General features: G+C 42.2%; 2 protein-coding genes across 6 annotated transcripts; both read right to left on the bottom strand.

The window, feature by feature from the left end:
• Positions 1-1,423: 1,423 nt before the first annotated feature.
• LOC145347715 (fizzy-related protein homolog) lies at positions 1,424-62,582 on the bottom strand. Of its 5 annotated transcripts, none has more exons than XM_080195445.1 (15): positions 62,327-62,582; positions 57,721-57,793; positions 51,201-51,389; positions 40,367-40,489; positions 38,444-38,507; positions 32,345-32,472; positions 28,160-28,242; positions 27,295-27,478; positions 25,041-25,106; positions 18,393-18,495; positions 16,243-16,427; positions 15,399-15,632; positions 13,303-13,407; positions 8,720-8,812; positions 1,424-2,040 (listed from the first exon to the last, which is right to left on the bottom strand). In XM_080195445.1, exons 3-15 carry the CDS (start codon positions 51,273-51,275, stop codon positions 1,999-2,001), a joined length of 1,485 nt encoding a protein of 494 aa, XP_080051571.1. In that variant the 5' UTR covers positions 51,276-51,389; positions 57,721-57,793; positions 62,327-62,582; the 3' UTR covers positions 1,424-1,998. The 5 variants fall into 5 exon arrangements, with proteins under 5 accessions (XP_080051571.1, XP_080051569.1, XP_080051570.1 ...); XM_080195443.1 differs by lacking the exon at positions 62,327-62,582 and adding an exon at positions 62,018-62,215; XM_080195444.1 differs by lacking the exon at positions 62,327-62,582 and adding an exon at positions 58,434-58,455.
• A 21,917-nt stretch (positions 62,583-84,499) lies between these two features.
• On the bottom strand, positions 84,500-100,500 carry ebna1bp2 (EBNA1 binding protein 2). Its single transcript, XM_080195442.1, has 9 exons — positions 100,372-100,500; positions 98,103-98,186; positions 96,639-96,811; positions 95,014-95,137; positions 92,920-93,009; positions 87,851-87,926; positions 87,572-87,677; positions 86,009-86,177; positions 84,500-84,999 (listed from the first exon to the last, which is right to left on the bottom strand). Exons 1-9 carry the CDS (start codon positions 100,483-100,485, stop codon positions 84,949-84,951), a joined length of 987 nt encoding a protein of 328 aa, XP_080051568.1. The 5' UTR covers positions 100,486-100,500; the 3' UTR covers positions 84,500-84,948.
• Between the last annotated feature and the right edge of the window lie 21,396 nt (positions 100,501-121,896).

The raw sequence follows: 121,896 nt of genomic DNA, 5'->3' as shown, positions 1-121,896 counted from the left end.
ATATAAGAGTTGTATTCTCAGGCAAAAAGTAAGAACTTGAGGAAGGAGCTGTAACAAGTACTTAATTTATATTCTCCCTAGCAACTGAGCTTAACATGTCTAGTTAGTTGCTGCAGGATTTTTAGTGTTAAACTGAAGTAAGTACTAACTATACATTTTAATCTATCTGTGGTATATTAGTAGGTACTTTGGAGTCCCATTAATGGTGCACTTTTTAAGTAAACCTGTTTCCTCTATATAGTTAGCACTAGATACATTGAAATAATGGTGCTACACTTTTTTTAAAAAGTAGGACTCTGGTTTTCTTTTAACAATTAGGGATACTTGTTTACTTGCCCAATAAAAAGGGAAAAAGGACAATGTGTACCCATGTCAAGTTATAACCTCGATAAATTCAATGTGGATCAAATAGAATGTGTACGTGAGCTAAAGCAAGTGAACTCAACTGTCTAAGCATTATGTATACAAGTTCAATGTTCAGGTTTATATCATGGAAACAGGCCCTTTGGCCCAACTTGTCTATGCCACTATTTTTTAAAACCCTGAAGCTAGTCTCAATTGCCCACATTTGGCCCATATCCCTCTATACCCATCTTACCCATGTAACTGCCTAAATGCTTTTTATAAGACAAAACCCTCTGAAAAAATTGCCCCTCTGGACACTTTTGTATTTCTCCCCTCTCACCTTAAACCAATGCCTTGTTTTAGACTCCCCTATCTTTGGGAAAACATTGACTATCTGATCAGTGCCCCTCATTATTTTATAGACCTCTATAAGATCACCCCTCAGCCTCCTATGCTCCACAGAAAAAAGTCTATCCCAGCCTCTCCTTATAACTCAAACCATCAAGTCCTAGTAGCATCCTAGTAAATATTTTCTGCACTCTATCTATAATAGTGACCAGAACTATACAAAGTATTCCAAGTGTGGCCTTAGCAATGTCTTGTACAACTTCAACAAGACATTCCAGCTCCTGTATTCAATGTTCTGACCAATAAACCAAGTATGCTGAATGCTCACTTCACCTGTCCACCTGTGACTCCACTTTCAAGGAGCAATGAACATGTACCCCTAGATCTCTTTGTTCTGTAACTCTCCCTAACGCCCTACCATTAACTGAGTAAGTCCTGACCTGGTCCAATCTACCAAAATGCATCACCTCATATTTATTTAAATTAAACTCCATCTGCCATTTGTCAGCCCACTAGCCCAATTGATCAAGATCCTGTTGCAATCTGAGAACCTTTCTCACTGTCCACTATGCCACCAATCTTCTCCAATAATATAGGACAATGAGTGATGCTTGGCTTGCTGTGTATGTGGATCGCACTCATTCTGTTTCATTTGAGGCCAGATATAAGCTGTTGATTCTTGTCAGCAAGGAAACATCAGTGGATATTTTCTGAATGAACAAAATTAAACTTCCATGTTAAATATTAATTTTAATTATGGATCCCATTTGTAATGACTTTACTCCAAATGAACAAGTTTCATAAGTGAAATGTAAATTACAGAAAATTAAATTCTTCAGCTCTGGAAGCAGATACTGTTAAATGATTCCATAGAATGGGTGCGGTTAATTTAAAGAAAAGTACCTTCCTTCTTGGATCTCCAAGACACACTATGTGTAAATATTTTTTCACTTTTTTCTATATAAAAGATGAGAAGAGATTCTTGATCCATTCCCACACTCCCGTTTCCATGCAAACATTAAGACAGCATCAAAGGGTCATCCTCAGTCCAATAAATAGCTTCTGTACACATTGTACAATAGATACATATAAAGTGAACTCTCTCCCTTAACTCCACAGTTCTTTCGCATTTCTTTCATCCCAACATTTTCCTGTCCAGTCAGCACCAAAACTTAGCAAATGAAAGTGCCTTGACAACTTGAACAAAAAAAGTGAAGAGGGTATGTTAGCTCTGATGAACTTTTACTGCTGTTTGTGTGTTGAGGGAATCCGTTTTATAAGGCGTGCTTGTTCTTCCAGACAGTTTTACCGTATCCTTGTAAAAAGATTAAGGACAGATTTGGATTCCTAAAAAAAACAGAAATTAAACAGTTTAGTAACAATGGAATCACAAGGCATTGCAAACATACAAATTAACAGCCATGACCATGTTAGATTTATGGCACTTTGAAACATTATACAAGTGAATTGGTTATAATTGTGGATCAAATATTTACATAATTGTTTTAACTTTACTAATTTGCTCTTTGTGGATTTAAAGGTGTTTTTAACTCAATACCTGATTACAAAGGTGGGTTTAAATTGGAGGAAAGTGAGGTGGAAGTTAAGGGAGGAGATTCTAGTGTTAATGACCTGGACAGGTCTAAGCACGGCTGCCATGATTGGGCTAAAGGATGCACAAGAGGTGAAGGAATGTCAAGTTCTCAAAAGGGTCCTACAAAGCTATGGAGATGCAAAGGAACAGGCCATGAGAGGTTCCATTAGTTTGTAAGGACAGGGTGTGGTGGGGAAGGGAAATGGATGGTCAGCAATATATTCAGAGTGGGGTCAAGGAAGCAGGAGTTGAATTTCACGGAGACGGTATGTTAAGAGAAAGTAGAGAAAGATATGGGATTCAGGGCTAATGGGGATGGAGTAGTTTGATAAGGGAGACAGGTGTGAGGAGCCAGCTGAATTGATTGCCTCTGTGCTACAGTCCCCTAGTTCCTCGTGAATACCTAAGGTGGGAAATGGGTAGGGGTTTAAAAAGAGTTTTTTGTGGATAAAAGAAGCCAAAACTTATCTTTAATTTCCAGGGTAGCCCTGGAACAATGACCACTTTTCTCTGATAAGAAAAGCCCTGATCATGTCTGATGTATTACAGCCAGATCTGGACGCTAGCTGTGTTTCAGTGAGGCTCAGATTGAAACCGAGCGGTTAAACAAACTTGATGGGCTGAATGGCATACTATGATGCTCTGTCCTTATGAGTGTCACGTGTCTTTCACACAAGTGGATGTCAAAGGTCCCACGGTGTGCTGAGCAACATCCACTTCTCAAAGAACATCATTCAAACAGATTGTCCAATCATTTATTGCATTGCTGAGAGTGGGACCCCACCGTACACAAATTTACTGGAAACTTTACCTAATAAGTGACTACACTTAATATTTCATGGATTATGAAGCAATATAGGACATCCTGGGGATTTAAGAAGAAGAAGAAATAGGAGCAGGAGTAGGCCAACTAGCCCTTCGAGCCTGCCCCACCATTCAATAAGATCATGGCTGATCTGTCGTGGCTCAGTTCCACTTTCCCGCCGTCTCCCCATAACTCTCAATCCCCTCTCTTATCAAAAACCCATCAACCCGCGTCTTAAAAATATTTAGCGAGGCAGCCTCCACCACTTCAACGGGCAGAGAATTCCAGAGATTCACCACCCTTTGAGTGAAGAAGTTCCTCCTCAACTCCGTTCTAAACCACCCCCCCTTTATCTTGAGGCTGTGCCCCCTAGTCCTACTGTCTTTTTTGAGCGGGAAGAGTCTCTCCACCTCTATCCTATCCATCCCATTCATCATCTTATACGTCTCAATGAGATCTCCCCTCATTCTTCTAAACTCTAACGAGTACAAGCCTAGTTTATTCAGCCTCTCCTCATAGCTCAACCCCCTCAACTCCGGTATCAGCCTAGTAAACCTCCTCTGCACTCCCTCCAAGGCCAAAATATCTTTGCGCAGGTGCGGCGCCCAAAACTGCACACAGTACTCCAGCTGCGGCCTCACCAATGCCCTATACAGCTGCAGCAAGACCTCCCTACTTTTATATTCAATCCCCCTCGCTATGAAGGCCAGCATCCCATTCGCCTTCCTGACCACCTGCTGCACCTGCAAGCTGGGTTTTTGCGACTCATGCACAAGGACCCCGAGGTCCCTCTGCACCGTCGCCTGCTGCAGTTTTTCGCCCCGTAAGTAATAGTCCTTCCTACCAAAGTGGACCACCTCGCACTTGCCAACATTAAATTCCATTTGCCATTTCCTGGCCCATTCGCCCAGCCTATCTGGATCCTTCTGCAGACTCTCCACACCCTCCGCACAATTTGCCGTTCCCCCAATCTTGGTGTCATCAGCAAATTTTGACACCCTACACTCGGTTCCCTCCTCCAGATCATCTATATAAATGATAAAAAGCTGAGGCCCCAGCACCGACCCCTGGGGCACTCCACTAGTCACCATCCACCAATCCGAATAGCACCCGTTGACCCCCACTCTCTGCCTCCTATTTGACAACCAATCCTCTATCCACGCTAACACCCTACCCCCAACTCCATGTCCCCCGACCTTCTGCAGTAACCTCTTATGAGGTACTTTGTCAAACGCCTTCTGAAAATCCAGAAAGACCACATCCACCGGCTCTCCTCTATCCACCGCCCTAGACACATCCTCATAGAACTCCAGTAAATTTGTCAGACACGACTTCCCTTTAATGAAACCATGCTGCGTCTGCTCTATCAAGCAATTCCCTTCAAGATGCCTCGCAATTTCCTCCTTAATGACGGATTCTAACATTTTACCTACCACAGACGTTAAACTAACCGGCCTATAATTCCCCGCCTTTTGCCTGGCACCCTTCTTAAACAACGGCGTAACATTAGCTGTTTTCCAATCTTCCGGCACTTCCCCGGAATCCAGCAACGTCTGGAAAATAACCACCAAGGCATCCACTATAACCTCCGCCATTTCTTTCAGAACCCTCGGATGCATTCCATCCGGTCCTGGGGACTTGTCCACAATCACCCCCTCCAGTCTGTCGAGCACCGCCTCTCTAGTAACAGTAATGTCATTAAGACCCTCCAGTCCTACCACCTTTCCATCGCTAACACGCGGCAAATTATTCACGTCCTCCGTGAAGACAGAAGCAAAAAAGTTATTCAATACCTTAGCCATATCCCCATCCCCTACCACTAGGTCCCCTTTCTCATCCTCTAAAGGACCAACGTTCACCCTAGCCAGCCTCTTCCTTTTTATATATTTATAAAAACTCTTGCTATCCTTTTTTATATTAAGCGCTAGCCCAGCTTCATAGTTTCTCCTACCCTCCTTTATCAACTTCTTTGTCAATCTTTGTTGACATTTAAACCTCTCCCAATCCTCTTCTCGCCCACTACTCTTAGCTACTCTAAATTCCTCCGCTTTTAATTTAACACTTTCCTTCACCTCCTTCGTTATCCACGGCTTATTACCTCTCCTCCTACGGTCCTTTTTGGCCATCGGAATAAATTTCTGCTGAGCACCAAGAAAGATCTCCTTAAAGATCCGCCACTGCTCCTCAGCAGACCCTCCCTCCAATGCGCTCCCCCAGTCAACATTCGCCAATTCTTCTCTCATCCTACCGTACTCCCCTCTATTCAAACAAAGGACGCGTGTCCGGGAACCCACTTTCTCCTCCTCCATCTGCACCAGAAACTCCACCATACAATGATCACTCTCCCCAAGAGGATCCTTCACCGCAAGGTCCCTAATTCTACCTGCCTCATTATATAGCACCAGATCCAAGATAGCTCGCTCCCTCGTCGGCTCCAACACACACTGTTCCAGGAAATTATCCCGGCAGCATTCCAAGAACTCCTCCTCGAGCCCACCGCGTCCAACATGGGTCGGCCAATCAATATGCAGATTGAAATCCCCCATAACTACGGCCGTCCCATTCCTGCACGCCGCACTTATTTGCGCGTTAACAGCCCGCCCCACCTCCAGATCATTATTGGGCCTATAGATGACACCCACCAGCGTCTTCCTCCCTTTGCTGTTCCTAATCTCCACCCACAACGATTCCACTTTCTGCTCTTTGGCTCCAATATCATCCCTTGCTACCACCTTGATGCTATCCTTAATCAGCAGAGCTACGCCACCCCCTCTTTCCTCCTGCCTATCCTTCCTAAACACTTGATACCCCTGGACATTCAGCTCCCAGTCCCTGTCACCTTGCAGCCACGTCTCTGTAATGGCCACCAGATCGTATCCATTTGTGTTGATCTGCGCCACCAGGTCATCCACTTTATTCCGAATGCTTCGTGCATTCAGATAAAGCGCTTTCATCCCAGCCTTCACCTGGACCCTATTTGCCGTAATTGGGACATCCTCGGCCTCTTCCCTTACCTGTACCCTATCCTTAACTTTAGACCTCGTAACGTCACCTACCCTCGCACCCTCCCCCCCCTAATTAGTTTAAAGCCTTGTCTACAGTCCTCTTTACTCGATTCGCCAGCACTCTGGTCCCAGCACGGTTCAGACCAACCCCATCCCGCCCGAACAGGTCCCACCTACCCCAATACTGGTGCCAATGCCCCATAAATTCAAACCCATTCCTCCCACACCAATCCCTGAGCCACCCATTCACTTCCTTAATCCTGTCAACCCTACGCCCATCTGTACTCGGTTCAGGCAGTAGCCCAGAGATGACCACCTTGTCGGTTCTACTTTTTAATTCCATTCCCAGCTTTTCACACTCCCTCCCCAGATCCTCAGTCCGCACTTTGCCTACGTCGCCGGCACCCACATGTACCACAACGACCGGATTCTCACCCTCCCACTCCAGATTCCTCTGCAGCCCAGCTGTGACATCCTGTACCCGAGCACCAGGCAGACAACACACCCTTCTGTGCACTTTGTCATTGTGACAAAGGACAGTGTCAATACCCTTCACCCCACTATCCCCAATCACTACTACGTTCCTTTTCCCCTTCTCTTTGCCTATGTCCTGCTGCATCACTGTACCGTGTGCAGCTTGCTCACCAACCTCACCTGCTTTGTCCTCTTCCAGACTGGAAGCAAGAACCTCAAACCTGTTATGCAGATTAAGAGGCTGAGGCCTCCGCTCCTCACCCCCCTTCCTCCTCCCAGCAGCCCCCTCTTGTCCCTGACCCTTAGAGTTAGCCAGTCTAGGGGGGGGTGGATGTCACTTGCACCCCATTGACAATGGCACCCTCTCTCCCCCTGATGAGCCTCAGTGTCTGTAGCTCAGAGGCCAGCTCATCCACCTTGAGCTGGAGCTCCTCCAGCAACCTGCACTTACTGCAGACATGGTCACTGGGGAGGACCCTGGGGTCCACCAGTTCCCACATCATACAGAAACCACACATCACATGCCCTTCCATTATTCACTGTAGTAGTTTTGAAAAAAAATTTTTTTTTTTCCTTGTTTTTTCAAACTCACCTGGCCTTTTTTTCACTCAAGCCCTTTTTGATATTAAGCCTTATTAGCTCACACTGCTTCCCCCTCACTCTGCTGCCCGCTGTCTACACCAGGCCTCCTTTTAAACCTGGCGCTGATTTAAAGCTGGCTGGTCCACAAATGCCTTTTAACCACTCCCTCAGAATTCTTAAAGCAGTAAATACAATAAATGCTTTAAACAGCTCTACAGAGAACAAAGTGCTTTAAACTTATTTTAAACAGGTAAAATCTTAGCTCTCTCTCTGCTCCTTCACTCGTCTGCTCCAGCAAACAATGGAAGGCTTCACCATGTGGCCACTTGATAATTGAAAGTTGTTAAATAATACACATCTTTCTCCCTTATTCCTCACACGGCTGGGATGTCACTAGTACATGAAGTGGGTTTAAAAAGAGCAGTTAATTCTTCACACTCAGCTTTGCAAATGGGACATTCACCAATTTTTTACAACTTGCTTAGGCAAGGCTCGTAAAATCCCCCCAAGGCCAATGGAAAATTCTGTTCTGCGAGCCTTGCCTGCCCTGATTCCGGCAGGTGTGCCAGTAAAATTCCAGCCAATGGGTTTTTGAGGATTAGGAATTTTTATGAAAATATAACCGTCCACTGCTCTGACAATCTGGGTAATGATGGTCAGATGGCCACTGTGCTCCAAATCTCTTCCAACTCAACAATGCCACACATTTCTTGTGGGGTCGTCTGATCCCAGCTTTCACAGAAACTCAAGGAAACTTGGTAAGAGGAGAGTAGAGTTATGGGAAGACAGGAGATGCTCCTTTCTATGGAACTAGCTGCTGTGTTCTGTCTGGTAAATTTAAAGGTCTAGTCTTAATGTTAATGAATGGATGAATAGCAGGGCAGGGGTGAGGTGAAGGTGGATGAGAGTGTGGTTGGGCCTGCATGGGTGGGTTTTTTAAGGGTTGGGAGGATATTCAGGCTTGGGGAGTTAGTGGGATGGATGGTGATTAGTCAGGTCAGACAAAGCAGTGGTCAGGGAGAGGAGGTTAGTTAAGTCTGGTTGACGGGTACTCGGGCGATTGAGCCAGTTCTGCAGTTACCCAGATGTAAGACTTTAGTTTTAATCTGTCTAACATTTCCTGGGTAACTACTTGGGTAAGTATTGTGGAATTGTCTGATGTCTCCAACTCTAACTCAGTGAGAAATGTTTGTAGGGGGTCCCAGGGAATTTGAAGCCTGGTGGAAGTTGAAACTTCCTGGACAATTCCCATATAGGTCAGTGTGTCAGGACTTGCACAGAGTCCCAACACATTTTCAGTCATGTGTGCAGTCTTTGGTGAGCTGGGGATGGGAAGATTTGACCCAATGTTTCTTGGGCTTTATCTTGCTTCAACCAATTGAACTGATGCCAGAAGCTGAGTGAGACTTCTGCCTGTATCTCTTCTATCAAATTCAGCTACAGAAACTAATGCTTGTAACATGTGTAACAGCAAAGTCAATCTGCTACAAGTGCAAAAATTATACATACACACAACTGCTCTGACCATCATATTTACAAAATAATAAGTACTGAAGAACTTAATACCTTCGTGGAACGAGTTTTACTGAAAACATTCCAAAATCGCAAAGTTTCATCTCCTGCTCCGGTCACTATAGCCTCTCCATCAGGTGATATGGCCTAAAGAGAATGAAAGGAAAAAGAATCACAACCCATTAATAATGGGCAGGTGAACGTCTGGGCCTGTGCACAAAATATATACATCTTGAGCACATTCATTTGCAGAATTAGCACTCCTTACAGACATTGAAATAAGTGACTATTTTAAAACCTACTGGGGGCTGAAATTCCCTTGGGGCTTTCTCAATGTACCACAGTAACTCTGTCAAGAGACCATCTGCATCCCAAATGTAAAAGGGCAGGAGATCAGTGGCTCCCTTACAGAATTTCATTGTGTATCAGATCTCACATCTAATTGATTGGCAATTAATGGGGAGGTATTATCATTAGACTATTAATTCTGAAACTCAGCTAATGTCTGGAGACACGGGTTTGAAACCCACACAGCAAATAGTGGAATTTAAATTCAATAAAAAAGTATCTGGAATTAAGAATCTGCTGCTGACCATGAAATCATTGTTGATTAGTGAACCAGATGGGTTTTTCAACAATGTCCTTTAGGGAAGGAAATCTGCTGTCCTTACCCAGTCTGGCCTACATATTGCTGTGAATCTGGAGTCACATGAATTACTCTCAACTGCCCTTCAAGGGCAACTAGGGATGGGCAATAAATGCTGACCAGCCAGTGACACCCATATTCCACGAAATAATTTAAAAAAAAAATTAAAGAACCATTTTAGTTCACAGTACAATCAGGTGCTATTCAGCCAATTCTTTTCTGAAGCAGAAGAAAATGATACCTGCTCAACACATGTTTCTACAGTTCATACCTCTTTCTGATTAACAACTTCATTTTTTTCTTTAAGAAAGGAATTCTTCTTCACCCCTTCTTTTGACAATTATAAAATGGTGACCCCATCAAACATTTCATTCCCTACATATTAATTCCACCAAAGTCCTTAAATTTTAAAAGCCTCTTTATTCTCCCCTAGTCCCTCTCTGATCCATGACAAGTTTTGTACAAATTTTACATTGCTTTTGAAATAAGGACAAGTAGCGAGGGCTTATTCATCTTCTGTTGCACGTTAAGGGAGTGATGTACTGAACACCAGGGGTCTCAGCTGCAGAGATAACCCAGAGCCCTGGTCAATATTTATCCCTCAAATCAAAAAACAGATTACACATGGCTGTTTGTGGGCAAATTTGTGACTTTTTTTTGACATTACACAATTACATTTCAAAAGTACTACACAGGCTGCAAAGCACTTTGTGATGTCTGGTGGATATGAAAAGATCTAAAATGAAGCTTTTTTAAAATTTAAGGTTTATAATGATGGCATCAGTTGAGATACAAAAACTTCTCTGAGAAAAATGCAATAATTGTATCAATTAGATAAGCTATAAAAAACAAGATTAATGGAAATTAAAATCTTTCAATGTGTGATTAATCACTAACAGACTTTTAATCACCTGCAAGCTCTAACAGAGAAGGAAAGTGGACCCTGAACCCTGGCTTACACTACTTTCAATGCCTTTCCAATTCAACAACAATTATTTACCCTACATTTAGGAATAAAATGGATTTCGCTAGGCTGATTTAACTGGTATCAGATTAGCACTAAATTGAAAAAATGAGAAAGAGAACGTCTTTTTCTTCTAGTTTTAAAAGAAAAATGAATACCTTTTTGCAGTTTAGATTGCAAATGTAAAATTAAATAAATTAATAAACGTATCAAGATAGTTTGCATCCAAGATCAGTCACAACCATTGTCAGCTCCCCCTGCTGGCTGATATGTAGAAACTGGCATTCAGGACTCAGCGTGTAACATAGCTTGGAACAGTGCTTTTCAAACTTTTTATCCTGGGATTCACTTTTAACCAAGTTGAGCTTCGGGACCGAAGCCATATTCAATCAGTTGCCAGTATCTCCCTGCATATAACACACATGGGTTTTGCATCCTGATTTGCTTTGGCTCAATTAACAAAGCCATACTTCAAGAAATCGCAGAATGCCGAAATGGCCACTTCCTGCACTTGGGCCCATCTTGGCTATACCTGATTCTCCGACAGAGTATCTTACCCAGGCACTATCACTGTACACCCACATATTTACCCTGCCAATCCCCCTAACCTACAAATCTTGGGACACTAAGGGGCAATTTAGCATGGTCACCTAACCTGCACATCTTTGGACTGTGGGAGGAAATGCATGAAGACACGAGGAAAACGTGCAAACTCCACACAGACTTCTATTCTAACTCAAGGTTAGAATTGAACCCAGGTTCCTGGCACTGTGAGGCAGCAGTGTTAACTACTGTGCTACTCATCTATTTACTGCGTTGTTCACAATTTTAGTTTTTTCTTTGTAGGCTATTCACTGGTGGCCCTGGTGCTCTACACAGAGCTAGCAGCAGCACTGTTTCTGTCCCGTCATGGGCTCTCCAGAGCAGCGCTCTCCAACAGATGATGAACTGAGATCCTGGCCAGTAGGTATAGTGTCTCCAGCTAGTTCTTGTAACAAACAATCCACATCCACAGTTATCTTGTGTAGCTCATAAATGAAAAGAAGCACACCTCTAAGTGAATTAACTCTAAAAACATGTACATACATGCAGGGCCTGCTCACTGTTGCCTCTTATGGTTGGAGACTACTGTTCCAAAGGAGTATGAATTGAGGCAGAGGGCATGGCTGCATTTAGAGTAGCATGTGCAGTTCTTAGCACCCAAGTCAGGTCATCTTTGGGAATGCTGCAACTGTTTTTAACCCCTGCCCCATGACCACCGCAGGTCCTGACCTCCACTTTGATAAAAGCCTGGCTTAGAATGGCTGAAATGGAAAGAGACTGGCTCCAGTAAAAATACAAGATTCAAGGTGATAAAGGGCAGCACAGTAGTCAGCACTGCTGCCTCTCTGCCCCACAGACCCGGATCCGATTTCCGGCTGGGTCACTGTGTGGAGTTTGCACATTCTCCCCATCTTTATGTGGGTTTCCTCTGGGTGCTCTGATTTCCTCCCACAGTCCAAAGATATGGGGGTGAGGTTGATTGGCCATGCTAAATTGACCCTAATATCAGGAGGATTAGTGGGTAAGTATGTGGGTTTACAGAATAGGGCCTGGGTGACATTGTGGATGGTGCAGACTCAATGGGCTGAATGGCCTCCTTTTGCATTGTAGTGATTCTATGAAAGCAAAGGTGTGAAGATATTACTACAACCTGAAAGTACAACATGAAGTTGATTTCTTCTTTATCACAGTCTATTTTCTATTTGCAAAACATCTTCAAAGGACTAGGAAAAATAGATGTACTTGCAAGTTCACTGCCTATTATTGCGCAACTTAGCAGTGCAAAAATAACATTTCAATAAAACTACGAGCAAATCAAATTGAATTTTTTTTGCCTGCAGATGTTCCAGATTACACCTGACGTATCCATAGGTACATGTTCATAAAATGTGTATAGGGTTTCCAGTCAAAATCTGAAGATATTTGGGCTCATAAACAGAGAATTGAGACCAGCTCATCTTTGTAAACATACAGCACAAGTGCAGACATTTGTGTAAGTAGAGGAAGAATAGGCAGCAAGAACAAAAATCACTACTTTATGTTCCATTTTCAATGGTGTTCTGCCTTCAGGAGTTTGTGTAAAATGTTGAAAACAATATCCATAGATTTTTTTTAAGGTTTTTCAATTGCAAATAACCTGCATAATGTCAGCAAATAACAGGTTCAGGCATTGGTTTTCTTTCAAGTTCCGTTATAGGATCAAAATAGGAAGTTACAGCGTTCAATCACGTGATACTACATTTTCCGTGTCATTCTTAAATAAAAAAGGTAACAAGCATTTTTTTTTTGCAAAGTAACAAAAAGGATTTGGGAGTTTGCACATTCTCCCCGTGCTTGCATGGGTTTCCTCCCACACCCCAAAGATGTGCTCTTAGGCTGATTGGTGTAACAAATTGTCCCTAAATTAGTCTCCCCTCAATCTGGTTTCCAATGTGGAGTGCCATAAGCGTAGACAAAGGTCATGGGTGGAAGAGGGAACTCAATGTTAAAATGGCAGCACGGGCTCGTTAGGCCGAAGGGCCTGTTTCCCGTGCTGTGTTGTTCTTTGATTACTAAAGAATTGTTAATTCATTCTTGGGATGCGAGTGTTGCTAACAAGGCCACCGCCCATGCTTATGCCTAATTTCCCTTGCACAGATGGTGGTGAGACACATACATTGGAATGGCTTGCTCAGCCATTTCAGAGGGCAGCTAAGAGTTAATGGGTCTTAGGTCAGATGTAGACCAGACCAGGTAACAATAGCAGATTTCCTCTCTCCTAAAGGGGATTAGTGAACTAGATTGTTAATGACAATCCAGAAGCATTTTATTCCAGATTTATTGAATTTAAGTCCTTGGTTAGATTTGAATTCATGTCTCCAGAGCATTAGCCCAGAGCTAATGGATTACTCATCCAGTAATATTATGCTACCATGCCCTGACATGTTGCAGGAAGTTATGCATGCCAGTGCCAACCCTACAACCAACCATAAACAAATATCTTACCAGGTAGAGCACTCTATACGAATGCCCCGTCAATTTGGCAACTTGTGTTAAGGATGGATACTTCCACACCAGGATTTGATTCTGGGAATAACCATGTGTACTAACCTGCAAAACAAAGCAAAATAAATGTCACCACAATACATACACTTTGATAACGTTATATTAGATTTCATTCAGAATTGGAATTGCTTTGTCACTGAAACTGAACAGGTTTAAATCCAGAAAACAGCTAAAATCTGGCCTAATGATACCTTGATGTTTTTGTTGGTGAGTAACACAGTGTTGTATTTAACACATTTCAGTGACAGACTCCCGCAGAAAGGACATGTGTTTCAGTTCCAACATTCTATCCTAGATCAGCATCATTACTCTCCCATATCACCATGAATTTGCAATGTTCCTAACCAACAACACTGCAGTAAAGTGGGCACTTCAATTCTAGTATTTTTACTTCAGGGCCATGCACACACCCACATGTGCACAAAGGCAAGCTGGGTTTATTCATCAAACAGAATACAAGTCAGTAATCGGCAAAATTATTTTTGAAGGAACAAAGTACTTTGTGACAAACAGCATAATCTTTGCAGAAGTCCAACAACAACATGCATTTAAAAAAATATGGTAGTTTCAATGTGCTTGAGAGGAAAGAAACAGATGCTGAATGGAAGTGGAAGAAATGACCATAGAAAGGTTGAAAATATAGCATGGAGGAGGCTTGAAAAGGAAAAAGGAGAAATAAAGTTGGAGAAATCTGAAAAGGGACTTTTGGTTGAGTTTCTTAAGGCTTTGCCGTCAACAGCAGAGGGGGAGCAAGAGGAGATAATGCAGAGTAAAATTGGAGGGCTGAAAGATATGAATTGTGACAAGGCTGGAACAGAATGCAGAGGTACAAAGAATAGTACAGCACAGGAATGGGCCCTTCAGCCTTCCAAGCTTGTGCAGATCATGGTGCCCTTACTCGGTCCATATCGCTCTATTCCTTCCCTATTCATCCAGATGGCTCTTAAATGTTGTTAATGTCCACCACCTCTTCTGGAAGCACGTTTGAGGCACCCACCACTCTGTGCATGAAAAACTTCCCCCACATATCTCCCTTAAAGTTTCCCCTATCACCTTGAACCTGTGCCCCTTTGTAATGGACACTTCCACCCTAGGAAAAAGCCCGTCTACCACCCTGTCTACGCCCATCATAATCTTGTAGACTTCTATCAGGTCTCCCCTCAACCTCCGTCACTCCAGCTAGCATGGCATTTTTAACTGTATTCTTCTATGTTTACCACACAGACTGGCTTTGTTTCAAACAGTGAAGCCTTGGCCATAGTCTCTTGTTTCACACTTTTTGTTTAACTGGGGAGGAGGGAACGAAAAAAGGATCAAAATCTATATATTTAAATCCAGTTCTGAAATCCAAAAAGCATCTATTACATTTAATATCTGTGTGCCTTGTTAGAATTTCTAATAATCAGAGCTCCATTGTGCTGCTACAAATGGAGAGGCCACATAAAGGCTGCCTTCAAGTATTAAAAATAAGCTGGCAAGGTGGCACAGTGGTTAGCACTGCTGCCTCACAGCGCCAAGGACCTGGCTTCAATTCTGGCCTCGGGGAACTGTGTGGAGTTTGCACATCTTCCCTGTTTCTGCACGGGTTTCCTCCAGTGCTCCTGTTTCCTCCCGTCATCCAAAGATGTACAGGTTAGGTTGATTGGCCATGCTTATTTCCCACTGAGTGTCAGTAGGATTAGCAGGGTAAATATGATGGGTTATGGGAATAGGGCCAGGGTGGGATTGTGATTGGAGCAGACTCAATGACCTCCTTTTGCACTGTAGGGATTATATGATTCTAAAAATGTCTCAACTCCCAGGCTTAACACTCAAATACAGAAGTAAAACCAAATCTGTTTGCAAGACTTAGAAATCTCTTCAGATAACAGATAACCTGTGTTTAGTAAAAGACAGCTAGTCCTTAGATGATTATTTTCCTTTATCCAGCCTGTTTCAAACTGCAGAGGGGCAGAAAACATTCATTCTTTCATTATTAACGTTCAACGAAAAAAGATGATTCCCTTTTCTCATGTGGTGTGACGTTAAAGACTCACCAATTCATTTGCATGCTTAGACCAGGCAAGATTGCAGACTTGGGAGCCTGTGTCTACACACTGTAGGGGCTGGCAAGTCAGTGTGTTCCAGAAGCGAATGCAGCGATCGGCAGTACCTCCTCCTGATGCCAGAAGCCCGTGTTGATGAGGGGACCAGGCAATGGCCTTTACAGCTGCTAAGTGTTCCGTGTATTGCTGGACTGGGCTAAGACTGGAATTGTTCCATACAAATAGCTGCAAGAGAAACACACTCCAGCTGTGAAATGAATGGAAAATAAGTATTCAGCAAAGACTGTGCCATCACAGAGGCTCCTTTATGCCACCATACAGGTAGTTTGACTCTGTTCCAAAGAGAATTTAATAAACCTGAAAAAAATTCCACCTGACCCAACCTTTGCTGATGTATAACCAGCTACTCCAAGTGTGATAATGAGAGGAATGTGGACATAATCCCCTTGGGATTCAAGTGGGCAAGTTTTTTACTGAGGGTGGTGAGTGAGTGGAATCGGCTGCCATCGGTGGTGGTAGAGGCGAACTCGCTGGGGTCTTTTAAAAGACTTCTGGATGAGTATATGGGATCTAATGGGATTGGGAGTTACAGATAGTTCTATGGCTTGGTAGGTATAGACGTGATCGGCGCAACTTGTGGGCCGAAGGGCCTGTTCGTGCTGTAGTGTTCTATGTTCTATAACTAGGCTGTTTCAGACTTTCAGTGTTTGCTTTTTTTTCTTATTCCTGGGATTATGAGTGTGCAGATTCTTACTGCCTCGTGTTCAGTAGATATATGAATGAGCTTGAAACATAACTACATATTTTGGAATCCACCAGATCAAATGCAAGGTACCTTGTTGTCGTTGCCCCCAGAAGCTAGGTGCTGGTGATCAGGTGACCACTTTAAACCACAGACTTCCTGCCTGTGGCCCTGCAATCTCCGCTCCATCTGAAGTGGGGGTGTCCGCACGTCCCTCTGTAGAATGAGACGGTCCCGACTTCCTGACGAGAGTTGATCAGCATTCCAGGCCAAAGCTCCTGTACACCAAGAAAGTGTCAAATTAGGTACATTTAAAAAAAGCCTAGCTTTTAAGATTAGTGGCTGCTTTAGTCCCTTCACACTGTTCTTTTGAAACTATTGTGAAATTGTAACCACCGCCCTGTATACGCAAGGTCACCATCTTGTAATTAATGCACCATCAACTAGTTTAAAATAAACTAACATCTGCGTGTCTAAAGCTTGTGGCAGGCAGGTTTGATAAAGGTCAAAATACGTCAACACAGCAGGATATCTGGGTAATACAGCTAACAATTATTTTTTAAAATTCTTGCTTGCATTACAAAGAAATTAAAATTTACATTCATTGATAACATTGTGGAAATAGGAGTTCCACTGTAATGAACCATGGGAAATGCACAGGATAATCGGGGATAGGGTGAGTGATGGGGGATAGGGCTGGGTCAGTGCAGACATGATGGGCCAAAGGTCCTCCTTCTGCACTGTCAGGATTCTATGATGTGCCATTAAAAACTGTCAGTAAGACACAAAGGGTGCATCAATAATCAAAGTCCATCTGAGCAAACAGTCCTATTCTACCCAGAAAGTCAAAATCTCATAGGATTTTACTGAAAGATTCTGGGAAATATCATTTTGGTTCATTCGACTGCCCTGCCAGGCTCTTATCCTATTCACTTATGACAAAATGAAAGAAAATTGGGTGTATCCAAAGCAGCAAACAGTTTATTTCTGTGCAGCGTGCTCCTCGACCCTCTGATTGTAGGATATTCTTGGCTGAGGCTGTCCCTAGTATGAAGTAAGTTTGGGAATCCGTAGGTTGCCTTGGCATAGTCCCTCAATTATTAGAGCCACCTAAATATTCCTAGAATTCCGAGTGTGCAGATTGCCAATATATCAACAACTGTAGTTTTGTCAATCACATTGTTAAACTAAGACAGGGGATCATCATTGTTTCAATGTCCAATTGATATAAATGGACATTGCTGAGCCGTTGGGGGAACCATTAGGAGTTTACAATGATACTGAGCCTTGTGAAGGTAAAAGACAAACTGCTGTATTATTCCTCCTCTGTACACCCCTATTAATCTTAACACAAATAAGGAACTGCACCATACATTCTACCTGGATGGCACGATGAAACAGCAGTTAGTACTACTGCCTCAGTGCCAGGGACCTGGGTTCAATTCCATCCTTGGATGATTGTGCGGAGTTTGCATGTTCTCTGTGTTTGGGGGGGGGGGTTTCCTTCATGTGCTCTGGTTTCCTCCCACAGTCCAAAGATGTGCAGGTTGGGTTGATTGGCCATACTAAATTGCCCCTTAGTGTCAGGACTAGCAGGGTAAATACATGCAGTTACGTGGATAAGGTCTGAATGGGATTGATGGGCCAAATGGCCTCCTTCTGCAATGTAGGGATTTTGATTTGACAGTCAATGGATTCACTAGGGCCATCCTTTAACTGAGTAGGAACAGGATTTTTTAGAAAATTGTTCTTCAAAGGTTATATGGGATGTAAGAAACTCGCCATTCACTGTGGAGTGTTTTACACCTATATGTTTAGTTGCTTAGAGACAATAGTAGATCATTAAATCTGCTCATTAGCTAAACCACAGCTGATCGACATCCTAACCCCACCTTACGCAGTCTAGTTTTGAAACCCTTAATAAATTCTTGTTAGATTATTAATCTGTTTTGAAGTTTTGAATTGACCTAGCCTTGAGACAGTTCCAGATTTCCATTCCACCTCAAAGAGAAACTTCCTGACATTACATAAAATTAAAATTTGAAGCAGAGTAAAACTGCTGAGTCAGATTATCAATACAAACATCTCAAAATCCAATCAAAACATTCACATCACAAACAGTTATAAAACTTAGAACCAGCGATTTAAAATAATTTTTTCATTGTTCACCATCCGCCTGCATTTTTTAAACCCTGACCGAAATCCAATTCCCAAACTCCATTTCAGGTTGTTTTATTACTTACCAACTCTCGCAGAATGTCCATCGAGAGAGATCAGCTTTTTCCCAGCTGCTGCGTCCCAGATCTGCACGTATCCCTTGTGAGTGCCCACTGCCACAAAATTCCCCTGCGTATATGAAAAGAGTGTTTACACTGAGTTACTGGGGCTGTGATCATGGAACTAGCTGCAGGTCAATCAACAACAACACAAACTTGTATTTATGCAGTGCCTTTAAGATGATAAAACATCCCAAGGGGTTGCACAGAAGCATGGAGATTGACATTCCGCTCCTACACTTCACCTATGGTGCATTTGCCCATGTGAGATGCTTAAAGCAATGACCTGGGATAGAATCTACTTCAGTATTTCCTATCTTTCAAACAGTATATATACAAAGAAGATCAGGAACTCAGAAGGGGAGGGGAGAAGGGGGGGTGGAGATAAGGGATTAAGCTGTATTAGGGATGAGGTATGGGGATAGCATGAGGAAAAAGACCTTGAGGTGGATGCTCAGCCATGACCATATTAAACGCTGCAGCAGAGTTGATGGGCCGAATGACCTACTCCTGCTCCTACATTCCTAAGAACGTAAGAACATAAGAAATCGGAGCAGCAGTAGGCCATCTAGCCCTTCGAGCCTGCCCTGCCATTTAAGACGACCATGGCTGATCTGAATTTTGGGTATTCCTTCATTACGCAAAACTCTGGCCCACCCACAAAATCTGTAGTGTAGCCAATATTACTTTGAAGTCATTACCATTGTATTACCCCATCACCCTTGTCTGGCTGTAGGTAGGCACATAACGATAGTGAATCATTCAGTGAGCGACTTCATCCCATCGCCCTGACAACAAGTGAGATTAAACTAGAGATGAACTTCTGACCTCATACTTGCATCGTCACTAAGAACACTACGTTGGCCTTCACAGCAAGGCGATTTGATATAGGGATAGGAATGTTTTCCTGCAATTTTACAGGGCGTCGGTGAGGCCACACCCAGAGTACTGCGTGCCGTTTTGGTGTTCTTATCTGAGGAAGGATGTCCTTGCTGTAGAGGAAGTACAGCAAAGCTTTACCAGGCTGATTTCTGGGATCAGGTCTGTCATGAGGAAAGACTAAATCGATTGGGATTATATTCATTGGCGTTTAGAAGAGTGAGAAGGAATTTCATGGAAACATATAAAATTCTAACAGGATTAGACAGAGTAGATTCAGAATGTTCCCAATGGTGGGAGAATCCAGAACTAGGGGTCATAGTTTGAAGATGTTTTTAGAACTGAAGTTTCTTCATCCAGAGGGTGGTGAATGTGTGGAATTCACTATCACAGAACGCAGTTGAGGCCAAAACGTTGTCCCATTTCCAAGAAGAAATTAGGTATAGCTCTTGGGGCTAAAGGGATCAAGGGATATGAAGGGCAAGGGGGAGATCAGGGTATTGAATTTAATGATCAGCCATGATCAAGATGAATAGTGGAGCAGGCTTGAAGGGCCAAATGGTCTGCTCCTGCTTGTAGTTTCTATGTAACACCTATTTTCATTGATGTAACATTGCTTAGCTTTGACCCTGTCTCAAGCACTTCTGCTGCCGGAATTCTCATTCATGCCTCTATCTCTAAATATGACTATTCCAAAGCATTCCTGGCTGATCACCCATATTTAACCTTGACGGCATCCAAAACTACATCACTCGCACTAATTCCGAATCACCTATCAACTCCATTCGCTGACCTACACTGACTCATGCTTAAGCAACATGCTGATTTTTAAATTTTTCATCCTGGTTTTCAAATCCCTCCATCACCTTGTCCCTCCCCATCTCTGCAATCTCTTTCTGCCCCAAGCCTTCCAGGAGATCTTCGCTCTTGTGCAATCTTGACTTTCACCACTCTGAGCAAAGATCGAAGATCAAAGAAATATACAGCACAGGAACAGGCCTTGCGGCCCTCCAAGCCTGTGTCAATCCTGATGCTTAAGCTAAAAAAACCTCCTGCCACTACTCGGACCATATCCCTCTATTCATGTACTCATCCAGATGCCTCTTAAATCTTGCTTACGTGCCTGCTTCCACCACTTCCTCTGACAGCGCATTCCAGGTACCCACCACTCCCTGTGTGAAAAATGTCTCCACACATTTCCCTTAAACTTCCCCCTCTCAACTTGAATGTGTGCCCTCTAGTAATTGACATTGGTGGCCACACCTTCAGTTGCATAGGTTCCAGAGCTCTGGAATCCCCTCCTAAACCTCTCCACTATCTTGCAATTCTCCTTTAATACAGTCCTTAAATTCTATTTCTTTAACCAAACTTTTGGTCACCTGATGTAACATCTTATTGGCTTGGTGTTGAAAGGGTTATGTCCTTGCCAATGTTTTTTTGAAAGACCAGAGATTGATAGTCTAGCCATCACCCAAGGCATCTGGACCATATATGGAAACATGAGCAACAGCTCAGATCTCTTGATAAGGTCACAAAGAATTCAAGAAGATATGGCATGACATTTGGGACACTGCATAAATGTGTGAAGTGACTAATGTGCAGGGAAACCAGGTCAAAATGGGCCCATTCAAGGTACTTGCAATCACTGTATTGAAGAGCAGATCTCAAGGCATGTGCACTACTTGACAAACAACATGACATGAAATGGTTATTGGGGCCAGTAGAGTGGAACAAATTAAAATGAACAAGGCACTAAGACATACTCCATAGAGAAACCAATTTAAAACAATTGGGATAGAATTAAACACAATACGATATCTGTCAAGCTGAGCAAAATTAAAGTGAAAGGGTAAATAATTTAGATTGAAACAATTAAGGACCTAGTAGTAAGTAAATCTGGTGAGGAGTTTTCACAGGATGGGTACTGATAAATAGAGAACTGGAGAAATTTTTTTACGTCCATACATGATCTTATTTTGAAATCTTATCATCATAGAATCCTTATGGTGGAGAAATAGGCCATCTGGCTCATCAAGTCTTCACCGATCACATTTCCCTCCAAGGCCCTATCCCCATAACCCCACTTATTTACCCTGTTAACCCCCTGATGCTAAGGGGCAATTTAGCATAGCCAATCAACCTAACCCGCACATCTTTGGAGTGTGGAAGGAAACCACAGCACTCGGAGGAAATCCACACAGACATGGGGAGAACATGCAAACTCCACAGAGTCACCCAAGCTGGGAATTAAACCCATAAGATCTAGGAACAGAATTAGGCCACTCGGCCCAGGAAATCTGCTCCGCCATTCAATCATTGTTGATATTTTTCTCATCCCCATAACCCCTGATCCCCTTATTAATCAAGAACCTATCTATCTCTGTCTAAAATTCACTCAATGACCTGGCCTCCACAGCCTTCTATAGCAAAGAAACTCGAGTCCCTGGCGCTGTGAGGCAATAGTGCTAACCACTGTGCCACCTTGAATAAGGTGATCTGAGAGTGTCAGAGAGAGAAAGGAACATCAATCATCCAGGGGTCACATTCAAGTTACAATCGAGTGTAGAATATAATTGAATTTAACTTTCTTGGTGCACAGATCACCCATTCAGGACTGGACAAAACAAAGAAAGTGATCAATAATAATAATTGAAATGAGGAGGATCTTATCCTGCAACAAGTGAAATCTTTTTATACATGATTCAAATTGAAATGACATTTAACCCATATAGGAATCAAGGAATAAAATTAACATAGCAAATGGTCAAATTTAATCTTTCACAAATGATAGCAGGATTATTAAGTGGTTTGTGAGGTACAACAATACTGGTAAAGCCAGTCTAGGACTCAGACAGAAGACTAGACATAGTAACTCAGATATTAAATGCCCAGGTAATCTCAGCCTCAAGGTAGGTAACCCGATGTTTAATGATTCATTTTAGTTTAATTAACACAATCTATGTCAACCCAATATGATTTTATGCTGAATTCTGGAACACACTCATCACATGACTTGGTCTTAGCATCATACTCAAAACTGACAAGGGAAAAGGCCTTCAAGGCAGTGATGTGAGACATTAAGATTAAACAATTACTGGTACAAACTATCTGCCTTCCTCACAATTGAAATCATCAGTTCTGTTATCTAAACTCAAGGTTCATTGTGCAAAGAAAAACAAGTATTAAAGCATTCAGCCATGTGCATCAAATTAGTGCAGTTCCACTTGTTCAGAAGAAGTCACTTTATTTCACACTGTTTTGGAAGTTTAGAATTAAGTTCTATAATTAGCTTTTGTAACCCTTTGGTTTTTTAAAATTTTAATATCCATTAGTTGAATATTCAGCAAAACTCAAGGCAACTCAATCCAAGTAAGCAAAGCGAAAAGTAACAGCAACCTTCAAACAGCCTGTCCAAAACAGAGTCATTGATAGGGGTCTGATTTAATACCAATTAAATGAAGTTTTGAGACAATGTACTCAAGATATCAATCGTGGGGGAATGACAGCATATTTCTTGAACAAATGAGCAAGTGAGATATAAAATGTTCTTCTATCCTAGCAAGAGGTAACAAGAATAAATTCCAATGAGAGGGATTCCACACATAGAAAGCCAGTGGGGTCTATGAGATCCCTAAATTTCAAAATAGGGGACCGAGGGAAATGATATCAAGGTGGCATAGTGGTTAGCATTGCTATCTCACAGCACAAGGGACCTGGGTTCAATTCTGGCCTCAGGTCACTGTTTGTGCAGAGTTTGCACATTCTCTCCATATCTGCGTGCTCTAGTTTCCTCTCAGTCCAAAGGTGTGAAGGTTAGGCTGACTGGCCATGTTAAATTGCCAGTAAAATATGTGGAGTTTTGGGAAAAGGGCCTGGGCAGGATTGTGGTCAGTGCAGACTCTCTGGATCGAATGGCCTCATTCTGCAGTGTAGGATTCTAATGATATCAATAGGTGACCACTCAAAAAACAAATTGGAAACCGATTGTGCCCATCACAGCTTGATCATACACCCTGCTAGCCAATTAGTAATTAACTTCCACATCCTAAATGAGGCAAGGCTAAAACGTTCAGATTGAAGTTTCATAGTTTGGAAGTTAAATTGTGCAGAAGTTAAAATGTTCAAATTAAAGTTTCATGCCTTCTCTGTACAGTAGTGGAAAATGTTTATCAGCTTACTGACCTTCAAAAGAAGTCAGTCTCTGCTATTGTGCGTGGGCCCCATAACATTTTGCTTTTCGGCCTTCACCAGAGTGTGAACAAGACCAGATTTTTCCCATAACAAATACCAAAGGCAAGATATGGGGATACACAATGCAAATGAAGGGTTAGCAGAAGTCAATTTTTCATCGAATGAGAAAGGGCAAAAAAACCAGGATTTAATTGGCAAATATGTATGTCAATGAAAGATGTGAAAAATCTCTTGTTCCTGATTTGCTGTAATTGACTATAACTGCTGAGCTGTTTCTCTAACTGTACAGCTGCTCCAGCCATCCCGTAGACAGAGGGGGTTCTCCTTGTGTGCAAGTAATTAGAGATTTTGTATTGGATGTATGGTGTCCGGTGCAGTTAAGAGTCAACTGAATGTGCCTTAAGATTGCTGCTACCCAATGATCTCTGACAAGGACAATCAGAATGTAATAACGTCACTGCTGGTATTGAAGTCCATTTGTAATGTCTGCTGTCCATAGGGGAGACAAGGCAGGGGAGAGGAACTTTCTATCACTTATTTAGCCCATTGGGATTAAGCCAAATGCCAAGAGAGTATTATATATTGTGTCATAATGTGAAATGTCTTGAAACATTTTATTACATTAAAGAGTCATATTGTGGGTAGCACAGTAGTAATTTCACTGGACTAGTAATCCGGGGGTCCAGGCTAATGCCTCCGGGGTTCAAATCCCAACATCACAACTAATGGAATTTAAATTCAATTAAATAAAAACCCAGGAATTTAAAGTGGTCTCAGTGTTGATGGCCACAATTGCAAAATCTCACCCGGTTCACTAATGCCCTTTAGGTGAGGAAGCAGCCATTTTTGCCCAGACTGAACGACTGGTATTCTAAACCCAGAGCAAAATGCCCTCGAAAGGCTGTGGCGTAAGGGTATTGTCACTGGATTAGTAATCCAGGGTTAAAAATTTGAGTTCAATAAAAATCTGGAATTAAGTCTAAGAATGACTATGAAACCATTGTTGATTTTTGTAAAAATCCATCTGATTCACTAATGCCCTTTGGAGAAGGAAATCTGCCATCCATTTGTCGCTCACCATTATGACTTGGAAATGTATCTCTCCTCCTCCACTGGAATTCCAAATCCTGGAATTGTGTGTATCTACACCTCAGGGACTGCAGCGGTTTAAGGCAGTAGTTCACTACCACCTTCTCAAGGCAAACAGGGATAAATGCTGGCCTAGCCAGCGACGCCCACATCCCATAAATTAATTTTAAAAACTTACCTGGTCTAGCCTACAGGTGGCCCCAGACCCACAGCAACGTAGTTTACTCATTTAAGTACACTCTGAAATGGGCAAGCTAGAAACTGAGTTCAAGGGCAATTAGGGATAGGCAACAAACACAGACCTTGCCAGCAACGTCCCATGAAAGAATAAAGAAAAAACATGACGTGATCTCTGCTGTTGCACAAAATCGTACCAATTTCACCGAATGCTTGATTAGCGTATAAAAGTAGGAATTAAATGTGTTAAAAATGAACATGGCACCTGATTAGACTCACCCTCTCATTCCAACAAACCGATGTAACAGAGTCACCATCTATGGAGAGGTCACAAAGCCTGGTGACCTAGGAAACAAAACAGAAAACACTACAAAATTTGTTTTCATTTTATTTAAGAACAGGACTAACTTCTTGAACAAATCCACATTCTCCCTCCTGCAATTTCATTATATACAGCATCAATCAACACCTATCAAGACGCAGTAGCAACTGAGGAGACAATAGCTTCTCAGGCATGTGGAATATTTGCGACCTCCTTCACTCGCGTGTCTTTGCAGAATGTTTGTCCCCAGTGAGCAGACGCCCTTTGTTAGGATGCATACTGATCCAGTCCACTATAGTGAAGGATGCCTTGTGAAGGGATCTATCAGATTACTACCATAACTGCAATTCACTATTTCAGCAGGAATATGGTATTTATTATTTAGATGCAATTAAAATGTCAAATGAGTTTCTGAAAAAAAACTCAATAAAAACAGGACAACTCTAGGATCTAATCTCATAATTTAAACATCACAAGTGCTTTCAGGAATTGAAGCAGCAGTTACCAGGAAAATGAAGTCATGGTGCATAAACATCAATCCATAGAGTTAGTCCAAATGGATTAAAAACAAGCCTATATGAAAAAATATAAATTTGTGGTTCTTTCTGGACTGCAAAGAAATTGTTGGATGATTTCTGAGCAAAAGATTGGACACATTGAAAGCCTTTCACTCATCCCAACATTCCTGTTATAATACATGTTGACAAATCTCAAACACCAAACTCCAAAAAGAGACAGCACCATTTTCTGTACTGCTTCTCCCTGACTGCCCAGTTAAGTTTCAAACCTCGCTACATGGGGAAACTAGGCAGAATCACTGCTTGTATAACATGCTGATGTTCAAACAAATCAGACCCATCAAAAGGCCAGGGCTGGAATTTTACTGCCACGCCTGCCCTGATCACAGAATGGAATTTTCCTTTGGCCTCACCCAATTGAAGTGGTAAAATACTGGCTCAGGACTTTTGAAGAGGAAAAATTCATTTTAAACTGATGAAATACAAGCACAGGGTTTGATTATCCCTATAGATCTTCCCTCCTTTCAAGGGAATGAGGTTATATTGGTTGCCTCCGAGTGCCTACCATTCCTTGCATGTGAATTTACTAATGAATGTTGGCAGATTCCTGATGGCCAAGCCTAATGCTGCCCTCACTCAAAGTTGACAAATACAACAATGCAGCATAGATTAAGGACAGGAAGCTCTGGCTGATTCTCCCCAACCCATTCCACCATTGCCCCAACTGAGAATCACTGACGTAGCAGTGACAAGAGACCGAACCTTGGAACATCTTACCTACATGGCTCAGTGTTGTGTCAGTTATTCACTTAGCAATGAGGGGCCATTAACAGAATTTTAGATATTGCATCCCTTTACCCGTGTAAAAGGAAATCAAAGCTTTCTGACTCGCCTGGATAACCAGTGCAATTCTGCATCTTTTGGCAACTGAATTAATGCAGTTCCTGCAGGAAGCACAGGAGTGACTCCAGTTGAAACTCTCCACCATGTATACATTTAATTAAAGAACTAATAATTCACATTGATTTCTATTATGGAGTTGTAGTCAGGGGTTCTGACAAAAAGCAGATAGATTCTCTGGTCATACCAGCCAAATGCATTGGAAGTGATGCCTAAAGTCCTGCCTCACCACAAAATCGTGCAAACCTAAGACATATAATTCAACAGAGAAAAACATCAAATTTATAATAACTACTGCAAATTTTAAAAACCAACAATCTTCTAGCCCAAGGGTTGATAAAAAGATTAAGCTTAAAGTTTATTTTTTAGTGCCTAGTTGCTTCACTCGGGCACCTGTTTGCGTACATTGGAGGGAGAATTTAGCGTGGCCAATGCACCTAACCAGCACGCCTTTCAGACTGTGGGAGGAAACTGGAGCACCCAGGTGGAAACCCACACAGAGTCGGGGAGACCGTGCAGACTCCACACAGACACTGACCTAAGCCAGGAATCAAACCTGTGTCCCTGGCGCTATGAGACAGCAGTACCAACCACTGTTCTACCATGCCACCTTAAGCTAATACTTAACTAATACCCTATGTAAGCTTTATTCAGTGATCTGATTCTACATACAATAGTACAACAAAATAAACTGGCCCTCAAGTGAAAAGGAAAATAAGTTAACATGTTAAATGGTGACAGAAAATATTGTAGTCATTGTTAAGAGTTATCATGCTAACTGGCAGTAGCTTACCTGACTGGTACATGCACTCCACAAGTAAACACAAGCACCGAGACCAACACTTAGAACATTCGCAGCTGACCAATCCACAAGATTGAGGTAAAAATCGTCCTGCAATTCTGGCGCATCCAGAACTTTAAACGGAATCTTTGAAATCTTTCTTGTTGGTTTCCGTGGCGATCGTAACAACTTTTGACTGTTCAAATGGTAAGAAAGTTGGATCAATATTTAGCTGAAGAGGTCATGGTATTAACTTTAGGTTGTACAAATAAGGAAATTCTTTCAGCCTTAGTGAATTTAGACCTGTCTGTTGAGCCAGGCACGTAACATGAAATTTTAAATAGACACCTCAACCTCAACACACTATCACAAATTGTTGTAGCCTTAGTAGTAGCAAGCCTAAGGGGGAGGCCAATGCATTGTTATGAATAGGAATATAGTGAGTCTTACAGTATGCAACATGCGGAGAGCTGTTAAGTAGTCAACTACCCTCCAAGAATGACTTGAGTCAAACCCATTGTTTTTCTAGTTCTCTTTCACTCAGAATAGTTCCTCAAACCTAGATCTTTGAAATAGATTCTGGTTATCAAACCCAATCCTTTTCCTCCCATTTCCAGTCATTCATATCTGCGCAAATTTCTTAGAAATATTGTAGAATTATGGACATTTAAAGCCAGCCAATTGTGCCTACACTGCCTCATTGCTAGAATGATCTAAAATATGAAGTCCTATTCTACCTTTCATAAATATTTCAAGGGAAAACTGGATAAAAGTGTTATACAAGTGCAAGTGCAAAAGCTCTCTATTTGACCGCCAATATCCTCCATTATCACTATACAAAGTTAATCATGGTGTTTAACCCAGCCAGACTGATTACCTCTTATTGCTGACCGGGGACAATGAATATGGAGAAATCTCGTTCCCACTTTCAGTAGTCGATCTCTTTGTGCTCAAGGCATACTGCAAACAAGACCACACACAAGCTCAAATTTAAAATGTCGCCTGAAACTCAACTCTGCCAAAATCAACAGAGCTCAAAGTGAAATAGTACTTTTTTTTTAAAGTTTATTCATTCACGTGATGTGGGCATCACTAGCTCAGCCAACATTTACTGTCCATCCCTAATGGCACAACGGGTACACCCACAGCATTTATTTATAATTTATTCTTTCATTTGGGAGTCACCGGCACAGGTCAGCACGGTGGCACAGTGGTTAGCACTGCTGTCTCAGAGGAACCTGGGTTCGATCCTTGGCTTGGATCACTGTCTGTGTGGAGTTTGCACATTCTCCCTGTGTCTGCGTGGGTTTCCTCCGGGTGCTCCAGTTCCTTTCACACTCCAAAGAATGTGCGGGTTAGGTTGATTGGCCATGCTAAATTCCCCCTTAGTGTCAGGGGTATTGGTAGGGTGAGAGATGTGGGGTATCGGGATAGGGCCTGGGTGGGATTGTTGTGGGTGCAGGCTTGAAGGGCTAAATGGCCTCCTTCAGCACTGCAGGGATTCTATAATTTGATGACCATCCCTAATTGCCCTTATATTGAGGAGCTCGCTCAGCCATTTCAGAGGACAATTCAGAGTGAAATCATATTGCTGGGGTAATATGTGGGCCAGACCAGGTAAGGACAGAAGATTTCCTTCCCCAAAGGACATTTGTGAAGTAGATGTGTTATGACAAATCAACAATGGTTTCATAGTGATCATTACTGAGACTAGCTTTCCAATTCCAGATTGTTGGTCAAAATTTTAATTCCACCAGTGCCATGCTGACATCTGAACCCTTTACCCCAGAACCTGCCATGGGTCAAGAGGCTGGCTCACCACCACTTTCTCGAGGGCAATTAGGGCTGGGCAATAAATGCGTTCCTAGTCAGCCATACCCACATCTGGTTAACATTTTTCTTTTGAATACAATTTTTGCTGTATTTATTCTAGTTGATTTTAGTTTTATGTCAAGTTATGAGCTAACTTTGTTAATTGGCTATCAACGTAAAATTAAAAAGACCGGACCATTGTCTTTGGTCACAGTAGTCTTTAGCAGTTTATCCAAAAAATAGATTCAATTGTGTGTACCCAATGACCAAACATAACCCTTGTAGAAAAGCTTTTCAAATCCAACAGACAAATACAAGTACACCAGAATGTAAAATATACCAGGCTCAATGCTCTCAATAATCCATATACAGGTTTCTCTGTATGACAGAATTTCAATAGTTTCCTCCCTTTGGAGATTAATGAGTTTTATTAGGATCACAAGTAGGCTTATATTAACACTGCAATGAAGTTACTGTGAAAACCCCCTAGTCACCACACTCCAGCACCTGTTCAGGTGTACTGAGGGAGAACTTAGAATGGCCAATGCACCCTAGCCAGCACATCTTTCAGACTATGGGAGGAAACTGGACACATGGTGGAACTGGGCAAATTCCACACGGGATAGGGCCTGGGTGGGATTGTTGTTGGTGCAGGCTTGAAGGGCTAAATGGCCTCCTTCTGCACTGCAGGGATTGTATGATTTGATCATCCCTAATTGCCCTTAAACTGAGAGGCTCACTCAGCCATTTCAGAGGACAATTCAGAGTCATAAGAACATAAGAACATAAGAAATAGGAGCAGGAGTAGGCCATCTGGCCCTTCGAGCCTGCCCCGCCATTCAATAAGATCATGGCTGATCTGTCGTGGCTCAGTTCCACTTTCCCGCCCTCTCCCCATAACCCTTAATCCCCTCTCTTATCAAAAACCCATCAACCCGCTTCTTAAAAATATTTAGCGAGGCAGCCTCCACCACTTCAACGGGCAGAGAATTCCAGAGATTCACCACCCTTTGAGTGAAGAAGTTCCTCCTGAACTCCGTTCTGAACCGCCCCCCCTCTATCTTGAGGCTGTGCCCCCTAGTCCTACTGTCTTTTTTGAGCGGGAAGAGTCTTTCCACCTCTATCCTATCCATCCCATTCATCATCTTATACGTCTCAATGAGATCTCCCCTCATTCTTCTAAACTCTAACGAGTACAAGCCTAGTTTATTCAGCCTCTCCTCATAGCTCAACCCCCTCAACTCCGGTATCAGCCTAGTAAACCTCCTCTGCACTCCCTCCAAGGCCAAAATATCCTTGCGCAGGTGCGGCGCCCAAAACTGCACACAGTACTCCAGCTGCGGCCTCACCAATGCCCTATACAGCTGCAGCAAGACCTCCCTACTTTTATATTCAATCCCCCTCGCTATGAAGGCCAGCATCCCATTCGCCTTCCTGACCACCTGCTGCACCTGCAGGCTGGGTTTTTGCGACTCATGCACAAGGACCCCGAGGTCCCTCTGCACCGTCGCCTGCTGCAGTTTTTCGCCCCGTAAGTAATAGTCCTTCCTACCATTCTTCCTACCAAAGTGGACCACCTCACACTTGCCAACATTAAATTCCATTTGCCATTTCCTGGCCCATTCGCCCAGCCTATCTAGATCCTTCTGCAGACTCTCCACACCCTCCGCACAATTTGCCTTTCCCCCAATCTTGGTGTCATCAGCAAATTTCGACACCTTACACTCGGTTCCCTCCTCCAGATAGTCAATCATATTGCTGTAGGTCTGTAGTCATCAGACCCAGAACGTACAAACTCCACACAGTGATCCAAGCCAAAAACTGAACTCAAGTTTCTGGCGCTTATATTGCTGTGGGTCCACACAGTCACCCAAGCCTGGAATCGAACCCAGGTCCCTGGTGCTGTGAGGCAGCAGTGCTAACCAATCTGCCACCCAAATAATCATAGGGGGAGAAAAGAATCAAAGAAAGAATTTACATTTCTGTAGGACCTCCTGTGATTGCAAAAATATCCCATGGCAACTGACATGCAATGAATTACTCTAAAGTACAGTTTGACATTGCTGAACTCAAAATGGCAGCATCATTTGTTAATGAGATGGACGACCAAGTAATCAATTTTTGATGTCAATGATTGAGGGGCATTGAAGAGGCAGGGAACCCTTAGCATTCACTTGAACATCTCATCTGAAGGAGAGATGCCTTCCTCGACACTGCACCATCATCACTGGATTGTGTCAAATCCTGAAATGAGGCTTGAACCCACAATCTTCTGTCTCAGAAGCAAGAAAGAAGAAACATGCAGTGGAACGTATTTCTCTGCAGGGCATTGCAACTAAATGTTATTGGAACTGTAGGGCTTCAAATAGAACAAAGTTTCAGATTAAAAGAGAAGCAAAAACTCATCACTTCAATTCAATTTCACTTTATGATCCATATGGAAATTAACTTCAGGTACATTGCTCATTAAAAAATTACATCTAAATGGATAATAATGAGAATGAAAACTACACTATCACAGGGATCCAGCTTCAATTAAAGAAGCATTAAACACGTTCCAATGTATTAACATAATCAGTCACTCCCACTCTTTAACCTCGTCCACACATTAAATTTCTGTTAAAACTTCAGGTACTGATTTGTCCTGCATCTGAGGGATTGTAGTCTTTTCCCTGAACATAAACAGCAGTAATCTGAAACAAGGGGCAATTCACATTGTTCGTGACACTTGCGTCAAAATTCTTCAACAGCATGTTTCGTCAAGAAAGATCCGCTTGTCAAATACCCTCCCTGCCTGATTCAATAATCTCTGGATACTTAAAGGGGTCTACTTCTCTAATCCAACAGTACTAGGGCACGGCATTGAAAAAAAGATAGCATTCCCGACTACAGCCATATAGAAGAGCTTCACGATTGTATAAACTACTCGGCAGGATCTTAATTTCTGAGGAAGTATAGTCATATATGTCCCTTAGGCACCATATCTGCAATCTGCATTATTTTATGTAATTGGGTGGGCGGGGGCAAGAACTAAACTAGTGCTGAATCCCAAGGAAGCAGTGGCAGTCCTCCCAATTCTACCCTTGCTTTACCGTGGTTCCATTGGTGACAGGACTAAAAAAAACATTTTGCATAATGCACCTAACATGAGAACAGCTGGGGACATGAGTGGCTGCCTGCAGACAAAGGAGTCAAACCAGCCAGCCATGAACAACTACATTATTGAAGTTTGTTCACACTAGGTACTTACTCTGAATAAATTCCGTCGCTCCTGCATTGGCATCTGGAACCTCCGATCTTCAGTCTGAGGATCGCTCACTTTTTCAATGCCTGCTCCCAGTAGCTCATTCTTCAGCAAGGCAGCATATGCTACACCATCTGTCATTGGACAGGACAAACCCCATTATTACAACACTCAATCTCATTCTAACATGATGATTAGCGGCACATTCATTCCAGGTTATTTTAAGCTCATTCACGATTTGAAATCTACATCTGAATGTAATGGAGAACTGCTCGTTCAACAGCCAAATGCTACTACTGAAAGAAGCTCTGTACTCTGGTGAACAAGGCTCACAATACAGCTTGGATTTGAAAACCTTACTGGCTGCTAACAAGAACTAAACGGAGTCAAAATCTTTTAAGGGCGAGATTCCAGGAATGTTGGCAACTCTGCTAAACTCCTTCAATGATTTGTAGATAGTAAATTGCAATCAAAAGGCAATGCTCTCAAAATCATCCAGCTCTTTGAATCATTGTCAGCTCATTCAGTCCTATCAGTTTAGTTTATTTCTTAGTATCAGAAGTAGGCTTACATTAATACTGCAATGAAATAACTGAAAATCCCCTAACTGCCACACTCCAGCGCCTGTTTGGGTACACTGAGGGAGAACGTAGCATGGCCAATACACCTAACCAGCACGTCTTTTGGACTGTGGGGGAAAACCAGAGCACCTGGAGGAAAGCCATGCAGACATAAGGAGAATGTGCAGATTCTCAATGTGGGATATGAACCCAAGTCTCTGGCACTGAGAGGCAGCACTGTTAATCTTTAAATGGACAAACAGCCACTAAGAGGAACTGTAAGGATTAACACATCCATTCTAATCACAATATTTTTGACGGAGATTTTCAAGAATGTACAGGAAGCAATAGTTGTGCAGATGTTTCCACCACTGATTATAACAGGCTACTTAATAAATCACAAAGTGATTTATGTTTTGTTGGCTCAGCAACCTCAGAGAAATAGGAAAATAAATGATGGTTTTAAGCATCAATTTAGGAAGCCTTATGCTGCTCCAGATTCCAGCCATGACACTGTCTGTACACTCACTCCTTCACGGAAAATCTCAGGCAAACACACTGTTACAAATTCTCGACCTGCCTTTTTATGTTCAGTGACTTTACTCTTTCCAAGTGCCTTACATTTAAGGTGAACCCATACTGCCCAATATTCAAACCATATAAAAGCATTACTCAACTTCACCAATACAAGGTCAGGTGTGATCAGTTAATTTATCTGACAGGCAGCAAGTGAATATAGAGCAATAGTTATAATTTAAAACAGTTCTAGTCAAAGTTCACCTTAAGACAATTGATTTCAAATCCTCACGAGAAAGAAATATAAAGGCAGACCAGTGTATCTCTGACTGTGCACAGCTTTGGTCCCCTTATTTGAGGAATGATGTTGTGGCATTGAAAGCAGTTCAGAGGAGGTTCGCTAGATTGATTCCAGAGATGAGATATTGAACAATTTAGGCCTAATTCTGAAATTTAGAAGAATGAGGGGAGATCAAATTGAGGTATACAAGATGATAAACAGTATGGATAAAGTAGATGTGGAGTGGATGCTTCCTCTTGTGGGGCATTCTAGAATGAGAGGCTTAGGATAAGGGGTAGCAAATTTAAAACAGAGTTGAGGAGAAACTACTTCTCCCAAAGGGTTGTGAATCTGTGGAATTCGCTACCCCAAAATGCAGTGAATGCTGGGATAGTGAGTAAATTTGAGGAGTTAGACAGGTTTCTAATTGATGAGTTGAAGGATAATGGGGAACAGGCAGGATAATGGAGATGAGGGGCATTCCAGCCATGATCGAATGGCAACGCAGACTCGATGGGCCAATTGGCTTAATTCTTCTATATCTTCTGAATTTATGATAGCAAATTCAACTATTCCTGGTCGGCCTTCTGATCTTGACTAACATTGTGCTCAAGGTGAGCCAGACCAACGTTCTTAATGTCTTTAGGCACCAAATTTCCACAAACTAGTCTATTTAGTTTTAATACAAATTTTCCATATCTGCCTCATTAGCAAATAAGCTCTTCCAGTGGCTGCAGTTCATGGTGAATTTTAAAGCAGTGTGAATCCACTTTGCTGTAAAACACTGTGCTTGAATGCAATTCATTTCCAAATCCGCCATGGCAAAATGATCAAACAATTCTAACCTCACTAATTTTCATTAAAAGCCTTGGATGTGTTACAACCAGGGTCTCAGCGTATAAAAAAAGAAATGGTTTCTCAGAAAAACGCTTCAAAAAGCAGATATGTAGGTGCAATTGAGGTACATATCCAAATTTGAAAGTTATGGTTTGCTGAATGTATTTATCCATCAAATAGTCATGTGCATAATAATAGGGAGTGAGCACTAAAACAAAGAGAGAAATGCTGGAAAAACTCAGCAGCTTTGGCACCATTTGTGGAAAGAGGAGGGGGCGATCTTACCAAAAAATTTCTAAGTGCCAAACGAGTGTGAAACAGGAGAGAATTGCATCCATTTTTTGGGCGAACTCTTAGATGCAATCTTATGACATTGACCAGAAACTGAATTGGATTAGGTATATAAATACTAGAGCAAGTCCGAAGCTAGGAATGGTCACTTCCTGACCCACCAAAGCCTGTCCACCATCTACAAGGCACAGGTTAGGAACGTGATGGAATACTCGCCACTTGCCTGGATGAGTGTAGCTACAACAAGACTCAAGAAGCTTGACATATTCCAGACAAAGCTGCCCACTTTACTGTTACCCCTTCCATTAACATGCAATCCCTCCAATGCTGATGCACATGGCAGCAGTGTGTAATATTTGCAAGATGCACTGCTGTAGCTCACCAAGACTAGTCAGACAGCACCTTCAAAACCCACGACCACTACCATCAAGAAGGACAAGGACAGCAGCTACTTGGAAACATCACCTCCAGGATGTTCTCCTTTAAACCACACATCTTGAACTATATTGCCATTCCTTCACTGTCAGTGGATCAACATCCTGGAACACTCTCCACAGAAGCACAACATGGACTGCAGTGGTTTCAGAAGACAGCTCACCACCTTCTTAAGGGTAATTAGAGATGGGTAATAAATGCTGGCCTAGCCAGTAACACCCACATCGCTTGAATGAATTAAAAACATACTGCGCAAATAAATGAGTGATAAAATGCTCAAGAGTTCTTTTTGGCAGATACATATTATCTAATGAAGACTTTATTTACAACAAATCACTGCTGTTAAGTACTAAATCTTGATTTACCAAACTTGGTTCATACAGCCAAAAACTGCAGTCAGATGGAATAGTAGGAAAGTCCACCAACCAAAGAAAAGCATGTGTCATTGGGCAAAGGGCTACATGTGAGTTTACTAGTTATATTTCAACTTATTACTCATGTGAGTGGGAGATAGGAGCAGGAAATTTCTTCAATAGAATGACTGAAGAATGGAAAGCCAAAAATAGTCCAATACACAAAGGTCATACAAACACATTTTGCAAACAAACAACACTAAATTTAGTGATAAAGCAGGTCTTGACAATATCAAAAATACATAATCAAAGGAGTGTATCCAAGATTGTACATGAGAGGAACAGAAAGTGGTGCACTGCAGGATCAGGAGTATCAGACAGGGCAAATGAGGATTGGACTCTATCCAATCCATTGTAGTGTGAGAATTTGGGGAAAGATGTTCTAATTGTGAGACTGAATATCCACCAATACTTTCTGGATAATGATATGATATGGAATTTCCCACATGGTGTTGTGTTTACTTGGAGTGAGGGTTGGAAATAAGGTGACAGTGAATCACTCTTTGTTCCAGCTTCTCACAATCTCAGCTTCCCATGGTGGAAAACTGCACTTTACTTCTTCTCATGCCTTGTCTTTGGATGTCATCAACTGTGCCAGCAGTGTATATTCCTGGGCCCCAGTCAGCCTGGCTGGTCTTTAAAAGTAACACTGGCATACTGTAGGATGAAGGAATCACAGGAGCTGCTAGAGCAATTGGCATTCAAGTGCACAGGCCTGTTGCTATGGTCACAGACCCACTGTGTTCATCGAATGGTAACCCTTTCTGCTCAGACAGGATATCTAAAAATAAATATTTTTAAATAATTAAAAGGAGGAGGTATGAAAATGTCTTTACCCAGAGGGTGGTTAGAAGGTGGAATGTTCTGCCACGAATCATTGTTGATAGGAAGCTTAGAAAAAAAAAGTCAGCAGTGGCATCAAACATTAAATGTTAAAAGTAGAGGAGCCCAACAGAAGAGTGGGGCATTAGAATGAGTTATTCTTGTGGAAGCCATGCTACAGAAAGCAACTTGTTTCTGCACTGTAGCATTCTAACCAAGAAACATGAATATTTGAGACATTCCTTTATCAGTGTCTGACAATGTGCCAATTACTTTACAGGACACAAGCAGATATCTTTGAATAAAAGGCAGTGAAGATGGATTTCTTTCAACACGACAGTTTAGCCAATCGTAGAATCCCTACAGTGCAAAAGGAGACCATTCGACCCATCGTGCCTGCACCAACCCAGGCCCTCTCCCCTTCACCCCATATATTTATCCTGCTAATCCCCTGGCACTAAGGAACAACTTAGCATGGCCAATCCACCTAAACTAACCTGCACATCTTTGGAATGTGGGAGGAAACTGAAGCACTTGGGAAACTCACATAGATACAGGGAGAACGTTTAGAAAGTCACCAAAGATCAGAATTGAACCTGGGTCCCTGGCACTGTAAGGCAGCAGTGCTGATATGTGCCCCCACACCACACCTTAATGTTGGTTTTAAGCCTAAAGTTATTATTTTCTATTTCAATCAACACTGGACTAATATAAATTGTGAAAAGAACTTTGCTCTTTGATAAACAGAACCAGTGAAAGTTGAAGTGAAGATAATGCAGCTGAAAATTCCCTTAAGAGTTCATCCTTCTGGCAGTGACAGTCAGTATCCAAAATACAGTGACTACATATTGAAATAGATTACCCTTTGCCGGACAGTTTGGTTGACTCTTCCTGCACACTATTCAATTCTCTGGAATATTTAGTCACCTTACTGGATTGAGCTACAGCTGCCCAAGCACATAGGAATAACCAAAACAGACTGCTTTTACGATTCATTTTGTCACCAATTTTCTCTTGTGCAGCTCAGCTGCCACCACTATATCCAATGGCCACTGAAAACTCTTCTTTAACTTTAACCTGGTGTTGAGAGACTTCTCACTGTGCCCACTCCAGTCCAATGCCAGCATCGCCACATCATGTAAAATCTCAATCATGGATTACAACAAAATGTCTTTGTTAGCATCAGTGTAAAAATCAGGTAAAGCTTACACTGGCATTGGGTCAAATTCTCTACAATTGGGGGGTGGGGGGGGGGGCAAAAAACTCCAGTGACAGTGCATCATTTAAATCTTGTTCTTTCTGAAAAGTTTTAACCGTTGATGTTGAATTTCTCCTTTATGCACTGTACACAACCCACTCCTGAAGAGGAGTTTGTTAAATCTAGCACATGGAGGAGATCTTATCCTTGGTACTACATTTCAAGAAAATTATTAATGGTACAGTAAAATACAACTGTGACTTGAGTGAAATACATCTATGATGGTTTCGTAGATTTTATTCTTGCTGGTCACAGCACACATTAGGCTAAAGCCAATCACTGTTTGTTGTTACACCTTCCCCATCTCCCGCAACATGTTGCAGAGAATATACACTACATTATGCTTTGCGGAAAATATTAATATGCATTTATGATGCATTCTTGTTAAGCAAAAGGCATCTCGATTTGTTCTTGTTGCACAATGTAGGATCACTGGGGTCACAGGTCATTCAATCCAGCATGGTCAACAACAGCTAGCTGGACAAGTACTTCACTTTCCATAACCACAGACTGTCCTTCCAGCTTCCAAAGTTGAGGAAGTTGAATAATGGAAGTTGTACAATATATTCCAGTTGGCCAGAGTCCAGGAACAGAATGGAATGACACAGAATCCAAAGAAATATCCACTGTGGGAACTCAAAAAAAAAACACACTGAACCTCCTCACAGTGAAGACAAGGCAGACACACTGTACCTTTCCCATTGTCAGAGTTTGCTTCTTTCGTTTTTCGATTCTGGTTGGGGGACTTCCCATTTTCCTGACAAAGGCCAAGAATACAACAAAGTGAAAATTCTATCCCCATACAATGCAAAATGAATCCAAATGTTAACATTATATAGTTAATGACAACACATTATTACTAATAGGTAGCTTGGGTGTTTACCACGAGGTTGTGATTCAATTCAAGGGATTGAATGAATTCATGAACAATGACTACGAGCGCCTGTTGTCCATTGTATTTTTTAAGAATGTGTGACTGCACCCATTTGCCCCTCTCCTGCCACCATCACACTGAGACTGCGACACAATGGATTGGCACACCAATAAACTGAGCTGCCTTGGTGCCTTCCCATACACTTGCAGTCTCTTACTGTACACATCCAAACGTGTGTATTAAATGTGAGTTTTTAAAAATGCTCCTATATAAGGGAACCAGAGCAGGTAACATTTCCCAGCATTTTTCAATTACGAATTACAAATGTATTTTGAATGGTTGTACACACACATTATTGCAATTGTCAGCAAAGCTTAAAGGTAGTTGGTCACTATGCAAAAATAGGCAATTAATTGCAATGAATCACACCCTGCAGCAACTTTTGCAACAGAATTTACGAAAAGGGTTCCAAGAAGTGATGACGCTTGAATTCCGAGACAATCAGAATTTTACAACGTTAATTAAAAGTTCTCTCAAAATTAAACTTCACTCACTGAAACAAAACTCGATCTTTCCTTAAGGAGAGGATTGTCTGAGGCTGTGTCACTGATAGGCCCTCAGCAGGCATACCTTAATCCCTTAACACTGCACTGCTGTGAATTCATCATTCCCTATATTTGGATAGTAAACACCTACTTGCTATTTTATGCCAATTGCAGGCACTTGCCACGACCATATCTAACGTACACTGCCAGTCAGCGGATCCAAGACTTGGACCCAGGATGTACAAAGCCATTTTCCAACCCCCTGCCTGCCCAAAGTGGAAAACTGCACTAAAGCACAGTGAACACGAAATGGAAAAATAAATTAACTTTATAGCCAGTGAGATTTCTAATTTATTGTCTTTTTTTTGACTGAGTTGTGAAACCTTTTGGTACAGGATGAGCTGCCAAGTTTGTTTCACCAATTATCATAGCCAATAGAAACTAGAAACATAAGGGCAGCACAGTAGCACAATGGTTAGCATTGCTGCTTCACAGCATCAAGGACCCAAGTTCAATTCCAGCCTCAGGTCACTGTTTGTGTGGAGTTTGCACATTCTCCTCGAGTCTGTGTGGGTTTCTACCAGGTGCTCCAGTTTCCTCCCACAGCCCAAAGATATGCAGGATAGGTTCATTGGCCATGATAAATTGTCCCTAGTGTCAGGGGGATTAGCATTGTAAACGTGTGGAGTTATGGGAATAGGATTTGGGTGGGATTGTGGTCGGTACAGACTTGATAGACTGAATGGCCTCCTTCTGTACTGTAGAATTCTACGATTCATATCCAGGCTGGATTTAAAACCTGCTCACGGGGGTCAGTCTGTCAAGCAGTCTCCTTAATCCTGAATATTTATAGATAAGTGACCCTCATCACCAGTTGATGGAGGTTGACATCGACTGGGGTTTTCCGGCCCTACCATGGCTTGTTTTCCTGCGGCGGAAGTGATTCGCCATCAGGGCCACTGGCAAGATGTTGTGGTCCTGCCAATATCTGTGGTGTTGTGCATGGCTCATCTGCCCCAATGCCAGGGAACCCACTGCGGGAAGTCACCTTGCGTGTGGGGTCAGAGGATCCCGCTGGTGGGAAGGGCGAGAAATCTTGGCCATAAAGTCTGCGAGACTAACTTAGACCATTTCTGCTGTTCCAATCACCGTCACATTTTTTTAAATAAAGCAACAAGAGTAACATCATTCTCTTACATTTATAGTGTGAAAGTTGACACTCCAGTTCGAACTTGCCCTGGTTGGGATAAACCGGTCACCTGTCTTGCGAGGAACGGTTGCTGGAGAGTTTGAGGTTACAGGTCGTGTGCTCAAAGCAGACTGCGGAAAATAAATGTGTTCACATCAGCAAATCATTAAACAAAATGAAAATAATCTCAAAATGCTTCAAATCCATACTGTTACAGACGTAGCAAATTATATACTAAACTGCAAAAAGTTAGCATTAAGTATCAGCTTTAAAGACATTTACCAAAATCTTTAAATCTTTTTCAACATTTAGCCCTTCAGATGTAACATTAGTTATGACCTACTCATATATATGGGGAGGCAGTGGTCACACTGCTGGACTAGTAATCCAAAAGGCCCAGGCTAATGCTGTGGAGAGATGGGTTCAAAGTCACGCCATAGTGGATGGTGGAATTTAAATTCAATTAATAAACGTGCAATTTAAGAGCTAGTCAGTAATGAAACGCTTGTTGATGATTTTAAAAATCCATCGCTTCACTAATATCCTTTTGGGAAGGAGGTCTGCTGTCTTTACCTGGTCTGCCTGACATGTGGCTCCAGACTTAGAGCAACATCCCCCGCCACTACCACCCACCCCCCTCTCAGCTGACATTTAACACCAATTGGAAGAAGCACTGACAAGGGCAATGGACTTTGGCTGAACGTCTATCTCCACGAATGGCTCCACTATTGACTGACTGGTAGACAGGATCCGCAGCAGGTAATGAGAGAACAACACAGTCAACATCATCCTCACAATTTCACCTGTTGCAAATGCATCAGTCCATAGTAGCATTGCTGACGTGACCTCTGCACAGTCCTTGTGGAGGTGAAATCCCACCTTCACATGGAGGATACTCAGTCATGTTGAGTAGCACTACCACCAGGCTAAATGGGATAGGTCTGGCAATTAAAACTGGGCAGCCATGAGGCACTGTGGGTCATTAGCAGCAGAACTGTACTCAACCTCATGGCATAGCACAGCCTCCAGTCTACCACTACCACCAAGCCAAGGGATCAACCCTGGATCAATGAGGACTGCAGAGCAGCATGCCAGGAACAGCAGCAGGTATACCCAAAAATGAGATGCCAACCTGACAAAATTATGTTATAGGGCTACTTCTGTGTGAAACAGCAGAAGCAGCAAGCAGAAAGAATTAAGCAATCCCCAGATCAGATCGAAGCTCTGCAGTTCTGTCACACAGTCAGTCGTGAATGGCGGTGGACAGTTGAACAACTCACTGGAGGAGGCGGCTCCACAAATATCCCTCTCCTCAACACTGGGGGAACCCAGCACATCAGTGCAAAAGACAATGCTGAAGCATTTGCTGCAATCTTCACTAGAAGTGGATGATCCAGCTTGGCCTCCTCCGGAGGTCCCCAGTATCACAGATGTTAGTCTGAAGACAATTTGATTCACCCCACAGGATATAAAGAAATGGCTGAAGGCACTGGTTACTGCAAAGGTTTTAGGCTCCGACAATATTCTAACACTAGTACTGAAGATCAACCAAGCTACACTCCTAGCCAAACTGTTCCAGTACAGCTAGAACACTGACATTTATACGGCAATCCATCAAACTGTGCCCCATCAATCTATTCTCAATCATCGGCAAAGTGAAAGAAGAGACTATCGACAGCACTATCAGGAAACTACTTACTCTGAAACAAACTGCTTGTTGATGCTTAGCTTGGGTTCTGGCACAGCCACTTAGCTCCAGGCTTCATTATAGCCTTGCATCAAACACAGGCAGAGCAGCTGAATTCAAGAGGTGAGGAGTGTCTGCCTTAGATAGTAAGGTGGCATTTGATCGAATGGGGCATCAAGGTGCCGCAAGCAAAACTGGAGTCAATGGGAAATCAGAGCAAAACAGCTTGGAGTCACAACTGGCTCAAAGGAAAATGGTTGCGGTTGTTGGGAGGTCAATCACTTCAGTCCCAGGGCATCGCTGCAGGAGCTCCTCAGGGGATTGTCCTAGGCCCAACCATCGTCATCAATGTCACCTTTCCCTCATAAGGTCAGGGATGGGAACGTTCACTGAGGATTGCACAATATTCAGCACCATTCACAACCCCTCAGGTACTGAAGCAGTCCACGATCAAGACCTGGACAATATTCAGACTTGGGTTGGTAAACAACAGTCACACCACACAAGTGCCAGGCAATGGTCATTTCCAACAATAGAGAACCTAACCATCGCCCCTTGACAATCAATGGCATTACCACTGCTGAATCCCCCACTAGCAACACGCTAAGGTTTTATTATTGGTTAGAAACTGAACAGGGCCAATCATATAAATACTGTGGCTACAAGAAAAGGATCAGAGGCTGTGAATTCTGCATAAAGTTAACACATTTCCTGACACCCTAACGCCTATCCACCATCTTCAAGCCAGGAGTGTGATGGAATACTCTCCACTTGTGTAACAATACTCAAGAAGCTTGACCCTATCCAGGGCAAAGTATCCTGATTGGATAAGGTTCCAATCACCACCTCCACCACTGTCATACATGACAGCAGTATGTACCATCTACAAGGTGTATTGCAGCAAACCACCCAAAACTCCACCAACAGCACATTCCCCAATCTGTGACCTTTAAGATCCAGAAGAACATGTCCACCCCCTGCAACTTCCCCAACAAGCCCCTGGCTTGGAAATACAGCTTCATAGTTCCAGGATTTTGACCTGGTGGCAATCTATAACATTGTGGCTGTGTCTACGTTACATGGACTGCAGCAGTTTAAGAAGGCAACTCATCACCACCTTCTCAAGCGTAATTAGGAATGGGCAATAAATGCTGGTCTTGCCAGCAAAACCCACACCCTTAAAAGAATGGTACATTTCACATATAGAGAGAGTTACACAAATAATTTATGCAATCCCCCAAGATGAATTTTACATTGGATATCTAATTAGCACTTTAAAATCTATTTTAGTCTACTTACAAGAAAATAAAGGTCAATATAGTCCCTATTTTGTGTGACTTTCTCTCCTGGGTCCAGCGTTCACTGAACTGTATTAGTCTGAGCTCTGAAGTTTTTGGTACAAATAGGCACAAAAAGCTGAAGATCTAACAACATAAGTTAAATTTAATACCCCTTACAGCCACTAATTACAATCTCGGTTCTAATCTATAGAGTCCCTCCAATGCCACCTGCCTCTCCTCAGCCTTGACATTATCTCAAGAACACCTCCATGATTTTTCTAATGTACAGAAGATTGCAAATTATTTGTAACTGAGGCCTTAGCACTGGAATTCCATAGGTTTGACACAAGGAAGATGGTGGTATAATGGTTTTGTAATCCAGGGACTCAGATTTGTAAGTGTCCGGAAGGAAATATGCTGTTCTTCCCTTACACATTTGGCCTTGATACTCCAGTCCTGCATGCCCCGCTACCAGTGAGAATGGGGAATTCTGGCACTCAGCTAAATCCCCATTCACAGCAGAGAGACTGGAGAATCCCAACCACAGATGAGGTCGGGGAATTTTGGCCATTAACAATGTGGTTGACTTTTAAATGCCCTCTGAGCAGATCGCTCAGTTCAAGGACACTAAGTTATGGACAACAAGTGCTGGCTTTGCCTGGATGCCCATATTCCATGAAAGAATAAAGAAGAAAAACTTTTAAATAGTGCACCTAGCTAATAATTGTTTTGCATTCCTGGCAAATGATGGCTAGACTTTGAACTGGAGACTAGTCATTATTCAGAGTACCCGACCTCTATAAATCTCAGGGTCAGCCGTGCACGTTTGTTGGTGGATGGGATCATTCACCTCTTTATGATCAGCCAGCTTAAAGTCTGATCCCAAGATTATAGGTAACAAAGTACTGTCAACCTTTGAAACATCTGACATGAGCAATGTCACCATGTATGTGAAAGGCATCCATTTGACTCCAGCCGAGCAAAAGCTTGGCTTGGTTTCCATAGGATACATATAATTACACCATCCCAAATGGAAAACAACACCAGTCATTTGTTTAAGACATGGAATCACTGAAATTTGACCCAGGCACAAGGCAAAGTTATTTTTCTCTCTGTCCTTTCAGTTGGCACCTCCCTTCAGTGCACCAGCCTTTCTATCAGTCCTTTCCCCTGACATCACAGCAGATATCGGGAACACATAATGCTAATTAGTACAAGTCTAAACCTGCCTCATCCAAAACAGGGACGGGAACAATGCGCACAAAAATCCCTCACATGGGGGCAGGGACTACAATGTCAGAATCAATTCACCAGTCCAAAAGTGGTGATGTGAATAGTGAACAAAAGCATGTAAAATGCCAACAGCAAGATAAAACTCAAAAATGACGGACAGAAAGAAAATCTTGTGTTGAAGCAAAAAGATAAACAATGTAACCAGTAAAGTTTATAAGTTCTCGTCAACCCTTCCCTAGCCCAGCACTGCACAGTGGCAACTCTATCGACTCATTGCTATCAGACAGTGCTTTTTCCCTTCTGGAGTTAGATATTCACATGCCCATGGTGTTTTTTTTTTAAAATCAGCATCACAAGTAGGCTACAATGAAGCTACTGTGATAATTCCTAAGTCATCGCACTCCAGCACCTGTTCAGGTACAATGAGGGAGAATTTAGTGTGGCCAATGCACCTAACCAGCATGTCTTTTGGACTGTGGGAGGAAACTGGACACCTGGAGGAAACCCACGCAAACACAGGGAGAACGTGCAGACTCCGCACAGACAGTGACCCAAACTGGGAACTGAACTTGGGTTCTTGACGCTGTGAGGCGCTAACCACTGTGTCACCATGAGGCTGGTTACACATGGTCAATGGTGCTGCTCAAAGCAGTCAATGATGGTATATACTGGTTCCAAAGATGGCTACAGGAAGTGATGTTCGTATTTATTTTAAACGGTCAGTTTATAAAAGCTGTAGCATAGACAGCAGACAGAAACAAAATAAAACTCAATTTACACCCTTGTATTTTCAGAACCAGCCTCGATATTACTGTGGCATTCAAAGCTTTAGTTTGTAGTTAACGTGTATAGAGATTGTTGCTACAGTAATAGTACGAGGAATGCTGAGCTATCACACATCTTGTCAGTCCACCCAAAAATGAAATAAAGTTTCTGTTCTGTTCTTCAGCAATTTCAAAGGAAATAGGTTTTGCATAGTATCACAGACAGTTCCACATATTGCAATTCAGATCAATCTTGTTCAGTAATAAAACTGCACTAAGCTGGAATTTCACCCTTTTACTGATGAAAATTGAAAATATCCTCAAAATTCCAAACAAGTGGGCCTGTGCGTAGGTGCAAAAGATGGGCAGGAGGGAAAAGGGACTTTATGACTTTATGGTCATTTCTTATTGTTATTATAATTGGTTAAAAGGGGCCAGCTTTGTGGCTTTAAGTACACGCTTACTTGCTAAAGCCTGAAATGAAAATAAGTTTCCACACTCCATAGAGGAGCAGATGTGGTACTAAACATGTAACACATACAGTGTGTCCCAGCATTAGGTGCAGGTGGTTTGACAGACTGCATGTGGGCGTTGAAGAGAGTCAGGGCACAGGCATGAAAGCAGCTTTAAGGGAAGTAATTCAGTAAAGGCAAAAGCAGTCATTTCATTATTGGACAGCTATACCCTGGCTAACAGCTTTTTATGTGAATGCAAATACGTACACTTTACAAACGTACGGATTGGAAAAGAACTTATACACACCCTCCAGAAAGAATAAAGCAAAGTTTATTTATTAGTCACAAGTAAGGCTTACATAAATACTGCAATGATGCTACTGTGAAATTCCCCTACTTGCCACAGTCCAGCACCTGTTCGGGTCAATGCACCTAATCAGCACGTCTTTCAGATTGTGGGAGGAAACCCACACAGACACAGGGAGAACGTGCAGCCTCCACACAGACAGTGACCCAAGCTGGGAATCGAATCTGGCTCCCTGACGCTGTGATGCAGCAGTGCTAAACACAATGCCACCGAGTGTAATTAATGTTTTTAAGCATTGCTACGTTAAAGGACTGACATTGTAGCATCACACTTCCAGATTCACTTCCACTCCTAAAGCTTCAAGTTAAAGCATTTAATTTTGATGCAGGTTCTATTAATGCATTTTCCCATCTCTCTCAACTTTCTTTCATCACAGCTCATCTGAATCAGAGGTTTAGAAATGATTTCTGTGGAATATTAGAACATATCCTTGTCATAACTTAAACTCTCTGATCACAAGGTGAACACAAGACTTTACAGAAAAACCCATGGCACTGGAACTCGCTTCACTGCTTCATTGTTTGAGTAAGGGGCCACAGAGATGTCCACATTACCCTGTGACCTTATAGATACCAATGACTACCAGGCCAAATCAAATGCTGACTTAACTAATCCACCATCGCCAGCAGATTGGTGCCCAACAACTACAGCAACAAATCAGTGTTGCCAGAAAATTAACATCCAAGGCCTCAAAAATGTCTCCAAGGAGCCCTCTCTCAGTCAGCACCTCACAGCCAATCTCCAGCTTGTAACAAAGGCCATCATTCCAGTTGACTGCCACGTTAACTTTGAGAGATTTGTGCATGAGAATGCCCAGATCTTTCTGAATGCACACATTTCTCAGTTTCTCACCTTTTAAAAAATACTCTGCTTTAATATTTTTCTTTCACACTATGTTATCTTCCGTTGGCCCACTGACTCGACCAGCCTCTTCACATCTTACTTTTCCACCCAATTTCACACTGTCAGAAAGCTTGGATAACGTACACTCTGTCCCTTCGTTCATGTCATCGATATAGATAGTTGAGACCGAGCTTGAAATCTTGCAGTACCCCACTAATAACAGCCTTTCAACCCAAACAAGATATTTTGTTTGCATTCTCTGCTTTGTGCCTGTCTATCCATGTTAATACATTACCCCCAATCCCATGAGTTCCAATGTTGTGTAATAACCTTTTTTATGGTCTCTTATTGAATCCTATTTGAAAATCCAAATGCAATACATCCATTAGTCTCCCTTGCAAGTATCCTGCAAGTTACAACTTCAAAAAACTCTTGTCAAACACAACTTCCCTGTGATAATTCTGAGTTGACTGGCTTTTAAAAAGTGCCCTGTTATAGCATCCCTAATAATAAATTTGAGCATTTTTTTCCCCCAACACATATTTCAGGTCAGCTGCAAGAGTACTCATTTTCCCTCCATTTCCTTTCTTGAATAGTGAGGTTACATTTCAATCCATTGAGGACTGTTCTAGAATCTTTAGTTCTGGAAGATCAAATACATCCACTATCTTTGTAGCTCCCTTTTTAAAAACAAGGATGCAGGGTCTGGGGATTTGTCAACTATCTGCCCCATTAATTTCTCCAGCACTATGTTTTTTCACTAATTTATTTAGGTTCCACTTTGTGATGAGACTCTTGGTGCCTGACTATTACTGAAACATTTTTATATATATCTTGTACTATGAAGATAGATGCAAAGTATTTGTTTAATATTTCTGCTATTTCCTTATCCATCATTATGTCTTCTTGTCTCTGCCTCTAATGAGCCCCCTTTTGCTGGTTTTCTCTCTCATTCTCTTTACCAATTTCTCTATCACCCTTTGCTGAAATCCAAAATCCCCCAGTCCTCATATTCATAACTAAGGAAATTTGGCATTTCCACCACGACTCTCACCAATTTTCCGATTGTATCACAGCTTGGTACAGCTCCTGCTCTGACCAAGTCCGCAAGAAAAAAGTGTCATGAATGTAGCCCAATCCATCACACAAACCAGCCTCCCATCCATTGATTCCATCTACACTTCCCGCTGCCTCAGGAAATCAGTCAATGTTATCAAAGGCCCCTATGAAAACAGACATACCCTCTTCCACTTTCTTCCGTTGGGAAAAATGGTCCAAAAATCTGAAAACATGTACCAACCAATTCAAGAACAGCTTCTTTCCTGCTGTCATCAGACTTTTGAATGGTCCAATCACACATTAAGCTGAGCTTTCTCTTCACCCCATCCTTTCCTTCTCCCCTATGCACTCTATGAACGGTATGTTTTGTCTGTATAGCGCACAAAAAAATACTTTTCACTGTATCCCAATACGTGACAATAATAAATCAATTCAACAGCTCTTTTTAGCAATATTATAAACTCATTCCTTTAATCTACTACTATCTTTAGCTTCTCCCGTTATCCTAGATTGAATCACTTTTCTTGTGTTTTTTTTTCCTGGGTAATATATATTTGTTACAAATTACAATTTTTTGAATGGTTTCAATTGCTTATCTATAATTGTAATGTTTCCCCATCCACCTTGGCAACTCATCCCCCATTCCTACCTGGTTTGCCTTATTCAGATTCAGAAACTTGTTTCTGATTTAACTAGATCAATTTCAAACTCAAAATAACATTTTTCATGTGACAATCATTCCTCCCTGGAGACCTGCACACTTTAATGTTACTAATTAACCTTTTCTCATTGCACAACAAGGTGTAAAATAGCTTCTTCCACAGTTGGTTCCTCGATGCAGTGAGCTATAAAATTATCTTGCACATTATATATTTCATGGACATGTCCTCCATGGCATTACTACAGATATGCTTTGCGGAGTATACAAAATGTTAACTCTCACAATTACCATATTACTCCTGTCACGAGCACCTCTAATTCCCTGATCTATACTCTGCTCTAGACTCCTGTTAAACAATCACTGTTCGAGACTCTATATCTACTCTCTCCTGTTTTCTGCCCCGTGTTCTTCCTTGGCCCCAGCTGAACTGATTCTATAAGTTGATTTTCCAAGTCTTTCTCTCTATTCTCATTATCTCATTCTTTATTAATCCTCAAGCCCTATTCTTTTCCACTTTGCCCAAGTTTTCTAAAAATCAAGTATCCCTGATAATTAGATTCCAATGTTGATCACTTTCCAACCACATATTAGTTCAATTTCATTAATTTCCACCTGTGCTATTAATCAATTTACTTTATTGTTAATCATTCGGATAGAGTGCTTATAGATTCAACTTTTTCTACTTTCCCTGATGTCACCTCTGACGATAATTGCCTTTTACCATAAACTCCCTCTCCCTTCCTGGCCCACTCTGTTCAATTTTATTCATACGCTCGACAGCCATGGCATTTCTGAACTTATCCTTTGCTTAAACCTTCCACCATCACTAACTTAAACCTCGATAATGATCTCCACTTACTCAATTTGCCAGACACTAGTCGCAGCCCAGTTTAGATGCATCCCATCTCAATGGAACAGCGTCTTCTTTATCCAGAACTGTTGTCAGTAGCCCATGAGGCAAAACCCCTGCCTCCAACATCACTCTTTCAGCAATGCATTTAACCATCTAATCTCAAAACATTTCTTTCCTCCTCTTCTGAAGTCATTTGCTCGCTGCTGCAGCATAATTCCATGGGCGCAAATAACTCTCGGGTATCTTGTTCAAGCCACCAATGTGAGAAGTTTACAGCAGACGTCAGTGTTTGACCTCAAACTGAACCCAATTCTCTCTTCAGCCAATATATCATTGTCACATGTGTAACTCCAGTAGGAGTTGTAGAAAAACAAACAAACAGAAATCTTAGCTCATGTTCTGCTTCCTAAACCAGGCACATTTATGCCACTGCTATCTTGATATAGATCTATCTAAATAGGAATAGAAATAGGCCATTCAATCCCTCATACCCATTCTGTCATCCAACAAGATCATGGCTAATCTGTACCCCAACTCCATCTAGCTGCTTATCCCTCAATGGTCTTAGCCAGTAAAAAAGTTATCAATGTCAGGTTTGAAATTGCTCATTGAGCTAATATCTCTTGCTTTCTCTTGGGAGATGTGTCTCCTAACTTCTCTCCTGATTTTCAAGTTGTGTCTATTGTCCTAAGTTCCCCCACCAGTGGAAAAATGCCACTTAAAGAACAAAGAACAATACAGCACAGGAAACAGGCCCTTCAGTCTCCAAGCCTGCGCTGCTCATTGGTCCAACTAGACCATTCTTCTGTATCCCTCCATTCCCAGTCTGCTCATGTGGCTATCCAGATAAGTCCTAAACGATCCCAGCGTGTCCACCTCCACCACCACCACCCTGCTTGGCAGTGCCTTCCAGGCTCCCACCACCCTCTATGTAAAATACGTCCCTCTGACATCTGAGTTAAACCTCGCCCCCTCACCTTGAGCCTATGACCCCTTGTGTTTGTCACCTCCGATCTGAGAAAAAGCTTCCCACTCTTCGCCCTATCCATACCCCTCAATTTTATACACTTCTATTAGGTCTCCCCTTGTTCTCCAGCAATCCACTCAATTTTCTTCAAAGTCCTAAAAAAGACCTCAACCAAATCACCAGTTTGCAATAAGTTTTTAAAAAACCATTGGGAATGTAATTTAGATCAATCATTGAAGTTATGGCCACACCCTTGGATTAATTACATGGTTCACGTGCATATAAATATCCCATCTCATCTTTGGGGATTGTTTAAAATCAGAGGAAACATCTTGTGAAGTTCTCTATTGAAGGGAAAGTATACATTCTACATCAGGGTTGTGGCATAACACGAGGAACGAGAATACTAGCTCTTTATTGCAAAATGCAATTTCAAAAAAAAAGCACAATTCATAATCAAATCGAAGAGTTACTATTTGAGAATTCTAAATATATATGCTACTGAAAAAAATTATATCAATTTCTACACTGCTAATGTTGTGCTGGAAACATCAATTAACTTCCACACTAAGCACATCTCGCCAGCAGGGAAATACGAATCCTGCTTTTAGGAAGCTAACTATAACTTGCCATTACTCACTGCTGAGCAAGTTGATTCTCCATTTTCACTTACCAGGGAAAGCATGTTTTCTGAGACATTTTGGAAATGTGTTTGTCGAAGAAGCCTCCGCTCATATTCTTGGTCCATACTTGTGACAATATGAATTGAGTAAGGAATCAGCAGCACCAGAACAAATAATACTGCCAGTCACTATAGGATATGAAGTCCCAGTCACCTTGCAGCCTTTCCTATTTTGCATTCCTGCAAAAAGAAAACACATTTACACATTAAAACTAATGAACGTGCTCACTTTTGGGATGAACACCTGACAGTTTCGAGATAAAATCACTACGTAAAGCATTTTCCACGTAAAGTTTTTTTTAAGTAAATTTTTTTTATTAGTCACAAGTAGGCTTACATTAACACTGCAATGAAGCTATGGTGTAAATCCTCTAGTCACCACAATCTGTAACCTTGGGTACACCGAGGAAGGACTTAGCATGGCCAATGCACCTAACCAGCACATTTGTTTTGGACTGTGGGAGGAAAACAGAGCACCCGGAGGAAACCCACACAGGCATGGGGAGAACATAGACTCCACACATCTAGTGACCCAAGCTAGGAATTGAACCCAGGTCCCTGACACTGTGAAGCAGCAGTGGAAACCACTGTGCCACCATGTCACCCACGTGCTGACCTTACCCCGGTTACAACATGACTGAAACGAGCACTGTCCAAAATGCAGATATGCATAGTGCAGCCTCTGGTTAACTTGTCGAGGATCGGGAAGGGGTAATAAAATGACATTATGGAGTAGTGTATAAAGATTCACCACTGATACTCTGCATGCACTTTTTGGATTGATACAGAACATTGGTCTCAAGGTTGCTTGTGAAAACTGGGAGATTTAAGTTTTAAAATGTTGCAGCATTGCAAACTAGACAGACATCCAAGGAAAACCTTATACACGGTACAGCTGAGCAATGAGCAAGTCAATCACTGACCTTAAAACACCAGAAAATGCTCATGTTGCTCACCAGATGTTCTTGGGCATTTCTGCGTCAATAGGGAGCCGCACAGCTACGAGGGAGCCACTTAATACAATGATAGGAGGTTAAACAAAAAGTCCTTCTCAAACCAGGCCCAGTCAAATCAGCCTGCTGGAGTACAGCAACTCTTAGTTGCTGATTCCGGGATTATGATGCAACTGGCAGCTGCACAGGATTTCTAAAGGGGTCTTCCATTTACATGGTTGCTGTGGCTGTTAGGCCCAATGCCTATCAGCACAGTTAAGTTAGGGTGGTGGCTGCAATTATAAATGCAAATAGGTGGGACTGATGTCCAAGAATTCAAATATTGGCAGGAGCATCATGCATCTGACCTGACGGTCATTATTCAGCAGGGCTCTCAATGGAGCTTTCCCTCCCTTGTTCCCTGGAGATTGCTATGTAGGTGTAAAGGAAGAACAAACATGTATTTATACAGTATCTTTCACATCCTCAGGACACCATCAATGAACGACTAGTGGGCTTGCACACAGAATAAGTGCTGTGATTAGGACCTCGCTGTTTCAGTATTGTTGGTTCAGGAATACATGTTTGCCAGCAAACTGGGGAAATGCTTCGAATAATGCTATTAGATGTTTGACACAGCTTAACCAGGCAGATTGAGTTTCGATTGAATGCCTCGTCTGAAAGACAACATCTCCAAAAGCAGCCAAGGTTTGGTGCGCTCACATCCCAGACGAGGGTTTGAGACCACATCCTTCTGATTTAGCAGTGAGATTGCTATCACTGAGCCAAGTTTATACTTTCAAGCAGAATCAACCATCTCCTTCTGAAGTAGCATTCCAAACTAAAGAAAAGGTGCAATCTTTTATTGCCTAGAAGAAAATTTCCAACAATTTGCAAATAACACAGCTTGGGTCACTGTCTGTGAGGAGTTTGCACATTCTCCCCATGTCTGCATGGGTTTCCTCTGGATGCTCCGGTTTCTCCCAGTCCAAAGATGTGCTGGTTAGGTGAACTGGTCATGATAAATTCTCCCTCAGTGTACCCGAACAGGTGCCAGAGTGTGGTGACTAGAAGATTTTCACAGTAACTTCATTGCAGTGTGAATGTAAGCCTTACTTGTGATTAATAAATAAACTTTAAAACATTGTTAAAAAAAAAAAGAGATTTCGAATGCATTTGGTGAACATTCATGATAGAACTGTAGCAACAGAGAAGTGGTCAAGTAACAATAGTTTGCATTTATAATGCCCTTAATGCTTTTACTTATATTTGAAGTTTATTCATTAGTCACAAGTAAGGCTTACATGAGCACTGCAATGAAGTTACTGTGAAATTCCCCTAGTCGCCACACTCCAGCACCTGTTTGGGTCAATGCACCTAATCAACACATTAGCATTCAAACATTTCAGGGTGCTTAGGCAGACGAACAAAAGGCTTGACAGAGGGTTGGGTTTTAAGCAAAGAGAACTTACCTCGCACCTAGCCAAACTGTTCTAGTACAGCTACAACGCTGGCATCTACCTGGCAGTGTGGAAAAACTGTCCAGGTGTAACCTGTACATATGAAAAAGAACAAATCCAATCCAACCAATTACTGCCCCATCAGTCTACTCTCGAACACCAGTAAAGTGATGGAAGGGGTTATCAATGTTATCAAGTGGCACTTGCTTAGCAATAAGCTGCTCGCTGATGCCCAGTTGGGTTTCAGCAGGGCCACTTGGTTCCTGACCTCAATACAGCCTTGGTTCAAACACAAGACAAAAAAAAGCTGATTGGGGTGAAGTGAGAGTGACTACCCTTAACATTAAAGCCTCATTTGACCAAGTATGGTGTTAAGGAGCCCTAAGAGAACTGGAGTCAAAGGGAATCAGGTGAAAACGTGTTGGTTGGAATCATATCTGGCACAAAGGAAGATGGTTGTGGTTGCTGGCAGTCAGTTATCTCAACTCCAGGACATCTCTGCAGCAGTCCCTCAGGGTGGTGTCCTGGCCCACCCATCTTCAAATGCTTCATCATTTGGCCCTGGAGGGAGTGCAGAGGAGGTTTACTAGGCTGATACCAGAGTTGAGGGGATTGAGCTATGAGGAGAGGCTGAATAAACTAGGCTTGTGCTCGTTAGAGTTTAGAAGAATGAGGGGAGATCTCATTGAGACATATAAGATGATGAATGGGATGGATAGGATAGAGGTGGAGAGACTCTTCCCGCTCAAAAAAGACACTAGGACTAGGGGGCACAGCCTCAAGATAAAGGGGAGGCGGTTTAGAACGGAGTTGAGGAGGAACTTCTTCACTCAAAGGGTGGTGAATCTCTGGAATTCTCTGCCCGTTGAAGTGGTGGAGGCTGCCTCGCTAAATATTTTTAAGAAGCGGGTTGATGGGTTCTTGATAAGAGAGGGGATTAAGGGTTATGGGGAGAGGGCGGGAAAGTGGAACTGAGCCACAACAGATCAGCCATGATCTTATTGAATGGCGGGGCAGGCTCGAAGGGCTAGATGGCCTACTCCTGCTCCTATTTCTTATGTTCTTATGTTCTTCCTTCCATCGTAAACATAAACTCAGAAGTTGGGATGCTCATTGATGATTGTGCAATGTTCAGCACCATTTGCAACTCCTCAGATACTGAATTTCCAAATGCAACAAGACCTGGACCATATCCAGATTTGGGATGACAAAAGTAACAAGTAACATTTGCACCACACAAGTGGTGGGAAATTATCATCTCCAACAAGAGAAAATCTCCATTGCTGAATTCCCCACTATCTATATCCTGGAGGTTACCATTTACCAGAATCTCAACTGGACTAGCTATACAAATACTGTGACTACAACAGCAGGTCAGAGGCAAGGAATCCTGCAGAGAATAACTGTTCCACACTTCCCAAATCCTGTCTGCCATCTACAAGGCACAAGTCAGGGGTATGATGGAATACTCTCCATCTACCTGGATGAGAGCAACTCCAACAATGCTCAAGAAGCTTGACACAATCAAGGACAAAACTGCTTGCTTGAAACCCCATCCACAAGTCTTCACTCCCTCCACCATGGAGGCAAAGTGACAGCAGTAAGTACTGTCTACAAGATGCACTGCAGGAACTCACCAAGGCTTCTCAGACAAACCTTCCAAACCCACGACCACTACCGTCTAGAAGGGGATAAGAGCAGCAGGCCCTCGGGAACATCTCTACCTGGAAGTTCCCCTTCAAGCCACTAGCATCCTAAGTTGGAAATATATCACCTCACTGTAGCTGGGTTAAAATCCTGGAAGTCCCTCCCTAACTGCACTGTGGGTGTACCCACTCCACATACACTGCAGCGGATCAAAAAAGCAGATTACCACCACTTTTGAGGGCAATTGGGAAGAGTAATAGATGCAGGCCTGGCCAACAATACCCACATCCCTTGAATGAATTTTTAAAAGTAGCTTCAGTGTGAAGAAAGGCACAATGGCAGATGCATGTAACTTATAATGGCCAATGTTTGCATTTTATTATATTTGTTTTTCATAAATCCATCCTGCAGTAATTAGCTGCAAAAGAAAATGCTGGTTTGAATTTTGCTATAATGAGATACAAACATGTCTCAGTTATTTTTAGACAGTATAAATACAAGCTTCAGAAGTAAACCCAAAACTAACCCAGTGATACTCAGGCCCAAGTCTACAATAAAGGGACACCTCTTGCTGTATGTACATTTCCAATCTTGACATAGAATTACAACAGGGAGACAGGCCACTTGGTACAACCAATTCATGTTGATGTTTATCTTCCAGACAAGCAATAGTCAAAGTTATTTAGTTCCCATATCACTGTATTTCCTTTTCCTTTAACTATACCAGCAAATCCACTGGTGAATGGATAGATTCGCATATTGGGCTTTTGCTGATGACTGAAGGGACCAATTTGTGTCAGGCAAGTTCTATCACAAGTGCCACATATCAGGCAGTGGGTGATCAGGTGTGGTTGTGGCTTGCTGCTTTTAATGTTGGTGCCTGCTGTCAAGCTGCTAAAGCTACTGGTCACCATGGTGACACACACACCAGCCTTGTTGCTATTTCCCTCTGTTTGGCTGGTGTCTCCCACATGTGAAAGACTGATGTTCAGACCTTTAATGTCATGTGTACAAGCACTCTGGAACTTTGTGCATCATACTGGTCTCTCCCCCCCATATAGAATAATTTTGGAATGTACCCACGTCTTCCATCCTGTGAATGTGTCTGAGCCAGTGAAGTTACCTCCGCCCGATGAGTGCTAGAACTATCGCATTGTTATTTTGTTCTTTCATGTGATGCTGAGGCATCAAGGATGAAAACTGTTGAGCTCCCAAAGCTGGTATCCCTATCCATGTTGAGTTCTGCACCAAGGCATATCTTTACTTCAATCACAAACTAGTAATCCCTCGCACAGCCTTAACACCCTTTATAAAAGATTTCTTTCTGCATTCTTCTAAAAATCTTGTATCTAATGCTATATCATTATTCATTCATTCTAGGATCCTCAGTTACCCAAAAGGCAATTCCTATCTACTCTGTCCCCCTGCCTTTCTTAAAGTTGAGCATCTCAAATCAAATTACTGCTTTCTCTTTCACTCCAATTAAAACAATGTCAGTTTTTCCAAAACTTTATTTTCATTGGTAGCTCCTCAAACAAAGCATCACCACATTGAATTTGCACCCTATCCACTTCATTGGTTCAACGTCCTCCTTACAGTCTGCATCCCAAAATTGCACCTGCCACAGTTTCCCACTTATATTCTCTTGTATCTGAGTATCGAAACTCAGCAGTGCAATCATTGGTCAGGTTAGACTCTGGTCACTCGTGGTTGGGGCAGTATCACACAAAAATGTGCTACTTTAATTCACTCTTGCAAATATTTTGCAATCATAAAAGCAACATTTACTGCCCAATGCCTCATCTCAAACACATTCTCATCCTCCTCTTTCCTTCCACCATCTCACAAAAACTGCCCTCAGTCAGTCAGGAATTCTGGATAATTTAAGCAGCAATCAATTCCAGAATTACACATGTCTATCCCAACAATGCTCAGTAGAATCACTGAAAGAGTGGACCCAACCTCTTCGACAACTCTTTCCCCTCACTTACTGGCAGTGAGATTTCTGGAAAAGAAAAGCAGACTAAAATTTGTTTGTGAAAGAGATGTAAATATAGATGCCACTTGAAGCTGCGTGTGCAAACTCGGGTTAGCCAACATTCATGTGAACTATTTAAGATTGCATTCTAACAGCTTTCTTTGACTGAAATATATAACAAAAGCTTCCTTTATAATGAAACGTTTCACAAGCACCAGCACAGTTCACCAGACTATTCTATCTAGCATTTTCTTTCTTACTACATTTTAAAGTGACGAGCAACAACTTCTCACTGCATCACAAAATAATTTCACATTCTACTGGATCTTGCTGTTTGCATGAACTTACCCTGTACACAGAATCCTAACACACTTGTGCACAATTCACCCACATGACCACAGCGCGAGTTATTACCAAGTTTAAGAATTCTATAAAACTCTGTGGAATTTAATTTGACTACAGAATCGGAAGTCAAAAAGAAAGCACTACGTAACCTGTGTTAGGCACTGAGTCATCACTCTCAATCATCTGTCCTGCGATGAGGAAATGGCAGTTCAAATCAGGAGGCTAGATACAAATTAAAAGAATGATACAATGAATCAGGGGAATTAAGTCTTATTATGGAACATATTTGACATTCTGTAGGTGGCTGCCTTGGATCATTCCTTTAATTAGGACTTGACCTTGTAGAAAATTCAAATAGCTGAATCCAAGAAAAAAAAGTATATTTAATTCAAATGAAAGAGAGCATACACTATTCCAAGAATCAATGTTGTCGATAGCTGTGATAAAAGAGACAATTTGGATGGGTGGTGGTGGGGGATGGGGAGGGAAGAGAACACATTCATTGTGGATGCTCTGTAATCATAGTTAATTCCATTTGAGTACAAAGAAATATAAAATTCAATTTCATTTTCAACACTCGTATTAATTTGTATAAAAAGAATTACTCTTTGCTATGCTTATCCTTAATTGTTCACCTTGAACGTTTTGATTTGTGGCATCACTTGGATTAATTCTGTAAAGCACAGGGCATTTACTTTGAAATTAAAGTGTCATTTTGGATATTGTCTTCACTTCGTAAAACCTCAAATCACCAAAATGAATGAGATAATATTCAGTATCTTTGAACAGGTTACAGACAGTAAAATCACGAACCTGCACTGATGCACTTATTTCTAATATTCTGATTTATTTGGTTACTTACTATACAAGGGCACCAGTACAGCTATCCTCTTCTATGTAACTGGCTTCTCAGTCCTGATCTACTGTATACAACAGGATTCATAGTATAAATTAGTGTGGCCACAACAACAGCATACCAGTGTCAAATTATACTTTTTCACAGTTAGCATTTAGATATAAATTAAGACAATTCAGGCCAATAACCCATTCCCTCCCCTTATCATTTAATTGACTAGACCCGCATCCCATCAGGAACACTATAATAAATCACAAACAAATTTCCAAGATACCTCTCTGTTTCCTGATGGTAATCTAGAGCTCCAGGATGCTATTTAACTTTAAAATCCTCAAGTACAATTTTGATTAACTATATTCCAAGTCTCTAAACATGGAAGCATTGTGCTGCAAAATACATCACTCTTGTATAAAATTCAATCCCTTTTCTAAACAGATACTTAAGCTCTTTCTGAAAAAGTTTACAGATGTAACAGTAAGAAATTAGGCATACATGTTCTACGTCATTACTTGGGATGGATCTTTCTAATCTCACTTGAGGTTTTGCTTTATTTTCACAAGCGCAGTTATTTTTCATGCAGTCCAAGATTTGAGATTGCTAGATTGTTACAAATGTCGCACACACCAGCTTTTCAACATAGCACGGAGGGACACCACGCTACACTTTCATTATGATACCCAGGCTTTTTCACACAAGCAGAAAAGGGAAGATCTAAGGCAGCATCCTACCAAGATACTCGTGCATTTCTCCAAGGGCTACCCTAAAGTGGAACTGGCAATCATCTGGGAGCAGACCTTCAGCCGGGGAGATAGGAAATCACTTCAAAGAACCTTTATTTCTAAAAGAGATGTGTTTCCTCTACAATTCCCAACCCCCCCACCCCCCCACAAAATGAAGCTGTTGATTCCTTATTATAGTAAGGATTTCACAATTTCTTCAATACTTCATCCAAGTGTCAAATATTCATGTAATATTTGAGCATTCATGCATATTGCCAAGCTAGCCAGCTGAGAAGCATAGTAACTCATCCACTCACACAGGCACTCACATGGGCAGTGTGTGGCATTCAGGAACAGGAACCCACAATGCCCTTCTGCACTGTGCTGTTTGTGTCCTGCATGAGCTCACTGGAGGACACCTGTGTTACAATGTGACAGGTGCTCTTCCTAACCAAGGATATAGAGTCCTTATGTAATGCTCCTTTTGCCACTACAGCCAAATTCAGTTAGCACAGCAGGATCTTTTAATCAAACCTGCAGAAACTCACGACAGCATCAGAGAGTGAGGCAATCTCAAGGAATTGTCACAATGAGTTCTAGTCATTCCTACTGTTAGCTGTCAGATTATTAAGCTTACAGCAATAGTTTATTGGGTGAACGCATCACGATTGTCCATGCTCCAATCAGTCTCAGCTAACAATAACTCACATTTTTTCCAACTGTCCTTACACTTTACACAAACCACTTTCTCATCTCAGCTTAGGTTGCCTGTCTCTCATTTTACTCCATTCCATTTTATTTTACTGAATATAACCAAGGACAATATCTGTATTGACAATGGGGCTCTAACAAACCCATGTGAATCATAGAATCCTTACAATGCAGGAGTCCATTTAGCTCATTGTGGTCGGTGCAGACTCAATCTCACCTATGTTCTATCCCCGTAACCCCACATATTTGCTCTGCTAATCCCCTGACACTAGGGTCAATTTAGCATGACCCATCAACCTAACCTGCACATCTTTGCACTGTGGAAGGAAACCAGAGCAAACCCACATAGACACAGGGAAAATGTGCAAACTCCACACAAGATAGTGCTCCAGGGCCAGAATTGAACCTGGGTCCCTGGCACTGTGAGGCAGCAGTGCTAACTATTTCTGCTCCACATTTAAAAGCAGAAAGTGTTAAAATTAGGACTTTTCTCCATATTGGATGAAAAATGTGCATCTGCATGTACATTGAATCTATCCTTTACCAGCAATTTGAAATTCTTACGCTTACATTGACAACGTAAACATTTCACGCTGTCAGTAATGTGTCTCGCTGTATTGGTCAGGCTGCACTGCTGTTTCTATTCACAGGTGCTATGCCACTATTGAATAGCACGGGGATTTGACCTGCTCCGTTTCCGACCTGGGCCGGTTCACCCCTCCTTAGCACACCTGGTGCTCCCAGAGTCCTCTTGCGGATACTGATCTTAGTGTGGACACCCGATCAGCACAGAGGACAACAGCCCAGAACTCCCGACCTCAAGCAATCCGACAGGCTCTGCCTCCTCGCAGTGAGATTACAGGTGCGTGCCACAGCACCCAGCCGCTGTCAGTAATGGGGGCACTTGTGCACCACAACTGGTGGGAGATTGTAACTGCAATGTGACAAGTTTACATAAGTAGTTTCCATTCTAACCGTGGACATAAGAATATAGAAATAATTAAAGCTACACAGTTTTAAAGTATGGACTGAATGATAGATGCACACTGAATTTTACCCCTTTGGCCTCCAGCATCACTTCGCATGAGGATTACACTTGCTTCTGACTCCCTACGTGCAAGATATCAACCCAGGCATCACTGACAATAGAGTCCGATTGGGGAGGGTTTCTTTATGCAATAGGACATTTAAAAAGTTAAGGTATCTCATTAATACACAGCTCCTGCCGCAAATTAAACTTGATTTTCTAATTTACATATACTATAAAGAATTAATAATTGCTACTTTATCAATCACACCGCATAATGGTATAGTTACCTTAACGAGGCAGACAGGATATTTAAAATGTGCTTTGTCAGTATTTCAAAATTCAATTAACACCCGCAGAATTATTTTTAAAAAGTATTTCAAGATACCATGACAACGGCTAAGCAGCCAGACTGTACAGAAAAGCCGGCCACAAATGGAATTTAAAAGGTCAGGAAGTGGCAGCCAAGGTCCAAAATTCGAGTTGATAAGCATTTTACTGTCCACTCTCCAGAAACAGAGAGAAAAATTAAAATCCAAACTCTTGAACAAAAGTCCACTAACCAAACTCCGGTAAGCGACGTTCCCACATTGTACTCAAGACTTGCCTGTCCAAACCCCTCGATACAAAAAGTTTCCACACTCGGAAAAGGACCACAACTATTAAAAATATACAAAAATTGGTTTTTTTAAGGAAAAAAATGTAAACACGCACGCAACGGGTTCGAAAACAAATCCGGAAGACAAGTCTACCTTGTCAGAGAATAAAACGATTACAAGTCAAACATGTTGCGAGGTTTTAATTAAAGTTGCCGGAAAAGAAATCACGAGAAAGTGTGATTGTCGGCTACATGTTGGGGGGGCAAGGCCAGACTGAAAGTAACAAACCTGGTTACCAGGCAGTTGTGTCAATTTCACACCACAACAAAACGCCAAACACTCCAAAATGGAACGCTGCGACTCGGAATGACCAATGCGGGATCTCCGGGAACACAATAGCAACATTGTAACGAAATGTATCCACATTCAGCCTCTCGATCACGTCTTTTCGACTTTTGTTGCCAATGATGCCGACTATTATTACGGCAGGAGTTGTCATGACGAGAGTTTCCTAATATTGAGGTGCTATATTACCTTGTCATCGCCCTGGTGAAACTGTATGCTTCTTCCGCACGGAACGCTTACACTGCTCAATCGCCGATAACCTCATTTAAAATGACAGAAGATTGTTTTTTTTCAATAAAAGGCCCCCGATTCCCATCCAGCCTCTTTATAAAGAATCCCTGCTCAATATGGCTCCGTGGCAAGAAAGTGCACAGCACTATGGGAACGGTTGCCATAAAAGGGAGGGTTGCATTTCATCATAAATTGAGCCTGTGGGTTGGGGATGTGTTACGGTGCGTGCATTTGTTATCCTCTGTATTTGTTTAAAGGAAGGATTACCGTCTTAAATATACGTCCAATGTCTTCCAATGTCCCTGTCGGCAATTACTCCCGAGTGGGTGGGGGCGGTGGTATTCGAGAATTGGGAAGCTAGTCGAGAATCCAGATGAAATGTTGTCACGTCAGCCGAAAGTCGGTGTTTGTGAATTTCCAACGAATTGAACTGTCAGGAAGGGTGAATGCGTTTAGCTAAACTTTCTACACATCATCACTGTCCTGAAATCGTGTTCCAGCCGTGCCTTAGAGGGGAGGAGTTTGGATGCCTTACATATGTTTTCACACAGTATACAAGCAAACTAAGGATTTACCAAACGCTATTTTCTTGAAGACAATATCCCTTCATGAATCCTTGTTAAGCTATTTATATAAAAATAAATAATTGCACTTCACCTGTTAAATTATTTCCATTTGTGATACGTCCTATGTTTTATTCATGGTAAGTGGGCGTTGCTGGCTGGGCCAGCATTTATCGCCCATCCCTCATTGCCCTGGAACAGAATGGCTTCCTAAGCCATTGGGCATTTTTACATTGCTGTGGTTCTGGAATCACATGTAGGCCAGACCAGGTAAGGCCAACAGATTTCCTTCCCTGAAGGACATGAGTGAATCAGGTGGATTTTTTTACAAGTTATTGAAACTTTAAATAAATTAAAATTTCATCATTTCCCACCAGAGGGATTCCAATCCAAGTCCCCAGAATATTACTGTGGGTCTCTGGGCAAGTGACAAGGCCACTGCTTTACTTTGTAATTGCTATGTTACTTACTATCATGAATACAACATTCCTTGGGTAAGGTTGTGGGTTCATGCCATTATATGTCGGACAGTGACATAACAGGGAACGGTGCTGATTGTTGGGATGGGGGAATTGGGGGAAGGACAGGGGTGGAAGGGTAGGTATTTGGAGTGGATTGGAGTGGAGGGTTGGGGGAGGGGATTTGGGGGAAGGGGATTTTTCTTGGTGGGGGGGAGGTCCAGATACTTCAAATATCAGCTTGTTCCAGATTTGCAGTACTCCTGAATGTTTACCTTTTTTAAAATCTCTTACTCATTCTGTTTTATTTCTCTCAGCGCCTAATTATTTCAATCTTTCCTGAATTGATTCTGCAGATTTGATCTTGACTTTACTATTTGCCCTCCCAGTGATGCTGATGTATATTTTTTAGCTAAACAGTGTGTCCTGCACATTGCATGTTTGTATCAGTTGCTATGAGTGGACAAATTAACATTTTGCTCATGTAATACATGACCACAGGTCAAACTACTTTCTTTAAGTGGAGCACACATTTGGGAATACATGCTGCCATTTTTATTTTTGCTTTCTACATCATTATCCTTGTTTTCTTTTTTGGACACTCTCAGTACATGCACACTCTGCCCCTGCTAAAAGTAGCATCTGTACAGTGACCCCTTTACAATGCACTCTCATAACTGGGACCTAAAACGGCTGCCCCATCTCCTGCGAGCACAATTACTTGTCGGGGAGATGGTGGCATCGTGATAATGTCACTGGACTAGTAATCCCGAAGCTCAGGCTAATTTTCTGGGGGTGTGGGTTCAAATCTCACCATGGCAGCTGGCAGAATTTCAATTCTGACAATAACAAATCTGGGAAATAAAGGTGGTCACAGTGACCATGAAACTAATGGACAACAAATGCTGGCCTTGTTGGTGACCCACACCCCTCCATGAATGAATTAAAAAAATACAAAAGGATACTACAAGGGCACAGGTAGGGTGAATAGTAAGAGGCTTTTTTCCAGGGTGCAAGTGTCAATTACATGTTCAATATGGGAGGGGGAAAGTTTGAAGGAGATGGACGGGAGAAGTTTTTCACACAGGGAGTGGTGGGATGCTGGAATGCGCTGCCAGAGGAGGTGGTGGAAGCAAGTGCATTAACAACATTTAAGAAGCATCTGGATGGTTACATGAATAAAGAGGGAATAGAGGGATATGGACCAAGTAAGGGCAGAAGGTTTTTTTCAGTTCAGTTAGGACATCATGATCAGCACAGGCTTGGAGGGCGAAAGAGCCTGTTCCTGTGCTGTACTTTTCTTTGTTCTTTTCTTTGTACTCAGAAACACTTTGCTGCTTTCTAACAGGGTGACACTGCCACATCCCTCATGTTAGCTCTTCCTTGTCACTTGACTCACACTCCTCAATCTTGTCTTCACTCCAGTCATATTGCAGGAGAAAATGATATATAATGCCTGAAAGACAGGCCATTAGAGGTGGTAGCATCAACCTGGAGCAGGGCATGGAGAGGCAATATTCTCTTGTTATGCATGGTGCCAGTTCAGGTTCATAAATGAACACCAGCATTGTCACCCTAATATCCCTGAAAAGAACCACACAGCCACAAATGTCTACTGCTTTCACAATTTCCTTCGTCCCATGGGGATAAATGCTGATTCCTCTCAGCATGTACACTCTTTTCATGTGGCTCCACAATAGTATCAGGGTGCAGAGGAGGAGGAAGAGAAAGAGGTGGAGTTGGATCCAAGCCTATCCAGGGGTTCATGCTGAGTCATCCTGTCCCAAATTTATGAAACTCACCCCTTGTTTAACTTACTTTTTCATTTCCATGCACCGATTCAAATATTTTCATCTGGCAGGATTATATAGCACTAAAGCCATACTGGATATTTCACAGATCACAAGAGAGTTGGAAGAGTGGTGAGGATGCTCCATCTTCTGAGGATAAAACTATTCATGGTCCTGGAGTAGAGGGATCCAGAATTCAGAGGTATTTTCCTGAAAAGAAGAGCGTTCAATGAATATTATGTTCACATGCAGGTTCTAAGGTCCGGCTGAGAGAACATATTGCGAACTAATCGACATTATTCTCCAGTTTACATTACAGATTTCATAGAGAATAGAATCATAGAATCCCTACAGTGCAGAAGGTGACCATTCGGCTAATCAAGACTCACTGACCACATTCCCACCTAGCCCCTATCCCCATAACCCCATGCATTTATCCTTGCTGGTCCCCCTAACACTAAGGGTCAATTTAGCCTGGCCAATCCACAAAACACACAGATCGATGGACTGCCCATGACAAGCTGAGAATGTATGTTGAAGAAGCTGGGTCAAAATTGTGGACCTTCTTTTCGCTTTGCCAGCATAATTATCCTTCATTTCGACAAGCAAGTCTCTGCAGATGCTTTTTTGTCTTCAAATGAAGCACTTGGAACAACGTTACATTCCCCCAAGACAAACAGGGTTATTTGCATGAAAGATCTGATTAGGAATATTGTGTTTCAAAATCCTGATAAAATTCTAAATAGTGACCAACCCTATTGCCAACAATTATCTTTAATTCATGGGGTGGGATTTTCCAGCTGTTCTCGCCTCAAGTCCGTAAAACCCCACTCAAGGTCAATGGCCCATGGTGTCTTTCACAGGAAGATAGACAGCTTCTTCAACATACATTCTCAGCTTGTCATGGGCAGTCCATCGATCTGTGTGTTTTGTGGATTGGCCAGGCTAAATTGACCCTTAGTGTTAGGGGGACCAGCAAGGGTAAATGCATGGGGTTATGGGGATAGGGGCTAGGTGGGAATGTGGTCAGTGAGTCTTGATAAGCCGAATGGTCACCTTCTGCACTGTAGGGATTCTATGATTCTATTCTCTATGAAATCTGTAATGTAAACTGGAGAATAATGTCGATTAGTTCGCAATATGTTCTCTCAGCCGGACCTTAGAACCTGCATGTGAACATGTGAATCAGAGTAAGAGAGAATGCAGTAAGGTATAAATTGAGTTTATAGTGCATGTATGTGAACACACAGAGCAGAATGGGAGCTGTTAGCAGTTAGCATGGCTTTCAAAAGAATCTTGGATAATTATCTGAACAGAAAATAAATTGCCGAGCTAGAAGGGAAAGGGTGAGTGTGGGATGGGTTGCCCTAGCAGACAGCAGTCACAGACACCACAGGCCATGTAACCTCCTTATGCATTGTAAATATTCTATGATTCTAAGCACAGATTTTCTGGCCTGTCTAAAAATAAATATGACAGTAAAATGAAGAAAGTAAGGTAACAAATTATTATTTATAATAATTATTTGTAAATTATTATGGCTGACCAGCAGAGATAAAACATGCTAGGAGCTAATTAAGCATTGGCTACTTAGTAACAAGCTTAAAACTGTAACATTCTGTGAATGTTAAATCTGTCTTCAGTTGAATATAAGGTTCAGTAAACTGACACTGGCCTGGAGACAAACGGCAAAAGAAGAAAATAAGGAATTAATATCAGCAGCTGGAAAGCCATCCTTGAGAAAGGAAAGAATGGTACAAATGGAATGGAAAAAATTGACAGTTTGATAGTGTGCTAAAAATTTTGGCAATTTAAAAACAGAATTAAGTCTGAAATTAAAATTGCAGATACTTTGCCAAATGTTCTAGTATTGTCATAGAATAACGCAGGGGCGTTGCAAGAACATGGGAGCAGGAGTAGATCACACGATACATCGAGCCTGCTCTGTCACTCAGTACAATCATGGCTGATGTTGGACTTCAACTCCATTTTCCTGCCCACTCTCCAAGTCCCTTAATTCCCTGAGATCTGTCAATCTCAGCATTAAATATATTCAACCATGGAGCATCCACAACCTTCTGGGGTAGGGAACTCCAAAGATTCACAACCATTTTAGTGAAATAATTCTGAGGCATCTCTGTCCTAAATGATTGGCCCCTTATCCTGAGACCATGTCCCCATGATTCCCCCAACCAGCAGAAAAATATCTCACGTTGTCCACCCAATCAAACCCTTCAGAATTTGTAGGTTTCATTGAGAACGCCTGTCATTCTTTTAAATTGCAGAGAAGATAAACCCTATTTGCTCAACTTCTTTGGGGCGGCATGATGGCACATTGGTTAGAACTGCTGTCTCACAGCGCCAGGGACCTGGATTCGATTTTTGGCTTGGGTCACTGTCTGTGTGGAGTTTGCACATTCTCCCCATGTCTATGTGGGTTTCCTCCCACAGTCCAAAGATGTGTGGGTTATGTGGATTGGCTAAATACATGGGGTCAGGGGAAAGTTGTCAATGCAGGCTTGATGAGTCAAATGGCCTCCTTCTGCACTGTAGGAATTCTGTGATTCTTTTCTCTCATCACAGGATAACCTTCTTATCCCAGGGATCGGTATAGTGAACCTTCGCTGTACTACCTCCAGTGCAAGAATATCCTTTCTTAAATGTGGAGACCAGAACTGCACATAATATTCCAGATGTGGTCTCACCAAAATCCTGTACAACAGTAGGAAGATCTCTTTATTCTTGTACTCCAATCCTCTTGTAATGAAGACCACTATGCTATTTGCTTTCCTAATCACGTGCTGGACCTGCATATTAACTTTCCTCACTCCTTGCATGAGCACACTCAAGTCGCTTTGAATGTCGATACTTACAGGTTTATTCTTACAACCAAAGTTAAAAGAGACCAAAGTGAATCACTTCACACTTCCCAATTGCACTGGTGGCATGTCCTTCCTCCTTTACTCAGTGTGCTTTGAGTAATGTCCAGAATCGCTATCTGCCAATGAAAGATGGATATTCTTGTTTGTGGGTAATGATACTTTGTCCTGCTGATACACTGTTTATGTTGCCAGGAGACGTAACATATAAAATTATGCTGTCTGGAAGCTAAAGGAGCAGAACAGAATCAGCTGCAATATGAACAACTATTTGCGAACAAATTATGTATTTCAACACTTATCACTTCCCCTCAATATTTATAGGAAAATACAAGGAAAGTACAAGGAAAGCTTCTACAATCCATTGTTTTGGTCAAAAAACCAATTAACACTCAAGCCTCAACTATCTATCCAGTTCTCCCTTCAGGAATCCCATATTCTCTGTTTCCTTAGAAAGGCCAAGTTTCACACTCACCACCATCTGCAAAAACGTAACGTAAGCTTTGGTGTCACTTCCTTCATCCAAGCTTGAGATGATATCTCCTGCTTCTGGAGCTTGTCAAAAGGTTGAACTTATTTTTAAGGTTTAGTTCGTCTATTGATTTAAGAATTCTGTAATATTTCTCTGAGCCTTCTTTCATAGTGAACAAGCGAATCTACCTCTTTAGTTTTACACTTTCATGGGATATGGGCTTCCCTGGCTAATCCAGCTTTTTTTTTTATTATCTGTCCCTCATTGCCCTTGAGGAGATGGTGATGAGCTGCATTTTTAAACACTGCTGCAGTCCATGTGTTTTAGGAACATCTGCAGGAATGTTAGGAAGGAAATTCCAGGATTTTGACCTTGCCTCTTGAGTTCTGCTCTCTTGTCTATGTTGGACTAAAGCTGTAATGAGGTCAGGAGCTGAGTCACCCTGGTAGAACCCAAAATGATTGTCAGTGAGCAACTTATTTCTGAGTAAGCGTTTCTTGATAGCAATGTTGAGGATCCCTTGCATCACTTTACTGATGATCAGGAATGGACTGTGGGTGGTAATTGGCCAGATTGGATTTGTCCTGTTTCTTGTGTACAGCACAGATTTGAGCATTTTTCCACATTGTTGAGTAGATGCCAGTGTTGTAGCTTTTCTGGAACAGCTTGATTAATGGCGCAGCCATTAATGGAGACTTGTGATCCAGAACTCCAGAAGCTCTGGAGCACAAGTCTTCAGCACCATTGCTGGAATATTGACAGGGCCCATAGCCTGTGCAGTATCCACTGCCTTTAGCTGTTGTTTGCAATCATGTGGAGTGAATGGGATTGGCTGAAGACCGACATCTGTAATGCTAGGATTTCAAGAGCAGGCATTTCTGGCTGAAGATTGCTGCAAATGCTTCAGCGCTGTCTTTTGCACTGATGTATTGGACTCCTCCATCATTGAGAATGTGGACAATTTGGAGCATCCTCCTCCAGTGAGTTAATAATCCATCAGCATTCATAACTGCTGAGACAGAACTGCCAACTCAGATCTGATCCATTGACTGTGGAATCACTTAGCTCTATTACTTGCTGTTTATGCTGTTTGGCAGCAAGTAATTCTGTGTTGTAGCTTCACCAGGTTGACACTTCATTTTAGGTATGCCTGGCATTGCTCCTGGCATGTCATCCTGCACTCTTCACTGAGCCAGTGTTTATCCCCTTGCTTGGTGATAATGGTAGGGTGGGGAGATGCCAAGCCATGAGGTTACAGATTGTGGTTGTGTGATTGTGCTGCTGTTAGTGGCCCACAGCACCTCATGGATGGCCAGTTTTGATTTGTTAGATTTGTTCGAAATCTATCCCATTTAGCACAGTAGTAGTGCCACACAATGCAGCATATTCTCAAAATGAACTCAGGACTTTGTCTCCACAAGGATTGTGCAGTGGTCACTCTGACCAATAATGTCACGGACAGATACATCTACGACAGATAGATTGGTGAGGATGACATCAAATAGGTTTTGCCCTCTTGTTGGTTTCCTCACCACCTGCCACAGACCCAGTCTAGCTATTAAGTCCTTTAGGACTCGGCCAGCTCAGTCTATGGTGGTACTAGCCACTCGTGGTGATGGATGTTGAAGTCTCCAGCCCAGAGTAACTTCTGTGTCTTTGCCACCCTCAGTGCTTTCTCCAAGTAGTGTTCAATATCAGTTGAGGCATGCAGTATGTGGTTTCTTTGTCCATGTTTGAATGATGCCTTGAGGCTTCATATTGTCCAGTGTTGATGATGAGAACTCCCAGGGTAACCCCCTCCTGACTGTTTAACACTATGCTGCCATAGTGGATGGGTTTGTCTTGATGGTGAAACAAGACATACCCAGGGATGATGATATCTGTGACGTTGTCTGTAAAGTATGTTTCTGTGAGTATAATTATATCATACTGGCCTGTGGGAAAGCTCTCTCGACTTCGGCACAAGCTGCAGATTTTAGTGAAGAGGACTTTGCAGGGTTGACAGAGCTTGGTTTGTCATTGCTGTTTCTAGTGCTTAGGTCAACACAAGGTGATCCTTTTAGCTTCATTCTTTTTGGAGGTTTTGTAGTGGTTTGATTCAACCGAGTAGCTCACTAGGCCATTTCAGAAGAGCATTTAAGAGTCAACCACATTGCTGTGAGTCTGGAGTCACATGTAGTCCAGACCAGGTAAGGATGGCAGGTTTCCTTCCCTAGCAAATCAGGAAACTATCGACAATAGTTTCATCTTCACGAATACTATCTCTTAATTCTAGCGATTTATTAATTGAATTTCAATTCCACCAGCTGCTGTGGGATTGGGATTTTGAACTTCTGTCTCCAGAACAAACTGGACTACTGGATTACCACTAAGCCACCTCCTCTCATAGCTAAATACCATACACTAGGAATCAGGATTGATTGCATTTTTCTGTAATGCCTTCCATGCTTGGTATTCTTGCTGTTGAAGTTGAACTATATTATGCTTGGTCGTACATACTCTGCAGCACCTCCTGGGATTTGTGCTTTAGCCTTTTGGTTATGTATTTCCTTCTCATTTCCACATATTACACTTTTAATGAGCAATCCATCAGTACCCCTACACCCTGTCCCTTAGCATGCAGCTGCTCTGTTTCATTCATTACTCTAATCTCATTACCATGCATCTGGCCAGATTAAATGCAATTTGTCACTAATTAGCCCTTCTTCACTAGAATCAAGATCCCTTTTTATTGAGTTTACTTGCTCCCTGGTTTTTGACCCCAATCCCAAATTGGTGTTATCGCCAAATGCAGGCAGACCTTCTTCTGTCTCCAGCTATAACTCAATCTTAATCGCAATGGCTCCATTGCTGATCCTTGTCCCTTTGGTAACCTCTTGTCAGGTTGATGAAGTCCTATTCACAGTCCCAGTGAGGGAAAAACATGATTTGCTTTAAAAATCCTCGCTGGCAGTCAATGATTAACTCCTGACGAGGAAATCCCAGCCACCAGCATGTACCGAGCAAGAGCTTTGCAGTAAATGTAAGAAAAAGAGTGGTGTGTGAAGAAGGTGCCAATGTGGATATGGGAAGGAGTGAAGTCTTGCTTAACAAAATCAGACTGTGAAAAGGGACTTGGATAGTTAGCAAAAGAACTAGACGATCATAAAATCGTACAGCGCAAAAGGAGTCCATTTGGCCCATCAAGTCTGAATCGTCAAAAATCCCACCCAAGCCTTATACCCCTAACCCCACATATTTGCTCTGCCAATCCCCCATACTCAAGGACAATTTAGCATGGCCAATCAACCTAACCCACACACCTTTTGACTGTGGAAGGAAACTGGAGCCTGCGGAGGAAACAGACACAAGGAGAATGTACATACTCCACACAGACAATGAACTGAGGCCGAAATTGAACCCGGGTCCCTGGGACTATGAGGCCAACCAATTTATTTGATAGTAAATAAATCAGTTAGACTTAAACCTGGTGTTGTCAGACTTTTTACTGTGTTTAACCCAGTCCAACACCAGCATATCCACATCACACAGTGTGAGGCAGCAGTGCTGACCATTGTGCCACCGTGTCACCCAGAGAACTGAGATTCTTTTCTTATGGAGAGTTATGATGATCTGGAAAATACTGTCTGAAAGCACAGTGGAAATAGAATCAATAATGACTTCAAAAGATAATTGGATATATACTGGCAGGGGAAAATCTTGCAGTACTATGAGGAAATGACAGCAGAGTGGAACTAACTGTAAAGCTCATTCAAAGATCTGGCAAAGACATGATAGGCTGAATGGCCTCCTTTTGTGCTCTATCGTTCCATTAAATATTTATGTGCTCATATATTAAATTAGGTTTATTGACAAGCTGGGGCACTGGAAGTGGGAAAGGGGATTCTAATTGACCAGAACTGGAGAATGGGGGATGGAGAATGGTGAGAAAAAGTAAATCTTTTCCTTTGGTCATGAGTGAAAGCGAGATCACATGACTTGAATACTTTGATATTCTTATCTGTCTGCGGAACCCCAGTCGATGATGGTCTGTAATTTCCTAGCTCCCAGCATTGGATTAGAGGGGTAAGACAAAGATATGCTGGAAAATCCCTCTTGGAAATTCCCAGGTAAAGGTTTACCTGACAGTTGTCCAGAAGTGCTAACCTCCCCTGGATAATTAATTGCACTGTGCTGGGAACTATCCAGCAGAGTGATTTAAATCACTTCAACTTTAGATTGTTCTGCCATTTTACACTGATAGTTACTCTGAAAGAGTTAGAAGAAATCAAAGCACTTGAGGTGGAGCGAGGTTTGAAATGTATATACTTTAACGCGAGGAGTATTCGCAATAAAGTGGATGAACTTGCAGCGTGGACCAGTACCTGGGACTTTGATGTTGTGGCCATTTCAGAGACGTGGATAGAGCAGGGTCAGGAATGGATGTTGCAGGTGCCGGGGTACAAGTGCTTTAGTCGGAGTAGAGAAGGAGGTAGAAGGGGGGGTGGAGTAGCATTATTGGTCAAGGACTATATCACAGTGTCAGAGAGGAAGTTTAATGAGGACTTGTCTGTTGAGGTAGTATGGGCAGAAATTAGAAATAGGAGAGGAGAGGTCACCCTGTTGGGAGTCTTTTATAGACCTCCAAAAAGTTCTAGAGAGGTTGAGGAAAGGATTGCAGAGACGATCCTGGTTAGGAGTGAAAGTAATAGGGTAATTGTTATGGGGGACTTTAACTTTACTAACATTGATTGGAATTGCTATAGCTCTAGCTCGTTAGAGGGGTCAGTTTTTGTTCAAAGTGTGCAGGAAGGTTTTTTGACTCAATATGTAGATAGGCCATCTAGAGGTGAGGCTATATTGGACTTGGTGCTGGGAAATGAGCCAGACCAGGTGCTAGACTTGGAAGTTGGTGTGCATTTTGGTGATAGTGACCACAATTCGGTTACGTTCACCTTAGTGATGGAAAGGGATAGGCATGAACCTCGGGTCAGTAGTTTTAGCTGGGGGAAGGGTAATTATGAGGCCATTAGGAGAGAATTAGGAAGCATTGGTTGGACTAGGAGATTACAGGGACTAGGAACGTCTGAAATGTGGAGTTTTTTCAAGGAGCAGCTACTGTGGGTCTGTGATAGGTATGTCCCTGTCAGGCAAGGAGGAATTGGTAGGGCTAGGAAACCATGGTGCACCAAAAAAAGTTGATTTGTTGGTTAGGAAGAAGAAGGAGGCTTATGTTCGGATGAGGCTTGAGGGCTCGGGTAGTGCAGTAGAAAGCTTTAGATTGGCTAGGAGGGAGTTGAAGAGGGAGTTAAGAAGGGCTAGAAGAGGGCATGAGATGACTTTGGCTGATAGGATTAAGGAGAATCCTACGGCGTTCTATAGGTATGTCAAGAACAGAAGGTTGGTTAGGGCAAGATTAGGGCCAGTTACAGACAGTAGGGGGAAGTTGTGTGTGGAACCGGAAGAGATTGGAGAGGCATTGAACCATTATTTCTCTTTGGTGTTCACGCAGGACGATATGAATGTAGCTGAGGAGGTCACTGGGGTGAAGGGGTGTAAAATAGAAAGTATTGCAGTTGATACAGAGGATGTGTTGGATATTCTAGAAGGGTTGAAAATAGATAAGTCCCCTGGTCCAGACGGGATTTACCCTAGGATTCTATGGGAGGCAAGAGAGGTGATTGCAGAGCCACTGGCTCTGATCTTCAGGTCGTCGTTGGTCTCTGGTATAGTACCGGAAGATTGGAGGACAGCGAATGTTGTCCCATTGTTTAAGAAGGGGAACAGAGACTTCCCTGGGAATTATAGACCAGTGAGTCTTACTTCCGTAGTGGGCAAGGTTTTAGAAAGAATTATTAGGGATAGGATTTATAGTTATTTGGAGAGTAATGAATTGATTAGAGATAGTCAGCATGGTTTTGTAGCGGGAAGGTCGTGCCTTACTAACCTTATTGAGTTCTTTGAGAAGGTGACCAAAGAGGTGGATGGGGGTAAGGCAGTAGACGTGGTATATATGGATTTTAGTAAGGCGTTTGATAAGGTTCACCATGGTATGCTTCTGCAGAAAATGCAGATGTATGGGATTGGTGGTAATTTAGGTACTTGGATCAGGAATTGGTTAGCAGATAGGAGACAGAGGGTGGTGGTTGATGGTAATTATTCATCATGGAGTTCGGTTACAAGTGGTGTGCCTCAGGGATCTGTTTTGGGGCCACTGCTGTTTGTAATCTTTATTAATGATCTGGATGAGGGTATAGTTGGGTGGATTAGTAAGTTTGCTGATGACACCAAAGTCGGAGGTGTGGTAGATTGTGAGGAAGGGTGTCGAAGTTTGCAGGGTGACTTGGACAGGTTGCAGAGCTGGGCCGCGAGGTGGCGGATGGAGTTTAATGCGGAGAAGTGTGAGGTAATCCATTTCGGTAGGAATAACAGATGTGTTGAGTATAGGGCTAACGGGAGGACTTTGAATAGAGTGGAGGAGCAGAGGGATCTAGGTGTATGTGTACATAGATCCCTGAAAGTTGGGAATCAAGTAGATAAGGTTGTTAAGAAGGCGTACGGTGTCTTGGCGTTTATTGGTAGGGGGATTGAATTTAGGAGTCGCAGCGTCATGTTGCAACTGTACACAACTCTGGTGCGGCCGCACTTGGAGTACTGTGTGCAGTTCTGGTCCCCACATTACAGGAAGGATGTGGAGGCTTTGGAGAGGGTGCAGAGGAGGTTTACCAGGATGTTGCCTGGTATGCAGGGGAGGTCCTATGAGGAGAGACTGAGGGATTTGGGGTTGTTTTCACTGGAAAGAAGGCGGCTAAGAGGGGATCTTATAGAAACATATAAGATGATTAGAGGTTTAGATAGGGTGGATGGTGATAGCCTGTTTCCTCGGATGGAGAAAGCTAGCACGAGGGGGCATGGCTTTAAATTAAGGGGGGGTAGTTATAGGACGGATGTCAGGGGCAGGTTCTTTACCCAGAGGATGGTGAGGGACTGGAATGCCCTGCCTGCTGCAGTTGTAAATGCGCCTAGTTTGGGGGCGTTTAAGAGATTGGTGGATAGGTTTATGGACGAAAAGGGATTGGTTTAGATTAGTGGGTCAATGTTTTTTTTAAAAATAAGACTGGTCGGCGCAACATTGTGGGCCGAAGGGCCTGTTCCGCGCTGTAATGTTCTATGTTCTATGTTCTATGTTCTAACTTTGGCATAAGTATTTTATGCACTCAGATCATTCACCACATGGGCTATCCCCACACACACTCCTGAGCCCCCGGGGAACTCACTACGCAACTCCCACTCCATATAATTTCCCCATCCTGAACCGCACAGGATTTATCACCATCCCCCCCTTCTCCCAAAACTAACACAATCCAACCCAGCAGGGCCTGACCCCCATTTCCTCCAATCTAACCCGACTGCTACCCTCCCATACCCTAATGTTATCGCCTCCATGTCCAAATATCCCTCCATCGATCTCAGACACTCCCCACAATCAGTGTCTGATCCTTCCCTCATGTCCAACCTCCCACTCCCCCCAGGTCCCATCTACTTACCGTCTCCCTGGTCAGTTATTCTCAGTGGGACTTTTAAACTCACCTGCTATATGGCAGATACTGATGTAAAATGCAGGCATGTCACTCTGCTTATTTTGGACTTCAGTGCTGGAAATAGGGACCAGCTGAACTGCCTGAATCTCATCCAGCCGGAATAAGGAAGGTTGGGCATTTACGAATTTGAACACAGGTAAGTGGGTACACATAAGAACATAAGAACATAAGAAATAGGAGCAGGAGTAGGCCATCTAGCCCTTCGAGCCTGCCCCGCCATTCAATAAGATCATGGCTGATCTGTCGTGGCTCAGTTCCACTTTCCCGCCCTCTCCCCATAACCCTTAATCCCCTCTCTTATCAAGAACCCATCAACCCGCTTCTTAAAAATATTTAGCGAGGCAGCCTCCACCACTTCAACGGGCAGAGAATTCCAGAGATTCACCACCCTTTGAGTGAAGAAGTTCCTCCTCAACTCCGTTCTAAACCGCCTCCCCTTTATCTTGAGGCTGTGCCCCCTAGTCCTACTGTCTTTTTTGAGCGGGAAGAGTCTCTCCACCTCTATCCTATCCATCCCATTCATCATCTTATACGTCTCAATGAGATCTCCCCTCATTCTTCTAAACTCTAACGAGTACAAGCCTAGTTTATTCAGCCTCTCCTCATAGCTCAATCCCCTCAACTCCGGTATCAGCCTAGTAAACCTCCTCTGCACTCCCTCCAGGGCCAAAATATCCTTGCACAGAGGCAATCTGATGCTGATTGCCATTCTGAGGAAGTTATGGCCCACAACAATCTTAAACAGCATTCTGCTGAGCATGATAAATGGTCCTAAGGCAAGGACATCTTCTCAGATAAATGGGGTAAAGGAATGTGCAAAATCCATTCAGCTGTGTTTATGATGGCCTGGAATGTTAATTGAGTATTTCTTTTTGCGGCAATAAAGTGATTGGAAAAGTTTTGAGGACAATATAATAATTCACTTGTTCTTGCGTATTCTGCACAAAGGCAGGTTCTTGGCTCATTGCTGATGCTTCAACCTGGGTTGTGGCAGTTTTAGTCAGTGGTGATTTGCCATTACCTTCCACCCACAGGGGCAGGGTGAGGAGGGAGATCTCTAATCTCCTTTAGCTGGAACACAAAACTGGCACTGTTGGTGTTATTTTGAACCATTTGCTAGCCATCTAGCCAACTTACACAAGAACATAAAAAATAGGAGCAGGAGTAGGCCATCTAGCCCTTCGAGCCTGCCCCGCCATTCAATAAGATCATGGCTGATCTGAAGTGGATCAGTGCCACTTTCACGCTTTCTCCCCATAACCCTTAATTCCCTTGTCTGTCAAAAACCTTTCTACCCGTAACGTAAATATATTCAGCGAGGTAGCCTCCACCACTTCAACGGGCAGGGAATTCCAGAGATTCACCACCCTTTGAGTGAAGAAGTTCCTCCTCAACTCTGATCTAAACTGCCCCCCCTTTATCTTGAGGCTGTGCCCTCTAGTCCTGCTATCCTTTCTAAGCGGGAAGAATCTATCTGACTCGACCCTATCCATTCCCTTCATTATCTTATACGTCTCCATAAGATCTCCCCTCAGCCTTCTAAACTCCAACGAGTACAGACCCAGTCTATTTAGTCTCTCTTCATAGGCCAACCCCCTCATCTCCGGTATCAGCCTAGTGAACCTCCTCTGCACTCCCTCCAAGGCCAATATTTCCTTCCACGAGTGCTGCGACCAAAACTGCACACAGTACTCCAGCTGTGGCCTCACCAGTACCCTGTACAGTTGCAGCAAGACCTCCCTACTTTTATATTCTATCCCCCTTGCTATAAAGGCCAAAATTCCATTCGCCTTCTTGATCACCTGCTGCACCTGCAGACTGGGTTTTTGTGATTCGTGCACAAGGACCCCCAGGTCCCTCTGCACTGTAGCATGCTGCAGCTTTTTGCCTTTTAAATAATAATCCCTCCTACTATTATTTCTACCAAAGTGGATAACCTCACACTTGCTAACATTATACTCCATCTGCCAGGTCCTCGCCGACTCGCTTAGTCTATCCAGATCTCTCTGCAGACTTTCCACACCCTCCACGCAATTTGCTTTTCCATTCATCTTCGTGTCATCAGCAAATTTCGTCACCCGACACTCAGCCCCCTCCTCCAGATCATCTATATAAATAGTAAACAGTATGGTAAATTTGTGTTAACTGGCCCCCAGTATAATCATTGTGATAAAATAAGCTGCAGAATGTGTGAGGGCTGTATAACTATTGAGCTCAAGATGCCAAATAACCAACTAATAAAATTATTGTGAAGGATTAAGTCATAGTGTGGAATTTTGCCATCCCGCCCACCATGGGAATGGTAGCAGGCAAGGGGGTGGACCATGCAAAGGTCCGTTGATCTCGGATGAGATTTTCCGGCTTTCAGGTGAGCATGGCCGGAAAATCCCGCCCATAGAGTCACATGGCATAGAAGGAGACTATTTGGCCTATTGAGTTCATGCCAGCTCCCTGCAGACTAGTTCAGTAGACCCACTTTTCCATTCAATCACCCTGCAAATTTCATAGAATCGTAGAATCCCTACAGTGCAGAAGGAGGCTATTCAGCCCATCGAGTCTGCACTAACAACAATCCCACTCAGGTCCTACTCTTGTAACCCCATATATTTATCTTGTTAATCCCTTGACACTAGGGTCAATTTAGCATGGCCAATCAACCTAACTCGCAAATCTTTCTTTCCTTTGTGTTTTTATTTCCTTTGTGTGTCTAATTAATTCCCTTTTAAATAAATTGAGAAAAGATTCATGTTGTTGTGCTGATGTCATGTATATATATCCTTGATTTATTGATGGTACACATGGAATACAGTAATCATAGAATGAGTATGAATAAACTTTGTGTAGCGTTTCAATGAAGACTTGGTTCTGTATTGTTTAAACTATGTACTTATTTATATTTTTGTGTCACAAGTAGGCTTACATTAAAACTGCAATGAAGTTACTGTGAAAATTCCCTAGTTGCCACTCTTTGACGCCTGTTCAGGGACACTAAGGGAGAATTTAGCATGGCCAGTGTACCTAACCAGCACGTTTTTCGGACTGTGGGAGGAAACCCACCCAGACATGGGGAGAACATGCAGACTCCGCACAGACAGTGACCCAGGCCAGGAATCGAACCTGGGTCCCTGGTGCTGTGAGGCAGCAGTGCTAACTACTGTGCCATGTGTGTACTTCAGTTTTTGAAGTTACAAGATGAATAAGGGGGGACTTAGTGGTAGGGGATGGGGAAATGGCTGAGGTCTTGAATAACGTTTTTGTTTCGGTCTTCACAGAGGAAGACGTGAATAATTTGCCGGGTGTTAGTGATGGAAAGGTGGTAGGACTGGAGGGTCTCAATGACATTGTTGTTACTAGAGAGGTGGTGCTCGACAGACTGGAGGGACTGATTGTGGACAAGTCCCCAAGACTGGATGGAATGCATCCGAGGGTTCTGAAAGAAATGGCGGAGGTGATAGTGGATGCCTTGGTGGTTATTTTCCAGACGTCGCTGGATTCCGGGGACGTGCCAGAAGATTGGAAAACGGCTAATGTTACGCCGTTGTTTAAGAAGGATGCCAGGCAAAAGGCAGGGAATTATAGGCCGGTTAGTTTAACGTCTGTTGTAGGTAAAATGTTAGAATCCGTCATCAAGGAGGAAATAGCGAGGCATCTTGAGGGGAATTGCTTGATAGAGCAGACACAGCACAGTTTCGTTAAGGGGAAGTCGTGTCTGACAAATTTATTGGAGTTCCATGAGGATGTGTCTAGGGCGGTGGATAGAGGAGAGCCGGTGGATGGGGTCTTTCTTGATTTTCAGAAGGCGTTTGACAAGGTACCTCACAAGAGGTAATTGCAGAAGGTAAGGGGGCATGGAGTTGGGGGTAGGGTGTTAGCGTGGATTGAGGATTGGTTGTCAAATAGGAGGCAGAGAGTGGGGGTCAATGGGTGCTATTCGGATTGGTGGTTGGTGACCAGTGGAGTGCCCCAGGGGTCGGTGCTGGGGCCTCAGTTATTTACCATTTATATAGATGGTCTGGAGGAGGGAACCGAGTGTATGGTGTCGAAATTTGCTGATGACACCAAGATTGGGGGAACGGCAAATTGTGCGGAGGGTGTGGAGAGTCTGCAGAAGGATCCAGACAGGCTGGGCGAATGGGCCAGGAAATGGCAAATGGAATTTAATGTTGGCAAGTGTGAGGTGGTCCACTTTGGTAGCAATAATGGTAGGAAGGACTATTTCTTACGTGGCGAAAAACTGCAGCAGGTGACGGTGCAGAGGGACCTCGGGGTCCTTGTGCATGAGTCGCAAAAACCCAGCCTGCAGGTGCAGCAGGTGGTCAGGAAGGCTAATGGGATGCTGGCCTTCATAGCGAGGGGGATTGAATATAAAAGTAGGGAGGTCTTGACGCGGCTGTATAGGGCATTGGTGAGGCCGCAGCTGGAGTACTGTGTGCAGTTTTGGTCGCCGTACTTACGCAAGGATATTTTGGCCTTGGAGGGAGTGCAGAGGAGGTTTACTAGGCTGATACCGGAGTTGAGGGGGTTGAGCTATGAGGAGAGGCTGAATAAACTAGGCTTGTACTCGTTAGAGTTTAGAAGAATGAGGGGAGATCTCACTGAGACGTATAAAATGATGAATGGGATGGATAGGATAGAGGTGGAGAGACTCTTCCCGCTCAGAAAGGACAGTAGGACTAGGGGGCACAGCCTCAAGATAAAGGGGGGGCGGTTTAGAATGGAGTTGAGGAAGAACTTCTTCACTCAAAGGGTGGTGAATCTCTGGAATTCTCTGCCCGTTGAGGTGGTGGAGGCTGCCTCGCTAAAGATGTGGGTGGATGGGTTTTTGATAAGCGAGGGGATTAAGGGTTATGGGGAGAGGGCGGGAATGTGGAACTGAGCCACGACAGATCAGCCATGATCTTATTGAATGGCGGGGCAGGCTCGAAGGGCTAGATGGCCTACTCCTGCTCCTATTTCTTATGTTCTTATGAATAGGACAAGAAAACTGCCCATCAATTGTCACGAAAGGCAAAGGCAATCTGATAGTAATAGAAATGCAAAGTTTCTTTTCAGGATGGCAACCGTGGCAAAGTGGTTAGCACTGGTACCTCACAGAGGCAGGGACCTGGGTTCAGTTCCCAGTTTGGGCCATAGTGGAGTTTGCACAGTCTCCCTGTGTTTACGTGGGTTTCCTCTGAGTGCTCCAGTTTCCTCCCACAGTCCAAAGATGTGCGGATTGGCCATGCTAAATTGACCCTTAGTGTCAGGAGTATTAGCTAGAGTAAATGCATGGGGCTATGGGGAGAGGGCCTTGGGTGGGATTGTGGTCAGTGCAGACTCAATGGGCTGAATGGCCTCCTTCTGCACTTTAGGATTCTATGATTCTCTAAGTGCTAAAATTATTCAAGCAGCATCTGCGGAGGAAAAGAATTCATGTTTGCAGTGGTTGACCTTTCGTTGTAACCTGCAAACAATTCAAACTTTCTCTCTCTTCAGGCATTCTGTCTGCATCAGGCTCTTGGGAAAATGATTCAAAGTTTTAGGACATCCATAATGATGAAGCCTATGTTACAGCAGGTGGAAAGTCACTTCAGTATGCTAATAAACTTAGGGAGCAAGAGCCTTAATAGTTAATCAGCTGGCTGTACTTGCCTGCTACAAGTTTTCTGTGAATCTCCCTGATGTTGCAAGGTAAACCTTTTCTTTGAATCAGTTAACAGCTGTTGCTGTTTGATCCTTTGGATATTTTTTCATGTGAACCTAAACTATACCTCTCTTGCTGTTTGATCAGTGTGATATTTTCTATTGGCCACACGAGAGCCACATTCTGTGTCTGTTTTGTTTCTATACCATTACTACTTAGAGGGAATCAGCAAGAACGCAATCAGTTTCTTTCAGTCTTGGATAAGAAGTGAAAGGACGGTGTAATCTCTATGTTCTCGCACTCACCAGGAAAAGACAAAAAACTTCGACAATATGTCTTTTTTCAGCAGTACTTAAGTTCCACACCACCAAATGACTAAGTAGAATATCCCTCTGTGCCATCCACAGTTCAGGACTTATTCCAATTTGAGTAACCCATTAAGAGTGTCCATGTTATAGGAATTTGTGCATAAAAATATGGAATTATCAAATGATAATGTTGCTTCACATTTATTACAGTTGATTCACAGCCTGATGTGACTGTCACACAATATTTGTAGGACAGATTTAAACACCATCATATTCTATAGAAATATTTATGACTATTTGTGTGACTATATTTATGACTATATATATGACTATATTTAAGATAATGAAGGGGATGGATAGGGTAGAGGTAGAGAAATTCTTCCTGCTTAGGAAGGACAGCAGGACTAGAGGGCACAGCCGCAAGATAAGGGCGGGGGGGGGGGCAGTTTAGATCAGAGTTGAGGAGGAACTTCTTCACTCAAAGGGTGGTGAATCTCTGGAATTCTCTGTCCATTGAAGTGGTGGAGGCTACTTCGCCAAATATATTTAAGTCATGGGTAGATACGTTTTTGATAGACAGGGGAATTAAGGGTTATGGGAAGAAAGCGGGAAAGTGGAACTGATCCACTTCAGATCAGCCATGATCTTATTGAATGGCAGGGCAGGCTCGAAGGGCTAGATGGCCTACTCCTGTTCCTATTTCTTATGTTCCTATGACTAAAAGCTTAAGGTTCAAACATACCAGAACATCTATCAATTTCAATAGATGTTCATAAAACTTGCTGGATAACACAAGTTCAAGTGCTTTTTCTAATTATTCGAGGGATGGGCAGTCACTGACTAGGTCAGCATTTATTACCCATCCCTAATTGTCCTTGAGAAGATGTTTGTCACCTGCACCTTGAACTGCTGATGCCCATGAGGTTCAGGTACACGCCAGTGCTGTTAGGGAGTTCCAGACCTTGACCCAGTGACAGTGAAGGAATGGTGATGTAGTTCATGTGATTTGGTGCAGAGATAAATTGAGCTTTGGTGATAAAAAGTGAAGTTTCAGTGGTTTATCAATGTCATCTTGATTGCCTTTTTTTTCAACCTGTTTTTTCCATATGTAAAAAAGGAATTTCTGGAACCACGCTTGCTCTGTTGTGTCTCTTTGGCCTCTTGTGTATCTCCTGCTGTCTCCCTTTGCCTCACCATTGACTTTATGTCTTTAACTATCCAATGCCTATGCTCTTGAATTCACTTCATGTCTATTTCCTCCTTTAAAACTACCCTATAAAATCCAGCTCAAAGGAACATTTTGGTCCCTCTGCTCAATATTTCATTTTTTCAGTATCCATTTTTGTCTTATGACTCTGGGAAGTAATTTGGCTCATTTGCCTGTCAAAGGCCCTATTCTAAATATAAATCAATGTTATTTTCATGCACTTTATATGACATTGAAAAATGATTCTTTATTAAAATATTTGGTAGCTCGAAGGGCTGGATGGCCTACTCCTGCTCCTACTTCTTACGTTCAATTACAGTAAAATAGGAAAATTCAAGAACACAAGCATATGCATGTATCCTTTTTGTGCTTTTGTTGATAAAATGGAAGGCAAAAAGAATACAGTATTTTTTGATTGTTGTCTATGTTTTACTTTGTTGGTTACTGATTGTAATGAGGGTGGAAATGCCAGACTTAAGGAAACACCAAGAACGTGGGTAAGGTTCTCTGGCCTACCAGCCACGTGTTTCCTGTTGGCAGGAGGTAGCATGTTGTTTGCCAGCAGTTGGATTCTCTGATCCTGCTGCTGTCAATGGGAATTCCCATTGATGTCACACCAGTGGGAAACACACAGACGCGCGCTGCTGGTAGGACTGGAGAATCCCAGCCATTGTGTTTTTAATGATCAGCTTGGACAATGTGCATTTACATTCTAGGTGGAGAAGGGGCGACAGGTCTGCCACATCTTTGCTGAAAATGTTGAGTCGCACAATCCCTTTGAAGAAGTCACTGAATCCCTTGCAACTGTTGGACAAAAAAACCCCAAAAGCTGCTCTATGATTTTTGTTTGTGTGGCCGTTAGAATCATGGTAGACTTTAGTGGAAGAGGCTGCAAAGTTCCATTCTGAATGGTGGGAGATATTTAAGTAAATATGGGTTTGGAGTGCATTTACCTGCATTGTGTCGAAGGTATTTTCCACTAACATTACCCAGATGGTGGTGAAGGTCTGGAATGTGCTGCCTGGGAGGGTGGTAGAGGCAGGTTACCTCACATCCTTTAAGTAGTATCTGGATAAGCACTTGGCACGTCATAACATTCAGGGCTATGGGCCAAGTGCTGGCAGATGGGATTAGGTGGGAGTTTAGGTGTTTCTGATGTGTCGGTGCCAACTCAATGGGCTGAAGGGCCTTTTCTGCACTGTATGATTCTTCATGGAAAAATAATTCTTAGATTACTGAAACCCTACCCTGCCCCAAGGGAGGCAATTCTGGGAGAATTACTAATGGAGTGATTTGGCTAGCTTTTTACTTATGCTCAGTTCCTACTCTTTGTGCTATTCTTGGCCATCCTATTGAAGTGAAGTGAACTTCCTGACTCTATCATGAAGGTGCTGGGAGAGGATGTATAGATTTAATCAATTTTTCTACCTTATGAGAAGAAATTCACAATGATACTTGAGACTAAGACAATTTGAATGGGAGTTGAATGTTCAAGTACATTTTCTCTGCACTTCATCCAAAATAAATGTTACATTATACAAATACTCAGACCAGGAAATGGAAAATGAGATGCTGGGTTTTATTTTTGCATTATTTATCAATTCTCTGCAGTCACTACAAATGTACAAGCTTATTCTAAGACCAATAAGTCCGTTTGTACATTGAATTTTGGAAGTTATTGTAAGATATCTAGCGATTATGGTGCAATTATCCATGGTTAAAGTTAGGTGATCATAAATGGGAATGATTTATTTCTAACAGTAACTTCTGAAGGGATTTACAAAAGTATTTCAAACCAACATAAGTCAGCTGTCTCCAGGTTTTGTTGCAATCCAAAAATTACAAGCTTTAGTCAAAAACGTTGTACATAATAATCCAAAACAGATTTATTTTCTTCTGCATATGACATTCAGTATGCTCATGAAAAATCTGTAAGAGCAAAACGAGTTCATTAAAACCCCACATTGTGGAGAAACAAGATCACAAAATCCTTCTCTATTTTCAGTTCATCATCGTGCTTTCGATTTCATCTTCTGTCTATTCCTTTTGCCAGGACGCTTCTGCAAATGAAAGATGACATGTTACAAACTAATCCATAGTCTGAAAGAACAAGTTTAAGCATTCTGGTCTTCCCGAAAGAAAAGACATTTAACAATTGGAAGAAACAAAAACTACTCCATAGAAAAGAAAACATTTATAGTGTAGCTTCATTAAGAATTTTTAATCTTCTGATTTCATGTTCCTCCACTCAGGACAGCAATTCAGGCTTTAGTTTTGTTCTGTGGCTCTATCAGTACATTCTATCCTACCTGCTGTATTGTATATGCATTTTCCGGCACGATTTTAAATTAAAATTGCAAATTACTGCAATTCTGCTACAAAAATATGATAGCCCAGCCGTTAAAACTTTGGGTTGCAAAAAAAACTCATCTTGCCAACACTGGACAAAGAATCATTGGAAGAGTTTAAAAAGTGTTTTCTCAATAGATTTAATTAAAATTGTTTAAACATAGAACTCCAATGAGTGGTTCAACTTACTAAATAAAACACAATTATAAACCACATCAATAAGAATAGCATTCCATTTAAAATCTGTTCTAAGTTAAATGCCCAACGTAACAAGAGTGGACAAATCTCCAATTCCCTTGGTTCCCAAGTTGGCATGCACTAGACAATGCGATTCAGAGAAGTATTGATATCTGATAACAGGAAGGCTTGAAAATGGAAGTCAGTTCCCTTTCCCAAAAATCATTAATTTTTCTTTATTTGAGTACTTTTTACACTTAGGATATGACGACTGCCCAACATCCCTGTTCTAGAATTTAATATTCTAGTACATTTAGACAGTCAAATTTTAGTGTTTTGTGGATAAATATTTGAACAGAGGAAGTACGAACTATAGGGACGACGTAAGGCAGTGGGATGATGCTTTGGATTGTTCTAGTAAAGAGCAAGCATTGATAAAATGAAACACTAACATTCATGAGCTGGTTACTTTATTATTAAAAGGATTAAAATCAATTAATGTTGAGCACCTCACAGCAAGAACTGTAACATTAATATACTCACGTTCTTTGCATTCTTCTTTCCTCCTTTTCCAAAACTGACTTTGGAATGTGCAATTTTTGCTCTGAAGCTGGAGACATCATCGTGACTCTCTCTGGTGTTCCACTTTGACCCTCTTTTCTTCCCCCCAAATCCGAACTTCTCATTTTTGAATTTCCTTTTTGTATTTATCCTGGGTTAAAAATTCACAGCTGGCTGTCAATAACCAATTTAATAGGTACTACAGTTTTATGCAGATATCATCTACTTAAGTCCAGGACTGATTCACAAAGATGCATAAAATAACAGTTCTGATATTAACTGGAGTACGACCTGTGGGTCATCTGAACTTTGTTTTCTGAACATTCATCTTCTATTTAAATCCATTTGTAGTACCACAATTCCTAAAGCACAACTACATAACCTGCTCCAATGCCTCCTACAAAAGACAATCTTGAACTGGCTAACTGGCACACAAGAATACTTTAATGATAAAAGGCAGGGCAGTCTAATCCAGGTAACATACATGATAAACTCCAGGTCTACCATACAAGTCATAGAATACAAGAGCAGGGATGTACTTCTGAAGGTATATAAGGCTTTGATCAGACCCCATTTGGAGTACTGTGAGCAGTTTTGGACCCATATCTATGGAAGGATGTGCTGGCCTTGGAGAGGGCCCAGAAAAGGTTCACAAAAATGATCTCTGGAATGAAGAGCTTGTTGTATGAGAACAGTTGAGGACTCTGGGTCTGTACTCATTGGAGTTTAGAAGGATGGGGAGGGGAATCTTATTGAAGCTTACAGGATTCTGCAAGGCCTGGATAGAGTGGATGTGGAGAGGATGTTTCCAATGGTAGGAAAAACTAGATGTAGAGATGCTGGTGTTGGACTGGGATAAACACAGTAAGAAGTCTCACAACACCAGGTAAAAGTCCAACCAGCTTATTTGATAGTAATCCCACAAGCTTTTGGAAACGCTGTTCCTTCATCAGATGTGAACAGCGTGTGGGACTTTAACCTGGTGTTGTGAAACTTCTCACTGAGGAAAGACTACAACCAGAGGGCACAACCTCAGGCTAAAGGGACAATCCTTTAAAACAGAGATGAGGAGGAATTTTTTCAGTCAGAGAGTGGTGAATCTGTGGAACTCTTTGCTGCAGAAGGCTGTGGACGCCAGGTCGTTGAGTGTCTTTAAGACAGAGATAGATAGATTCTTGATTGATAAGGGGATTGGGGTTATGGGGGAAAGGCAGGACAATGGAGATGAGAAATAAATGATTGAATGGTGGAGCAGACTTGATGGTCCGAGTGGTCTAATTCTGATCCTATGCCTCAGAGTTTTATAGTCTCTGTCCCTGGGGTGCAATGTTTTCTTCCCTCTAAATAGTAAGATCTGACTTTGATTTCCATTCTTCAGTCGCAAGATTGCAAACTATTTTTAAAATTGTGTTTAATAGTATTCAGTGAACTGACTTCAGAAAGGTTATCTGTCAGCCTTTCTGCTCAATTGCGTTTGGTAACAAAGATGCAATGTTTGGTAACAAAGATGCAGGGTGAACGTTTCTCTGCAACGTAATCCCTTACCCTTTCTTCTTGTGTGCAATTCCAGTTGCTGATCCTCCCCCACCTTCCTTCTTTCCTTGTGAAGATGTCTTATCACCCTCAAGGAAATCCAGTTTGTCAGAGAGTCCTTGAAAATCAAAGGGCACAGAATTAAAATCTTATTTGTTAGTATTTTTTAATGAGTAAACAACAAAACTAAAAACTCCTCCACATGTATCTGATATGCTCTGACCTCTTGGATTCTGGTGAAACAGGGTTAAAATTAAATTCTCTATGTACGGACAAAAACACAGAACAAACCTTTCTGGTACTTTTTCACTGCTGTCAACATGGCTTTCTTTTCTTTTTGCCGTTGCTGTATAACTTCTACTTGAACCTATGACAAAAAGATATTGATTGACAAGTTATAAATCATCTTGGCACAATGAGTACTTGATTGAAAAAGAAGTCATAATGCTTCTGCATCAAGGACCTGTTCCATTTTCATGTGCATGAACACTTCTTTTAGAACTCGAATCCTAAAGCTGAATATTTATCTCCCAATGTCAAACTTTTTTCAGCTGCAAAACTAAATCAAGTACAAGTTTCTGTTGGTGGTTAGAATATTAATGCTGCATTTATATCCCTTGATTCCAGAAAAGATCAAAAAACCTGTCCATCAAAGCCTTAAATATAATCCATGACGGAGCATCCATAATTCTGAGGTAGGGAATTCCAAAGATTCACAACCCTCAAGTAAAAAAAAAATCCTCCGCTCAATCCAAATCCCTGATCCTGAGGCTATGCTTCCATGTCCTCAATTGCCCAGTCGGGGAAACAACCCTAATGCCTAACCTGTCAAGCTCTTCAGAATCTTTAATGTTTCAAAGAGATACTTACACTGAAAGCACAGTATGTCAGCACTGCACTAGCCTCAACTAACCATCCATCCACATGATTTAATCTCCTATTGTGATTTGTTGGTTGACAAATAGCTTCAGACGAGTGGCTCACCATCACCTGGGACTGCCAGCAGACACACAAAAAACCTGAAGGATTGGACATTAACACATGTTCATGGACAAATCGCCTATTTTTAACATGGTACTTATGGGAAAATCAGTTTTGACTTACAACTGATTCCTGAAAATCATATCCTGTTGTAAGTCTGAGGACTTGCCTTTGGCACCGTAGCAAGATTGCACTCTTGTACTCCTGCCATAAAGGCCAACGTGCAATTTGCCTTCATAACAGTTTGCTGTATCTGCATGTTTGCTTTGTGTTCTTGTATGAGCATACATAAGTCTCTCTGACCATCAAGGTTTAGAAGTTTCACACCTTTTTAAAAAACTATTATACTTGTTACCAAAGTAACTCACATTATACTTCATTTGTCACCTTGTTCCTCAATCGTTGAACTGTTGTCTCTTCGCAGCTTCTTTTATTCCTCCTCAAAACCCACCTAGTTTTGTATTGTCAGTAAGCCTGGATACATTACTCTCTCACAAAAGGTTGCTGCAAAAGGTTAGGGTGAACGGAGTTGGGGGTAAGGTGTTAGCGTGGATAGAGGATTGGTTGTCTAATAGGAAGCAGAGAGTTGGAATCAGTGGGTGCTATTCTGGTTGGCAGTTGGTGACTAGTGGAGTGCTGCAGGGATCGGTGCTGGGGCCTCAACTGTTTACCATTTACATAGGTAATCTGGAGGAGGGGGCTGAGTGTAGGGTAACGAAATTTGCTGATGACACAAAGATGAGTGGAAAAGCAAATTGCGTGGAGGGTGTGGAAAGTCTGCAGAGAGATCTAGATAGGCTGAGTGAGTGGGTGAGGACCTGGCAGATGGAGTATAATGTTAGCAAATGTGAGGTTATCCACTTTGGTAGAAATAATAGTAAGAGGGATTATAATTTAAAAGGCGAAAAGCTGCAGCATGCTACAGTGCAGGGGGACCTGGGGTCCTTGTGCACGAGTCGCAAAAACCCAGTCTGCAGATGCAGCAGGTGATCAAGAAGGCAAATGGAATGTTGGCCTTTATAGCGAGGGGGATAGAATACAGAAGCAGGGAGGTCTTGCTGCAACTGTACAGGGTACTGGTGAGGCTGCAGTTGGAGTACTGTGTGCAGTTTTGGTTGCTGCACTTGCGGAAGGATATATTGGCCTTGGAGGGAGTGCAGAGAAGGTTTACTAGGCTGTTACCAGAGATGAGGGGGTTAGCCTATGAAGAGAGATTGAATAGACTGGGTCTGTACTCGTTGGAGTTTAGAAGGCTGAGGGGGGATCTTATAGAGACATAAGATAATGAAGGGGATAGATAGGGTAGAGGTAGAGAGATTCTTCCTGCTTAAAAAGGATAGCAGGACTAGAGGGCACAGCCTCAAAATAAAGGGGCGGGGGAAGGCAGTTTAGATCGGAGTTGAGAAGGAACTTCTTCACTCAAAGGGTGGTGAGTCTCTGGAATTCTCTGCCCATTGAAGTGGCGGAGGCTACCTTGCTGAAATATATTTAAGTCACGGGTAGATAGGTTTCTGACAGACAAGGGAATTAAGGGTTATGGGGAGAAAGCGGGAAAGTGGAACTGATCCACTTCAGATCAGCCATGATCTTATTGAATGGCGGGGCAGGCTCGAAGGGCTAGATGGCCTACTCCTGCTCCTATTTCTTATGTTCTCTGGTTATTTGTCCAAGTCACTAGGTCAAATCTCTGGATTGCTGGAGAATGAATAAATGAAGGAAACTGCACCACAGGACCCTGTGAAATCCTGACATGTGGACCTACATAAGAATTTCCCAGAAAGTTTAAACTTCCAACTTTCTTCTCAAACCCTGCACGAATGTCTCCAAATCTGTGTTGTAAACAGAGACTTGGAACACATTTTAGGTACTTAGCAGAATTGTTACCTAGGAAGTGTTAGATTAAATCACGTGACACCTGGGTAATTCCACAACTGACATCCTAAACATCCACCTGGCTACCACCTTCTCCGACTATTCCCAACCAGCAAACCTGACCAACCTATCCCTTCCAACCCCCCCACCTGCCCATTCACACATATGTTCACTCACCCATTCATTAACATTCAACGATTATATAGCAGCTAGTGTCAGAAAAATGCTGCATTCCCCCGGTCCTAATCTGCTCTGTCATATTTGCCTAGTTGCATATTTCTTTGAAAGCCAGGACCGGAAGAAATGCCCAACAGCGTGGGTCAGGGAAATCTTTTGAGTGTAGCGCTAATCCATTGATTATTACTGCTCCTTGGAAGATCTGGACCATTAATATGGATTGCAATTAACTGAGGCTCCAAAGTATTGATCTTTGCAGCATTCTATTAGTTTTAGCTTGCCACCTTGAAAATACTTGGGTATCCCTACTCCTTGCTTCATGTCTGTTTACCAGTCCTCCATCAATATTCCCTAACTCCATGAGCTTTTATCTTGCATTTTAAGGTTTAGTATTACATCTAATTGAATGCTGCAATGCTGGCTTCAGTTTCTAATTAAAACCAAATAGAAATTATGTTTCATCAGGAAGTAGTTTCCACAGCAACAACATTAATATCTTGTACATGTACAATTGTTTCAAGATTCCTGTTTACCTTTTTCTATTACCTTTTTCTTTGTTTAGATATCAAAATATATAGCTTCACTTCTTTTCCCCCCTCAAACCTGCATTGTGACATTGTCTGCAATGATTAGAGATGCTTTAAAAAACAATTCTTATTCTCAGATGAGTAAAACATGGATGCCTAAAGAAATGTTCATAATGTAAATATCAAAAGAGCTTCTAAAACTCTTCTGTGCAAATTGCTCAGCATCCCTGTGCTGGGGAGGAAAGAAAGTGAAGCACATCAAGAATTCTGCTCCTGACTCCTTTTGGAAGGTATGCTTATGTGAATGTTGGGAGGGGACAGATACTCCTCAGATACTCTCTGTAGTTGAAGGGTGGTGATGTGGGTATGCCGGCGTTGGACTGGCGTAAACACAGTAAAAAGTCTGACAACACCAGGTTTTAGTCCAACCTGTTTATTTGATATACTGCAGCAGTCAGGGGTTAAAATCGCGATTTTAACCCCTGACTGCTGCAGTATATCAAATAAATAGGTTGGACTAAAACCTGGTGTTGTCAGACTTTTTACTGTGTTGAAGGGTGGGCCAATGTTCATTGCTGCATCTCACACACGAAGAACTGCCTTGCCACTTGGGCCAGTTACTGGAAGGCTGCTGGCCTCTTGTGCCACGTTGACCGAAAGGCATCAACCAATACTGGGAGAGATTAGGTAAAACTTTGTAAATTTTTATGTATCAAACATGAAAAAATATCCTGTTTAGCAGCCAGAAAATTTGGGCTATGTTAACAGAAAATCAGATCAAATGTTCTCAATAAATTCCTTAAAATGTGCTTTTTCACTATTCCATGAAATGAATGGTAAAGCACAGATTCAAACCCATGAGCTAGAGGTGTAAAGGCCAGTAGTGCCTTTGAGCTGTAAGGAACAACTGAGCAGTTATGACAATAGAAAGAACTGTGATGAAACAAATAGTCTGTTATTCATCTAACAGATTCTTAAAACATAGGGTAAGATTATGCAGAACAGGCAGCAAAATGGAGTTAAGGCCAATACCAGACTCACAATGATCTTACCGAATGATGGAACAGGCTCAAGGGGTCATATAACTTACTCCCCCTCCCATTTCTTGCCTTTTGTTGGTAACCACAATAATTGCTGAAGTTCAGTAAGTTACTAATAGCTGTTTTTATAGCAATATACTATAGGACAAGGTATTTTGCAATCCAGTAACAGTGCATTTTCCTAACCTTTATCAGATAACTGCACAGAGTTTTATTAGCTATACTGTCGTCACACAATACTTTGCATCTTTGATCAAGCTGATACTTGTATGAAACATTATCGTGCATAGCATATCATTAATTGACACATCCAGAATATTTAAAGACAAGGCAAATTAGCTTTCTCTAACTTATCAGTTTGAGAGCTGAGAGACTGACTCAGCTCTTCCAAAACATCAAATGCATCTCAGTTAGTAGGGTCAGATTCAAATACTTATACGTAACGCTTCCCTTATTTTCTCTCTTTTGATCATCTCAAGTCTTAGACGTCCTAGCCACTGCCAAATAGAATAGTTTCTAAGCTTTAATCAATATTGCTGGGAAGCCAATTGCTGAATAGTTGACAAGGTCTCATTTTGATTTCCATCTTAATTATTTATTTTCTGCCCAGCATCTCCTCTGCAGTTAAGGTCATAAACTTACTGAAAGCGCCAAACTGTGTTTTAACAATATTAGGAACATAGGTACAGGAGGCAAGTGGCACAAATGAACATATTCTCTATTAGAAAGAGTCATTCACACGGACAAACAAAATGCAATTTACCTTTTTGCCATATTTTCTCAATGCTCGGAGCTGTTTAGCCTTTTCAGATTTTTCCATGGCAATCTGCTTCGATAACATTTTTTCTCTAATCTAATAAAAGCAATAAAAAAATTAAAGTTCCACCTTATTACATCAATCAGAAATATCCCAAAGTTCTTCATATGCAGTGAACGGCTTGAAAGTGAAGTATCCTGAGTGGAATAAGGCAAATGTATGGCACAGCGGTTAGCACCTCTGTCTCACTCTGCCAGGGACTAGGTTCAATTCCAGCCTCGGTCACTATCTGTGTGGAGTTTGAACATTCTCCCCATGTGTGCATGGGTTTCCTCCCACAGTCCAAAGATGTGTAGGTTAGGTTATTGGCCATGCTAAATTGCTCCCTTGTGTCAGGGTGATCAGCAGGGTAAATGCAAGGAGTTACAGGGATACAGCCCAGATGGGATTGTTAGTATAGGCTCGATGGGCCAAATGGCCTTCTTCTGCATTGTAGAGATTCTAGGATTTTCAAGGTGAAAAACAGCACCGAGCTGAACAGTTAATTTTTCAGCAGTGTTGTTTGAGTGAAGAATGTTGGCTAAGACACCAGAAAAGCTCCATGCTCTTCATCAAACTAAAGGACATGGAATCTAAATATCCACTACTGGACACACAGGAAGGATCTCTGCTTGTTAGCACGGAAGGAGAACACTTTAGTACATAACAGCGCAGTACAGGCCCTTCGGCCTTCAATGTTGTGCCAACCAGTGGAACCAATCTAATGACCCTCTAACCTAAACTATTCCAATGTTATCCATATTCCTATCCACTGACCATTTGAACGCTCTTAAAGTTGGCGAGTCCACAACTGCTGCAGGCAGGGCATTCCATGACCTTACTACCCTCTGAGTAAAAAACCTACCTCTGACATCCGTCCTATAATTACCACCCCTTAATTTAAAGCTATGGCCCCTTGTGTTAGCCATCACCAGCCGAGGTAAAAGGCTCTCACTGTCCACCCTATTCAATCCTCTGATCATCTTGTATGCCTCAATCAGGTCACCTCAACCTTCTTCTCTCCAATGAAAACAACCTCAAGTCCCTCAGCCTTTCCTCATAAGACCTTCCCATCATACCAGGCAACATCTTGGTAAACCTCCTCCGCACCCTTTCCAATGCCTCCACATCTTTCTTATAATGCGGCGACCAGAACTGTACGCAATACACCAAGTGCGGCCGCACCAGAATTTTGTACAGTTGTAACATGACCTCACGGCTCCGAAATTCAAATCCTCTACCAATAAAAGCTAACACACCGCACGCCTTCTTAACAACCTTGTCAACCTGGGTGCCAACTTTCAGGGAGCTATGCACATGTACCCCGAGATCTCTCTGCTCGTCAACACTACTAAGAGTCCTTCCATTAGCCCTATATTTTGTACTCCTGTTATTCTTACCAAAGTGACTCACCTCACACTTTTCCATATTAAACTCCATCTGCCACCTCTTGGCCCAGCTCTGCAGCTTATCTATGTCCCTCTGCACTTTTGCACTGAAATGCCAACCTACATTATGCACTTAAGTTTTGGGGTGAATCTTGAAGCTACAACTTCCTGATTCAGTGGTGAGACTGCTACCAACTGAGCAAAGAACACAAGGGCAACTAAGGATGGGCAATAAATGTTGGCCAACTAGCGATGCTCATGTCCCATAAATGAATTAAAAAAAAACACACTGTGAATGTAGTATCAGTGGCTTACAATAAAAATCATTCACCTAACCAAGATTATATTTTTTATGGAATAAAAAAATACATCTGCTCCAATCTCAAGCAGCCACTGACATCCATGCTATTTTCTTATGGCTGGAATGATAAGCCCATCTACTAAATGGATAGACTTCAAACATTGTGTGGTTGAAACTGCCACAAAGCACATTTGAGGATTAATCATTAAATATTTTAATTTCCTCTTTCTGGTCTAAAATTTTATGTGTAGGCAGTTGCTTTGAAACAGTATCTCAGGTTTACATCAAACACTTGGAAATCGCACAATGGTTTCCTATGTTAATGCCCAATGTTCAATTAAAGTTAAATCACTCCAATGTGTAGTTACCCACCTTCTGCATTTGCTGGTCTGACTTGGCCATCTCAGCAAAGTAGTCATCTGGTCTCTTTGTTGCAATTTTCAGTCGCTGAAGGCGAGGCAATGCATCTAATGCAGTTGCCTGTGCTTGCCGATAACTGAACAAGAAGTGAAAATGTTAAGAGAAAATCTAAGGATGCTGTAATATCAGATATTTATATTGGAATGGGTTCAAAAGAATCAATTTATCTCAAGTCATATGTAAAGCGACCTAATTCTTGACATTTAGTTCTGAGTTAATTTTGAAATTAACTGGTCTTGAAGGGGAGTAGACATGATAATTTATTTGTACCAATCCTCTTTAAATAAAACTAGCCTTAGCTTGAAGCTTTTTTTCTTTTTGATTACAATGACAACTTAATTTACTTCCATTTTGTTGCTGCTTTCTACACGTGCCCTTTAAAACCCAAGAGTATATTTAGGCACCAAGCCTATTTTTCTGCTATCCACATTACAATGTAGTGCAGTGCAGCACTCCTTGTGAAAAAAATCTGGATAAAGAATAATTGTGGTATATTCACTGAACAGGATTAATCACCTCCATAGAACCATGAGCTAATCAAAAATTCTGTTTCTATCCACCTAGATAAATGGAACACAACGAGGACCAAGGCTAAGTCCAGACAAATACTTTCAACAGGAAGTGCATTTCTCACAATGAAGGCTACAGTGATGCAAACAAAGTCAATATATCAGTATGTTATTTCTACTCCTAAAAGCATCGTGCATGGTACATTTAGAACGTCACCACAAAAATATACATATGCAAACACAATGTCTTTTTTTTAAGATAGGAAAAACATGAAGTGAACAAGGCACATTTTTCTTGTCAGAAATTCAACAAGGTACAATGCAAATGAAAGAAAAATAATTTATATAACAACTCTCACAACATCAAGATGTCCCAGAGTGTTTTACAGCCAACTGAGATGTTGTCAATATTTTAATGTAGGAAGCACAGCAGCAAACCTGCATACAGCAAGCTTCCACAAACAGTAAGTTGATGATGACCAGATGATTTTAAGTGATGTCTATTAAGGGTTTACTGTTTGCCAGCACATTGGGGATAACTCCCAGCTCATCTTTGAAATAGTATCTGGGTTGTTTACACCCACCTGAATGTAGATTAGGCCTCAGTTTAATGCCTCACCAGAAAGACAGCACATTTCATGAAGTGCAACATCCCCTTCAATACTGCACTGGAGCATTGGCCTAAATTCTTGTGGTCAGGTTTCAGGACAGGGATATGACCCTATGACCTTCTGACTCAGATGAAAGTGCGACCCACTGAGTTAGTGCTGCCACAATACAGTTCCACTGCACCATTCTTCAGCAAGAAGTATTTTGTGCCCACAATCACATTTGCACACTGTACATCTCCATGGGATTAATTAGGCCATTTTGGCCAAATAAGAATGTTACTAAAAATATGAAAACATTCTGGTTAATATCTGTTTCAATTAAAAAAATAGTAATTTTAAGCTAAAAGAAAGTTCAACTTTGCATACATGTTGCGTTTACTATTTCTTTGAAATAGTCGCTTGATAAGTTCCTTACAGATACATTTGTGTCACCAACAGCTTTAAACTTTGTACCTACAAGTACATCTCACGTTGGAAGTCGTCATCTGGGTCAATATCCGAATGTTGCTGGGATACAGATCTCCCTTCGGCAATCGCTACGATATCAGCAGCTGGGCCATTTGTCATGTCAAGCCTCTCCGCCCACTCTAAATTTTTCTTGAACTCTTCCAAGCAACGTTTCAAACCCACCTGGAGATTTTTTTAAAAAGTATCTAATTACAACCATATTTCAGGGGCACATTAACCATTTTCGTATAGAAAGCAAAGTTTCTGCCAAGGTTTCAGGCCAAAGTGTATTCACCAGAGTCAGAGTGCCATGCTCTCCAGCTTCATCATGGCGACATCTCAATCAGTTTTGTTTGAACTACAAGAAGTTTGTGGCAACTGTGTGAACTTCCTAAAATGCAGGAACTGTAAACCAAGCAAATCACCTCTTTCCAAAAATTGGTTTTTACATCAATGTAATATTCCTGAGTATGACCACATAAAAGTAAGCATATTTATTGGTTACAAGTAAAGCTTACATTAACACTGCAATTAAGTTACTGTGAAATTCCCCTAGTCGCCACAGTCCGGTGCTTGTTCGGGTCAATGTACCCAACCAGCACGTCTTTCAGAATGTGGGAAGAAACTGGAGCACCCGGAGAAAACTCATGCAGACATTGGGAGAACATGCAAACTCCAATGACCTAAGCCGGGAATTGAACCCGGGTCCCTGGTGCGGTGAGGCAGCAGCGCTAACCACTATGCTACTGTGCTGCCCCCATGAGATGTATGCATCTTCACAACTGAGGAGAAAGCACACATTGGTAGCATTTGCTTTTGGTCCTGAAGTTAGGGAAGCAGCTGGTGTGGAAAGAGCGATGGAGAAAACTGCCTACAGCTGTTCCACATTTTGAAGAGGATGAAATCAACCCTCCCCCCCACCCCATGCCAGCTGTCTGATTATTTATTCTGCAAGATAGTTATGATGGTTGTGTAAAACACCTTCACTGCAGCAAAATGAATCCAGTTTCGTAGGATAATGAGTGCAATCAGTACCAAATTGAACAATGTTTGGATAGTTTGATGCTCCTTCAACAGAATCATTAGTCAATACCCAAAAACCCAGTTATAACAGTTAAAACACTCCAGTTGCTCTGTATTTGCTCAATTAAATTTGAATAGCAAGCAAATCAACATAATGCATATTTGAGCAAATATTTCAAAGAAGTGCTTTAAAACTAGGCTTGATTTACTGTTTCAGAAGCTCATATGTTAATACTTGCAGCATGCATTGTTCTAATACAAATGGACTTTCAGGGCTTGTTGGCTATAGTTGACAAACAGTTTTGCACTACGAGTTGTGCAAATTCTCTGCTGTTCAGGAAACTCTGGCAGCAGTTTTAGTTACCTTAGGTCACATTTTGATAGATACTCAATTTTACATGACATACTGAGAACATTTAGGAAATTAATATATAGAAAGAAAAAAACTCACCACATCATTCACATATTGTTTCTCTGCTTCTTCCACTACGTTCAAACCAGGTTTGAGTAAACCCTTTGAAAATGCATCTTGAAGCTATAATAAACGAACATTTAAATGGAACCGGTGAATGGAACTAAAGCGTGAATGCTTTACAACAGATACCCTGAAACCCGATGGGTATCTTGTACATTTAGACAAAACATTTCTGGTTTGAAATTAGAATAATGCTGTACTGGGGTATCACTCTAAAGAATAAAGCTAAAAACTATTATCTGAGGTTAGAAAATTGTTCACTTGTTGATGCTTTGTGCATCTTCACCAAAATCCCCACCAGCTCAGACCAGGTTCTACAAATGCCTATCTGAATGAGGCCACCCAATGGAAACTTGAAAACACTTCTCAAGTCATCTCAATGAAGTATAAATGATCATTGGTCATCAGATATTTAAGCCCCAGACATTATGATACATTTTTAAATAGATCAATCGTAGGAGTTAAGTTACTGATTTATTTTGGACAAGTATTGTGGTGCTTTGTGACGAGTATTTAAATTTTATTGAAGCATTTTGAAGATCTCTTTAACAACAAATGATCACAGAATTCTTGTCAAGAGACAAGAATATTTAAAATGAGCATTTTCAAATAATTAATGAGTTTAGATTTCAAACATTTTTTCACTGGATACCCTATGGAAAATGTCATTACAGCTATGAAGACTATAACATTTCTGCAGTGCCATATTAGAATTTATATATGCTGTTTGAAGTTATTGTCACAACCAATTTGTCCCAGTAAATACCAATACTTGGATGTTTCTGTTTGCTGTTATTCCCTCAAATATTGCTTTATAAAAAAATTACTGAATCAAAATATTGCAGATACTGGAAATCTAAGCAGGTCTGGCAGCATCTGGGAAGAAAGAAACAGAGTTACTGTTTCAGGTCAATGATCTTTCAGTCTGGTGATCACCCCCAACTGTTAACTCCATTTTTCTCTTGCACAAAGGGTGAGTATATCTATCATTTTCTGTTTTGAGGTTTTGAAAAAAACTGTTTAGTCAAGAAAATAAAGCAGACATTCGTAAATACTAGATTTTATCAATATCGAACAATTTGCAACAATGCACCAACTCTGTGTTATTAACAGTTGTAAGTTAGCTATAATTTATCATGACCCACTTCTTTTGGTTTGAGATGAAAATCTCAACTAATCTGATCCAGAGAATGACCTGCAATGGCTCCCCTTCCCAATCTGTTAACTCCTGGGAACCACAGATCTATCCTTGACCGCTATTTCACCAATACTTGCTGCCCCACAGTGATATTATTTGAAAGCACGGGGTGTTCACAGGGGTGATTTTCCTTAAAAAAAAGTGAAGTGACAAAAAAGCCTGAAAACGGGCGTGTTTCACACCTGTTTTTTGGGCAAGTTTGGCAATGCAATCTTTTCACTGTCAGTCAGTTTTTTTTGGGGGGATGGCACATTCACCAGGGAGACTGGCTTCAGAGCGGTTCGGCATTGTTGCAGAGGGTGCCTCATCTCCCACTGAGCTGGGAGACCTCATTCCACCAATGCCCCCACCCCATGTTGGTTGTATTTCCTCCGCCTACAGCAACATGGGTCACCAATATCAGGGGTGTAGGACCATCCCCTCCCGCTCCGAGTTCCCTGGTGGATCCCTACACCTAGACACACCCGGTGCATAAGCCCCCTCATCACTGTACATCCCCCCAACCCCTGGTGGGGTGGGGGAGACAAATCGGCTTTGCGTCCTTTTTGGGCATAAAAAAGTACGAAACGCTGTGTGCTTCTCATGCGATTCGGTGTCACGTTTTGCTTTGTAACCCTCTCGTGAAATGCCTTCAGGTGTGTTGTTAAAATTGCTACATAAATGCAAGATGTTGTTGATTGTGTGATTGTGATGAACCATCCAACATTACAGTAAGGCAAGTAACCGTACACTGATATCATTGGATCCATGGTTAATTCACTGGGATTAAGTAACCCTTACACGTTGGTCTCCTAACACCACCCCAGGAAGTGTTCCCCCCTCCCCCGAGACCACAAGCACACTCCGTGCCCGCCCCCTCCCCTCCACCCCCCCCACTCCCCTCCCCCTCCCTCTCCTCCCCTCCCCTCCCCCCCCATACCAGGGACCAGGGCACCTTTCTTCCTCTCTCTCTCTCTCCCCCCCCCCCCCCCCCCAGCTGGAGCTCCAGGCCCCGATTAAACAAACCCTGGGCGCCTCTGCCGCTGTGGGGAACAGGGGTCCACTCACCTCTAAGTCGGACAGCTCCGATTCCTCATTCTCGGTATCAGACTCGGATTGCCGGTCCTGCGCCATGCTGCCTCCTCCTGCCTCAGGCTCAGCGGAAGCAGTTCCCCGGCGCATCGAATCTCCCGTCCGGACTGAATAAGGAACCGCGCTGTTGGTTCCGGGAGGAGGGCTCACTCTGTCACCCTCACAGGCTGGGAGGTCAGTTCAGAGCAGTCTGCAGGAGATGAATTTAAAAACAAAGATAGATACTGTGGCTATTTGGAAATCTGAAAGTAAATTTAAAATATCAGGTATGTTCAGCAGGTCAGACAGCACCGTGGAGTGAGAATTAACAGTTAATCCACTTAGAACTGGGAAAAAGTGAGAAATGCAATAAGTTTTAAATGTTAGAAGCAGTTCAGAGAAGATTCACTTGAATGATTCCTGGAATTATGAGACTTTGCCTTACGAGGAAAGGTTGAATAAGTATTCTTTAGGGTTTAGAAGATTGAGAGATCCGACCTTATTGAAACATTTAAGATCCTGAGAGTGATAGGATAGATACTGATAAATGTCCCCTTGTGAAGTGACTAGAATTAGTGAACACAGTCTTAAATAAAGGGTCTCCCATTTAAGACAAAGATGCAGAGAATTGTTTTTTCTTGGAGGGCACGAGTCTGTGCAGTTCTTTTCCTCAGAGAGCAATGAAGACAGGTTCATTGAATATTGAGGCAAAGTTAGATAGATTCTTGATTAACAGGGGAGTCAAGGGCACAGGGATAAACAGGAAAAGAAAATTGGATAATGGGAACATAATGGGAACAGAATTCCAGCGGATGCTGGAATCTGAAACAAAAACAGAAAATGATCGCAGACAATGTTGGCTCTATTCTGTCTTGATGAGGAGACGCCAAACTCCTCAGAAGACAAACACGGGATATGGCGGACAGAGTACCTTTCGTTATCCAGTACTTCCCCAGAGCGGAAAGGCTACGACATCTTCTTCGGAGCCTTCAACATGTCATCGACGAAAACGAACATCTCGCCAAGGCCATCCCCACACCTCCACTTCTTGCCCTCAAACAACCACACAACGTCAAACAGACCATTGTTCGCAGCAAACTACCCAGCCTTCAGGAGAACAGTGACCATAACACCACACAACCCTGCCACAGCAACCTCTGCAGGACATGCCGGATCATTGACGTGGATGACATCATCTCACGTGAGATCACCATCCACCAGGTACACGGTTCATACTCTTGCAACTCGGCCAACGTTGTCTACCTGATACGCTGCGGGAAAGGATGTCTCAAGGCATGGTACATTGGGGAGACCATGCAGATGCTACGACAACGGATGAATGAACACCACTCGACAATCACCAAGCAAGAGTGTTCTCTTCCTGTTGGGGAACATTTCAGCGATCGTGGGCATTCGGCCGCTGATCTTCGGGTAAGCGTTCTCCAAGGTGGCCTTCATGACACACGACAGCACAGAGTCGCTGAGCAGAGACTGATAGCCAAGTTCCACACACATGAGAACGGCCTCAACTGCGATATTGGATTCGTGTCACACTATCTGTAACCCCCACAACTTGCCTGGGCTTGCAAAATCTCACTAACTGTCCTGTCTGGAAACAATACACATCTCTTTAACCTGTGCTTATCACTGTCTCCACTCACATTGTCTGTACCTTTAAGACTTGATTACCTACAAAAATTTGCATTCCGACCATTGTTTTGTAGCTTGAGTTTGTGTCTTTATATGCCCTTTTTGTGAACAGAACTCCCACTTACCTGACGAAGGAACAGCGCTCCAAAAGCTAGTGGATTTTGCTACCAAGTAAACCTGTTGGACTTTAACGTGGAGTTGTAAGACTTCTTACTCTATTCCGTCTCCACAGATCCTGTTAGACCTGCTGAAATTTTCCAGCATTTTCTGTTTTTAAATGGAAATTGGACTTGAGGCTGTTTTGAACTGTCACCATGATTTGATGAGGTTTTGCTTATTTTTGGAATGACTTGAGATATTTAGATTTTCTTGAAGCAATGTATTGAGAACTATTTCCAAAGACCTCATGGCAAGTACCTGGTTTTTTGGACACATTGGAGTCTCTTGATCATTTGATTCTTGATGTCATGCTTAGATCACCATTAACGTTGTCCCATTAACTCTTTACATCTTCCACTCCGCCTGTATAATCTCAAAACTGCAACTTTTCCGTTAAACTGTTTGCATTATGTTTCCACTGTTAGTTAACCTCATGTACTGTTAAAGGTTTCCTCCAACTCCTACCTTCTTCCACAATCTCCCCAACACCACATCACGGTCACCTAAGGTGTTAAAACCCAACATCCCTTTCAGCTTCCTTGGAGGACATGTCAGACCTGTAAGTTCCGGTATCTTCCTGGGAGGCAAGCACATTGGTGGAATAGGATAGCAGCTTCACACAACAGCTGGTCCCTGGATTGTGACCCTTACAATGACCAGACTAAAGGAAGTCTATTTTATTTATTTACTTGTCACAAGTAAGGCTCACCTTAACACTGCAATGAAGTTACTGTGAAATTCCCCTAGTCACCACGTTCCAGCACCTGTTCGGGTCAATGCACCTAACCAGCACGTTTTTCAGATTGTGGGAGGAAACCGGAGCACTCACAGGAAACCCTCGCAGACACAAGGAAAAGGTGCAAACTCCACATAGACAGTGACCCAAGCCAGGAATCAAATCTGGGTTCCTGGTGCTTTGAGGCAGTAGTGCTAACCACTGTGCCACCATTCAGTCTTAGAAAAACTGGTTCAAGAAAGAAACCTTCAGGACATGAATGATCACAAATGACGAAAAAGACAGCAAACTGAAATCCTCTTTGTAATCTTCTTTTGCATTGCACACTCGGGAAAACACCAGCTTGAGGAAATGAAGCACTTTCAACTTCTGTGAAGAACGTTCCCTGCTGTTGGGGCAACAGGAGAAGTATTCTATACTTGCGACGTGAATGAATCTGGTGAACCAAAAGAAGAATGAAGGACATCCTGAAGACACTGCAGGATATAAGGAAAGAAAGACCTTGAGAAATCTTAGGGTAGGATTTTCACTTTCTGTAGATAGTGGTATCATTTCCACCCTTGCTTCAGCAGGTTGCTTCTCTGCTGCAGACAATGGAATCATAGGACGGCACAGTGGTTAGTATTGATTGCTGCCTCACAGTGCCAGGGACCTGGGTTCAATTCCGGCCTCGGGTCACTCTTTGTATGGAGTTTGCACATACTCCCCGTGTTTGTGTGGGTTTCATCCGGGTGCTCTGGTTTTCTCCCACGGTCCAAAGATGTGCAGATTAGGTTAATTGGCCGTGCTAATTTGACCCTAATATGAGGGGTATTAGCAGGGTAAATATGTGGGGTTACAGGAATAGGGCCTGATTGGGATTGTGACCAGTGCAGACTCGATGGGCGGAATGCACTGTAGGAATTCTATGAATGTATGATTCAGTATCAGTGTGATAAATTAGCATTGCACCATCATCAACAATGGAATAAACCTCCAGATGTGGATTGATATAAAGCTCCTGCATAGTATTCTTCACCTGCTAAAGCTCTGCCGTTTGGGCCTCTGCTGAAAGAAGATTTTAGTGTATCCATGACCTGTTAATACATGTGACGTTAATAAATCAAAATGCCTGTGACATCTGGCTGGTGCTTTCCACTGAGGTACTGGCTGGGGACGCGTGGGGCTGGGGGAGATGGGGCTGACTCCTGATGTGCCTGGACTCATTAGGTGTTGATCCTGTAAACCAAGACACATGGTTCAGTGCAAGGGAGGAACAAGTGCCTGAGCAACTTGGAACTCACTTGGGACAGGTCATGTGGATGCATGTTTTGTGGCACACGCCAATCTCATTGCGCAGGTCGCATATGTCAGCACCATGCCTTGGCAGGCAGAGGTAGTGACAGGAGGGCTGCCAGAGGGGTTTGAGGATGACGCTGGGTTGGGGGTCAGGTGCTGGAGTGCCGCAGAGTGTCAGGGAGTGGATTGATGTGGACCTTTCAGGTGTGACAGATGGGTCTGATGCCAGGACGGGACAGGTGGACACTTATCCTTGCAGCCCAAATGAGATCATTCATTTTCTTGTGGCATCCGCGCTGCCATCCGTTTGGCTGTGAGTGCAAATACAGCTCCCTTGTTGTCAGTGCATAGCTGTGAGTCAGTTGGGGTGAGTCACATGCCTGGGAACTCCTTACTGGCGTGTTTTGTGTGGAGGTTCATTCAGTGTATTAAGTGTGGATGATTATGATTCAGACTGCCCTGGACAGACCACGCAGATCACTCTGGTTTTCTTACCGTTGTGATATTTAGCCATTTCTGGGAAAATTGTGGGCTGGTGCATAAGAACATAAGAAATAGGAGCAGGAGTAGGCCATCTAGCCCCTCGAGCCTGCCCCGCCATTCAATAAGATCATGGCTGATCTGTCGTGGCTCAGTTCCACATTCCCGCCCTCTCCCCATAACCCTTAATCCCCTTGCCTATCAAAAACCCATCAACCCGCGTCTTAAAAATATTTAGCGAGGCAGCCTCCACCACTTCAATGGGCAGAGAATTCCAGAGATTCACCACCCTTTGAGTGAAGAAGTTCCTCCTCAACTCCGTTCTAAACCGCACCCCCCTTTATCTTGAGGCTGTGCCCCCTAGTCCTACTGTCCTTTCTGAGCGGGAAGAGCCTCTCCACCTCTATCCTATCCATCCCATTCATCATCTTATATGTCTCAATGAGATCTCCCCTCATTCTTCTAAACTCTAACGAGTACAAGCCTAGTTTATTCAGCCTCTCCTCATAGCTCAACCCCCTCAACTCCGGTATCAGCCTAGTAAACCTCCTCTGCACTCCCTCCAAGGCCGAAATATCCTTGCGTAAGTGCGGCGACCAAAACTGCACACAGTACTCCAGCTGCGGCCTCACCAGTGCCCTATACAGCTGCAGCAAGACCTCCCCACTTTTATATTCAATCCCCCTTGCTATGAAGGCCAGCATCCCATTTGCCTTCCTGACCACCTGCTGCACCCGTAGGCTGGGTTTTTGCGACTCATGCACAAGGACCCCGAGGTCCCTTTGCACCGTCGCATGCTGCAGTTTTTCGCCATGTAAGTAATAGTCCTTCCTACCATTATTCCTACCAAAGTGGACAACCTCACATTTGCCAACATTAAATTCCATTTGCCAGTTCCTGGCCCATTCACCCAGCCTATCTAGATCCTTCTGCAGACTCTCCACACCCTCCGCACAATTTGCCGTTCTACCAATCTTGGTGTCATCAGCAAATTTTGACACCATACACTCGGTTCCCTCCTCCAGATCATCTATATAAATGGTAAATAACTGAGGCCCCAGCACTGACCCCTGGGGCACTCCACTAGTCACCAACCGCCAATCCGAATAGCACCCATTAACCCCCACTCTCTGCCTCCTATTTGACAGCCAATCCTCTATCCACGTTAACACCTTACCCCTAACTCCATGCCCCCTGACATTCTGTAATAACCTCTTGTGAGACACCTTGTCAAACGCCTTCTGAAAATCCAGAAAGACCACATCCACCGGCTCTCCTCTATCCACCGCCCTAGACACATCCTCATAGAACTCCAATAAATTTGTCAGACACGACTTCCCCTTAACGAAACCGTGCTGCGTCTGCTCTATCAAACAACTCTCCTCAAGATGCCTCGCTATTTTCTCCTTGATGACGGATTCTAACATTTTACCTACAACAGACGTTAAACTAACCGGCCTATAATTCCCCGCCTTTTGCCTGGCACCCTTCTTAAACAACGGCGTAACATTAGCCATTTTCCAATCTTCCGGCACTTCCCCGGAATCCAGCGACGTTTGGAAAATAACCACCAAGGCATCCACTATCACCTCCGCCATTTCTTTCAGAACCCTTGGATGCATTCCATCTGGTCCTGGGGACTTGTCCACAATCAGCCCCTCCAGTCTGTCGAGCACTGCCTCTCTAGTAACAATAATGTCATTCAGGCCCTCCACTCCTACCATCTTTCCATCGCTAACACCTGGCAAATTATTCACGTCCTCCTCTGTGAAGACTGAAACAAAAAAGTTATTCAAGGCCTCAGCCATTTCCCCACCCCTTACCACTAAGTCCCCCCTCTCATCCTCTAAGGGTCCAACTGGCATACAAATGCCAGTTAAGCCAGGAGTGAAAGTGAAGCCAGCAGTGAAGGATAACGGGGGAGGGGGCATTGTTGATGTTCCATGTTTGTCAGGTCTTCACCATCTGGCCATACAACCTGTGGACTCAGGGGTCTTACTTTGAAAAGATGGGTGCCAGAATCACACCTTTGTGATGTGTATTGGATAGGCAGGAGTTGATGGTCTAATACCATCCAAAATGGTTATGATGGAGCACTATTATTCAATTCGCTATGAATTCAATCCAAGAACAAAGAAAATTACTGCACAAGAACAGGCCTTTTGGCCCACTCAGCCTGCATCCATCATGCTGCCCATATGAACTAAAACCCCCGACCTTTTTGGACCATATCCCTCAATCCCCATCCTATTCATGTATTTGTCCAGGCGCCTCTTAAAAATCATTATCGTATCTGCTTCCACTTCCTCCCCAGCAGCGAGTTCCAGGCACCCACCTGGGTAAAAAAGTTGCCTTGTGCATCTCTTTTAAATCTTGCTTCTCACACCTTAAGACTATGCCCCCGAGTAATTGACTCTTCCACCCTGGGAATAAACTTCTGACTATCCACTCTGTCCATGCCCCTCATAATCTTGTACACTTCTATCAGGTCACCCTCCGTCGTTCCACTGAGAACAAACCAAGTTTCTCCAACTTCTCTTCATAGCTAATGCCCTCTATGCCAGACAACATCCTGGTAAATCTTTTCCGTACCCTCTCCAAAGCCTCCACATCCTTCTGGTAGTGTGGATTCCTGTTAATAATCAGTGCCTCCAACAAGAATTAATTGCCTGCTGGCCTTGTGGAAATGTGTCTGGGGAGTCCTTGAAGATCCTTGGGATGCTATCGCTCAACTCATCAGAATCTGACTAACCATTTGGGTGGTCCTCCCGCTGACCCGCAGACCTGCCAGTGTGAATGAATAAGTTCCAGTGCCACAACAACACATCAGCACTGGAACTGACACTGAGGACATTTAGAGCTTATCATTCTATCTGGAAACTAAAAACCTAGAGGATGGCCATGCCTTAAATCAAAATATTTATTTGTTGCACAAGATAATGGAGATAAAGATTTGGGAATTGAAAATAAATTAATATGGGATTGGATAACAAAAGTGACATAGATAAATGGCTTGGTGTCAATTCTATCCTCAGAGCTGCTGGTACTGTCAAGTTCGTTTAGGCAAAGCAATAATTAGAATGCTAGTAATTATCTGCCTTGATCACACTGTCAGTCAGAATATTGTCACCATGTAATCATTTAGGCATTTACCTATGTTTAATTTGGGGCTTGCAGTAAACTATGATTATGTACGAGATGCCTTCTATTATGTACTCTGCGGCATAGTACATGAGTTGCTCTTCAGAGAGTTAGCCTTGATATGACAGGCTGAAAGGCCGCCTTCTGTAAGGTACCCATTTTATATTCCATGATAGGATTGTCAACCCTCCAGGATTGGCCTGGAAGCTCCAGGAATTAAAGATCAATCTGCAGGACATTCCTGTGCAAAATCCTGGAGAAAATTCATTGGGACGGTTAAAAAAAAATGTTTTGTTATTTGCTTTGAGCATTTTTTTTGCCAGTTATAAAAATATTGCAATTGGAAGAAAAGTTCTGTTTGGCTGACCGTTGAACATCATCCAATTAGACAATGAATCTTTTTGCTTTCCAATTGGCAGTACGTTGCAAGGATGGATGTGTTGGCTGACTAATGGGTGGAGTGTGGAGGAAAGTCATGTGCTGCAACCTCCAGGAATACATTGAATCACCTTACTCCCTGATTCTGTATGACATAATACAAACTGTCGCTTTGTTCTTTCATGCAAGGCAGCCTAAATTTAGGTTTTAAACAATTCTATATAAAGTCTGACAGCTAAAAATGAGTTCACACCCATTTTCTGTGATTCGCAATCTATCTAGACCCGTGCCCGTTGAAGCAGTCAGCACATAAATATCATCCTCCTTTCCATGATTTGGCCATGACTGATGTTGCTGGCTGATTGCATGCACAACGAGCGGCTAACATTGTGTGAGGCTGGTACATGTTGCAGCTATCCTCCGGTCCTGAAGAGAAGCTTATCCCTCTTAAAAGGTTGTTGCAATGAAATAAAGAAATCGGCTGCTGCTTCTCAGTGCTGTAACTGGTGATAAGGCAAATAGAACATCAGGGCAGAGAGAGAGGATTCCATGGTTCACTGATGGGGCATTGGAGGCCTTAGTCATTGAGCGTCATGTTTCCAGGAAGGGGAAGGGGCATGGTGACCTGCAAAGAATGTCCTGCAAAGGGACCGAGAGCAGATGGCCAGGGAGATCAATGCAAAGAGTCTGGTTCTGATAACTAGGCAGCAATTCTGGAGGATGTTTAATAACCTCACATGGATGGACAAGGCCAGTGAAGATGTCTTTACAGCCGCTAGCACTTAGACTCATGCCTAACATTCAAATAATTCCCTCCTAACAATAGTCTGAGATGAAACTACTCTGTTCACAGCTTTAATGCGATATTTAATGTTGAGATAAGTTTCCAACCTCATATTCTTGCCACCATCATGACTGCCTATTTCCACCCCCGTAACATTGCACTTCTGTCAGTCCAGCTGCTGCTCAAACCCTTATTCAGGCCTTTGTTACCTCTGAACATGACTATTCCAACACAGCCCTGGTAGGTCTCCCACATTCCATACTGTTGTGTGACTTACTTGTACCAAGCCCATGACTGAATTACTCCTGTGTTCACTAACATATGCCTGGTCAGGCAACATTGATTTAAAAATGTTCATCTTTGTTTTGTAATCCCTCCATGGCCTCACTGTCTCCAAAATCTGCTCCAGTCCCACATCCCTCCATGATATCTGTGCTGATCTAATACTTTTGATTATTAACCATGGACAAGTGAGAGAAATGAGCCAGGAAATAGCAATATTATGTATATTCTAAGCTGCACATCTTTGGACTGTGGGAGGAAACCAGAGCATCTGGAGGAAACCCATCAGACACGTGGAGAATGTGCAACCTCCACACACAGAGTTTGCAATGGTGCTATTGATTGAGATTGCCCTCTGGTGGAAACCTAGCACCTTCAGAGGTACAAGGCCTCAATTTAAAATTTGGGAACAAGAATTTGGATTAATGCCCATTGGTGATGCTGCAAAAGAGCACAAAGTCACCAAGTTCAACAGCTTGATTTTATTATCTCCATAAAGGAAGGGAAGAAACTGAGTTTTGAAAGCCAAAGGAGTTGCCCTAATGCAATGGAAAGAGATGACTTTGGTCATAACTATCATCCCCACTCGTTTTCATGTGTTGGTTCACTGCCAGAAAATATCATCTCACCAGGAGAAGCAAAGGAAAATCAGTCAGATCCTACAACAAGGCATCTTTCCTATTTCCAACCTTCATTGTTCAATATCATCTATAAGTTACCAGCAATTTGCAGGAAATTTCACCATATTCTTCACAAACTTCACAAAGTGTTCTTTCAGTTTAAGATGAAGAGATATAACAAGTGTTTCACAAAATTCAATTGTATTTCTTTCCTTCTCCTGCTATCACACCCATTAATGAACATTAACCAGAAGTCATACACAACACTTTTATTTTAGAAAGAAAAATGTGATCCATAACCAATAACAGAGCACCTGGGGCCCTGATTTGCACTCTGATTCTAAGAATCATACAGTGCAGAAGGAGGCCATTCGGCCTATCAAATCTACATCGAACACAATCCCACCCAGGTCCTATCCCCATAATCCCATGCATTTACCCTAGCTAGCCCCCTGACATTAAGGGATAATTTAGCGTGGCCAGTCCACCTAACCCGCACATCTTTGGACTGTGGGAGGAAACTAGAGCACGCAGAGGAAACCCATGCAGACACAGGGAAAATGTGCAGATTCCGCACAGACAGTGACCCAAGCCAGGAATCGAACCCGGGTCACTGGTGCTGTGAGGCAGCAGTGCTAACCACTGTGCCACCTTGTATAAAGAAAACAAAATCCTGCACTTTTGGGGAAAAAACTAATAAGAACCAAGGACATTCATACCTTTGTGCTTGGAAGACATGCATGATGCCAGAGATGTCTTGTATGCTGGCATACATTACCTTGTCTGTATTCTGAATAAGCTGGAAGCCTACAAGCAATAATTCTTCCTTTCACTCTCAGTGCACACCACCTTTAATTAATATAAAGTCCCATAGCATTTCATGGATTTGAAAATAATGATTAGAAGTGTCTATGATTATTATATTCCAAAGGCTGTGGAACACTACTAAACATATTGGAGTTTGAATGCATTTTTGTTGAGAAATATTGATCTATGATCAGTGTTTGGATCGGAATTAAGCAAACTTTATGTTGTCAGGATAAAATGGATTTCAATGGCAATGTTATTTCAGTATCTATGCTGGGGAAGTAACATTTCAGCACAATTAATGATGTGATGCAGCACTCTCTCCTTTTCTTCCCTATATACGGTGTGCTTTGTCCGTATAGAACACAAGAAACAATACTTTTTACTGTATACTAATACATATGACAATAATAAATCAAACCAAATTAAATCATTCCAGATGTTGAATGTTTCCCTGGGTCCTTGTTTTTCTCATTTACTGTTATTTTAAGATTCTTACATTTGTAAATATGTTATTTTGAACAGTATAGAAGTCTACAATGACTGTATCCTTAAGTAATCATGTCTTTTATTTTACCTTGATATATCTTATAAAGTAAAAAAAATCCCTGGGTGGTGATTTAGATGAGACTTTTCCACTAAACCTTGTTACAGTTGGTTGTTTCTCTTATCGAATCTGGTCATTGAAAAGATTTATAAGATTGTGACCAACATTCACTTCTATTTGGTATAACATTTTAAGAGTGTTGCTTGCAATGTATCCATCTCAGTGTATTCTTTTACATTAGACCACCCAGGATAAGCAGGATTGTATGGCCTCGTCCTTCCAAAACAAGAAATTAATATGATTCAGATTTAAGTAATTATCTGAGCCTTTGGGGGAATACACATAAATAAAGGTAAATACTCTTAAAAAATACTACATTTTTGAAAAATCGAACTGGCAGGAGACAGGCTAATAGAACAGATCAGATTTTAATATTTTAATGCCTTTGTTAATGCTTTGCGTTTGGTTTGCATTGCTGAGCACCTAAATTCACTTTGTAGTGACACAAAGGTGGCAGTATTGAGGCAGCTTTAACTCAGAGAACCTACGGGATAGTGTGAGTTAGAAAAGCTATGCTAATTGTTTCAATCCCTGCTGATGCTAATACTGAATAAATCAGATCCCAGGGTGAAACCTGGCTTAATAGATCCTAACTTTTTTTTAGAAACTGTGGAGGAAAGTTACTGCACAAATTCACAATAGTCTACTGATGATTTTTTAAATGCAAAGAATAAAACAGGGGAAAGCAGGGGAAAAAATATTATACCCAGATAAAAGGTCAGAAAGACTTCAATACAAATGCAAAAAAAATGATTTAGACTCAGACTATTCCTTTTATCCCAGCAATACACTTGCAGACACAAAAGCCCCAGTGAAGATTTATCATTATCTTAACATCAAAGCCCCTTGCTTGGGTTGACCCAGTTGCAAATGGTTCAATGCTCCCAGCAGATTTCTGCATTCACTAGATGCTTTTCCCCTGGCTGGTATCTCTTCCCGAGACACCCAAAACCACACTCTAAAACTCACTATTACTTTGCCCAATCCATCATGCAAACCAGTCTTCCATCCATTGACTCTGTCTACACTTCCCACTGCCTCGGCAAAGCAGCCAGCATAATTAAGGACCCCACGCACCTCGGACATTCTTTCTTCCATCTTCTTCCTTTGGGAAAATAATACAAAAGTCTGAGGTCATGTACCAACCGACTCAAGAGCAGCTTCTTCCCTGCTCCTGTCAGACTTTTGGATGGATCTACCTCACATTAAGTTGATATTTGTCTACACCCTAATTATGACTGTAACACTACATTCTACACCTTCTCATTTCCTTCTCTGTGAAATGGTATGTTTTGTCTATATAGCGCACAAGAAACAATATTTTTCACTGTATGTTAATACATGTGACAATAATAAATCAAATCAAAACTGCAGAACAAGATATGAGTTCCCTAAGCTCAGTGTTCCGCAGCTTGCAGCACTTATTATCATAGAGCTTAATACTTTTAACTTCACTTTCGGATATACATACTGTGAACTTATTTTCTATCTTTCACTATGTGTATATTACTGAAGCCCTGGCACTAGATATCACGGATTTTCCTACTTCGTGTCTTTTCCCCCCCAAAATCAATAAACAACTAACCCAGTTTTGACTCATCTCTTCACTTCAAAGGTTGTAATATCATTAAAAATGCACATATACAAACAAAAGCAGAAGACCTGTCCTCTTTGCTGGGAGGCCATCCAGACTTCCCAACCCCAAGTACACAAAAAGAACTCAATGAAACTGAAGCCATGTTCCACCTTCCATAACACACAAATATAAAGAACAAAGAACAACACAGCACAAGAAACAGGCCCTTCAGCCCTACAAGCCCGTGCCGCCCAGTCTAACACTCAGTGAGTGCCTCATTCCAATCTTTCTTTTACCTATGACTTTTGTCTACATCTAGTGGACTCCACAATAAAGGGGTGCAAATTTAGGGAATTATATATGCGCCAGATTAAGGGAGGTCCAATTTAGGGACAGTTTATTAACACCAATCAGCCTAAAAGCACGCTTTTGGGGTGTGGGAGCACCCGGAGAAAACCCACGCAAGCACGGGGAGAATGTGCAAACTCCCACAGACACTGACCCAAGCCAGAGATCCAACCTGGGTCCCTGTAACTGCACAGCAAACAGTGATATAAATTAAACTTAAAGGTTTAAGATTTCTTCTAACACCGGGCAAGATGATGGCACAGTGGTTAGCACTACTGCTTCACAGCGTCAGGGACGCAGGTTCAATTCCACCCTCAGGTCACTGTCAGTGTGGAGTTTGCTCATTCTCCCCATGTCTCCATGGATTTCTTCCCACGGTGCAAAGGTGTGTGGATTAGATTGATTGGCTATGCTAAATTGCCCCTTAGTGTCAGAGGGACCAGCAGGGAATAGGGCCTGTGTCAGAATGTTCCCGGTACAGGCTTGATGGTCCGCACGGCCTCCTTCTGTACTGTAGGGATTCTATAAAATGATGGCGGGAATAATTCTGCTCATGATGAAGAGGGTCATTGTCAGTAGTAACAAAAATATTTCACATAAATGCTTGCTAAAGTCTTCTTTCTCTTTTCTATCCTTGGAAGAATTGCTGCAATTAAGTTTCCACAGGTTTATATAAATATGGAAGAACATGAAAGCCATTTGGGCCACCACTTTAGGTGATGCTCATCTACAACCTAATCTTGGTTCTTTGGAGGCTCTTTCCTATCTGCCTTCTTAGATCTTTAAGGTGGCATTCTGAATACCAATGAAAGAAACACAAAATATCCTTGGGGTATCCCATGGAAACCCTACTGCAAACGTCCTTTGAGAATCTACTTCTCCAATTGGGCTGCGGTGTTTCAAATCCATACTCTGGTATTCCACATGTGCTCTTAATGGACTTGTACACACAAATCACCATCCAAAGCACACAGTTTGTATGCACTTGCAGGTAAGAGATAGATCCATGTGCAAATCCCTAGATCCTTCAGTCAAGGGGTTAAGATGTACATCCACCCTGCAAGTGGTGTTTTTGATCCTAATTTAATATTTGTAGTGCCTCACTCCTTCACCCCTACCCTGCCCCGCCAACCTCACGTGCGGCTGTTTCTGAGATGGTGTTTGAGAAGAATTGAGTGAATGCTCGCATGGTGAGTGGGAGCTGTGGGGACATGGTAAAGGATTCTACGATTGGTCTGCTGCCAGTTTGAGGGGGTCAATAGGGTGAGGAGGAAGAGAAGCAAAAATCTCACCAAAAAGGTATCGACTAGCCAGTGATCCACCAGTTTCCAATTGCCAATACTTTCTAAGGGCTTCTTCAGCAGAATTGGAAGAGCTTCTTCTTTATATAGGGTGAGAGATTGAGGCGGCTGTCAGACGCTGTGAGCCTCTGTTTTGAGGATGACAGACTGGCTTTTACTTGGGGGAAAAAAATGTAGAAAATGAAAATTTGCACAAACCAAGCAGCAGAAGCCAGGTTTTGGCAAGAGTGGCAATGATGCCAGGTGCAGGCAATTAATGCAAAGATTTTCCACAGTCAGCACAATTAAAGCCTTTGTGCTGTGTTGGTGACACAAAATGAGCCCATCACAGTGAACTGACTGTCCCCAATTTTCTCCTGTTAGTGCATTTGAATAATTATCCACAGCTGTCTGTGCAGGAAGCAAGCCGAAAGAGAAAACTGGAAAATCTGACCAGCATTTCAATTAAAGGGACGTGTACACTTAAAGGTAAAGCAAAAACTGGATATTGAGATGTATATTGTCTTAATATTTAAATTAGTTTCAGGAATTTGCTCCAGTCAAAGCTGGAGGGATGTTTGAACTGGTCTAATTGGATAATGACAGAAATGTACAAATGAACTCTGGAGGTCTTCCTCATCGTTCTGGTTCTCAAAGTGGGAATTCCAGAAGGAACATTATACTATCAGAAAGGCTGCTGTAATTTTTTTCCTGTATTCGCATCACTGGCAAGGCTAGCGTTTGTTGCTCAACCCTGATTGCCTTTGAGAATCATGATGTGGAAATGCTGGCGTTGGACTGGGGTAAATACAGTAAGAAGTCTCGCAACACTACGTTAAAGTCCAACAGGTTTATTTGGTAGTAAACACCACTAGCTTTTGAGGCTTTTCCCCTTCGTCAGGTGTCATCACTCACCTGATGGAGGAGAAAAGCCCCGAAAGCTGGTGGTGTTTGCTATCAAATAAACGTTTTGGACTTTAACCTGGCGTTGTGAGACTTCTTACTGTGCCTCTGAGAAAGCAGTGGTAATCGGCTGCCTTGAACTGCCTTGCTGTAGTCTATCTGCAGAACAGCATTCTTCCTGGTTGTATTACAGCTTGGTATGGTTCCTGCTTTGCTGAAGACTGCAAGAAACGACAAAGGGCGTGAATGAAGCCTAGTCCATCACACAAACCAGCCTCCATCCTTTGACTCTATCTATACTTCCCACTGCCTCGGCAAAGCAGCCAGAATAATTAAGGACCCCACCCATCCCAGACATTCTGTCTTCCACCTTCTTCCATTGGGAAAAAAATACAAAAGGGTGAGGTCATGTACCAACCGACTCAAGAACAGCTTCTTCCCTGCTGCCATCAGACTTTTGAATGGGCTCACCTCACATTAAATTGATCTTTCTCTACACCATAGCTATGACTGTAACACTACATTCTGCATGCACTCTGTTCCTTCTCTATGAACAGTATGCTTTGTCTGTATAGACTTCAAGAAACAATACTTTTCACTGTATACCAATACACGGGACTATAATAAATAAATCACTGCTAAAGGGCATCTTGAGTTGGTACACACTGTTGTCATATGTCAGTGGTTGAGATAGTGAATGTTTAAGTTAAAGGACGGGATGCTGATCAGTATGCTTCTTTGTCCTGGATGATGTTGAGCTTCATGAATGTTGTTATAGCTGCATTCTTCTAATGGAGATTATTACATTATATTCCTGATTTGTACCTTGTAATTAGTATACAAGCTTTTAGGAGTCAGGAGGTGAGTTTCCAGCATCTGAACTGTTTTTGTAGCCATGATATTTATGTGGTAGATCCAGTTACTCAGCAATGGTAATGCTTTAAGAACATTGCTTTAAGAAAATCAGGTTGTTACTTCTGTTGCTACACCATAGGCACATGCATAGATTTTGAAGAATTGGTGATGGCTAAGTACTCCGGCTGCTCCAGTGTGTACAGATAGGCAAGAGGGGCTGAAGCAATGCGGAGGTGTGTGGTGAAGAGGCCTGGAAGGCAGCATCAGAAAACTGAAGTGAGAGAAGAAAGTAAGCCTGGAGAACTCTGCTGAGAAGGTAAAATACTTAAGGTTGAGAAGGAAAAGGTCAAATGCACTGGTGTACAGTGAGCCAGGATAGATCCATGAGGATGAAATTGATGGGAAAATGGAGCTTCTATCAGTTGCTTCCGGTGTTTATACATATGAACAAAGAAAGGAGATGAAAGGATAGATTGGAATTATTATGTATGAGATGACTCCTCTTACACTACCTTCCCATCGATGGCAGAGTGACTGAGATCCTGCTCTGAAGCATTCTCTTCACAAATCCCTCTACGCTTCTATTAAAAGCATTCTCAAAATCAATTCTCCAAACAAAACTTAAATCTCTTAAAATACATTTCTTGCAGTATTATGAGTTTCCAGTGGCATTATGTTTATTTAAATATGTAAATATATAAGGGGAAATTCTCCCAAAAAAATTCCAGGTTTTGAATTTACATAAAAATTGGAGTGAATCCCATTTTTTTTTTCAGTGGGAATTTAAAAATGAACCTTCCACATCCTGTGAAATGGCTGCAGGACAAAGATGGCACAGGAAAATCTTCAAATGAACTCTAAAAGGCATCAGTGAAAGGAAGGCATGGGGAAAACCCTACCTTTGCTGGAGTGCTTCAGTCACATGGAAAGTCTGGATGAAGCCAAGAAATGGCAGAACTGGCTTTGCAGATTTACCAGGTACAGAACAGCAATAGAATCAGGTCTGGCAGAGAAGACTAGCCAAGGGCAGGTCAACACTTTACTCCATCCCATAGGCAGTAGTGCAGGTGACATAATGATCTGACAGGGCATAAACAAAGCCAATTCCCAACATGTGATCTGTTCCTGTAGCCACAGTGATTATGGGGCAAGTCCAGTTCAGTTTCTGGTCAATATTAGCCCCCAGGATGGTGTAAGTGGGTGATTCAGTGATGGTAAAGCTTTAAGAACACTGACATATGAAGAACTTATCATAGCCTTTCATAGCTATTTAAGTCTTTTAAGAATCACCATTGTTGAGAGACCAAGATTCAATTATGGTACCCAAACACCAGGAGAGAGCATCAAATGCTTTATTAATCCATTATGAACAATTAGCTGAGAATGACAAATATAGGGCTCTGAAAGACAAATTAATTCAGGATCACCTTTTTGTGGGAATCTTTGAAGAGACACTGTAAAATTTACTGCAGTGAAGGGAAGATTTGACCCCACTGAAATCTGTGTAGTTGACAAGGCAGGCAGAGGAGAGAGAGCAAAACAAACATTTATTTAACACAAGAAAGAAATCTTGTGAAGAAAAGCAACTAATATAGTCCACTTTATAGCACCTAGAAATTGCAGCACACCTATTCCCAAATAGAAAGCAGAGCTCGGTAGCCACCATTGTTCAGTGTTCTCATTGACAGAGAAAAGATTGCATTAACATGAGAAATACCCTGCCAAAAATGCGGCATAGCATTTCTGCAAGAAGAGGAGCCATCAGTTTGTCACAGCAAACAACACTTAACAAAGCAATTAAAGCAGAAACATCCAAGATCAAGGACCATTCAAGAAGTTGAAGAAGAAAAAGAAACAGAAATAGCTGTTTTGGGAGAAATTACAGGATCAAATGGAAACTATTAGAGTCCAGATATAATGGTCAACAGACGTAATGCAAACTTCAAAATTAGACACCGGAGCAGGTGCTTCAAATTTTTCAGACACAGAGCAGTGATGGAAACCAGATTTACTCCAGCCATCAACCATAAGACTCCATGGACCAGGAGATATTCAGCTGAAGGTCAAGGGATCGTTGCCTGCTAAACAGCATAATGGAAGAGAAATGGCAGAAACTTTGTATGTGATCCACAGTTAAGAATGTTCATGATTGCTGAGTCATAAAGAATCTTAGGAAAATCAACAGAATTCAGGACAAAATTGCCAGTGATATTCAGAGGTCTAGGGAAGCCGACAACAACCTAATGCATCACGTGGCAACCAGATATGAAAGTCAATAGTCACTTTAGTAACCTCCAGGGAACTAGCAAAGATGCATCCTAGAATTCAGAGATTCTGATTGACACTCATGAGGTTTGATGCCACAATTGAATATGTACAAAGAAAGCAATAAACTGCAGCAGATGCAATGGCACATATTCCTCTTAGCCTGAATAAAAGGACAATAAATCTTGTTCAGGATATACAGTCATACAGCTCATTGACTACAAAATCCCAGCCAGCAACCACATATGGGCTGAATGAAATATGGCAAGCAGGGAAAACTGATGAAGAAAGTTATAAAGTTAATGGATAATTCAAAAATGGAAGGCCAGAGTATGTTCCAAATGATTTCAGTCTGAAACAATACTTTGAGTAATCAGACATCTCGGTATTGTGGATGACTTATTAATCTATGATATGAGATTAGTCATACCAAGAGTTCTCCAACTTCAGATGCTTCAGAGAATACACCAGAGCCATGCTAGAGTGTAAAGTTCAGTTTGGTGGCCAGGGATCTCAAAATCATTAGAGTAAATAATTTCAAGCTGCATTACTTGTGCAATCCATCGTCAAGAGCAAAATGAACCACTGAAGAGAGAACATTGGAACATCTCAGAATGGACCTTTTCAGCTCAAAGGGAAAACATTCCTCATAGGTTTTGCTTATTATTCCAGATGAACGGAGGTTAAATGTCTTCAGGGTACAACATCAGAAGCAATCATTAAATCGCTATAAAAAATTTTTTGTCACGCATGGCTTTCCAGGTCTTGCCATTTCAGAAAATGCTCCACAGTTTGCAAATTAAAGGTCCAAGAAATTTACCAAAAACTATGGCTTTGACCACACAACTAGTTCACCCAAGTATCTACACATGAGAAAATGGAGAGACTGAGAGAGGAGTAAGAACAGTCAAAACTTTGTTAAGAAAGAATGATGATATCATTATAACTGATCACTGTTGAGCTACTGTTCTACACCTCTTCACAATGGCTCAACACTGTCAGAACTTCTGGTGGGAAGAAGACAACAGACTCAACTTCCTGATCTTCTGCATACACTCATGTCACATATAAAACTAACTAATATAGAGAGTGTAACAGAGAATAGGGATGAGTATCATTGTACTCAGACCAGAAATTGCAATCTACACCACAGAATGCATGAGCTATTAGATCTCCAACTAGGTGTCTGGATTAGAAGAGAGAAAGTGAGTACTGGAAAAGACACAAAGGCCCTGATTTTACTGACATGGCTGCTCAAGCCTGAGGCCAATGGGGAATGCTGTTCTGCAAGCCTCACCCATCCCGGCTTTGGCGTGGCCGTGCTGGTAAAATCAGGGCCAAAGTCTGAGATCACAACTTTTAGATGTACGGAATGGAATAGTGAGAAGAAATAGAAGTGCATGCATATCTATGAGAGGAAGACCATCAATTGAATGGAAACCTACCCACATGGTCATGAAGCCAACCTGAATAGAAAGCCAATAGTTCCTCAATCATCAGCAAAATGGAAGGGGTCATCAAGAATGCTATCAAGTGGCACTTGTTAGCAATAAGATGTTCACTGATGTTCAGTTTGGGTTCCACCAAGGCCATTCAGCTCCTGGCCTCGCTACAGACTTGGTTCAAACATGGACAGAAGAGCTAAACCCCAGAAGTGAGGTGAGAGGGACAGCCCTTGATATTAAGGCAGCATTTGATCGGCTATGGCATCAAGGAGCCATAGCAAAACTGGAGTCAATGGTAAATCTGTGCTGGTTGAACTTGTACCTAGCACAAAGGAAGATGGTTGGAGGTCAATCATCTCAGTTTCAGGACATCGCTGCAGGATCTCCTTAGGATTGTGTCCTAGGCACAACCATGATTCTTCAAAAGCAGTTGCAATTTGAAGACATCTTTATAGTAGCATCTTACCGCAAATTTACCAATTTGTTATAGGTTCTTACTCACAATATTTTAATGGACCTGATTTTCAGAAGTTTCATCAATGAGCTTCTTTTCATCATAAGGTCAGAAGTGGAGATACTCACTGATGATTGTGCCATGCTCAGCACCATTTGTGACTCCTTTGATATTGAAGAAGTGCATGTCCAATTGCAGCAAGACCTGAATAATATCTAGGCTTGAGCTAACAAGCGACAAGTAACATTTGCTTCAAACAAGTGCCTGGCAATGACCAGATCTAACTATTGTCCCTTGACATTCAATGGTATTACCATTGCTGAATCCCCCACTTTCAATATTCTTGGGGTTACCATTGACTAGAAGCAGAACTGGACTATCCATATAAATACTGTAAATGCTACAGCAGGTCAGAAGCTAGGAATCTTACAGTAGATTATCCCCAAAGCCTGCCCACCATCTAAAAGGCACAAGTCAGGAATGTGATGGAATACTCTCCATTTGCCTGGATGAGTGCAGCTCCAACATTCAAGAAACTCGACATCATCCAGGACAGAGCAGCCCTCTTGATTGGCATCCCGCACACAAACATCCTCTCCCTTCATCATTGATGCAGTGTCAGCAGTTTGTAACATCTACAAGATGCATGGCAGGAACTCAGCAAGGCTCCTTAGACAGCACCTTTCAATCCCAAGGGGTGTGGGTGGGAGGTTGGGAAGATTTAGTATAAAGCATTAGTGTTTAATATGTAAATGTCTACATCTACAAGATCACATGGCAGCAGAGAATGGAGAGCTTCGTGCTGAGTTTGTATCGTACATAGTTAGCCTTTTGTTCAATAAAAAGTAAAGTTTACCACAAGTTTAACCTTCAACCTGATCTATAAATCCAGATCAGACCACCACATCTAAGATCCTGAATTGATAACAGATTCCCCACTCCATATTTCTGTTTCCCTATTATTCCATAAAATGTGATTGGATATGGTACATACTTATTGTTGCTAAAAAAGAGTAGATCGTTTGTTTATTTCAGTATATTTCTGCCCCCTTACAAACAGGGAGCTCAGAAATGGAGATGTTTCTAATGTCGAATCTCAGGAAGAAGAAAGGTTAATATTTTAGGTGTGACTCTTCAAAAGCAGATGCAATTCGAGGATATCTCTAGAGTAGCATTTTACTGCAAATTTACCGCCTGGATTCTTCAATTTGTCATACCGTCTTACTCACAATATTATAATGGACCTGATTTTCAGAAGGTGCAGAACAGCCAGTGCTCATGGAATGAAGTGGATGTACATTACACTTTGTTCTGCTTCTGTCTGGATTCATACCATAGAGATATCCTCGCATTGCATCTACTTTTGAAGAGTCACATCTAAAATATTAACCTTTCTTCTTCCTAAGATTCAACATTAGAAACATCTCCATTTCTGAGCTCCCTGTTTGTTAGGGGGCAGAAATGTACTGAAATA

This window comes from Carcharhinus amblyrhynchos, chromosome 9, assembly GCF_965287045.1.
Source record: "Carcharhinus amblyrhynchos chromosome 9, sCarAmb.v2.hapA, whole genome shotgun sequence".
Classification (NCBI taxonomy): Eukaryota; Metazoa; Chordata; class Chondrichthyes; order Carcharhiniformes; family Carcharhinidae; genus Carcharhinus; species Carcharhinus amblyrhynchos.
Note: the sequence above shows the minus strand (reverse complement) of the source record. Positions and strands in the feature narration are given on the sequence as shown.

What these genes read in the sequence shown, in the direction of transcription:
- ebna1bp2 (XM_080195442.1), bottom strand. Translation starts at nt 100,485, where the DNA reads ATGCGCCGGGGAACTGCTTCCGCTGAGCCTGAGGCAGGAGGAGGCAGC. An exon ending in AACAATATGTGAATGATGTG is followed by an intron (nt 96,812 to 98,102) that starts GTGAGTTTTTTT and finishes AAAAATCTCCAG; the next exon opens with GTGGGTTTGAAACGTTGCTT. An exon ending in CAGACCAGCAAATGCAGAAG is followed by an intron (nt 93,010 to 95,013) that starts GTGGGTAACTAC and finishes TGCTTTTATTAG; the next exon opens with ATTAGAGAAAAAATGTTATC.
- LOC145347715 (XM_080195445.1), bottom strand. Translation starts at nt 51,275, where the DNA reads ATGGACCAAGAATATGAGCGGAGGCTTCTTCGACAAACACATTTCCAA. An exon ending in GGAGTGCATGTACCAGTCAG is followed by an intron (nt 25,107 to 27,294) that starts GTAAGCTACTGC and finishes TTTGTTTCCTAG; the next exon opens with GTCACCAGGCTTTGTGACCT. An exon ending in TGGACATTCTGCGAGAGTTG is followed by an intron (nt 16,428 to 18,392) that starts GTAAGTAATAAA and finishes CTTGGTGTACAG; the next exon opens with GAGCTTTGGCCTGGAATGCT.